General features: G+C 39.8%; 1 protein-coding gene, 1 long non-coding RNA gene and 1 pseudogene across 2 annotated transcripts; all 3 read right to left on the bottom strand.

The window, feature by feature from the left end:
• Window positions 1-35479: 35479 nt before the first annotated feature.
• LOC135968643 (uncharacterized) lies at window positions 35480-98318 on the bottom strand. Its single transcript, XM_065536269.2, has 2 exons — window positions 97644-98318; window positions 35480-38080 (listed from the first exon to the last, which is right to left on the bottom strand). Exons 1-2 carry the CDS (start codon window positions 98316-98318, stop codon window positions 38036-38038), a joined length of 720 nt encoding a protein of 239 aa, XP_065392341.1. The 3' UTR covers window positions 35480-38035.
• On the bottom strand, window positions 47667-57798 carry LOC135968644 (uncharacterized). Its single transcript, XR_010583549.1, has 3 exons — window positions 57509-57798; window positions 49780-56436; window positions 47667-49014 (listed from the first exon to the last, which is right to left on the bottom strand). It is a non-coding gene; the product is annotated as an uncharacterized lncRNA (long non-coding RNA).
• Window positions 88796-98203, bottom strand: LOC135968642 (mannosyl-oligosaccharide 1,2-alpha-mannosidase IB-like; annotated as a pseudogene).
• Window positions 98319-144179: the final 45861 nt, after the last annotated feature.

The raw sequence follows: 144179 nt of genomic DNA on the forward strand, positions 1-144179 counted from the left end.
TAACCACTACGGAAATAATTAAAACCACAGTTAGACAGTACTACACACCTATCAGAATGGCTAAAACAAAAAATAGTGAAAACATCAAATGCTTTCAGGATATGAAGAAACTGGATCACTCAAACATTGCTAGTGGGAATTGAAAATGGTACAACCACTCTGGAGAACAGTCTGGCAGTTTCCTTAAAAAACTAAACATGTAACTGCCATAGGACCTACAATTGTATTCCTGGGCATTTACCCCTAAGAAATAAAAAGTATAGTCTCATCAAAATCTGTACACAAATGCTTATAGCAGCTTTAGTGACAATAGGCAAAAACTGAAAATAATCTAGCTGTCCTCCAATGAGTAAATAAACAAAATGTAGAACCACCACACATTGGACTACTACCCAACAATAAAAAGGAACAAATTACTGGTACATACAGCAAGCGGGATGAGGCTCCAGAGAATTATGCTAAGTGAAAAATGCCAGTCCCACAAGGTCATATCCCAAAAGGAATGTGATTTCATTTTTAAAACTTTTTTGAAATGATGAAATAATAGAAATGGAAAACAGATTAAGGTTTGCCAACAGTTAAGGAAGAGACTGGTGGGAGAGGGAAGTAAGTGAATGTGGCTATAAAAGGGCAACTGGAGGAATCCCTGTGGTGATGGATGTGCTCCTCAGCCTAACTGAATGTCAGCACTCTGGCTGTGCTACGATACTGTGGTTTCATAAGGTGTCACCACTGGGCAAAACTGGTAAAGAGCGTACATACGGGATCTCTCTGTGTTATCTCTTACAACAGTAGTCAATCTATAATTACCTCAAAATAAAAAGTAATTAAATAAAAGCAACTGAGCTTTAACTGTTACAGAATTGTTTACAAAGTTATAATTTTAAGGTCTAAAATTCTCTGAAAATTACCATAAATTGTGAGATTTATTTTTCTCACTATGTTCTGAAAATGCTACATTAAGAACCTTGTACAATTGAGCTTGCATGACTTAGTAGATATAAATGTCTGAACTTCTTTGAAGAAAGAGAATAGGAGTATGCACTTACATCTTGGTCTCACATTTTATATATTTATTTACAACTTAAACTATTTCCCACAAAAAGCTCATCATACCTTGTCACCGTGTAAATCCAAGTTCTTCATTAAAAATTCTATTGATATGCGTGCTGTGCCTCATGCTACTTCACACGGCAGCACAGTTTTCTGATGGAGTCTCACTACGGTGAGTGCTTGTGATGAAAACATACAGCTGACTGCTTTAAGAAGTAATGTACCTTTTCCAGTATCAGGGACAGCCTGGAGCTGACATTAGATATAGTCTAAATATTTAAAAGCTTCCATTTAAACTTGAATTAGAAATTCATAAAATACAAAACATGACTATTTTGAGTTATTTTCTAAAATCTAAAAGCAACATTCTTAAAAAAGAATGACTTGACCTCAGAAATGCAAAAGCACTTTTCATTACCACAAAAGAATATCAGAGAGCAACTTTGCCCCATATCCTGGGAAAAAAGCATCTTATTCAAGAAAGAAGACACAGATCCTAGGAAACAAATACTACTGCAATGTGAAGACAGCTAGTTTCAGTCTAGTGATAAATTGAAAACAATGAACACAGACCACCACATTGGAAAGTATTAAAAGAAAAAGATGACTGCACCGAGAAGAAATTAATATTAAACTAACACATTTTCAAGAATAGGCTGAACTATTTTTCACTTCAGGGTAAGATTCCTAAGTTGTCATGCTGTATACACAAATAAATAATCAGCCTTCCACATATAGGCATATTGTCATTTCAACAATATTCAGTCTCTTTACCAGGAGTAGATTCCATCTCAAGAAATCATCTTCTTTGCTCATCCATAAAAAGCAACTCCTCACCTGTTCAAGTTTTGTCACAAGATTATAGCAACTCAGTCCCATCTCCAGGCTCCACTTCTAATTCTGGTTCTCTCACTATTTCTACTACATCTGCAGTTACTTCCTCCACTGACATCTTGACCCTGAAAGAGTGTGGGAGTGTTGGAATTAACTTCTCCCAAACTCATGTTAATGTTGACATTCTGACCTCCTCTCATGATTCTTGGATGCTCTTAGTGACATCTAAATGGTGAATCCTTCCCAGAAGGTTTTCAATTGACTCTACCCAGATCCATCAGAGAAATCACTATCAATTGAAGCTATAGTTTATGAAGTCTATTTCTTAAATATTATGACTTGAAAGTCAAAATTACTCCTTGATCCATGGGCTGCAAAATGGATGCTGTGTTAGCACAAAAAGAACATTAATCTCCTGGCACATTTCTGTCAGAGCTCTCAGGTGGCCAGGTGCATTGTTCAGTAAGCAACAATATTTTGGAAGGATTTTTTTTTTTTTTTTTTTTTTCTGAGCAGTACATATCAACAGTGGGCTTGAAATATTCAGCAAACAATGCAAATAACAGATGTGCTACCACCCAGGCTCTGTTGTTCCATTTCTAGAGCACAGGCAGAATAGATACAGCATAATTCTTAAGGGCCCTAAGATTTTCAGAATTGTAAATGAGCACTGATTCAACTTAAAGTCACCCGTAAAAGAGTTGGCCAGTCTTTTGAAGCTCTGAAGCCAACTAATGACTTTTCTCTAGTTATGAAAGTCCTAGATGCATCTTCTTCCAATAGAAGGTCATTTCATCTACAGTGAAAATCTGCTTGTGTAGCCACCTTCATCAGTGATTTCAGCTAGCTCTTCTGGATAGCTCGCCACAGCTTCTACAATAGAAACTGCTGCTTCACCTTGCACTTTCACGTTACAGAGATGGCTTCTTTCCTTAAACCTCAATAACCAACCTCTGCTAGCCAACTTTTTCTTCTGTAGCTCCCTTGCCTCTCTCAGCCTTCATAGAATTAAAAAGAGTTAGGACCTTGCTGTGTAGGCTTATGCTTAAGGGAATGTTGTAGCTGCTTTAATCTTCTATCCTGACCACTAAAACTTTCTCCATATTAGTAATAACGCTGTTTTGCTTTCTTATTCATGTGTTTGGCTTTTGACTTGCCTTTCTCACTAGGCTTAATCATTTCTAGACTTTGTTTAATGTGAGGGATGTGCAACTCTTCCTTTCACTTGAACACATAGATGCCATTGTAGGGTTATTAATTGGTCTCCTTTCAATATTGCTTTGTCTCAGAATAGAGAAGTCCAAGAAGAGGGAGAGAGAAGGGAGCATGGCTGATTGTAGGAACAGTCAGAACACACATAACACTTACTAAGTTCACCATTTTCTATGGTGATGCAGTTCATGTCACCCAAAACAATTACAGTAGTAATATCAAAGACCACTGGTCACAGATCAGCATAACAAATATAAAATAAAAATGTTTGAAATATTGTGAGAATTACCAAAATGTCACACAAAGGCATAAAGTGAGCACCAGTTATTGGAAAAATGAGGCCAAGTAGACTTGCTCGAAGCAGGGTTACCACAAACCTTCAATGTATAAAACATTCAGTATCTGCGAAGCACAATAAAACAAGGTATTCCTGTACTTAACAGTGGCATTTCATTAAATTCTCTCTTCCATAGAAAGTAAAGTTTTTCTTCAAAGCCTAGAATGAGTAAATACACCAAACAGTCAGACACTTACTTAAGATTCCTTCTACAACACCATGCTGAACAAATCTTAAGCCTGAGATGTTAATATCCTCATTCATGCAGTCCACAGAAGTGTCACCATTTTCCCTATTTTCTATCACAATATCAATTGGTAGACCACATCCTAAGGGAGAACAGAAACATTTAAGGTAGGTGAGGGGAAATGTCCAAACACAAAAATGTAGAACACATTTCTCTACATGAAATGTAGAGACTCGAAATGATAATGAGACCAGCCAACCCAGATGCATTTAAATAAAGTTGATCTCCCCACATATCCTATTTAAACCAGGGCATCAAATTTTTAACAGTAACAACTTCCCAATGTGTCCCCATATTAGCAAGACTACTCTATCAGCCATCTCAGACCAGCCCAGCACAAAATTCATATACAAAGCTGCCATAAAAGTTAAAAAATAATCCTAAGGACCTACAGCTGGGTGAAAGGGCTTTAAAGCATTCAGCACTCTTAAGCTGTTTTCTAACTGCATGGGTGCTGTGGAAGGAACCTTAAGTATCTGAGATTCTATGATTCTAATATAAATTACATTTGAATAAACCTAAGCAGTTCTCAGGATTACCTAATTTTAATATTCTTGTAGAAAGAATGACTTAAAATCTGACAAACTGACTTACGACAGTTTAGCTACAGGAAAAAACAGTCTACCTCATTAATTAACAAAAACCATCAGATCTCTATAAATCTTAATCAAATCAATAATATAGGCCAAGCCTCTGAGTGGGCTTACAAAACCTTGAAATATCAGAAAACTAAAAATCTCGCTTGATTTTCATTATAAAACAGAAGACAAACACACAGACAAAGCTGTAAGAAAGAAAGACCTCATTGTCTAATGATAAGTCCTTGAGTACATGAAAGCAGTAACTGCAGTAAACAGGCAAAGCCACTGAACTTATCTGTACTTGAAGGGTACAGACAAGCCTTTGGTGGCACTAGAGAAGGCAAGACGACTCCATACACTAGAATGCTATCGGGGTGGTCTAGAAATGACTGAACAGTGAGTAATTTTGTTTCTGATTCTGTATGTGTCTGCCTGTACTTTGAATATTTTCCATAATAACCATTGTTTTTTTTTTACCATTAGAAAAATTAAAAATAGAAAATTATTGCATATTGAAGAAAAAACAGATTTTTACACAAATTATGTATTCTTTTTTTTTGTGGATCTTAATTTCCATCTGATTTTCTTTTTTTTATTTTTATTTTTAAAATTATTTTTTATTATTATACTTTAAGTTCTAGGGTACACGTGCATAACGTGCAGGTTTGTTACATATGTATACTTGTGCCATGTTGCTGTGCTGCACCCATCAACTCGTCAGCACCCATCAACTCGTCATTTACATCAGGTATAACTCCCAATGCAATCCCTCCCCACTCCCCCCTCCCCATGATAGGCCCCGGTGTGTGATGTTCCCCTTCCCGAGTCCAAGTGATCTCATTGTTCAGTTCCCACCTATGAGTGAGAACATACGGTGTTTGGTTTTCTGTTCTTGCGATAGTTTGCTAAGAATGATGGTTTCCAGCTGCATCCATGTCCCTACAAAGGACACAAACTCATCCTTTTTTATGGCTGCATAGTATTCCATGGTGTATATGTGCCACATTTTCTTAATCCAGTCTGTCACTGATGGACATTTGGGTTGATTCCAAGTCTTTGCTATTGTGAATAGTGCCGCAATAAACATACGTGTGCATGTGTCTTTATAGCAGCATGATTTATAATCCTTTGGGTATATACCCAGTAATGGGATTGGTGGGTCATATGGTATTTCTAGTTCTAGATCCTTGAGGAATCGCCATACTGTTTTCCATAATGGTTGAACTAGTTTACAATCCCACCAACAGTGTAAAAGTGTTCCTATTTCTCCACATCCTCTCCAGCACCTGTTGTTTCCTGACTTTTTAATGATCGCCATTCTAAGTGGTGTGAGATGGTATCTCATTGTGGTTTTGATTTGCATTTCTCTGATGACCAGTGATGATCAGCATTTTTTCATGTGTCTGTCGGCTGTATGAATGTCTTCTTTTGAGAAATGTCTGTTCATATCCTCTGCCCACTTTTTGATGGGGTTGTTTGTTTTTTTCTTGTAAATTTGTTTGAGTTCTTTGTAGGTTCTGGATATTAGCTGAAACTGGATCCTTTCCTTACTCCTTATATGAAAATTAATTCAAGATGGATTAGAGACTTAAATGTTAGACCTAATACCATAAAAACCCTAGAGGAAAACCTAGGTAGTACCATTCAGGACATAGGCATGGGCAAAGACTTCATGTCTAAAACACCAAAAGCAACGGCAGCAAAAGCCAAAATTGACAAATGGGATCTCATTAAACTAAAGAGCTTCTGCACAGCAAAAGAAACTACCATCAGAGTGAACAGGCAACCTACAGAATGGGAGAAAATTTTTGCAATCTACTCATCTGACAAATTATGTATTCTTACCAATTTAAAACATAAAGCCATTACCTAAAGTGAACAGATTTTCTAAAGAAGAAAGAGAAGCCCAACTATAAGTACTATTAATACCCTGCACATAGTAGGTACTCAATATATCTCGTTTTAAGTGTTAGCTATAGATTACCATCAGATAAGCTTTAACTTACTCATAAGCAAGTGCTCCATATATTCACACCAGAGATACCATTTGATTCCTCAGTTCTCAGAAATGTCCTCTGTTAGTAAATTTACAGTCATTTTTACACTCAACTATCAGAATTTGATAGGTTATTTATGACACTCTGGCAATTACATTGCAATTTCCTCACCAATCTAAGAACTCTTTTCTACTATACAATTTATAATATCAATGTTATTTTTACTCTGCCAAAAAATAAAGTGTTTTTATTGCAGTGATTTATCCTGCAGATGTGTTACTTATACATACACATCTATTATAAATCAAGCATTGGAGATGAGAAAGAACAAAATTAACAAACATAAAACAAAAAAGGGAGTGAGATGATGTCCTAGTGAACAGCAGGAAATTAAACTCCCAGCCTTGCTTCCATTAAGAAATTTTGGCGAGATAAAGATCAAGAGCACAGCTTAAGCAGTTTGTGAACAGCTGCACAAGTCCCAAAATGATATATGATTTTTTTGCATTACAAGCTTCATTGCTAACTTGTAGCAGTTTTGGTAAATAGTTGAACAGGTACAATTAAATTTGATACATTATGGAAATACACAGGACCAAGATGAACAATTGTAAAGTAATCTAAACTTAGAAATTACTCCAAATGAACAAAAAGATTATAACTTGAAAAGTTATTTTTAATAGATATTAAAGATATCTATTAAAGCAGATAATAGTTATCTATTTATTAACTAATATATTTATTTTAATATTAATATTTCAACATTGTTTTCAAAAGCATACTGTGTCGAGAGACAAAGTGTAGCATTTGTGACACTCAGCAAACTTTTAGAAAATTAAGATAATTTTTGATACCAATTTCAAGTAAAATGTCCTTCACCATATCTCTCATAAAAATAAGCTAAATTTAAAACAAAAAAGTCATGCACTAAGATATCACAATATCTATGAGATAAGAGTAAGCAACAAACTAAAAACTACTGAAATTTTAAAAATATATTGTTGCAATTTTTTTTTTTTAATTTTAGAAATTTGACATCCTTTCCATAAATCACTACAATCTGTAAAGTATGCTTCTTCCTCATGGTCCTTTTTCTATATAGGCCTGTAAGTAACTTCCCAACATATACACTGCTACAAAGAACCACAAGTCCACTTACTCAAAAACTGGGTCAACTTCTTTTAAGCTTCCAATGCCTTTAATGTTTCAAGGCAATTCAATAATTCATTTGAAGTCAAATAGGTTGAAATCACATTCTTGGAGCTTTGACAAGAACAGTCGTTTATTGTTTACTTAATCATGTCATGCATGAGAGTTTGGTTGTGTCTTCCATACCCACCTTCCAACTCAATGGAGTCAACACTGCACTCCATTATGCCATGTACCACAAAATGGCCAAGACAAACAATAACAGTGTCACCTTCATAGCAGGCATTTATAACAATGGATCACTACAGAACTAGAAAACAACATACTTGCAAATATACACCCTCACATGGTTTGGATCTGTGTCCCCACCCAAGTCGCATGTTCAACTGTAATCCCCAATGTTGGATGTGGGGCCTAGTGGGAGGTGACTGGGTCATGGGGACAGTTTCTAACAGTTTAATACCATCCCCCTAGTGCTGTCTCATGATAGAGTTCTCACGAGATCTGGTTGTTTAAAAGTATGTAGCACCTACCCTCTCTCTCTCTCTCTTCCTCCTGCTCCAGCCATGTAAGCCTTGCCTGCTTCCCCTTCACCTTCCGCCATGACTGTAAGTTTCCTGAGGCCTCCCCTGCCATGTGTCCTTATGACCTGCAGAACTGTGAGCCAATTCAACCTCTTTTCTTTATAAATTACCCTGTTTCAGGTATTTATAGGCTGTGTGCAAAGTGACAAATATACACCCCCACAAAGCAACCTGAGTATTATTCCAAGTGCCTTCATATCTCACTCTGAAAATAGAGCCAACACTGCACACTGAAGCGTCTCCTTTGGTAGTGGACTGAACCAAATGAACACCTGGTAAATGGCTACTGCTGATGAAAGGCAGGGTTCTCACTACTCCCTATATAACAGAAAACCATCTCTGGGAAGCTTTTTGTAGAATTCATGAAAACGTATGGTGAGTCAGAAGGAAAAAAGCCACTTGCAGCAAGAAACTCTCCTTTTACCTGTATTTCTATCTCTTCCCCCAAGGCACCTGGCAAAGCCTGTCCGTGAATAGGGTCCACAGCAGACCAGTCATCTTGGTGAAGGAGATCTCATGGGTGGAACTACTGACCACTGGATGGACACCCTTTGCTTAGATGTTAGAATTCTGATAATCAAACACATACCATGAAGAAACCAAACAAATGTATCAGTTCTCAGTAAGACAGCAAGGAAGAAAAGATGCTTACTAGCTAAGAATTACAAAGACGCACATACCTCAACAAAGGATTCTCCACGAGTTTTAGCTTTTGCTTCACCTGTTCAATCTCTGAATACAATTTTAACCCTTCAACCATGGAGATATTTTCCTGCTCAAAGCTACAATTTGACAAACTGCTTCTCAGATTAAAAAATTTGCTGTAAATCTCCTCACATTGAGACAACAGATTGTGGCAGTCACGTCCTGAAGGAACTCCAGTTTTCAAGAATGTCATAATGCCTGAGAGTTTAAAAGCAAACTGAAATCCATTGCCTTTCAGACACATTTTTTCTCATTAAGAAAGCCCATCTAGTCCTCAAAGACCCACTAAGAAAAGTGCTTTATAACTCAGGTACATGTTAAGTCTCCCTGACTAGTACTCTAAGTGGTAGCTGTTGAAAGTTTGAAGCACCACTTCATTAAAGTCACTAATTTTTCTTCTTTTGAGGAATTGTTTTTTCTTAGATCCAAACATTTGTGCTTTAGAATTACCTAAAGTTCATATTGTACAATTTGTAATCATTATTTAATAAGAAATTATTTTCTTCTCATATCTTAGATTCAAAATTTTAATAAGGAGTGGGTGGCAAGGGCCAACTGGGGAATAGGTATATAGAGCAAAGTAAATTGTTTCACAATGGTTAAGACTGCCATGTTTTTCAGAGAACTGAATGTAATTTTAAAATGTTTTAAAAGATTACCATATTTATAGGATCAAAAATTAGAAATTACTCAAATTGTCTAGTCCTTCCTTGCACTTAAAGCACTATATAAGCACAAAATTGTGATGAATATTCCCTGAGAAAGATCATGGGATTTCAAAAAAATAAACCTTTGAGATTCTGAGGGGGAAAAAATGCTGTCATTATTAGAGAATGATTAACACAAAATAACCTCGTACTGGACAACCTTACTAGCACTTGAAATTTATTCATTTACATAAATTCTCAAATATAATGACAGAACAAAAAGTATGTCTCAATGTAATAAAATAACTTATAAATGTACAGTCAATAGATATTAAACTAATGGGTTTAACACTAAAATATTGCCATTACCTGTAGTTTTAAAATAATTGCTTTATTTTTCAGTTAAATGTATATCAACTAGCTGTTCCTTAGGTTACAGCTTCTCAATTCTGATATTAGAATCACCTAGGATCTTTCAAAAATACAGATGCTCAGGCCAACATCCAGAGCAATAAAACTGGTCTCTGAAAGTAGAGAGGTATTTTTTTAAAGTTCCCTAGGGATGTAATGTGTAGCCAAAGTTGACAACTACTGTCTTAGATGACTATTGTTTTTTTAACTTAGTCATGTTCTGAAGAAGATGGGGGGGAAAAGCAGAACAAAACCCTAATTCATATCAAATTATGGTGAACACTTAATATTTAAAATGAACAGAGGATTTTATTTTCTTGCTTTTCAAGTAAATGTATTACGCAAAGCTTGAAAAAGTAGGGATTTTGTCTACTTTGGCTACCCACACTCAATTAAAGATATTCTAGAAATCTACTTTGCAGATAAGAAATTAGGAACCAAACCACTGGTCTATTAAGTCGTGAAGATTAAGACTAAAATTTTAAAATAAGTTTCTTAGCATTTCCAATATCCATGCAAGTTAGCTTATTTCTTCTCATTAGATTGAAACTTCATAGTCTAGAACCAATAAACCAACACCATCTTCAGACCCCTAAGTTCTGAAGCAGTGTGTTTTGAATTAGAAAGGAAAGTATTTGCCACACGGTGCAAAATCAAGACAGTGATTTGATCTTGCTGGCTGATAGCTCTACTCCTATCTTAGCCCAAGGACCTCTTTAGAGTCTGCCTGCATTTGGTAACATTCCAGTCCCTCCATCAAGTACCACAGTTTCTTCTCCATAACTAAAAACAATTCCTCCCTTATGCTGTCCCATCTGCCAGTGATGTACAAGGCATGTATGGAAATCATTACTTGTTCACACATGCAAGGTTCTCAAATCAGAGTACAATTTTTGTCCACATACAGATCAAATTTGCCAGATATGCATTATATTCTCCTACCATTACATTCTACTTCAATCAAAACCAATGACTACTCTTTAAGAGCAAGTGTATCAAACCTAGAAAATACTCAAGCTTTTTGATGTTCTGGGATTGTACTGAACACACTATAGAAAAATAAGAAATGCACAATGGAAAAATTAGAAAGGCTAAATAGAAATCACAGCCAACTTATGAAAGCTGAAATCAGACATACATAATTCTAAACCACGTAGAACCATTAACCAGATTTTCATTTTTTAAATTTTGTTATTATTTACTACTTAAACCAAGAGAAACTTACTAAATCAAATCAAACTGCATGAAAATGTAAAGGCTTCTTGCCTTGTCTTATATAGTCAAATCATCTTTCACATAGGAAAAACAAATTACCTTCTACAATTTTTTTTAATGTGAGTTCTAATTTTATTGCAGCATTGCCTAATAATTTACTGCTCATGAATATAGGAGAAAATTACTGATCTTAGGGCACCATCTAGTGGAAAGATAAGTGTCACATGTAACAAGACCAGCATAGAACAACTACTTAATTTAGGTTGCATGATTAATTTTGGTATTTTTCTATGGAAGGGATTTTCCTTGTCAAAATATGATAAATTAGAAGAATGTGTTTAGGTATTTTAGATTCATCTGTTAGTTTAACCTAGTATGTTTTACTATAGGAACTTAAGAGTAAAGCCATATAGCTTAAAAAGTATTCTTTAAAAGTTTAAAGCAAAAAAGTCTCTATAATTCAAACAAGTTCACTCTTTGAAAACAACAATTGTCATTGAATAGATGTTCACAAACCTCCTGATTTTAGACTCAGTTTATAAACAGTAAAAGCAGGTTTCTCTGCACTTGTTCGTTTCATTTAATAACTTGAAAAGGGGTTGCACTATTTGTATATTGGTCTATTTCTGTCTATAGGCCCTTGGAGTAAGAGTGTGCATGTGTGTGTGTTGTGCATGCGTGTGTATGTGTGTCTCACAAAGGTAAAATTAAGCCATGATAACTATTTTTTCAATATCTACAAGATTAGTAATAAACACAATCTCAACTGAGGTTCAACACATCTGACAAAATAATCATATGCATCATCCTTTTCTTCACTCCAACTCTTCCAAATGTTTTGGTAGGAAAACCTGAAAAATAACTTAATATCATTCAAATTTAATCACTGGCTCCAAATGTTAGGATTCTGGAGGGATGAGAGCTAAAGAATAAATCAAAGCAATTCTCATATCTCAGAGAATGATGCATATTTGCTATGGTTATCAGTTGAGTCATACAAGATAATGGCCTTCTTTGGATCAGCTAGAGGGGTTTTTCTACAACATTCTTTTTTTAAAACTTTCTTTTTATCAGAAGTAGTATTTATTTACCGCCTATAACTGGGCAGATAGTAGTTCCATTTGTTGAGATAGAAAACACTGGGAGAGAAACAGGTTTGGGGTTGAAAATGAAGAGTTTTGTCTTCACCATGTTCAGGTTGAGATGACTATCTGACCTCCCAGTAATGATGTCAAGTGTGCAGAGGAATACACAAACCCAGAGATCCAGGAAAAGGTCAGGGCTAGAGACATAAATCTCGGAGGTGTCAGCATATTAATAGTTTTAAAGCAGTAAATGAGATCATCTAGGGACATAATATAAAGCAGCAGTTCTCAATCCTGGTTGCACATTAGGGTCCCCCGGGACACTTTAAAAAATTGATTCCCTAGCCCAGACCAATAAATCAGATATCTGTGGAGGGAGGGGGGTTAGCATCCACATGTTTTTTAAAGCTCTCTAAGCACTTTAACAAATTTTTATGACAAAAAATTCTAAACATATAACAGATAAAATAGTATCATGAATATCATGTATCCATCAGTCAATTCCAATAATTACCCACTTAGGAGCAATCTAATTTCATCTATACCTCACCAACCTACCCTCTGCTCCTCTCCTCCCACCATCCTTACCCTGGCTTATTTTGAAGCAAATCTCAGATACATAAAATCATTCACAAATTTTTAGCTCTAAAATAAATCTTTATGCCAAAAAAGTTTTAATTTCTAATATTACCAAATACCCAGTCAGTACTCAAATTTTCCTAATTTTCTCTTTGCTGTTGTTGTTTTACAGTTGACTTACTCAAATTAGGATCCAAACAAGGCCAGCTGTGGTCCTTAATGGATGTGTCTCTTAAATCATTTTTATTCTATACATTACCCCTTGCTCTTTTTACCCTTGTAATTTATTTAATAGCTTCCCATACGCTGAATTTTGTTGATTACTTCTCCAGGGGCTCATTTAACATGTTTTTCTGTTTCCTTTCTTTCTAGTAAACTGATAGTAAGATCTAGAGCCTGATGGGCTTCAGGAAAGATTTGTTGGCAGGAATACTTCAAGTGAGGCATGATGTACTTACATCAGGAAGCGCATATAGCAAGTCCTCTAATGTCAGCCTTTCATTCAATGTCTTTCATTATATAAGGAAATAAACATCAATTCCTAGCCATAGTCACAGCCTGTGTGGAGTTTTCATGTTTTCCCATATCTGCATGGGTTTTCTACATGTACCCTGGCTTCCCACATACGAAAGATGTGCATGCTAGCTGAACTGGTGTGTCAACATCCTCCCAGTCTGAGTATGGGTGTGAGTTCACCGTGGGATGAAATGGCATTCTGTCTCATGCTGGTTCCTATCTTGCACCCTAAGCTGCCATGATAGGTTTTGGCCACCTGCAATCCTGACCTGGAACAAGCAAGTTGGAAAATGAAAACATGAATATGAATTACTGTCAAATAAAAAATTTTAAATTAGACAATAATCATACAAATGCACAAAAATAAACAATGCAGTATAAAATCGCCCAGCAAGTCCATCAAGTTTGTGACTGGTTTGAACCACGTGGTGGTAAAGGGTAGTCCTTACAATATTTACTTTGCTGACATTTATTCCTCAATTTGACCAACCACCACCATGAATGACTGCCATGACTCACTGATTCACCAAAAATTGGGTAAATAATTATTTTGTTTTCTTACATGTATACAGGATTCACATTTATTTCAATGTTCAAGATTAAAATTGTTTTGGGTCTTTATTAGAAGTTTGGTGATGTTTTTGTGACCAGAAATATGCCATAGGACCTTTAACTTTTGTTTATATGTATTAGCCTATGGTAACATTAGTTTTGCTGTTTCACTTAAAGTTGAAGTTTCCAAGAACCTGTCAACAACAGTAAGTGAAGACCTCTATAATGCCTAGCCATCTCTTTTTGTGAGGTTAAGACTGATCAATGGATTCAGGTGTTGTCAACCTGATTCATCCACTACAAAGTTCTCTATTAATTTTTTACCTAAAGATTATAGCAGTCATGGAGGATCACTGCCTATAACCTTTATTTCATTAGTGGTTACAAAATATGGATATTCTATCATTCCTTCTTCATGTAGCGGTTGGAACACGTCTATAAGGAAAATCCCCAAGTTATTATAATGTGCTTCCAAGGTAGAGTAGATTAGAAAAAGAAGAGTAATAGGATTGATCCCTTGATAACTCGAACACTCTAAAAAATTAGAGCATGAGAGAAGAGCTGGGCAAGATGGCTAGAAAACCAAGCCAGTGAGACACGAAATGAACAGTGCTGTCACAGAGGCTGAGAGGACAGTGTGTTAAGATGGGAATGGAGGAGGCGGAGCAAGGTGGTAGAAAGAAGGCTCCTCTGATCATCCTCTGTGCAAGGACACCAATTTAACAACTAACCACACAGAAAAACAACTTCGTCAGAACTAAAAATCACACGAGCACCTATAGTACCTGGTTTTAAGTTCGTATCACTGAAAAGAGGCATGGAAGAGATAGAAAAAACAGTCTTGAATTGCCAATGCCACCCCTCACCCACCCTCCTGTGTGGTACAGAGAGCATATCTGGGCGCTGGAGGAGAGAGAGCACTGCAATTGTGAGGCGTTAAACTCAGCTGTCCTGCTACAGCAGAAAGGAAAACTGGACCAAACTCAGCTGATGCTCACCCATGGCGGCATTTAAACCAGGCCCAGCCAGAGCGGAATCACTCCTCCCAGCAGTCCAAACTTGAGATCCTGTAAACCTCGCCACTGAGGGCTAAAGCACTTTGTGTCTCTAAGTAAACTTGAAAGGCAGACTAGGCCATAAGGACTGCGACTCTTAGGTGAGTCCTAGGGCTGAACCCTAGGGCTGAACCGGGCCGAGAGCACAGTAGACTTGGTGGGGGCACACAACCTACTGAGACATCAGCTGAGGTGGCTAAGGGAGTGCTGGCATCACCCCACTCCTAAACCCAGACTGCAAAGCTCACAGCTCTAAAGGAGACCCTTCCCTCCACTTGAGAAGGGGAAGAGTGGTGAGGTCTTCATCTTCCATCTTGGATACCAGCTCAGCCAGAGCAGGACACGTCAGCAGCCAGATTTGTGAGGCTCCCTCACCCCACATTCCAGGCCCTAACTCCCAATCCCCAATGACATTTCTAGACACATCCTGGGTTACAAGGACCCAGTCCTGCCAGCATTCATCGCTTGCCAACTGAAGACCCCTTGGGCCCTGAATAACCAGCAGTGATACCCAGGTACTATGTCAAGGGCCTTGGTGAGCCACTGAGACTTGCTGGCTTCAGGGGAGACTCAGCACATTCCCAGCTATGGTGGGCCACAGGCCGAGACTCCTTCTGCTTGAGAAAAGTAAAGGGGACTTCATCTTGCACCTTAGATACTGGCACAGCCACAGCGGGGTAGAGTACCCAGTGTCCCTAATTCCGGGACTTGATTCTTGAATGGCATTTCTGGACCCATCCTGGGTCAGAGGGAGGGAAGCCCACTGCCGTGAAGGGTGAGTCCCAGGCCAGGCAGCATTCACCACCAACCGAGTCAAGAGACCTGGGGCCTTACGGGAACATCAACAATAGTCTGGCAGTAGTCCTTGTGGCCTGGGATGGTGGTAGCTACGGGGTGAGGCTCCTCTGCTTTTGGAAAGGGGACAGAAGTGTGAGAAGGACTGTATCTTGTGGTTTGAGTGTCAGGTCAGCCACAATACAACAGAACACCAGGCAGACGTCTAAGGTTTTGACTCTAGTCCCTGACTTCAGGACAACATCTCTGGATCCAACTGGAGCCTGGGGGACCTCATCACCCTGAAGGGAAAGACACAGGCCTGGCTGGCTTCGCCACTTGCTGATTGTTAAGCACCAGGTTCTTGAGCAAACATAGGCAGTAGCCAGGATGTGGTTATAGTAGGCCTTGGGTGAGACTCAGTGGCATGCCGGCTTCAGGTCTGACCCAGTACAGTCACTGTAGCGGTGGCCACAGGGTGGTTGTGTCACTCCACCCCCAACTTCAGGCAACTCAGAAGAGAAACTCTGCTTGGGAGAAAGTAAGGGAAGAGAACAAGAGTCTCTGCCTGGTAATCCAGAGAATTATCCTGGATCTTGCCCAAGACCATAAAGGCAGTACCTCTATGAGTCTACAAGAACCATAGTGTTACTGGACTTGGAGTGCCCCCTAAAGCAGGTACAACTTAGATCACAATACTCAAGTCTCTTCAAATATCTGAAAAGCCTTCCTAAGAAAGACAAGTACAAACAAACCCAGACAGTAAAGACTACAAGTAAGTACCTAACTCTTCAATGCCCAGACGCAGATGAACACCTACAAGAATCAAGACATTCCAGGAAAATAATACCTCACCAAATGAACTAGATAAAGCACCAGGGCTCTTCCTCAAGAAAGAGCGATACATGACCTTTCAGACAGAGAATTCAAAATAGCTGTTTTGAGAAAACTCAAGAAAATTCAAGGCAACACAGAAAAGAAATGCAGAATTCCATCAGATAAATTTAACAAAGAGACTGAAATAAAAAGAATTGAGCAGAATTTATGGAGCTGAAAAATGCAGTTGGCATACTGAAGAATGCAACAGTGTCCATTAATACCAGAATTGATCAAGCAGAAGAAAGGATAGTGAGCTTGAATATAAGCTATTGGAAAATACACACTCAGAGGAGAAGAAAGAAAAAACAATGAAGCATGTCTACAGGATGTAGAAAATAGCCTCAAAAGGGTAATTCTAAGAGTTATTGGTCTTAAAGAGCAGGTAGAGAAAGAAATGGGGGTTGCAAGTTTATTCAAATCCTCCTTAAGGATAGGTCATATGTTAGGTATCAAAACAAGTCTTCAAACATTCAAAAAAACTGAGATAATATCAAGCACCTTCTCTGACCAAAAGAGAATAAAACTAGAAATCAATAAGAGGAATTTTGGAAACTATGCAAATACATGGAAATTAAACAATATGCGCCTAAATGACCAGTGAGTCAATGAAGAAATTAAGAAGAAAATTGAACAATTTCTTGAAACAAATGATAATGGAAATACAACATAGAAAAACCCATGAGATACAGTAGAAGTAGTACTCAAAAGAAAGTTTATAGCTATAAGTGCCTACATCAAAAAGAGGAAAAACTCCACATAAATAATCTAACAATGCATCTTAACGAACTAGAAAAGCAGGAGCAAACCAAGCCCAAAATTATAAGAAAATAAATAATAAAGATCAACACAGACATAAATAAAACTGAAATGAAAATACAAAACATCAATGAAACAAAAGGTTGTTTTTTAAAAAGTTAAACAAAATTGACATACCCGAACTAAAAAAAAAAAAAAAAGATAAGAATAAATAAAATCAAAAATGAAAAAGGAGACACTACAACTGATATTGTAGAAATTCAAAGAATTTGATTCCTAGTATCACTGGTGGATAGTATAAGCAACTATATACCAATAAATCAGAAAATCTAGAAGAAATGCACAACTTCCTAGATATATACAACCAATCAAGATTGAATCAGGAAGAAATCTAAAACCTGAACGGACCAAGAAGTAACAATGTTGAAGCTATAACAAAAAGTCTCCCAGTAAAGAAAATCTCGGGACTGATGGCTTCACTGCTGAATTTTACCAATCCTCCCCAAACTATTCCAAAAAATAGAGAAGGGGGGAATACTTCTAAACTCATTCTACAAGACCAGTATTACCCTGATATCAAAATCAGACAAAGATACATCAAAACAAAACAAAACAAAACAAAGAAAAGAAAAAGAAAGAAAACTACAGGCCAATATCTCTGATGAATATTGATTCAAAAATTCTCAACACTACCAAACCAAATTCACTAATATATTAGATCATTCATCATGATCAAATGTAATTTATCCCTGGGATGCAAGGATGGTTCAACATACATAAATCAATGTGACATATGATATCAACAGAATGAAGGATAAAAACCATGTGATCATTTCAATTGGTGCTGAAAAGGCATTTCATCAACATCCCTTCATGATAAAAACTCTCAAAAAGCTGGGTACAGAAGGAACATATCTCAACATAATAAAAGTCATATACAGCAGACCCATAGCTCTTATCATACTGAATGCGGAGAACTCAAAGTCTTTCCTGTAAGATTTGGAACACAAGGATGCCCACTTTCACTACCGTTATTCACCACAGCACTAAAAGTCCTAGCTAGAACAATCAGAAAAGAGAATGATATAAAGGGCATCCAAATTGGAATGGAAGAAGTCAAGTTATCCTTATTTGCAGATGATGTGATCTTATATTTGAAAAAAAACCTAAAGACTCCACCCAAAAACTATTAGAAGTGATAAATTCAGTCAAGTTGCAGAACACAAAATCAATATGTAAAAATCAGTAGCATTTTTATATGACAACAGTGAACAATCTGAAAAAAAAAATATAAGTACCCCCTTTTAAAATAGTTACACATAAAATTCAATACCTAGGAACTACCCAAAGAAGTGAAAGATTATAATGAAAACTATCAAACAGTGATGAAAAAAGTTAAAAGAGAACACCAAAAAAGGAAAAATATTCCATGTTCATGGAATGGAAGAAGCAATTTTGTTAAAATGTCCATACTACCCAACGCAATCTACAGATTCAATGCTATCATAAGGAAAAAGAACAAAACTGGAAGAATCACATTATCTGACTTTAAAATTATATTACAGAGCTATAGTAACCAAACTGCATGGACTGGCATAAAAACATACACAGAGACCAATGATAAAGATTGATAACCAAAAAACAAATCCCACACATACAGTGAACTCATTTTCCACACAGGTGCCAAGAACATACACTGGGAAAACTATAGCTTCTTCAGTAACTGGTGCTGGGAAAACTGGGTATCTATATGCAGAAGAAGAAAACTAGACTCCTATCTCTTGCTATACACACAAATCAAATCAAAATGAAGACTTAAATCTAAAACCTCAAATTATAAAAAACCCTTAAACTATAAAACTACTACAAAAAAAAATTAGGGTTTTCTCTAGAACATTGGTCTGGGAAAAAACTTATTGAGTAATACCCTACAAGCACAGACAACCAAAGCAGAAATGGACAGACGGGATCAAGTCAAGTTAAAACGCTTCTTCATAGCAAAGGATACAATCAACGAAGTGAAGAGACAACCCATGGAATGGGAGAAAATATTTGCAAACTACCCATCTGACAAGAAATTAATAACCAGAATATACATGGGGCTGCAAACAACTCTATAGGAAAAAATCTAATAATCAAAAAATGGGCAAAATATTTGAATAGCCATTTCTCAAAAGAAGACATACAAATGGCAAACAGGCATATGAAAAGGTGCTCAACATCATTGATCACCAGAGCAATGCAAATCAAAACTATAATGAGATATCATCTCACCCCAGTTAAAATGGCTTATATCCAAAAGACAGGCAATAATAAATGCTGGCAAAGATGTTAAGAAAAGGAACCACACCAGGCACGGTGGCTCATGCCTGTAATCCCAGTACTTATGGAGGCCAAGGAGGGTGGAACACTGGAGGTTGGGAGTTCGAGACCAGCCTGACCAACATGGAGAAACCCTGTCTCTAGTAAAAATACAAAATTAGCCGGGTGTGGTGGCACATGCCTATAATCCCAGCTATTCAGGAGGCTGAGGCAGGAGAATCGCTTGAACCCGGAAGGCGGAGGTTGTGGTGAGCTGAGATGGCGCCATTGTCCTGTTGCCTGGGCAACAGGAATGAAACTTACAGCCTGGGCAACAGGAATGAAACTCCATCTCAAAAACAAAACAAAACAAAACAAAAAAAGAAAAGAAAAGAAAAGGGAACCATTCTACACTGTTGGTGAGAATGTAAATTAGTAAAATAACTATGGAGAACAGTTTGGAAGTTCCTCGAAAAACTAAAAATGGAGCTACCATATCATCCAGCAATCCCACTCCTGGGTATATATCCAAAAGAAGGAAAATCAGTATATTGAAAAGATACCTGAACTCCTACATTTATTTGCGGGACTGTTTACAGTAGCTGAGGAACCTAAGTGTCCATCAACACATCAATGGATAAAGAACACGTGAGACTTATACACAATGGAATACTATTCAGCCACAAAAAAGAATGAATCATTTGCAATGACAGAGATGAAACTGGGGATCATTATGTTGAGTGAAATAAGCCAGGCACAGAAATATAAACATTGCATGTTCTCACTTATTTGTGGGATCTAAAAATCAAAACAATTGAGCTTATAGAGATAGAGGGTAGAAAGATGGTTACTACAGGCTAAAAGGGAAGTGGGGGGGTGAGGGGAAGGTGGTGATGGTTAATTAGAAAGAATGAATAGAAACTATTAGTTCACAGCACAACAGAGTGACTACAGTCAATAACATAATTGTACATTTTAAAAGAACAAAAAGTCTAATTGGATTGTTTATAACACAAAGGATAAGCACTTGAAGAGAAGGATACACCATTCTCCATGAGGTGATTATTTCACATTGCATGCCTGTATCAAAACATCTCATGTAACCCATAAATATATAAACCTACTATGTACCCGCAAAAATTAAAAATAAAAAAATAAAGATAGAAGTAGTGATCAAATACCTAGAATGCAGTCAAAAGGTCAAGCAGAATGAGATCAGAGAAGTGTCAACTGGATTTGAGAACATGGAAGTCTTTGGTAATCTTGAGCACAATTTTCATGGTGAAGTTAGACTAGAAGTGTTAGGGGGATGCCAAGAAGTACAGACCGTCTGTCTGTGACTATATATAACTCTTTTGAAAAGTTCTGTGTGAAAAGAAAGGAGCACTAAAAATGAAGCCAGCTATCTTTTAATTCTTATGGATTGGGCTGTCAGTCTCTTCACCCTCTAGAGTCTATTTTTTTTTTTTTAAATGAATCTAAGCATGCCTTTACTCAATTCAAAAAAACCTCTGCCGGCCCTTTGTTGCCCTTAAAATGAAATCCTAAACGTGGTAATATAACATGGATTCATAATTTAACTCCAATTACCTCTCTTGCCTCAGAGCCCTTGTGGATAAACTCTCAATTTCACAAGCTCTTTCAAACCTCCATGTAACATGCTGGTCAGGCTGCTGGAAGTGTCTTCCTTCTCCACCTGGTAAGCTTGTATTTACATCCCACAACTCAGCTCAGATATCCTCCTCACCAGTACCATGCCGGGCACTTACACATCATTCATATCTGCACCTCCCCAGTCTTTATTCCTTTAAGTCAGAAACATGGGTATCAGCCTTGACTTCCACATCCACTCATGTCTCATCCCCCATAACCACTTGACCACCAAGGCGCAGCTATTCTACTTTCTCAATAAGCTTCTGCCCCACTCTAGACCCCTCCATATCCCCACTCTAGATCCCTCCATATCCCCACTCTAGATCCCTCTGTGTCCCCATTCTAGACCTCTCCATATCCCCATTTTAGACCTCTCCATATCCCCACTCTGGACCTCTCCATATCCCCCACACCCTCCCATATCTCCACTCTAGACCCCTCCATATCCCCACTCTAGACCCCTCCATATCCCCACTCTAGACCGCTCCATATCCCCTACTCTAGACCCCTCTATATCCTTACTCTAGAACCCTCCATATCCCCACTCTAGATCCCACCCTATCCCCACTCTAGACCCCGCCATATCCCCACTCTAGACCCCTCCATATCCGCATTCTAGACTCCTGCACATTCCCACTCTAGACCCCTCCACATCCCCACTCTGGACCCCTCCATATCCCCACTCTAGATTTCTCCATATCCTCACTCTAGACCCTTCCGTATCCCCACCTCCCTATCCATCTCCCTCCATTTGTTTTCCACACAGCAGCCAGAATGAACCTTTAAAAACACAAAGCAAGTCATATTCACCCCAAAATAAAAACCCCTCAATGGTTTTTCATGCTCTTACAAAATGATTCACTGGTTGACACAGCCCTGCACTGTCTGAGCCCTGCCAACCTCTCTACCCTGACTTCCTATGCCTCTCCCAGCACTATGTTCTGGCCACATTGACCTTGCAGCTCCTTAAACCCACTGAGTTCCTGAACCTGTTCCCCCACCTCCGCCACCCCTTTCACCTGCCACTCCTTTCACCTTTTAGACCTAAATTCGAATGTCATTTCTTCCGGAAATAAGCACAGAACGGCAACCTGACCCAGTCTTAGGACACTCTGAAATTCTTCATGGTGCTCACAGCTCCTTCCAATTGCATCTGCATCCTTATGTGATTATTCTATACAGCTTCACCTCCCACCTGTAGACTGGCAGCTCCCCGACAAAGGTGTTGGTTTTGTGCACCAGTCATACCCCACCCTCAACTGAGAACCCAGCACTCCACACTTACCGAATCAATGGGCAAATGAAAACCCTCATAATTTGACCTTCTCTAGTCACTGACCAGAATCTGAGTCCTCAACATGGAGAGTAAATGTAATCAGGCTCCTCTTGGCCAGGCCTGGTGGCTCATGCCTGTAATCCCAGCACTTTGGGAGGCCGAGACAGGCGGATCACAAGGTCAGGAGATCCAGACCATCCTGGCTAACATGGTGAAACCCCGTCTCTACTAAAAATACAAAAAATTAGCCGGGCATGGTAGCGGGCGCCTGTAGTCCCAGCTACTCGGGAGGCTGAGGCAGGAGAATGGCGTGAACCCAGGAGGCGAGCTTGCAGTGAGCTGAGACCGCGCCACTGAACTTCAGCCTGGGTGACACAGCAAAGACTCCGTCTCAAAAAAAAAAAATTAAAAAAAATCAGGCTCCTCTTCCTTAACAGGAACTCTTACCAGTTCCAGGTACTTGTCTTTCTACCAACTTCTATACCCGTAGAGATTGGCACCCTCTCTCCTAATTTCCTAAACTCATCAGTTATCCCTTCACCTTCAAATGCTTCGACTGACAGACTATTTTAAAGCAAGAGAAACATAAGGGAGTTATGGTCCTGGACAGAAACCAGTTCTTTAGATTTATATTGCTTGGCTTAAAACTGAACACCAGGGTTAAATGTTCTTGCATGCAATTAGAGATTGTCCATAAGATGTCAGAAGCAGCGTCTGAGGCACTCTGCTTCTTTATCAAGTATGTAAACTAAGCTTAGCAAAACCTGGTTAGCTGACTAATGGTATAGAAACAGGAAAGTACTTTCAAAACTACAAAACACCAAGCAACATTATTAACTATTATGATCATTGCATTAGCCAGTCTTCCAGTTACTAGAAGAATATAAGTCCATTTTTACATGGCTAAAAGTAGCCCTCTACAGTGAATATACTTATATATAGAAAATCCAAAAGAACTATCTGTATCAGGCACTATCTGATAGAAGATTTATCTGAAAAAAATTTTAAATCATACCTATTAATATTAATCCAGGTGTGGGCTTTCTTTCTCAGGTAAGTGACAAAAGTCTGCTTGTACAAGTGGAAATAACTGCCAAAAAGGCTGAATGGCAGGAACACATCCCCTAGGGATCCGGGAAGCAGCCTCAGAAAACACCTTCTCTGACCAGATACCTCCTTGAAGAAAATGTGTATTAGTTAAATGACTGCATACATCATCATCATGGTATACAAACTTCACTTTCTTTCCTTTCCTCTTTCTGTCCTTTTAGACTCAAATATACCAACCATAAGCCTTAGCATCCGTAACTTTTAAGTCGGTTTCTAAATATACACAAACCAAATTAAGAATCCCCTACCTTTTGTTAACATTTGGGTACTAGGTAAAAGACAAACAGGAATGCTTTGTACTGTACTATTTTTGTTAACTTTTCTGTGAGTTTGAAATTATCCCAAATGATTTAAAACTTTTTTTTTTAAGCTTAAAAAAGATTATCCTATCATTGAATATTTTAAACTATTGCCATGACCAAGTTTACAGTTTGAATTTTAAAGCTGGGTCTAACACAGACCAGAATTACTTCAATTCATCCAAAGTTTCTGGCCACAAAGTGATTTTTATCAACTTACCTTCATACCTGACATGCTCAGTTGCAAGTGCTGTCTAGTCAAACACTCCAGAATCATCAAACACCACCCAGCTCCTGCAGGAGCAACTGATGTTCCTTCAGCTCGAGGAGCTCTCTCATACACTCCAAGGTGAAAGTGCTTGCTCAAGATTCACAGAGGTATGGCTCAGCAAGCTGCACCACTGCCTTCAAGGCTGAAATGGCCACATCTGTCACCTAAAATGTAAAATAATGTGACTTAACATGTGGAAATCAAAATTAAGCTCCACGTATAAAACACTACTAACAGTGATTTTTTAAAAGCATGCAATAGGGGGAGGGATTCTTCTTCCATTATGGAAGCCTATCCTTCCATAAAGGATAAACAAGAGAGGCCTAGCTTTTAGTCTCATGGAACTTACATTGTAATCAAGAGAGTAAATAAACAAGATAGTGATGAGTAGGTGACAGAGAGTAACTAGCAGGGTGGTGATCTGGTTTTGCTGGGATGGCCAGGAGCAGTCACCTCTGAGCTGAGAATGTAAAGGAAGCAGCCATCTAAAGAGCACGGAAGATGCAAAAGCCCTGTGGCAGAGATGGGCTTGGCCACTGAAAGAGCAGAAAGGTAGTCCTTCTTGCTAGAGCCAAAGGGAGGAAATTGGGAGCGGGGGAGAAACAGTAGGAGATAAGGTGGGAGAGAAAGGCAAAAAGACCAGGACACACAGAGCATCAGGCGCTTGGATTTTACACGTTCTCCAGCACAATGAGAAGCCATAAAGCCAACACGGAGCCCTTGGTAAATGCAATGCATTAGTAGTTTTAAGCAGAGAAACTGCACACTTCTTTTAAAACAATGACTTTGACTGCTTTTAGAGAAGTGACGAGGGCAGGAGGGGCGGGCACTATCATAACCCAATGAAAAGGCCTGAACTTCAACTGAAGATATTGGCATAATCCAAAATTTAAAAACTCACAAGGAAGAGCTGCAACCCACTGCCTCGTTCATAATCACTGCAGTATGCAATGCCATTTACTAAAGGAGCTGCAAAAAAATCGTGTATTCACACTCCTTGGTTTAACATTTTAGCTTAACAGGGCTTTTTGTGGTTCAGTTAACAAACACTGTGAAAAACTCACAGCTGTAATTGGAGTGCAAATTTAATGTAAAAGGCCCAGTCAGTTGAAAAATAAGATTGTTTTTACTTTCTGCAATGAGACACATTATCAAGAGATTAACCACATATCTACAAATTTACTAGGCAAAAATGGGATAGTTTTAAAATGCCTCTTTGGTTTGAGCCACTTAATGGGCTACAACTCAGAAGGTAAAAAATTAATGGAAACTGTTGACTTCATAATTAGGCCTCCTCATTTTTTAAACGATCTCAAATACTTCCTCCACTTCATAGGTTTATAATCCAGTTCCCCTTGTCAAAGGACACTGAAACTTAAGCCACTTTAATTCCCTGGTAGCTCCTCCTCAATTGCCTTTAAAATTTGCGGAACACTTCCTACACCATGGCAATTAGATGTGAAAAACATGCTATTTCAATCAGCTCATAAACTTTAATTAAAAATAAGCACTTTGGCTCTAAGAGTCTGAAGTAAAGTGCTTATAGCTTGAGACAAATGTCTTAACAACAAAATTAACTTCACCTCAAGCAGCACCTTGAGCACATTATGTGCCAGACTGCACGCCATCCAGATGGCTCAAGGACCTTCTCCAAGAACTCAGCTGTGAATTTCCGTGCCTCAGAGGCCTTGCCGTCAGCTACAAACAAATTAAACACAGTAAGAAGTGAGAATGCAGAAAGCAGAGGAAAGTTAATAAATCCACTTAAATCCATTTTCTCAGAACCAACAACTGGCAATCTGAGGGACTGAGATAGGCAATCTACTTATAAACTAAAAAGATAAAAGGGGCAAAAAAGGCCGGGCACGGTGGCTCACGCCTGTAATCCCAGCACTTTGGGAGGCCTAGGTGGGCAGATCACTAGAGCTTAGGAGTTCGAGACCAGCCTGGGCAATATGGCAAAACCCTCTCTCTAGAAAAAATACAAAAATTAGCCAGGTGTAGTGGTGCATGCCTGTAGTCCCAGCTGCTCAAGTGGCTGAGGTGGGAGGATGGCTTGAGCTGAGAAGCAAGAGGTTACGGTGAGCCAAGATCATGCCACAGCCCTCCAGCCTAGGTGACAGAGCAAGACTCTATCACCAAAAAAAAAAAAAAAACCCAGAAAAGAAACAAAAAAGAGAACCTACTCACCTAAAATGTAGTCTTGATAGCCTGGATTACTCACAGAGCAAAAGTTGATTTGTTTGGAAGATTTCTAGGTGAAGTGGCTTTTTTCCCTCTGGAATAAAACTTCGTAAACTAGAACCTGGCTTATCAAGACAGCTACAACCACTGAGTGAATCTTCATTTTGAAAGAAACCTAAAAAACCACAAAAAATAAGCAGGCGTAAGTATCCCAGATACTTCCAGTGCTCGTAGAGTGCTTCTGTCTTCACATCCTTGCTTGAAATTCCAAACCAACAAGGATTTGAGTATGAATGCTCTACTTTTATCTCTATTACTGTCAGAAGAAACAGCTTTACAAACTTAAAAATATCTCAAAATCCAAGTTCTACTTAAAAACAGTAAGAGCTTAAGACCTTTCACAAGTTAGGTTTTTGTTGTTATGTGGGGATTTGGGGGAAAGCAGAGAAATAACGTTGTTTTTTAATCCAGTGGAAACCACCTAAGTTCTTCTAGGGATCTTTACTATAGTTAGCAAGTTATAAAAGTCAAGTATCTGTTATTTTTTTCCCTCCCAAACACTGCCATAAAGCAGCATTAAAAGAGAGAGCTGATTTCCTATACTCCCTCTCCAATGGGTTGAAACCTCTTTATTTTCTACAATATCAGTCTGCCAATGGCTCCTCAATAAACAGGGATGAGAGATTCTTAATAATGCATAAGGTTTACTTCACTAAGACTACTACTAGGTTCCTCCTCATTAATTTCAACGACTGTGTCTAAGGAAAAGATCAGAAAATGCAAATCACATTAGGTTTGGGCTGTATGTAATTATGTTTCATAAGGCATGATTCAGCCAGTGGCATATCTAATTCTGTGTAATAAGATGTTTTTAAAAGAACGAAATGACTATTAAATAAGCAACGCTGAGGGTAGCACTTAGACTGGCAGAGTAGTTTCCGAAGGCGGTTTCAAGGAAGGTGTCTGAGACGGTAATTAGCAGCAGTCTTTCTTCCCCCACCACCTTTGATTTTCTCCTTTCCCTTTCTCCTTCCTTCCATTCCTTTGTCCCGGCTCAGGCCTCTAGAATTCCCTGATCCCACAGATGAGATGATCAAAGCAGGCAAGGGTCTACTACTGTTCACAAACACTGACGCGCATGAGCCTTAGAGGGCATCAACACCTCACTGGCTGTGTGACAATCTGTCTGTGCCTCAGTTTTCTTGCCTATAAAGAGAAGATAAAAATAGTATGCCTACTTCAATTAAGAGAATTAAATAAATTACTTGTTAACCATTTACTACAGTGCCAATTCCACAGTATATATGTATATGTGTTAAATATACCTTACTTCAGCACCACTCTTTACAGCCATTTTGTTTTTCCAGCTTTACCGAAGTAAATAAAAATATTGTATAATCTAAGGTGTACAATGTGATGTTTTGATACACATTATGAAACGATTGTCACCATAAAGCAAATTAACATTTCCATCACCTTGCATTTGTGTGCTGAGAACACTTGTTTCATTCTCGGCAAATTTCAAGTACACATTAGTGTCATTAACTACAGTTACCAAGCTGCACACTAGATCCCCAGAACTTACTCAACTTTGTACCCTTTGACCCGCATCTTCCCCATTTCTCCCACTTGCAGGCCCTAGCAACCACCGCGCTTTTTCTCTCAGTTCTGTTTTATTTTCCACATAGGTGATATTATTTAGAATTTTTCTTTCTTTACAGCCACTTTAAAAATATTCCGCTTCGCACACTGTTTCACTGCGTCTTCACCACAAGAACAGTCACTGGCTCCGTCTTTAGATGGGAAAACTGCGGCCCGGAGACTTTTGCTAGTTGGAAAGGTGGGTCAGTGGTGGAATTAAGTCACACTTTTGTCTTCTCACTTCGCGGCGGCTCTTTCCACTACACGATACAACTGAACGTGTTAAAAGTAAAAAACGTGACCCAGTTTAAAATGTCGGGAGGTGGGCGGGGGAGGAGGAATCTGCCTGAAGAGGAGGCAGAAAGGACCGAGAACGAGGGGACCCCGTTCCATTTCTGGACCCTGTACGTAGGCTGCTCGTCAGACTTGGGGTCGCTCTGCCCTGAGCGATCAGGACAGCTGCGTGTGCTCAGGGTTCCAGCTGCCTTTTTCTTCGGGAGAGCGAATGGCTCGGATCTCCGCGGAGATGGAGCTGGAAAAGCGGAGCCATTGCTCCACAGCTCGCGGCAGTTCTTTGAAGCCCACCCAGGTGGGGAGTACCTGACGCAGCCCGCTCCCTGCAGTCTCGGGGAAGCTGAGACAGAGAGGGAAGCCCCGCCCCGGGTCCTTCCCGACCCCGACGTCCTGGCCCGCCGGGTCCCGAGGCCCCGGCCCGGGCGCCCCACTAGGGTCCCGACGCCCAGGCCTCGCTCGAGAGCGGCTCCTGGCCCAGTCCGGCGGGCGCTCACCTTTCTCCCGGGCACTGGCACCTCCCCGGCCGCCAAGTGCACGCGACCCCGAGCCTCCGTCTCCCGGCAGCCCAGTCAGCCACTTCAAATTCCCGCGGACGGTCCCCCGGACAGTGACGCGACGGTGCGGCGCCTCTGATTGGACGGGCGGCCGAGCTCGTACCCGTGAGAGCCCCGCCCCGCCGCCCCCGCCGAGCGCCCCCTCCCGGCAGGCGGACTGCTGCTCTCGCTCAAGCTCTGGCGTGGGGCTGCGCGGGACCAACGGGAGGGAAGTTGAACGGGGACATCATTGGAGATGATTTTTGAAAAACGAGCAAGCCATGCCTGGAATGAGGGAGAGTGGGAAATACACTGGATTGAGAGTCAGAAGACATGGTGTTTAGACGGGCTTTGGCCATTCTTAGGGGCACTGCCTTGGGCAAATCATTTCCCCTTTCAGGCGCACCTCACCTGTGCCAGGATGCTGCCCCACCCCCCCCCGCCCCCATGGCCAGAAAATTCCACCACCAAAATCAGTCTCTCTCTCTCTCTCCTCTCAACACACACACGCACACGCACAGTGTATTTTCAAAGAATGTCAAATGTAGTATTTTTTTTATTATTGATCAAAGGCAGCTGTAGCTTCCAATAATAATGGCTAACATTTACTGAGTACTGTGTGCGAGACACCCTCCTGCATGCTTTACCTGAATTATCTTATTTAATCTTCAAAAACCATCCCGTGAGAGAGGAACTATTATTATACCCATTTTACAGGGAACTAATTGGAGAAGTGAAGTGACTTCTCCAGTCTAACTAGGTAAAGCCAGGAGGCGAAACCAGACAGACTACAGAAGAAACCCTTTAGTGTCTCTGCCAGGCCCTCACTGCCAGGCTGATGAGAGGAGCCTGAGATAGCCCATGTCACCAGGACACCAGGCAGGGTGAGTCCACAGGAGGCCGGGAGCCTGGACATGACACCCAGTGCACCCTTGTCATAGGGAAACATTTTCACTTACTGCTTGGAAGGAAAACCTGGGCTACAGTCTCTCAGATCCCCTACAGCTGAAATAAAACGGAGCCAGGCGAGGTGATTGTGGAAACCTGCACTTAATTCAGCTAGCTTTGCCAGGAAACAAGATTTCTCTGACTTGTGTGCGGAGTCTGACCTTACATTTATTTGTTCACTGAACAAATATTTATTGAGCACCATAAGGTGAAAACACAGAAAACAATAAAATGAGGACTAACAACGGGGCTGGAGGACTAAGGTAGCTTTTTCATAATTTTTCCCTTTAACCCTCCCGCCCATAAACCTCACAAGTGGCAGCACTTCTCCTTACCCATTTTCATTATCACTGGAGACAACACAGCTCACTTCTTATTCAATTACCAAATATTTCTTCAAACATCGAGGTATTACTCAAACCAGTGCTTCTAGAAAATTATTTGAAAGAAACAGGAAGCAACAGGGTCAGACAAAATACCAATGCTATTGCAAACTCCATTAAGGAGAAACTATTGATTACATGGGATACATTTCCTAGACACAGCCTTTCTCATTTCCAAACCTGTGTCACCACATATTCGCTACTTGTTCAGATTCTATCAGAGGTTTTTAGAGTGTCTCCCTAAGTGGAGACCTGTTAAAAGCACATATTTCTTGGGAGTTTTCTTTCCCTGCCCCTCCATATCCTAAAGAAAGTATTTTTCTTCTTCCTCCTTTTCAATCTCTTCCCTTGTAGCCTAGTACAACCTTCTACTTGCCCTAAGGTGGACATCACCTACTGCTATTCTGACTTTTTTATATCTTTGCTCTTTTTATCACTACTAGGTCCTTACCCTCTGTTTAAACATGGGCTCACAAATACCTGCGCTCCCCCTAAAACCTTCCCAAAGCCCAATTTCAACCTTGAGAAACTGTCCTCTTGCTTCCCTTCTTGGTAGCCCCAAACTTTTCAGTACAGTGCCTCCCTCTCCTGCTTTCTTGAAGGCCAGCAGCCCCTCCTGAGGCCCCCAACCTCCACCCGACAGCACTGACGTGGCTGACCACCCACCCCTGTGCTCTTTCCTCCCTTGCCCTCTGTGTCCTCTCGCTTGATCTCCATTCTAGTTCTCTGACTACAGTAGTACCTGGGTCAACTGTGGTCTGAAAGGATTGAATAAAAAATTCCAGAAATAAGTTATAAGTTTCAAATTGTGAGCTGTTCTGAGTAGCAAGACTCATTCCTTTGTCCAGAAGTGCCCACACTGTATATACACTACCCATCTGGTAGTTACTGTCACGGCCGAAGGAAAACTTCTCCTTCACCCTTGAAGGTTTGCTGAAAAGCAACCAACAAAAGGCAGATTAATAAGAGAAAAGGCATACAAATGTATTCACGTGCACAGGGCTGGGGATATTACACAGGATGACCGCACCACGCAGTGGGGTAGAGATGGTTGTACACCCTTCTTCTTAGGGCAAAGGGAGGTGAGGAAGTATAGATTATTGGGGGGTAGTAAATTATTTGTGGGGAGAATGCCATGGGCTTAAAGAACATACAATGACCTGGGACGAAATCTGTTGAGCCCACAGAGCAGGCAACGGTTTATGACAAAAGTCTGTCCAAGGGTATTGAAAAACTCCACTCTTTTTTCCTGCAATATAAATTCATTCAATGAAAATTCAGGGAAGAAACCCAAGGTTTCTTTGGTGAAGAAAGTAGAAGAAGATTCTTTGGTGGGTCAGACTTTAAGCAGAAAAAGGAACTTCAGAGAACAACTTCATCTGTGCTTTGTGAGAGACAGAGGATTGGAAGAAGGGATAGTGAAGGTCAGAGAGACCTTGAGGCTGCTTCTCCAGCTCACCATGACAAAGCACTGTGGTTTGGGGTATCAGTTTCTGGGCCCCAATGTCACTTAGTGGCCATCTCAATTATCAGATCAAAAAGGCATAGTATAGTGTATACAGGGTTTGGTACTACTTGTAACTTCAGGCATTCACTGGGGGTCTTGGAACAGCATAGTGGGAGTACAGTAGTGTCCCCAAGGATAAAGGGGCACTACTGTACTCTTTCCTGTCCTTGTTTTTCTTCCTGCCTCTCAGATTCTCTAAGCCTAGGTGATTCCCGGGGCATATACTAGAGAAGGCCTAGTGCAGGTTATGGTGATTTATGCAAGAAAGTAGATTTGCTCATTCATTTGTCCAATAATAAATATATATAGTATAGACTGTGTGCCAGACATTGTTCTACATTCTAGGGTAACAGGGCAAATAAGACAGCCAATGTCCCAGCCTGCACAGAATTTACAGCCTAGTGGAAATACACGATGAAAAGGTTAAAAAAAAAAAAAAATCAATTCACAAGCAAATTTCAATTATAAAAAATGCAAAAAATAAAATTCAATGATGTGACAGAAAATGAAGGGGAACAAATTCAGATTTTATGCAAAACACTTGGCTTTAAACTGTTAGCAACTACTTTTTTTTAAAGTTAAATATCATGTAAGCCAGAAAAACTTTACTTCCCGGGCCAAATTGGCCCATGGCCCACCAGATTGTGATTTCTGTTCCAAGCCCCGACTACTGAAAGTGTAGTCCAGGGACCAGGAGCCTGTTAGAAATAGAGCCCCTCCCTCCCTCCCTGACCTGTCCCCAGAGCTGCTGGATCAGAATCTGTGTTTGACAAGATCCACAGTCCCCGAGTGACATCATTCACATTTGATGCAAGGGCCTTCAGAACTCACGTCTCTCCTGAGGCTGTTTCAATTTTCATATTTCTGCTGGAAAACGTGACCTGGGGTTCTTACCTGTGGTTCACCTCCACCTCCACCTCCACTATGCTGCAAAGCCACACCTAAGCACAGCCCATCTTCCAGTTCAGATGTCTCTCACCACATCCCACTCCCCAACCACAGCCTGTGTGGGCTGCCACCATGTCCCCTAGGGTTGCTGGGGCAGCATATAGGAAGTCACACTCAAGCCTCCACCTGCCCCAGCCCTTCAGAATTGACTGCTCCCCTCTTGCTGCTTCTGGTCTAGAGGTCTCAAACTATCCAAAGTCTAGACCAAAGACACAAAGCAGAGAAGTGAGTGCTGCTGTTTCTCCAGTGGGCAGGAGATGAGCCAGTGTTGCCACGTGGGCCTTCCAAGAGAAGCCATAAAGCTAAATGTAATCAGACAATTTCCGTATTAAAACGTTAACATCTAGTTTTTAAAAATTCAAACAGTATCCCTGCCAAATAAAACCTATCTGCAGACCACTAGTTTGAGACATCTAAGACCTAGTCTGCATGGTGCATTGTCACAGAGGCTGTGCACTCTTTGAAGGCAAGAAATGTGTCATGTTCCTCATTGCGTTGCAGGCACCTACCACTAGGACCAATTTAGTAAAGGGAAAAACTAAATTAATACTGTTTCTTTCTGTGTGTGTGTGTGTCCTTTATCTTTTAAATTTTATATTCAAGGGTACAGATGTGGGATACTTGCAAGGACATATTACATGATGCTGAGGTTTGGGTTTCTATTGATCCTAACACCCAAATAGTGAACAGAGTACCTGTATATTTCCATTTTCACACTGCTATAAATAACCACTTGAGACTGGGTAATTTTTAAAGAAAAGAAGTTTACTTGACTCACAGTTCCACATGACTGGGGAGGCCTCAGGAAACTTACAATCATGGAGGAAGGCGAAGGGGAAGCAAATCACATCTTACATGGTGGCAGGAGAGACAGAGAGAAAGAGAGAGAGGGGAAAAAGGAAAAGGAGAAGGAGAAAGAAGAAGAAGAAAGAAGCAGCAGCAGCAGCAGAAGCAGCAGCAGCAGAAGCAGAAGCAGAAGCAGAAGCAGGAGAAGCAAATACTTTTAAACAACCAGATCTCGTGAGGACACACTATCATGACAACAGCAAAAGGGAAATCTGCCCCTATGATCCAATCACCTCCCACCAGGTCCGTCTCTTGACACGTGGAGATTACAATTCCATATGAGATTTGGATGGGGACACAGAGCCAAACCATATCAGTACCCAATAGGTAGTTTTTCAGCCTTTGCCCTCTTCCATTTCTTCCACTTTTTGGAGTCACCAGGGTCTACTGTTCTCATCTTTATGTCCATGTAAACCCAGTGTTTAGCTCCCACTTACAAGTGAGAACATGCAATATATGCATTTCTATTTCTGCATTAGTTTGCGTAGGATAATGGCCTCCAGTTGCATTCATACCGCTGCAAAGGGGATGAGTTCATTCTTTTTTATTGCTGTGTAGTATTCCATAGCATATATGTGGTACATTTTCTTTATCCAGTCTGCCACTGATAGGCACCTAGGCTGATTCCATGTCTTTCCTATTGTGAACAGTGCTGCAATGAACACATGAGTGCAGGTGTCTTAGGTAGAATGATTTCTTTTCCTTTGGGTATATACCCAATAATAGGACTGCTGTGTTGAATAATTGTTTTATGTTTAGTCCTTTGAGAAATCTCTAAACTGTTTCCCAAAATGGCTAAACAAACATTTCTACCAACAGTGGACAAGTGTTCTCTCTCTCTCTTTTTTTTTTTTTTGCAACCATGTCAACATCTGTTATTTTGTGACTTTTTAATTAATAGCATTTTGATTGGAATGAGATGGTCTCTCATGGTGATTTTGATTTGCATTTTTCTGATGATTAGTAATACTGAGCACTTTTTTCATAGGCTTGTTGGCTACATGTATGTCTTCTTTTGAGAACTGTCTGTTTGTGTTCACGTCCTTTGCTCACTTTTCAATGGGGTGGTATTTGTTGTTGCTGATTCATTTAAGTTCCTTATAGATACTGGATACTAGTCCTTTGTTGGATGCATAGTTTACAAATATTTTTGGCATTCTGTATTTTCGGTTAATAGTTTATTTTGCTGTGCAGAAACTCTTTAATTTAATTAGGTCCCAACTGTCCATTTTCGTTTTTGTTACATTTGCTTTTGAGGACTTAGTCATAATTTCTTTGCCCAGGCCAATGTCCAGAGAGTGTTTTTCAAAAGTTTTCTCTAGGAATGTTATAGTTTGAGATCTTACATTTAGTCTTTAATACATCTTTAGCTCATTGTTATATGTGGCAATAGATAGAGGTCTAGTTTCATTCTTCTGCCTATAGTCAGACAGTTTTCCCAGCATCATATATTGAATAAGGTATCTCTACCCATTACTTTGTTGTTGCTATTGTCGTTGTTACCTTTGTTGAAGATCAGTTGATTGTAGGTGTGCATCTTTATTTCTGAATTCTCTATTCTGTTTCATTAGTCTATGCATCGATTTAGTATCAGTAACATACATTTTTGATTACTGTAGCCTTGCAGTAGTTTGAAATCAGGTGATGCAATGCCTCTGGCCTTGTTCTTTTTGCTTAGGATTGCTTTGAGTACTCAGGTACTTTGGTTCCACATGAAATTTAGAATAGTTTTTCCTAGTTTTGTGGAAAGTGAAGTTGGTAATTTGATAGGAATAGCATTGAATTTGTAGGCTGCTTTGGGAAGTATGGCTATTTTAATGATACTAATTTTTCCAATCCATGAGTATGGAATGTTTTCCATTTGTTTGTGTCATTTATACTTTCTTTCAGCAATGTTTCGTAATTCTCCTTGTAGAGATCTTTCACTTTCTTGGTTAGATATATTCCTAGGTATTTTATTTTTTTGTGGCTATTGTAAATAAGATTTCAGTCTTTACTTGGTAATCGGCTTGAACATTATTAGTGTATAGAAATGCTACTGACGTTTGTATGTTGATTTTGTATCCTGAAACTTTACTGAAGTCATTCATTGAGTCTAGAGATCTTTTGGTGGAGTCTTTGTTTTTTTTTTTTAGGTACAGGATTATATCATCAGTAAAGAGAGAGAACATGACTACTTCTTTTCCTATTTTAATGCCTTTTACTTCTTTCTCTTTCCTTATTGCTCTGGCTAGGACATCAAGTACTGTGCTGAATAAAAGTGGTGAAACTGAATATCCCTGTTGTGTTCCAGTTCCTAGGGGAAATGGCCCAGCTTTTGGCCATTCAATATGATGTTGGCTGTTGCTTTATCATAGATGGCTCTTATTATTTTGATACATATTACTTTTATGCCTAGTTATTTGAGGGTTTTTATCATAAACAAATGCTGAATTTTATCGAATGCTTTTCCTGCATCTATTAGATAATCCTGTAGTTTTTGTTTTTATTTCTGTTTATAGGTTTAATCACATTTGTTAATTTGCATATGTTAAACTAATCTTGCATTCCAGAAGTAAAGCCCATTTGATCATGTGTGAACTAAGTTTCTGATGTGTTGCTAGATTTAGTTTGCTAGTATTTTGTTAAGGATTTTTGAATGTATGTTCATCAGGGATATTGGTGTGTAGTTTTATTTTTTGGTTGTGTCTTTGCCAGATTTTGGTATCAAGATGATACTGGTTTCATGGAATGTTTTAGGAAAGAATCCCTCCTCTTCAATTTTGTTTGAATAGTTTCAGTGTGATTGGTACTAGCTGTCTTTTATGTGTCAGGTAGAATTCAGCTGTAGTCCAGGGCTTTTTTTGGTGAGAAGCTGTTTTTATTTGTTTTTGTTGTTTGTTTGATTGGTAGTGAGTATCGTTCTTTTATTTCCATGTTTAGAACTTCCTTAAGCATCTCTTGTAAGCCTTGTCTGGTGGTCATAGATTCCCTTAGCTATTGCTTGTCTGGGAAAGACTTTATTTCTGCTTTATGAAGCTTAGTTTGTTGGCATATAAAATTCTTGGCTGGCATTTCTTTTCTTTAAGGATTCTAAATATGGGTCTCAATCTATTCTGGCTTTTAAGGTTTTTGCTGAGAAGTCTGCTGTTCATCTGCTGGGTTTCCCTTCATAGTTAACATGACCCTTTTCTTTAGCTGACTTTAAGATTTTTTTCTTTCACACTGACCTTGGATAGTCTATATGCCTTGGGGATAGGTGTCTTTTATAGTATCTTGCAGGAGTTCTCTGGATTTCTAATATCTGCATGTTGACCTCTATAGAAAAGTTGGGGAAACTTTCCTGAATTATATTCTCAAATATATTTTCCAAGTTGCTTACTTTCTCTTCTTCTCTCTCAAGAGTGCCAATATGTCATAAATTTTTATTGCTTTACATAATCTCATGTTTCTCAAAAGCTTTGTTCGTTAATTTTTTTTTCTTTATTTTTGTCTGTGTTGATTTAAAGAAACAATCTTTGAACTCTGAGATTCTTTCATCTGCTTGGTCTATTCTGTTGCTAAGGTTTCCAATATAGTTTGAAATTCCTGTAGTGAATTTTTAAAATTTTCAATTCCAGAAGTTCTGTTTATTTCATAACATAACTACGTTGTCTTTCAAATCTTGAATCACTTTTCTGTTTCCTTTGTGTTGGATTTCAATTTTCTCTTAGATCTTGTTGAGTTTCTTTGCCACTCATACTCTGAATTATATTTCTGTCATTTCAGACATTTCTTTCTGGTTAGAATCCATTTCTTGGGAGCTAGTAAGATACTTTGGAGGTGACAAAACACTCTGGCTTTTTGTATTACTGGAGTTCTTGTGCTGATTGTTTCTCATCTGAGAAAGTTGACGCTTTATTTTTCAAATGTGCTATCATTTAGATGGGGCGTTTTGATTTCTTATCATTTTTTCCTTTGAGGATTTGACTGTGGTTTATGCTGTGTGTGATCAATTGACTTCATATCTGAGAGCTTTCAGAGGGCCTGGGTTCCTTGGTTGCAGACAGAGTCGTATGGTGGCTTTCTCGGAAACTGCTTGGTGTAGCAATGTGTTTTCATTTGGTGCTATAATTCAGACTGCAGTAAAGTTGATGGCACCTCAGGGTAAGGAGCCAGCATGAGGGTCTCACTTTGCCTGTGCTCACCCTCAGCAAGGGTGGAGGCAATAGAGAAATACAAGAGCACCCTCCCCGAGTACTGCTGTTCTTCAGCAGAAGTAGAAGCCCTTGAGAAGCTCGAGAACTGCCTCTTTCAGCCCACACTTCACGGGACCCAAGAGGAAGATCTGTGGCTGCATCCACAGCAGTGCACTGGGGAGAGACAGGGGCAATTAAACGACCTCCTCTCCATGTTTGTTTGTAGGCTTTGGTGTTGGCCCCTCCAGTGGTTGGCACTGCGCTTGCATTTCCTTTGACCCAAGAGAAGCTCTGACAGGCTGTGTTCTTACTTCCCTCAAAGGCAGTCCTCACCAAGGGTTAGGTCTCCAGGACAGCGGTGCAGGCGGGGAGGGGGAGGGGTGCCTCCCTTCCACTCCTCAAAGTTGGTGGGTCACGCTTCAGCAGCTGATCAAGGGAGCAAGCTGGGGCACCCAGCAAGGACACACACTGACTGGTTCCAGATTGTAAAACTGTTCTTGGCTGCAAATCCTACTGCTAAGGAGAAACCTCTTCTTCAGCACTTCTCCTCCCGTGGCAGCCCTGTAACAAGAGAATCTAATTTCACTGGCTGCTCCTGGGGTGCTCTCCACACTCACCACTCCATTCTGGCTGTGGGGGCCCTTCCCCTGCTCCAGGGCAAATGCTTCACTCTCTGGCCTGAGACTAAAATGTTTGCAGAAGACACTATTGCCAAGTTGCCACACAGTGACTGCCTTGGTATGCGCCCAGATTAAAAATGGTGTCACCCTCTCAGTCCCAAGTCTGGGAAAATGCCAGCAGCTTTTCCCAGTGTCTTCCCTCCATCTCTCAGCCTCCCCCAAGCTACCTCCAGGGCTTGGGAAAAAAAGTGGTGCTCTGTCTTGGTCTGGGTTGCACAGACCCCTAGCAGAAGGGTGAGACACAGAGGGAGACAGGCTGCCGCCCTTGCAGACAAGGGCTTCACTCACTGATCAGCCAAATGCTGTCATGGAAGCTGCTTGTGCATCTTTCCCTCCCCAGAGTCTGGTGTGTCTTTCACTAGTCTGAATTCCTGTCTTCCTTCTTGAGTAAAAGTTCACAGAGTTGATCTTTAAGCACTATTTTTCTATTTCCCTGTGGCTGTGGCATGTGCAATCTCTCATCTGCCATCTTCATCATTACCAGATTCTCTAATTTACTGCTTGTTTTATTTCCCTCCCTCCTTCCTTCCTTCCTTCCTTCCTTCCTTCTTTGCTTCCTTCCTTCCTTCCTTCCTTCCCTCCCTCCCTCCCTCCCTTCCTTTGCATTCTCTTTTCATCACCAACATGGTCTCTAACCCCTAGTGGGCCATTCAGATAGTGGTTTGCCTACAGTTCTTTTTATGTATAATAATACAATGTCATTAGCCGAATAACTTGGGTTTAGAGTCCAGCAGCCAGGGCTGGGACCATGCTGGCTGCTTCTGCCCAGATGCTTCTAGGAAGCAGATTCAACATTGATGTCATTACCCGAGTCAGGGTCAGTGAAGGCTGATTGTGTTGGTGACCCTCCTTTGCCTGCAAATCATCTCAACATCTTCCCTAAGAACAGAAGCAGCCTTTCGGGTGGTAACTAACAGCATGGCTAAGGGCTTTGATTCCCTGGGAGACACGTACTACTGTAAGTCATTATTGGACATTCATGTGAATGGATTTCAGAGAGCAGATATGGACCAGACAGACAGCACATATTCTGAACAGCAGAGAAAGGGAGAGAGGGCCCCTGATTGTAGGAGGGGTCCCATTGGGGTAAGGCTTGTCTCTCTATCTGCAGCTGTATGGAGCTCCACTTGGGCCCGGGGTGGGCCTGAGCACTTTCCATAAGAAAGAAAGGTAGCCCACAACACCCATCGGCTTCAGGGAGAGAAGAGATACTAGCTCACTGCTACTGATTTGAGTATCTGGGGCTCCCAGATGATTAAAACAAAACCAAAGAAAAGCCAGGCCCAAATCTTGACATGTATTTTCCACTAGAGGGCAGCTTAAACTTTCAAAATAAAATAAATCTTGCACACTTTGTAAAGCACTATATGTAAAATTTGTATGTACACATCACGTAAAACTAGTGCTCATATTCTAGTCTTTGCAAACCCGTACAAGCAGGTCAAGTGTTTAATTGCATATGTCTGAATGTATGTATCCTAGGAAACTAGTCTAGGATACAACTGAAAAATTCTTAAGGAAGTTAAGAGAAGTGCCAATGCCCAATGATCTGCCCTCTCAGTCCAAGACTCAGGCACCACCCGCCCTGCATGGCCCAGTGTTTATGTTTTTATCAGGCCTATGGAGAGAATGCAGGTCAGCGTGTCTGCTTCTAGCTATGATGAGGAACTGAAGTTAAATTTACCTTCCCACTATAAGCAACTAGAAAACCAGACAAAATATATGAAACAACAGTTTTTAAACAATGGTCACGGCAGGGCTGTGATCCCTAAGAGAAGACAAACAAAAGTTGTGAGTCCTGTAATCCCCCTGGCTTTCTGCCTGCAGGCGTCTCTGGACTGCAGAACTGGAAGGGGGAATTTGAACAGAGCACAGCATTTCACCAAATTAGGGAAAGAGAGATCAGAGTTTGGAGAGACAGAAGTGGCTGGAATTTTTAAAAAGAAGTGTCAGGAGAAAGAGCTGATTTCAAAAAGAGCTTGAGAAATCTTTAGAAGGTTGCCACTCTAGTCTGATTCTGAATACTGAGCCACATGTTACTAGGGTGAAACTGCATGGGCTGAGCCAAGAGTTAAACAATGACCACAACTCACACAGGTGTGGGAGACATGGAGTTCAGACAAGTCAGAGTGGTGACCCCTCAAAGACAACTATCTAAAGTACATAAAGCACTCACAAAACTCTGAAAACAGCAAACAATGAAAGACAAAATAGGCAAAAAACACAAATAGACATTTCACTGAAGAGGATATAAAGATGCCAAATAAGTACATGAAAAATGTTCAACTTCATTAACTATAAGGGAAATGACAAATGAAACCTGATGGCTCATGCCTGTAATCCCAGCACTTTGGGAGGCCGAGGCTGGTGGATCACCTGAGGTCAGGAGTTCGAGACCAGCCTAGCCAACATGAGGGAAACCCTGTCTCTAATAAAAATACAAAAAAATTAGCTGGGCATTTTGTGGTGCATGCCGGTAATCCCAGCTACTCAGGAGGCTGAGGCAGGAGAATCACTTGAACCCGGGAGGCAGAGGTTGCAGTGAGCAGAGATTGCGCCACTGCACTCCAGTCTTGGTGACACAGCGAGATTCTATCTCAAATAAATAAATAAATAAATAATGATATTACTACACACATATCAGAATGATTAGAATAAAAATTAATAGAAGTAGCATAATGCTTCTAAGGATACAGAGAAACTGGAGCACTCAAACATTGCTGGTGAAATGTAAAATGGTACAAACACTCTGAAAAATAGTTTGGCACTTTCTAAAAAAAAAAAGATGAAACCTGTAAGTACCATATGACACATCACTGTATTCCTGGGCGTTTATCCCTGAGAAATGAAAATTATGTTTATACAATCACCTGTATGCTAATGTTTATAACAACATTAGTCATAATAGCCCCAAACTGGAAACAACCCAGACATCCTTCAATAGGTGAACTGTCAGACAAATTGTGATGCCTTCAAGCCATGTGTATAAATTAAACTTCTCCAGAGAAAGAGGATTAGTATAAGATTATATATGAGGGGGTGGGGGAGAGACAGAGAGAGAGAGAGAGAGAGCTCTAGAGAGAGAGAAGGGGAAAATTTTTAGAAATTGGCTCACACAATTGTAGGGGCTGGCATTTTTAAATTTTGTAGACCAAACAGGCAGACTGAAAATTCAGGTAGGAGTGGATGCTGAAGTCTTGAAGCAAAATTTCTTTTTCTTTGGAAAAACCAGTCTTTTCTATTAAGGCCTTTAACTATTTATATGAGGCCCACTACATTATTGAGAGTAATGTCTTTTACTTAAAATCAACTGATTTTAGATGTTAACCATGTCTACAAAATACATTCACAGCAACACCTATATTGTGTTTAATTAAATAACAGGGTACTATGGCTTAATCATATTGACACTTAAAATTGATCATCACACCATACTCAGCAATTAAGAGGAGCAAACGATTGATATACATAACAAACTGCGCGATTCTCCAGTGAATTTTGCTGAGTGAAAAAGCCATTTCTAAAAGGTTACATACTGTACAATTCCATTTATATGACATTTTTGAAATGACAAAATTTTAGAAATACAAGACTAATTACTGGTAGCCAGAGTGGGAGGAAGAGGTGGGAGTAGATAAGAACAAGAAGAAGGAGGGTGTAGTTATGAAATTACAACATAAGGGATCCTTGTGATGCTGGAACTGACCAGTAGTGTTGAAGACATGAACTTATACAAATTCTAAAATAATATAATACTTAATCCACACACATGATGAGCACAGCAAAATTAGGGAAAATTGGATTATGGTCAGTAGATTATATCAATGTCAATATCCTGGTATAATAGATACTATATTATACTATATTATAGTGTATAATGAACATAATTTTCATGTCTCAGGGATAAATGCCCAGGAGTACAGTTGTGGGTCACATGGTAGTTACATGTTTTATTTGTTTTTAAGAAAGTGACAAACTGCTTTTCAGTGTAGTTGTACCATTTTACATTTCCAGCAGCAATGTTTGAGTAATCCAGTTTCTCTGTATCTTTGGCAGCATAACACTATGCTATAACATACTATCTGTTATACTGTATTATAGTATATTATATATAGTATATATTAATGTGTACTATATTATACTATAGTTTTTTCAAATGTTACAACTGGAGGAAACAATGCAAAGTGAGCAGAAAACTCTGTATTATTTTTTAACATCGACTTTATTTTTATAATTTACATAAATAAAATGCAGCCACTTTAAGAATACACTTTAAAAGTTTCGACAAACATATGCAATTGTACAATCATCACCACAAGAAAGATATAAAATATTTTAATCATCCCAAAAGAGTCCCTTGAGTCACTTCCCAGTCAACCACCTTCTCCTAAAATCTTTTGTTTCCAGCCCCTGGTAAACATTGATCTGCTATCATTATAAATTTATCTTTACTAGGTTTCACATACATAGAATCATGGAGTGTGCCTACTGTAGAATTCCAACTATATGTCATTCTGGAAAAGGTAAAACTATGGAGACAGTAAAAAGATCAGTGGTTGCTGAGAGTTATGGGGAGAGAGTGGGATGAATAGGCAGAGTAAAGAGGATTTTTAGAGTAGTATAATTTTTTGTATGAGGCTATAATACTGGATACATATCATTACAGTATACCTTTGTCAAAACCTACAGAATGTGCAACATCAAGACTGAACCCTAAAATAAATTATAAACTTTAGGGGAAAGGATTCCCTATTTAATAAATGGTGCTGGGAAAATTGGCTAGCCATAAGTAGAAAGCTGAAACTGGATCCTTTCCTTACTCCTTATATGAAAATTAATTCAAGATGGATTTGAGACTTAAATGTTAGACCTAAAACCACAAAAACCCTAGAAGAAAACCTAGGTAATACCATTCAGGACATAGGCATGGGCAAGGACTTCATGTCTAAAACACCAAAAGCAATGGCAACAAAAGCCAAAATTGACAAATGGGATCTAATTAAACTAAAGAGCTTCTGCACAGCAAAAGAAACTACCATCAGAGTGAACAGGCAACCTACAGAATGGGAGAACATTTTTGCAATCTACTCATCTGACAAAGGGCTAATATCCAGAACCTATAAAGAACTCAATCAAATTTACAAGAAAAAAACAACCCCATCAAAAAGTAGGCAAAGGATATGAACAGATACTTCTCAAAAGAAGACATTCATACAGCCAACAGACACATGAAAAAATGCTCATCATCACTGGCCATCAGAGAAATGCAAATCAAAACCACAATGAGATACCATCTCACACTAGTTAGAATGGCAATCATTAAAAAGTCAGGAAACAACAGGTGCTGGAGAGGATGTGGAGAAATAGGAACACTTTTACACTGTTGGTGGGACTGTAAACTAGTTCAACCATTGTGGAAAACAGTGTGGCGATTCCTTAAGGATCTAGAACTAGAAATACCATTTGACCCAGCCATCCCATTACTGGGGATATACCCAAAGGATTATAAATCATGCTGCTATAAAGATACATGCACACGTATGTTTACTGCAGCACTATTCATAATAGCAAAGACTTGTAATCAACCCAAATGTCCATCAGTGACAGACTGGATTAAGAAAATGTGGCACATATACACCATGGAATACTATGCAGTCATCAAAAAGGATGAGTTTGTGTCCTTTGTAGGGACATGGATGCAGCTGGAAACCATCATTCTCAGCAAACTGTCACAAGAACAGAAAACCAAATACCGCATATTCTCACTCATAGGTGGGAATTGAACAATGAGATCACTTGGACACCGGAAGGGAAGCATCACACACAGGGTCCTATTGTGGGGAGGAGGTAGGGGGGAAGGATAGCATTAGGAGATATACCTAATGTAAATGACGAGTTAATGGGTGCAGCACACCAACATGGCACATGTATACATATGTAACAAACCTGCACATTATGCACATGTACCCTAGAACTTAAAACATTAAAAAAAAAATTATAAACTTCAGGTGATAATGATGTGGCAATGTAGGCTCAGTTGTAAGAAATGTACCACTCTGGCAGACAATGTTGATAATGAGGTAGGCTGGGGAGGACAGTATTAATACAAGGGAACTCTCTGTACTCTCCACTTAATTTCGCTGTAAACTAAAACTGCTCTAAAAAAAAGTATTTTTAAAAAGAAAAAGTAAGAAAAGCTCAGAGCCTCCCAGACTCATAAATGTTAGTGTTATTCAGGGATGGCCTCACTTCTTTTATGTCTCTTTTGTTTCAGTAGATAATTTCATCCAGTCAACCCAGCAATCTCCTTGTTGGGTATATGCCCAAAGCAACATAAACTCTTCCACCAGAATGCATGTCCACACCAGCATTCACCATAGCAGAGACAGGGAATCAACCAAGGCGCCCATTAATAGCGGACTGGATAAAGAAAATGTGCTAAATATATACCATGTGATACAACAAAGCCATAGAAAATAATGAAATCATGTCCTTTGCAGCTACATGGAGGCAGTTGGAGGCCATTATCCTTAGTGAAACAGTGTAGAAAGAGAAAACCAAATACCACGTTTTCACTTATAAGTGGGATCTAAACATTGAGTATACATGGACATAAAGATGGGAACAACAGATACTGGTTGCTACAAGAAGAGAGAGGGTTAGATGGGGGGCACTTTTAAAAACGACCCGTCAGGTACTATGCTCACTAACTGGATGATGGTATTATTCATACCCCATACCTCAGGGGCACACAATTTATTCATGTAACAAACCTGCACACATATCCCCTGAACCTAAAATAAAAGTTGAAAAAAAACCAAAAAGTGTGTTATTATTGAATAAAAGAATAATTTTGAAATTACTTATAGCACTCTTTCCAAGTTTTGATCCCCTGTGTTAGACCTTAAGGTATTGATTTGCTCTTAATATTATAGAAAGTTTTGATTTTTAACTCAGAGATGTTCAACTTTTGTTGTGTCTTACTGCTTTCAGCTTTCTGTCCTCTTGAGAAGGCCTGAGAGGATAACTTTCTCTTTGTAACTTTTTCATCAGTGTTTGTAACTTTTTTTCCTATAACTCTAAATGCTGTTGAAGCCTGATGCTAAAATATTTTATCTCGAAGGTCTCAAAGGCAAAGGTTTCCTCCAGTATAACTTGATTCTGCACTCTTGGTTTTTCTTAGTATGTCTGAATTGTTTCATGAAAAGGAAAACTTGACTTATGAATCCGAGTAATTTGAGTATTCTTTCCATCAGGTTTGACTTCCAGGTGATCTGAATGGGCTTCCCATAAGGGGAAGCCATCACTACAGAGGGTCTTTCTTTGACTTTTGGTAACTGGTCTAAGAAACAGATCTTATGTTTTATTGAGATAATTCCTATATCATCATTATTAAATTTTTTATTTGCTTAAGAAATATATCTATATAACATTCTGTATTGATTTTAAAATCCTTGTGTGGTTAAGTTACAGGACTTTGACTCCTGGGTCTTGAAAAAGCACCAATTCCTGCTAAATCTTGAACATTTAAAATGCATTTGTGAGACACAGGGCCAGAAATTAAACTTATTCAATCTTTCTCAGCCCAGGGACTACTATGAAAGAGGTGGGCACATGAGATTATAGGGGCTTATCTTGAGAGAGAAAATTAGTTCAGAGTTTCTCTGTAAATTAAACGTTATTATGAAAAGCACATTGATGCAAGGTCAGCATCTAGGTCCCTGTGTTGGAATAGCAAGGTTTCCGTGAGGTGCTAATCTTATCCTTGACTAAAAAAGTAATAAAAGCTTATAAAAGATTTATGGAAGTTATATCTTACCATCAAGCTGATTAAAATTAGATAGATATGTTCATAAGGTTTATTTATACTAGCTTAAATATTAGTAATACATTATATGAAGGTAAAATTCAGTATTCTCTTTTGAACAAAATGTTTCTGTAATATTAAGAAATAGTAAAAGATTTTTGCATGCCCTTTGAGTGAAAAAAGAAGAAAAAATCAGGAATAGGGAGAGAGACAGACAGACCCACTGGCCTAATGATGTCTTTATTAGGTCTTATTATTTGGGAACATGAGTCTCTTCTATGTTAAGAGTAGAAGTTTCTGCTTTTTTGAAATCTTTGAGTTATCACTTTGGCTAACTGAATAACTTATTTTCAGTGACATATAATGCCATTTTGTGATATTAAGTGTTTTAAACCTTTGTTATTTGACAAATTCTTCAAAATCAAATTCTAAATTCAGTCTTTTGGCCTGAAACTAATTTTTTGGAAGTCCAAGAAAGACATGTTTGTCTTATTTGGTAAAATAAAATAAAACAGGAAGCACTGTCAAATATACAAAGGTGTTTAACTTTCTTTGGGTTACATTTACATAAATGTCTTATTTGTATGTGCTTCAAAATCATATGATTCCTACAATTCTAATATGTCTGAGTATATGTTATCAGTAATAATTATAACTATTATGTTAAATTGTTGTGTGTTACAAAATAGTTAAATTTCCTTGTCAACTGTATCTCTAACAATGGCAATTCGAAGATTTTGCCATCCACAAATATTGTATTACTTTAATCCTTTTCAAAAAGTGGTTTATAATCAGCTACAGAACTTCAAGAAGTGCTCTTAAACATAGGTTTCTGATAATTTTGGAGACTGTGTTGTTGGAATAGAAAAATATAACTTCCAAGACTCTAATTTAAAAGTTAACGTGTTCATGAGAATTGCCAACACAATATCAAATGGAATGAGTTAATTGCATGGACTAAATAACAGAAGACTGAAATAAATTTTTTGACTATTTTTGTTAGAAACATTGTTGATTCTTTTTGTTTTGTATTTAAGAGCCATAAAAACATTTTTCTTTTGCTATATTACAGCTATTAGCAATTGAGTATATTCTTTTGAGTAAAATTCGAAGCACATTTCTTCCTCTCTACCTGATTTCTTTAAAATTTGAAAACTGTTTGTTAGTATTCTTAATAAATGACAATATAGTTATTTGCATAAACTCAATAAGAATCTATTTTCTTTTGTACAGGACACAATTGAAGACACTATTTACCAAGGCTTTGACTGGCAGGGCATATTTTCATACTGTCTTAAGAAACCGAAATTGACTTATAGAGCCAAGAAAAGCTCCTTGGAAAAACTGACCACATACCTTGTCTATGCAGGTTCTTTACAGAATTTCTGGTCTGCGGAATATAAAGACTATCACTTTCTGACCAGCCCAGAAACCCCAAGTTATCGTGGGTCCTTAAAAAAAGAGAGGAAATATTCATACAGGTATTTGTGGGAAAAGACAAATCTTTGTTTGGGCTTAAGGGTTTGAAGAAATCTAACCTGAGATTTATCATATTAAAATGTTCCAGTAAAGCCAATTTAAAAAAGAAGCCTATATGGAAGATAGTTTTCCTTCCTGGACTTTATGCAAATAATCAGGCCAAGTATAATAAAACTAAAACTTTTATTTTTTCTTTTTTAAAAAAATAAATTAGTCCTTCTATGAGTTGTCTTTGGTAAAAATGGAGAACTGAAAGAGAAAAATTATCTTTCAAAAGAAACTACAGTATATGTGTTATTACATTCTAGTCTTATTCAGTGATTTTTCAGTTTTTATTATTTTCTACAATTTGGACCAAATCCTAAAGTTTTCCTGGCTACAAGTTTTCCAAACTAATGTTTTTAATTTTTTCCTTTTTTTTTTAAATCTCCAATTTGTCTAATTTGAAATCACTAGAAATTAAAGCTGTGTTTTCCTTAAAGCCCTATGAACTGAAGCTAAACAACTTAGGATGAAATAACAACCTATTCATGTCCTAAATCAGTTTTCCAGGATTCTTTTCCCCTTTTGTTTTTATGATCTCTCCTCCCTCCTTTTTTCCCCCTATTTTATTTCTCTGTTCTTCTCAGTGGAATGTGAGAATTCACAACCTGAATGAGCCTTCCTAACAATGTGGGACTTATCCATCTAGGAATGAACTATCCTAGTGATGAGAGATCAGACAAAACCCAATACCACAGATTCATTTTCATTGAAAATACTTTATTTGAAAGTTCCTTTTAAATAGGGGGGAAATGACAAAGAAAAAATAGAATGTTGGGACCCCAAATTAACTATGCCAAAAGAGAAAAGTTAAAGCTTAGAAGCTGAGTTATTAAAAAAAACAACAACAACAAAACAAAAAACTGCCTTTCCTTTTGTTCCTAAACTGATTGCTACAGATAGAATGCCACATTTCTCCACACAGGGCCTCCCTCATCCTGACAATGTAAATTAACAGCTTATCTTCATGGATACAAAACAAGAGGAGACTGGGAACTGTCCCACTACCCACCCCAAGACAAATGCATACTTGACTGCTTCCTCGACTCAATGTTTACTTTATCTTATGTAAAGTGCATATTTACTGAACATGAGATGAATGCATAATTGACTTTTCCCTCTATGTTCTCCTTTTCATGTGCAACAGGTGGATTTGGTTAACCTAATAGAAGCCTCACAAGAATGTGACCACATCTATCTCTTTTCTTTCTTTCCCTTTTTCCCTTCCACCACATTTACCCTTTAAATATTGAAGCTATCAAAATCTTCTTCAGAAAAAGCACAGGCCCCAGATCCTGTTGTAGGTTATCTGTTTTTCCCAGGTACATCATCAACCTTGACAAAATACATCTCTAAAATGATTAAGACTCACCTCATGGTTTTATCTGCCTCTGGTCTTTGATGATGGTGACGTACTGATGGGGTTTTGCAGAATGGGAGAAAATTTTTGCAATCTACTCATCTGACAAAGGGCTAATATCCAGAACCTACAAAGAACTCAAACAAATTTACAAGAAAAAAACAAACAACCCCATCAAAAAGTGGGCAAAGGATATGAACAGACATTTCTCAAAAGAAGACATTCATACAGCCAACAGACACATGAAAAAATGCTCATCATCACTGGCCATCAGAGAAATGCAAATCAAAACCACAATGAGATACCATCTCACACCAGTTAGAATGGCGATCATTAAAAAGTCAGGAAACAACAGGTGCTGGAGAGGATGTGGAGAAATAGGAACACTTTTACACTGTTGGTGGGATTGTAAACTAGTTCAACCATTATGGAAAACAGTATGGCGATTCCTCAAGGATCTAGAACTAGATGTACCATATGACCCAGCCACTCCATTACTGGGTATATACCCAAAGAATTATAAATCATGCTGCTATAAAGACACATGCACACGTATGTTTACTGCAGCACTATTCATAATAGCAAAGACTTGTAATCAACCCAAATGTCCATCAGTGACAGACTGGATTAAAAAATGTGGCACATATACACCATGGAATACTATGCAGCCATAAAAAAGGATGAGTTTGTGTCCTTTGTAGGGACACGGATGCAGATGGAAACCATCATTCTCAGCAAACTATCGCAAGAACAGAAAACCAAACACCGCATGTTCTCACTCATAGGTGGGAACAGAACAATGAGATCACTTGGACTAAGGAAGGGGAACATCACACACCGGGGCCTATCACGGGGAGGAGGGAGGGGGGAGGGATTGCATTGGGAGTTATACCTGATGTAAATGACGAGTTGATGGGTGCTGACGAGTTGATGGGTGCAGCAAACCAACATGGCACAGGTATACATATGTAACAAACCTGCACGTTATCCACATGTACCCTAGAACTTAAAGTATAATAAAAAAAAATTTAAAAAAACAGACTCACCTCATTTTTTCTGATATGAAAAGAGGGTCTATATTTACATTAATCTCTAAGTGTTCTTGGCCTCACTGAAGACCCACTTCCAAAAATTAGACACCTTCTCAGAAATTGGGAGGAATATAATTTTTTGCTTCAAATCTCACCAAATGGCCCAGAATCTTCCTGACATCTTGGAATGTCTTTTAAGAATCCCAGTTATCCCAGTAACCATTTTCACATGCAACACAGCTGGACTGGCTGGTTCATGATATAAGTAGACCTGTTCTGTCACCCCTACCCTATCACTGCTGTCACACAGACATTCTTCCTCCCCTTCTAAGGAAAGGTCTTTATAATGTGTATAATGTGGCAACACCTTTCTCAGGAAGTCTTGCAGTCCTTATTTCTGAGTGAGCCTCATATTGCATTATTTTTGGAGGATACTCCTGGCCAGTTGGGGTGATGGTACCCTAGGAGAAGGTATCATTCCATACTAGTCTTGAGCTCAGAAGCAGATCCAGTCTCTTAAGCACTAAGGGTTTTTCCTCTTCTCAATCTATATTCATTCCTTAGTTTATCCCACCCAGTCTCATGGCTTTAAACTCCATCTACATTTTTACTTTTTAAAGCATGCTCTGTGGACCAGTAGCAGCATCTGGCAGCTGGCTGGAAGTGCAGCTTTCTGGGCCCTACCCCAGTCCTACAGAATCATAATATGCATTTTAACAAATCCTCAGATGACTTGCCAGCATGTGGTGGTGTGTTGCCCCATGCCTGGTACCTCTCAACTTATCTCCTCTCCTGAAATCTCTCCCAGCCACTCTGCAGCTGCTTACGTCACAGTTCAGCTTGAAGGTCCACCAGGCATATTAAACATATCCAAAACCAGATTCTTAGTTCCTGCTCCCTAACCCTGCCCCTCCCTCAGATTTCTCCACTCCAGCAATTCCCTTTATCCAGTTGTTCGTAACAGCAATCTTGTCATTATCCCTGAAGACTGCCTCTCATACTTTCTATCCAATCTCCCAGAAATGCTTCCATCCATTTCTTACCACTCGCCCTGCTGCCTGTCCAAGGCAACATGGCGTCTGACATAAAGTGATACAATTTCCTCCATCTTCCTACTTCTAATCTTACTCCCACAGCAGCCATCATGACCCTTTAAAAATGCAAGTAAGAGCAGTTGCTCCCAGGGTCCCATCTCATGTTTTGCAGTGCTGGTCACAGGCTTCACCATGGCCTCCAGGGCCCTGCAGGATCTGAATATGCCCCCAGCCCAGCTCGTGGCCAGCCATTCTCCCATGACACAGCTCACCAGCCAAACCAGCTGCTTCGTGCTCCTTGAAGTGTGAACACGTGGGCACACTCCTAGCCACAGTGCCAGTGTGGCTCATGCTTCTTCCGCTCATGTTTCTTCTTCATGGAGGTTTTCCTCACCACTTCATCAAAACGATGCTTCTGCCTATTCTCTAGTCCCGTTTTCTGTGTTATTTTTTTTCACAGCAGTTCTTGCCACCTGACATTTTTCACATTTATTTACTTATTTATTTATTTTCTGTTTTCCCAACTAAAGTGAACATGGGGCTTTGTGGTTTTGCTATCTCCAGTACCTAGCTCAACGTCTGAAACATAGTAGATTTTTCTTAAATATTTGCTTGATAAATGAATTTTACTGCTCAGTGGACACCGCTCTTACCCCTGAGAAAGAGTCCTATCATTTTTCTAAATAGGCCAGGAGAAGAGGTCCTGACTGGTGTCATTAATCATTAATTAGTCCACTAGTTTTGCCTAATGGAGTAAACATATCCTAATAACTTTTTCCCAATGTTTGCTTACAAAGTCCCTTCTGGATCAAATTCTTATGTTACAGAAAGAAAACAGTATACGATGCATTTGAAAGAAAGCATAATTCCATTTGCCTTTTATTGCCACATATCACTATAGGTCTATGGAGTAACCAATACAAAATGAAAAATATTCTCCTAACATTTGTAAACGTTCACTTAGAAAAACTTTCTCGGCCGGGCGCGGTGGATCACGCCTGTAATCCCAGCACTCTGGGAAGCTGAGGTGGGTGGATCACGAGGTCAGGAGATCGAGACCATCCTGGCTAACATGGTGAAACCCCGTCTCTACTAAAAATACAAAAAATTAGCTGGGCGTGGTGGCGGGTGCCTGTAGTCCCAGCTACTCAGGAGGCTGAGGCAGGAGAATGGCATGAACCCGGAAGGCGGAGCTTGCAGTGAGTCGAGATCGCACCACTGCACTCCAGCCTGAGTGACAGAGCGAGACTCCGTCTCAAAAAAAAAAAAAAAAAACAAAAAAAAAACAACAAAAAAAAAACTTCTCATTCACTGAACTCTTTTCATACCCCGAGAAAAAATAATGGTAAATGTTTTTAAAAGCAAGTTTATATTTACTTCTTATGAGTGGATTTCTCTATAAGTCTTAGAACATATCAGAGAAAACAACATGTTCTAAAACTTCTTAATGTTTGCTAACAAATTCCTTTCTGTGTTAAACCCTTCCAATTACTAAAAAGAAAATAGTTTATAATCCTTTTGATCAAACTATAATTTCTTACAAATGTTTTTCTATGTAAAAATTTTTCATTCACTTTAATAAAAGTTAATGATATATTCTAAGAAAAACTCTTTCTTACATTTGTCTTTTATTGCTGGATGTCTTTATTGGTAGATGAAGGCCAGAAGAAGTAAAAAGAAGTTCAAATTATATATATATGTGTGTGTATATATATACACATATATATAAAATTATATATATATAATTGATTAGAAATTAGTTTTATTGTACAACTCATTCATGCACTGAAAGAAAACAGTTAATAATAAATTTTGATAAAAGCAAGCTTGACATTGACTATAGGTGGATTGCTCTATCATCCTCTAGGCCAGGGGTCCCCAATCTCTGGGTCAGGGACCAGTACTCCTCAGTGGCCTGTTAGGAAGTGGGCTGCACAGCAAGAGGTGAGTGGAGGGTCAGTGAGCAAAGCTGAACTCCAACTCCTACTGTGAACTGCCCCTGCGAAGGTTCTAGGTTGCACACTTCTTATGAGATTCTAATACCTGATGGTCTGTCACTGTCTCCCATCACCCCCAGATGAGACCATCTAGTTGCAGAAAAACAATCTCAGGGCTCCCACTGATTCTACATTATGGTGAGTATGTAATGATAATAGAAATAAAGTGCACAATAAACATAATGAGTTTGAATTATTCTGAAATTATCTCTCCACTATATGTGGAAAAATTTTCTTCCAAGAAACTGGTCCCTGGTGTGAAAAATTTGGGGACCACTGCTCTAGATAGCCATTAGCAAAAGGAATATGTTCTAATACACATTCCTCAATATTTGCTTACAAATGCCATTTTGGGACAAATTCTATTCACTGACAGGAAACAGTATATGATAAATCCTAGGGGGAGGATGATTTCAAATGTATTTTTATCTAAATATCTCTCTAGGTCCATAAGCACTGAATGAGAAAAAAAATATTCATATAACAAGTTCTAAATTTTCACTTTGTAAAACATCTTATTCATCCAACTTTTCCATTAACTGAAAGAAAAGTTAACGAAGAATCATGAAAACTGCAAGCTTACATTTACTTTGTATGCCTAGATTTCTCTATTGGCCCCCTGACATAAATGGACAAGGATACATGTTCTAATAACCTATTTTCCAAATTTGCCTAAATATGCCTTTCTGTGTCAAACTCTTCTATGTACTAAAAAAAATATTTTATGATGCATTCTTAAAGAAGCATAATTACATTTTCCTTTTATTGCTGGGTATCTGTGTTGGCTGATGAGGGCTCCAAAAACCCAGATATATATTAGAATACTGTATTAGTCCATTTTCACACTGCTGATAAAGAGTACCTGAGACTGGGAAAAAAGAAAGGTTTAATTGGACTTACAGTTCCACATGGCTGGGGAGGCCTCAGAATCATGGCGGGAGGCGAAAGGCATTTCTTATATGGTGGTGGCAAGACAAAATGAGAAAGAAGCAAAAGTGGAAACCCCTGATAAACCCATCAAATCTCATGACACTTATTCACTATCATGAGAATAGCATGGGAAAGACCAGCCCCCATGATTCAATTACCTCCCCCTGGGTCCCTCCCACACATGTGGGAATTCTGGGAGATACAATTCAAGTTGACATTTGGGTGGGGACACAGCCACACCATATCATTCTACCCCTGGCCCCTCCAAATCTCATGTCCTCAAATTTCAAAACCAATCATGCCTTCTTAACAGTCCCCCAAAGTCTTAACTCATTTCAGTATTAACTCGAAAGTCCACAGTCCAAAGTCTCATCGGAGAAAAGGCAAGTCCCTTATGCCTATGAACACGTAAAATCAAAAGCAAGTTAGCTACTTCCTAGATACAATAGGGGTACAGGCATTGGGTAAATACAGCCATTCCAAATGAGAGAAATTGGCAAAAACAAAGGTGCTGCAGGCCCCATGCAAGTCCAAAATTCAGCAAGGCAGTCAAATCTTAAAGTTTCAAAATGATCTCCTTTGACTCCATGTCTCACATCCAGGTCAAGGTAGGTATACATGGGCTTGGGCAGCTCCGCCCCTGTGGTTTGGCAGGATACAGCCTCCCTCCCAGCTGCTTTTATGGGCTGGTGTTGAGTGTCTATGGCTTTTCCAGGTGCACAGTGCAAGCTGTCAGTGGATCTACCATTCTGGGGTCTGTGGGATGGTGGCTCTCTTCTCATAGCTCCACTAGGCAGGGCCCCAGTGGGGACTCTGTGTGGGGTCTCCCACCCCACATTTCCCTTCTGCACTGCCCTAGCAGAGGTTCTCCATGAGGGCCCCAGCCCTGCAGCAAACTTCTGACTGGACATCCAGGTATTTCCATACATCCTCTGAAACCTAGGTGGAGGTTCCCAAGCCTGAATTCTTGACTTCTGTGCACCAACAGGCTCAACACCACATGGAAGCTGCCAAGGCTTGAGGCTTGCACCCACTGAAGCCACAGCCTGAGCTCTACATTGGCCTCTTTCAGCCACAGCTGGAGTGTCTGGGACACAGGGCACCAAATCCCTAGAATGCATACAGCATGGGGACCCTGGGCCTGGCCCAGGAAACCATCTTTTCCTCCTAGGTCTCTGAGCCTGTGATGGGAGAGGCTCCTGTGAAGACCTCTGACATGCCCTGGAGACATTTTCTCCATTGCCTTGTGTATTAACATTACTTATGCAAATTTCTGCAGCCGACTTGAATTTCTCCTCAGAAAATGGGTTTTTCTTTTCTACTGCATTGTCAGGCTGCAAATTTTAAAAAACTTTTATGCTCTGTTTCCCTTTTGAAACTGAATGCCTTTAATAGCACCCAAGTCACCTCTTGAATGCTTTGCTGCTTAGAAATGTCTTCTGCCAGATACCCCAAATCATTTCTCTCAAGTTCAAAGTTCCTCAAATCTCTAGAGCAGGAGAAAAATGCTGCCAGTCTCTTTGCTAAATTGTAACAAGGGACACTTTTACTCCAGTTCCCAACAAGTTATTCATCTCCATCTGAGCCCACCTCAGCCTGGACTTTATTATTCATATCACTATCAGCATTTTTGTCAAAGCTATTGAACAAGTCTCTGGGAAGTTCCAAACTTTCCCACATTTTCCTGTCTTCTTCTGAGACCTCCAAACTGTTCCAACATCTGCCTGTTACCCAGTTCCAAAGTCGCTTCCACATTTTCAGGTATCTTTTCAGCAACACCCACTCTGGGTACCAATTTACTGTATTAGTCTGTTTTCACACTGCTGATAAAGACATACCCGAGACTGGTGGAAAGAGAGGTTTAATCAGACTTACAGTTCCACATGGCTGGGGAGGCCTCAGAAACATGACGGGAGGTGAAAGGCATTTCTTATGCAGCAGGAGCAAGAGAAAATGAGGAAGAAGCAAAAGCAGAAACCCTCAATAAACCCATTATATCGCATGAGACTTATTCACTATCACAAGAATAGCATGGGAAAGACCGGCCCCCATGATTCAATTTCCTCCCCCTGGGTCCCTCCCACAACACATGGGAATTCTGAGAGATACAGTTCAAGCTGAGATTTGGGTGGAGACACAGCCAAACAATATAAAATACCATAATTAAATTTTTAGTTAAAAATTATCTCATTCATCCAACTATTTTATTCACTGAGATAAAGCAGTTGATGATAAAGTTTGAAAAAAGTTAACTTACGTTTACTGTTTAAATTTATGAATATCTTTTCTGGCTGTTGGTGTCTATTGGAGAAAGAAGCATGTCCCAATAATGTCTTCTCAGTGTCTAATTACAAATTATTTTTGTGTTAAACTCCTCTATTCACTATCTTAAAAAGCAGTTCTTGATGCACCCTATGGAAAGCATGCTTACATTTGCCTTTGATTGCTTGACATCTCTCTAAGCCCATAAGAGCACAACAGGGAATAAAAATGTTCAAATTATATAACACAAACCTTTGCTTAGAAAAGGATCTTCTTCTTCAAGCTCTTTTATTCACTGAAAGAAAACAGTTAATTATGAATCTTAAAGAAAGCAAGCTTACATTTACTCTTTATAGGTGGATTTTCTATTGGCCCCTTGCTTTCTACTAGAAAAAGAAACATAATAATTTCTTCTTTGTGTTTGCTTAAAGATGATTTTTTTTTCAAACTCTCCCATTTACTGAATGAAAAAATACTGTGATGCATCTTAAGGAAATTATAATTAAATTTGCTTTTTTAAAATTTTTTTCTGGATAGCTCTACTGGCCAATGAAGGTCCAAAGAAGAAAGAAAAATGTTTCAATAGCATGTTCTCAGTTTTCGCTTAGAAAATTATCTTATTCATAAAAACTTACACTGACTAAAAGAAACAGTGAACGATGAATCATAAAGAAATACGCTTACATTTACTTTTTATACGTGTATTTTTCTATTGGCTTATTGGTGCCTTTTGGAGACAGAAATATGTTCTAATAACTTCTCAACATTTGCTTACAAACACCTTTCTTTTTGAAACACTTCAATAAAAAAGGAGTTTATTATGCATTCTAAGAAAACCATAATTACACTACTCTTTTATTGCTAAAAATGTCTTTAGGCCTACATGGATACAATGGGCATAGAAAAATATTCAAATAACATGTTCTAAACTTTTGGTTAGAAATGCATCTCATTTATCAAATTCTTCTATTAACTGAAAGAAAACGGTTAATGATTAATCTTGCAGAAAACAACCTTACATTTTATAGTTGGATTTCTCTATCAGCCTCGGTGCTCATTGGAGAAAAACCATGTTCTAATAATTTCTTCTAAATGTTTACTTACAAATGCCTTTTAGTGTCAAACTCTTCAAAAAAAAAACAAAAAAACAAAAAACGAAAACAGTTTACAGTGTTTCTTATGGGAAGCATGATTACATTTGCCTTTTATTGCTGGATATTTCTGTATGTCTATGAAATCTCAGTGGAAAGAGAAAAATGTTCAATAACATGTTCTAAACTTCACTGAGAAAAGCATCACAGTCACCAAACATTTCAGTTCATTGAAATAAAACAGTAAATAATCAATCTTGCAGAAAGCAAGGGTACCTTTCCTTTCTATGGGTGGAGGTTTCTTTTTTCTTGGACTTGGCACCTGTTAGAGAAAGAAACATGACCTTCTCAACATTTGGTTATAAGCTCCCTTTTTGTCAAACTATCATTCATGGAAAGAAAAACAGGTTATAATGCTTTTTATGGAAAGTATGATTCCACTTGCCTCTTGTTACTGCATATCTCTATAGGCCTATGAGGTGTCAGTAGGAAGAATAACATTAAAATAATACGTTCTACAATGAGAACACATGGACACTGGGCAAGGAACATCACACACCGGGGCATGTTGGGGGGTTGGGGGCTGGGGGAGGGACAGCATTAGGAGAAATACCTAATGTAAATGATGAGTTGATGGGTGCAGCAAACCAACATGACACATGTATACCTATGCAACAACCTGCATGTTATGCACAGGTACTTTAGGACTTAAAGTATTATATATATAATACTTTAAGTGATATATATCTATATATAGTCAAGTGCTTCCATTTGTTGAAAGAAAACAGTTAATGGTAAATCTTGAAGAAAGTAAGTTTACATTTACTGTTTTTTCGTAACTTTTTTTGCATCTTGGCATCTATTACAAAAGACACAAGTACTAATTTATTCTCAATGTTTGTTTACAAACTCCTTTTCTTTCAAGCTCTTTTATCCACTGGAAAAAAGAGTTAATCATGTACCCTTTTTTTTTTAATTTATTTATTATTATTATACTTTAAGTTGTAGTGTACATGTGCATAACGTGCAGGTTTGTTACATATGTATACTTGTGCCATGTTGGTGTGCTGCACCCATCAACTCGTCATTTACATCAGGTATAACTCCCAGTGCAATCCCTCCCCCCTCCCCCCTCCCCATGATAGGCCCCGGTGTGTGATGTTCCCCTTCCCGAGTCCAAGTGATCTCATTGTTCAGTTCCCACCTATGAGTGAGAACATGCGGTGTTTGGTTTTCTGTTCTTGTGATAGTTTGCTAAGAATGATGGTTTCCAGCTGCATCCATGTCCCTACAAAGGACACAAACTCATCCTTTTTTATGGCTGCATAGTATTCCATGGTGTATATGTGCCACATTTTCTTAATCCAATCTGTCACTGATGGACATTTGGGTTGATTCCAAGTCTTTGCTATTGTGAATAGTGCTGCAATAAACATACGTGTGCATGTGTCTTTATAGCAGCATAATTTATAATCCTTTGGGTATATACCCAGTAATGGGATGGCTGGGTCATATGGTACATCTTGTTCTAGATCCTTGAGGAATCGCCATACTGTTTTCCATAATGGTTGAACTAGTTTACAATCCCACCAACAGTGTAAAAGTGTTCCTATTTCTCCACATCCTCTCCAGCACCTGTTGTTTCCTGACTTTTTAATGATCGCCATTAAAAAAGCATTATTACTTTTTATTTTGGAGATGGAGTCTCACTCTGTTGCCCAGGCTGGAGTGCAGTAGCACTATCTCGGCTCACTGCAACCTCCGCCTCATGGGCCCAAGTGATTCTTCCACCTCAACCTCCCGAGTAGCTGGGACCACAGGCTCACAATGCCATGCCTGGCTAATTTTTTGTATTTTTTTTTTTAGTAGAGATGGGGGTTTCACCGTGTTGCCCAGGCTGGTCTCGAACTCCTGAACTCAGGCAATCTGCCCCCTTCGGCCTCCCAAAGTGCTAGGATTACAGGTGTGAGCCACCACACCCAGCTGCATTATTACATTTTTTAAAAGCTAGATATATCCATAGGTCCACGAGGGCACAAATGGGAAAAAAAATGTTCAAATAACATGTCCAGAATTTTTTTAAAAAGACATTAGAGAGGAGAAAAACCAAGAGGAATGACCTGACACGGTGAGAAAGAACTTCTCACTGGGAGACCAGAGAATCAAGAAGACCAATACTCCAAGCAGATTGTCAGAAAGAACACATTGTGTGTGGAGGAGGGACACAGACATTGGGCTGAAGAGGGAGAAATGTGGAAACCCTGCAAAGGGTTGCCAAGCACCAGGATTTGTTCCCGGCGTTATGCAGCTCTTGGGGAAGGGGTGAGTTAAATAAGCATGGAGTGGTTCACTCTCACCATGGACCTCCAGAATCCTAGCTGCAGAAGATCCCATGACCCCCTGGACATTTGAGATGGCAGGGAGAGCTGTTTGAAGAGTTGGCAGAGAGGGGACTCCAGCCTTTGTGGAGCCCAAATGGTTTGACATGGGAACAACTGCAGTGCAGCATGGCCAGGGATGCCCATCCCCCAAGGCTCACCACACTCATTTAGGCAGCTTTGGCCTTTCTTGGCTGTTGGATCTGAGTAGAATAAAGTTACCTTGCCCATGGGATGGAGCGATTCTGATCTGAACACCCTCCTGTGTGCCAGTCTCTCCTATGGTCTCTGCCTGGCCACAACCACTAAAAGTGAAGCCTCAGATGCTCAAACAAGGTGCTTCCCAGTGGCCACCACCATAGGTCCTTCACTGGAAGATCACACCTAACTATCAGAGAGCATCTGTTCAAGGGACCCCACCAGCACACAACTGCCCACAGCCTCCCCCGACTGCTTCACTGGCACACACTTGCCTGCAGCATCCTCCCACCACTTTGATGGCATGCAATTGCCCCAAATTTCTGCCAACTGCTTTGCTGGTGCATGTGAGTCTGTGGGCCTCACCATCCTGGTGCCATCAGTGTAAATGTACGCACAGACCCTGCTGAGCCACCATCCTGCCACTGCTGGTGCACATGTGGACCCTGCTACACCACTGTCCTACTGCCACCAGTATGTGAACATGTGTGGACCCTGCCATGCTGCTGCCACTTGTGTACACACAGGCATGTACACAAATGCTGCCGTAGCATTGCCCTGTTCCTGCTGGAATGTACCAGTGCACACCCTGCTGCCATTACCCTGATGAAGCCCTTTTAACAGCACCTCCATCAAAGTGTTGTTGCCAGCAGACCCAGGATGCCTTGCTACCTCCAGTGAAGCAGATGCTTAACATTGAGGAGCTAGAGAACAAAGCCATGGGCCTGGTCCCAGGCCCCCAATGTTAGAATATACAGCCCAGGAGTACTGAGCTGAGCCTCAGCCCTCTGAAATTATCCAGCAAAATAGCCAGTCAACTGAACCCAACTGTCACCACAGTAAGGTCCTCAAGGATATCAAAGAATATAAAAGCAAAAAGCTCCATCCAAGGAATAGCAACTTCAAAAATTAAAGAAACATCACCCCACATAGAATAGAGAATCGGTGCCAAAACTCTGGCAACTGAAAGGGCAGACATGTCTTCCTATCTTCAAATCCTCAAACTAGCTCCTCATTAATGATCTTTCCCAGACAGAAATTACTGAAATGTCAGACATATAATGCAGAATCTTTATGGCAATGAAGCTCATTGAGATTCAGGAGAAAGTTGAAACCCAGTTCAAGGAATCTAAGGAAATCAACAAAATGATACCAGAGCTGAGATACAAGATAAAGCCATTTTAAGGCAGAATCAAACTGATCTAATGGAACTGAAAAACTCACTATAAGAATTTTATAAATCATTAACAGCATAATATACCAAGCTGAGGAAAGAATTTCAGAGCTTCAGGACTGGTTCTTCGAACTGACTCTGTCAGACACAAATTTAAAAAAAGAACTTTAAAATAAACAAAATCTCTGAGAAATAATACAATTATGTGAAGAGACCAAATCTATAATGCATTGGTGTGCCTGAAATAGAGGGAGAGAAAGCAAGGAACTTGGAAAACATATTTGAGAATACTGTTGATGAAAAATTTCTCAACTTTGCTAGCAAAGTCACCATTCACAGTCAGAAAATTTAGAGAACCCCTTCAAGATACTAGACAAGAAGACCTTCCTCAAGACGCACAGTCAGCATATTCTCCAGGGTGAATGCAAAATAAAAAAATATTAAAGGCAAGTGGAGAGAAAGAGCAGGCCACAAACAAAGGGAATCTCATCAGCTTAACAGTTTACTTTTCAGCAGAAATCTATAAACCAGAAGAGATTGAGGGCCTATATTCTGTATCCTTAATAAAAATTCCAACCAAGCATTTCATATCCATCCAAACTAAGCTTCATAAGAAAAAAAAAACCCTAATTCTTTTCAGATAAGTAAATCTTAAGGCAATGACCACCAGACCTTCCTTAAAAGAGATCCTGAGGAAGTGCTAAACATAGCAATGAGTGCCTGTCACTAGCCACCAGAAAGCACATTTATGTATATAGACCAAGGACACTATAAAGCAGCTACAAAATTAAGTCTACATAAATGCCAGCTAACAAAATGATGACAGGATTAAATGCATACATATCAATAAATCTTGAATGTGAATGGAATAAATGCACCACTTAAAAGTCACAGAATGGCAAGTTGTATAAAAAAGCAAGACTCAACTGCATGCTGTATTAAAAATACCCATGTTAGTTGCTGTGACACTCATAGGCTCAAATTATAGGAATATAGAAAAATTTACCAACAAACAAAAAAAGCAGAATTTGCTATTCTTGTTTCAGACAAAACGGACTTTAATCAACAATAATGAGAAAGGACAAAGAAAGGCATTATATAATGATAAAGGGTTCAGTTCAAGAGGAAGACTTAACTATCTTAAATATGTATGCACTCAACACTGCAGCACCCAGATTCATAAAGCAAGTTGTTAGAAACCTACAAAGAGACTTAGGTAACGACATAACAATACCAAACAACTTTAACACCCCACTGACAGATCATCGAGACAGAAAAGTAAAAAAAAAAGATATTCAGGACTAAAACTTGACACTTGGTAAAATAGACCAAACAGACATCTACAGAATACTCCACCAAAAAACCAACAGAATATATATTATTTTCATCTGCACATGAAACATAATCCAAAATCAACTGCATGCTCAATCGTAAAGCAAATCTCAACAAATTCAAAAAGCTGAAATCATACCAACCACACTCTTGGACCACAGAAAAATATAATTGGAAATCAATATCAAGAAGATATCTCAAAAAATAGTGAGAATCAGAGCTGAACTAAATAAAACTAAGATATGAAAAATCATATAAAACATCAAATGAAACCAAAAGTTGGTTCTTTGAAAGAATACATAAGATTGATAGACCACTAGCTAGACTAATGAAAAAGAAAAGAGAGAGAAGATCCAAACAAGCACAATCAGAAATGACAAATGGGATATTACCACTGGCCAAACAGAAATACAGAAAACCCTCAGAGACTATTACAAACACCTCTATGAGCACAAATTAGAAAATCTAGAAGAAATGGATACACTCCTGGAAACATACAACCTCTTGTGATTAAACCAAAAGGATTTTAAAACCCTGAACATACAATAATGAGTTCTGAAATTGAATAAATAATTTTTCAAAAGCCTACCAACCAGAAGAAGCACTGGATAAGACAGATTTACAGCTTGATTCTACCAGATGTATAATGAAGAGCTGGCACTAATTCTGCTGAAACTGTCTCAAGAAACTGAGGAGGAGGGACTCCTCTCTAACTCATTCTATAAGAACAGCAACATTTATGATACCAAAACCTGACAAGGATACAATATAAAAAGAAAACTTCATGACAATATCCCTGGTGAACATACATACAAACATCCTTAACAAATACAAGCAAGCTGAATCCCAGGTAATAAGAAAAGTGAATCCACCACAATCACATAGTCTTTATTCCAGAGATGCAAGGTTGGTTCAACATACACAAATCAATAAAAGTGATGCATCAAATAAACAGAACTAAGAACAGAAACCACATGATCATCTCTATAAATGTAGAAAAAGTTTTTGATAAATTTCAACATCCCTTCATGTTAAAAACTTTCAACAAACTAAGCATCAAAGAAACATACCTCAAAATAATAAGAGCCATCTATGACAAACCCACAGCAAACATCATACTGAATGAGCAAGAGCTGGAAGCATTCCCCTTGAAAACTGGAACAACACAAGGATGCCCATTTTCACCACTCCTGTTCAATATACTAGTAGTACTGAAAGTCCTAGCCAGTGCAATCAGGTAAAAGAAAGAAATAAAAGGTACCAGAATAGAAAGAGAAGAAGTCAAATTATATTTTTTTGCAGATAATATAATTCTACACCTATACAATCCCGTATTATCTGCCCAAGGGCTGCTAGATCTAATACACTACTTCAGCAAAGTTTAAGCATAAAAAACCATTGTACAAAAATCAATAGCATTTCTGTTTACCAATAATATCTAAGATGAGAGCCAAATCAAGAACACAATTTCATTCATAAAAGACATAAAAACAACTAAATATCTAAGACTACAGCTAACAAGAGAGTTGAAAGATCTCTACAAGAGGAATTACAAAACACTGCTGAAAGAAATCAGAAATTACACAAAAAAGTAGAAAAGTATTCCATGGTCATGAATAGGAAGAACCAATAGCATTAAAATGTCCATACAGCACAAAGCAATTTACAGATTCAATGCTATTCCTATCAAACTACCAAATGATTTGTCAAAGAATTAGAAATAACTACTTTAAAATTCATCAACTATTCACATGAAACCAAAGAACCAAAATACTAAAGCAATCTTAACAAAAACAACAAAACTGAAGGAATCACAATACCTGTCAACTTATTATACTACAAGGCTCCAGTAACCAAAATAGCATAACACTGGTACAAAAAGAGACACATGGACAAATTAAACAGTTTTAGAGAACACAGAAATAAAGCTGCCCACCTACAACTTATATTTGAAAAATTTTTTAAGAAGCAATGGTGATAGGACTTCCTATTCAATAAATGTTGCTAAGGTAACAGGACACCCATATGCAGAAGACTAAAAATTGACACTTTCTTTACATCTTATATAGAAATCAATTCATGGTGGATTAAAGACTTAAATGTAAGACCTAAAATTATTTTTAAGAATCAATAAGAAATCTTAGGATACAGCATTCTGGACAGAGGCATCAGCAAAAATTTTATGGTGAAGTCTCCAAAAGCAATTACGATGACAACAAAAATAGACAAATGGTGCCTAATTAAACTACAGATCTTCTGCACAGCAAAAACAAAAACATTAACAGAGTAAACAGACAGCCTACAGAATTGTTAAACTATTTACAAAATGGTTGAAAATATCTGATAAACTCAATACCCAAAATCTATGAGAATTTTAAACAAATCAACAAGTAAAAAATGAACAACCCCATCAATAAATGGGCAAAGAACATGAACAGACACTTCTCAAAAGAAGACAACACGTGGCTAAAAAGCATGAAAAAAAATTCAACATCACTAATCATTAGAGAAACACAAATTAAAACCACAATTAAGCACCATTTTGCAGCAGTCAGAATGGCTATAATTGAAAACACACACACACACAAAACACAAGTTGATGAGGATGTGGAGAAAAAGGAATGCTTATACATTGCCAGTGGAAATGTGAATTAGTTCAGCCACTGTGGAAAAATTTTAAGAATTTTCAAATAACTTAAAATAGAACTACCATTCAACCCAGCAATCCCATTTTTGGTTATATACCCAAATAAATAAAAATTATTTTCCCCAAAAGACATGTTTGTTTTTGTTCATTGCAGTGATATTCACAATGGCAAAGACATGCAATTAAACGTAGATGCCCATCATCTGTAGCCTGGAAAAGGAAAATGTGGTACATATACACTATGAAATACTATGCAGTCATAAAAAGGAATGAAATCATGTATTTTTCCTACCAACATGGATGCAGCTGGAGGCCATTACCCTAAGTGAATTAATTCAGGAACAGAAAAATCAAATACTGCATGTTCTCATGTATGAGTGTGAGCTAAATTTTGAGCACACATAAGCACAAAAAGGAAAACCATAAATGTCAGGGCGTACTTGATGGTAGAGGGGGAAAGGAGAGTTAGAATCAGAAAACTACCTATTGGGTACTACACTCACTACCTGTGTGATAAAATCATTTTTACACCAAATCTCAGTGACACACAATTTACTCAGGTAAGAAACATGTGCATGAAACCCTGAATTTAAAAGTTGAAAATAAAAAATTTGATCTTCTCTTAAAATTACTGGGTTTCTTTTTGAGAGACTATAATAAGAGATTATAAAAGGCTTTTTTTTTAAGTTGCAGTACTAAGATTTTATTTATTTATTTATTTATTTATTTTTATTTATTTTTATTGTTTATTATACTTTAAACTCTAGGGTACATGTGCACAACATGTCAGTTTGTTACATATGTATACACGTGGCAGGTTGGTGTGCTGCACCCATTAACTCGTCATTTACATAAGGTATATCTCCTAATGCTATCCCTCCCCCCTCCCCACAATAGGCCCCAGTGTGTGATGTTCCCTTTCCTGTGTCCAAGTGATCTCATTGTTCAATTCCCACCTACGAGTGAGAACATGCCGTGTATGGTTTTCTGTTCTTGCGATAGTTTGCTGAGAATGATGGTTTCCAGCTGCATCCATGTCCCTACAAAGGACAGGAACTCATTCTTTTTTATGGCTGCATAGTATTCCACGGTGTATTATGTGCCACATTTTCTTAATCCAGTCTGTCACTGATGGACATTTGGGTTGATTACAAGTCTTTGCTATTGTTAATAGTGCTGTAATAAACATACATGTGCATGTGTCTTTATACCAGCATGATTTATAATCCTTTGGGTATATACCCAGTAATGGGATGGCTGAGTCAAATGGTATTTCTAGTTCTAGATCCTTGAGGAATCGCCTCACTGTTTTCCACAATGGTTGAACTAGTTTACAGTCCCACCAACAGTGTAAAAGTGTTCCTATTTCTCCACATCCTCTCCAGCATCTGTTGTTTCCGGACTTTTTAATGATTGCCATTCTAACTGGTTTGAGATGGTATCTCATTGTGGTTTTGATTTGCATTTCTCTGATGGCAAGTGATGATGAGCATGTTTTCATATGTCTGTTGGCTGTATGAATGTCTTCTTTTGAGAAGTGTCTGTTCATATACTTTGCCCACTTTTTGATGGGGTTGTTTTTCTCTTGTAAATTTGTTTGAGTTCTTTGTAGGTTCTGGATATTAGTCATTTGTCTGATGAGTAGATTGCAAAAATTTTCTCCCATTCTGTAGGTTGCCTATTCACTCTGATTGTAGTTTCTTTTGCTGTGCAGAAGCTCTTTAGTTTAATTAGATCCCATTTGTCAATTTTGGCTTTTGTTGCCGTTGCTTTTGGTGTTTTAGACATGAATTTCTTGCCCATGCCTATGTCTTGAATGGTATTACCTAGGTTTTCTTCTAGGGTTTTTATGGTTTTAGGGCTAACATTTAAGTCTCGAATCCATCTTGAATCAATTTTTGTATAGGGAGTAAGGAAAGGATCCAGTTTCAGCTTTCTACTTATGGCTAGCCAATTTTCCCAGCACCATTTATTAAGCAGGGAATCCTTTCCCCATTTCCTGTTTCTCTCAGGTTTGTCAAAGATCAGATGGCTGTAGATGTGTGGTATTATTTCTGAGGGCTCTGTTCTGTTCCATTGGTCTATATCTCTGTTTTGGTACCAGTACCAGGCCTTTTGGGTTACTGTAGCCTTGTAGTATAGTTTGAAGTCAGGTAGCATGATGCCTCCAGCTTTGTTCTTTTGGCTTAGGATTGTCTTGGCAATGCGGGGTCATTGTCGGTTCCATATGAACTTTAAAGCAGATTTTTCCAATTCTGTGAAGAAAGTCATCGGTAGCTTAATGGGGATGGCATTGAACCTATAAATTACCTTGGGCAGTATGGCCATTTTCACAATACTGATTCTTCCTATCTATGAGCATGGTATGTTCTTCCATTTGTTTGTGTCCTCTTTTATTTCACTGAGCAGTGGTTTGTAGTTCTCCTTGAAGAGGGCCTTCACATCCCTTGTAAGTTGGATTCCTAGGTATTTTATTCTCTTTGAAGCAATTGTGAATAGGAGTTCATTCATGATTTGGCTCTCTGTTTGTCTGTTACTGGTGTATGAGAAAGCTTGTGATTTTTGCACATTGATTTTGTATCCTGAGACTGCTGAAGTTGCTTATCAGCTTAAGGAGATTTTGGGCTGAGATGATGGGTTTTCTAAATATACAATCATGTCATCTGCAGACAGGGACAATTTGACTTCTTCTTTTCCTAAGTGAATACCCTTTATTTCTTTCTCTTGCCTGATTGCCCTAGCCAGAACTTCCAACACTGTGTTGAATAGGAGTGGTGAGAGAGGGCATTCCTGTCTTGTGAGCGTTTTCAAAGGGAATGCTTCCAGTTTTTCCCCATTCAGTATGATATTGGCTGTTGGTCTGTCATAAATAGCTCTTATTATTTTGAGATACGTTCCATCAATACCAAATTTATTGAGAGTTTTTAGCATGAAGGGCTGTTGAATTTTGTCAAAGGCCTTTTCTGCATCTATTCAGATAATCACGTGGTTTTTGTCTTTGGTTCTGTTTATATGCTGGATTATGTTTTTTGATTTGCGTAAGTTGAACCAGCCTTGCATCCCAGGGATGAAGCCCACTTGATCATGGTGGATAAGCTTTTTGATGTGCTGCTGGATTCAGTTTGCCAGTATTTTATTGAGGATTTTTGCATCGATGTTCATCAGGGATATTGGTCTAAAATTCTCTTTTTTTTTGGTGTATTTCTGCCAGGCTTTGTTATCAGGATGATGTTGGCCTTATAAAATGAGTTAGGGAGGATTCCCTCATTTTCTATTGATTAGAATAGTTTCGGAAGGAATGGTACCAGCTCCTCCTTGTACCTCTGTAGAATTCAGCTGTGAATCTGTCTTGTCCTGGACTTCTTTTGGTTGGTAGGCTATTAATTATTGCCTCAATTTCAGAGCCTACTATTGGTCTATTCAGGGATTCAACTTCTTCCTGGTTTATTCTTGGGAGTGTGTATGTGTCCAGGAATTTATCTATTTATTCTAGGTTTACTAGTTTATTTGCGTAGAGGTGTTTATAGTATTCTCTGATGGTAGTTTGTATTTCTGTGGGGTCGGTGGTGATATCCCCTTTATCATTTTTTATTGTATGTATTTGATTCTTCTCTCTTTTCTGGTTTATTAGTCTTGCTAGTGGTCTATCAATTTTGTTGATCTTTTCAAAAAACCAGCTCTTAAATTCATTGATTTTTTTGAAGGGTTTTTTGTGTCTCTATCTCCTTCAGTTCTGCTCTGATCTTAGTTATTTCTTGCCTTCTGCTAGCTTTTGAAAGTGTTTGCTCTTGCTTCTCTAGTTCTTTTAATTGTGATGTCAGGGTGTCAATTTTAGATCTTTCCTGCTTTTGCTTGTGGGCATTTAGTGCTATACATTTCCCTGTACACACTGCTTAAATGTGTCCCAGAGATTTTGGTATGTTGTATCTTTGTTCTCATTGGTTTCAAGGAACATCTTTATTTCTGCCTTCATTTCGTTGTGTACCCAGTAGTCATTCAGGAGCAGGCTGCTCAGTTTCCATGTAGTTGAGGGTTTTGATTGAGTTTCTCAGTCCTGAGTTCTAGTTTGATTGCACTGTGGTCTGAGAGACAGTTTGTTATAATTTCTGTTCTTTTACATTTGCTGAGGAGTGCTTTACTTCCAACTATGTGGTCAATGTTGGAATAACTGTGATGTGGTGCTGAGAATAATGTATATTCTGTTGATGTGAGGTGGAGAGTTCTGTAGATGTCTATTAGGTCTGCTTGCAGAGTTGAGTTCAATTCCTGGATATCCTTGTTAACTTTCTGTTTTGTTGATCTGTCTTATGTTGACAGTGGGGTGTTAAAGTCTCCCATTATTATTGTATGGGATTCTAAGTGTCTTTGTAAGTCTCTAAGGACTTGCGTTATGAATCTGGGTGCTCCTGTATTGGGTGCATATATATTTAGGATAGTTAGCTCTTCTTGTTGAATTGATCCCTTTACCATTATATAAAGGCCTTCTTTGTCTCTTTTGATGTTTTTTGGTTTAAAGTCTCTTTTATCAGAGACTAGGATTGCAACGCCTGCCTTTTTTTTTTTTCTATTTGCTTGGTAGATCTTGCTCCATCCCTTTATTTTGAGCCTATGTGTGTCTCTGCATGTGAGATGGGTCTCCTGAATACAGCAAACTGATGGGTCTTGATTTTTATCCAATTTGCCAGTCTGTGTCTTTTAATGGGACCATTTAGTCCATTTACATTGAAGATTACTATTGTTATGTGTGAACTTGATCCTGTCATTATGATATTAGCTGGTTATTTTGCTCGTTAGTTGATGCAGTTTCTTCCTAGCATCAATGGTCTTTACATTTTGGCATGTTTTTGCAATGGTTGGTACCGGTTGTTCCTTTCCATGTTTAGTGCTTCCTTCAGGATTTCTTGTAGGGCAAGCCTGGTGGTGACAAAATCTCTAAGTATTTGCTTGTCTGTAAAGAATTTTATTTCTCCTTCACTTATGAAACTTAGTTTGGCTGGATATGAAATTCTGGGTTTAAAATTCTTTTCTTTAAGAATGTTGAATATTGGCCCCCACTCTCTTCTGGCTTGTAGAGTTTCTGCCAAGAGATCTGCTGTTAGTCTGATGGGCTTCCCTTTGTGGGTAACCCAACCTTTCTCTCTGGCTGCCCTTAACAGTTTTTCCTTCATTTCAACTTTGGTGAATCTGATAATTAGGTGTCTTAGAGTTGCTCTTCTCGAGGAGTATCTTTGCCTTCTGGTCCTGTGGTGCCTCCAATGCACTGGCTATATCAGCATTTATTATTAAGTTTAGTGAGGACGGGCGTAGGTTAGTGAGGGATTTAGGGTCGTTTGATTATGAGGTGAGATGATCACATGGGGATGAAGTAATTCTCTAACATAACATCGGTATGCAGAAGTACAGTATACAGAGATAAGAATTTACAATATTGTGTGTGTGTCAGCAATTTCTAACACAGCTTTAAAACAGAAACACAGTCTATACATAACCTATGTTTAGTAAGATACTAATCAGCAGTAATAATTGCAGCAAAAGTTGGTGGCAAACAATGAAATAGAAACAGGACATGAAACTAGACAACCAGTTAGGCCACAAATTCTCAGAAGGGAGTATGCCTTAGCCCTAAAGAGACCTACAAGAGCCATGGCAAGATAAGGGCATTTATAACCCTATCTTTTCCATATGAACAGGCGCCCTTCATGCATCTGTTTATAGGCTCTCCACAAGGGTCACATTCTATTCCCAGAGCTATGAACATTTGCTTTTCTGGGATAGGAATCTTGGTGATGCAAAACCTCCCTAACTGCAGGTCCGTTTATAGGCTCTCTGCAGGGGGAAGCACATCATGCACTGTTGGCTCATTCTGGCAGCCCAACCTTGCATTGTCTTTACACAATCCTGCATGCAATTTTGTATTCACAACAATCAGGAGCATTTCATCTTTTATTCCATAGCAATAGTTTCAGGGGGTCTCCCTAAAATAACTTCTGCAATCAAAGACACTTTAAGGGAACTACAAAATTCAGTAGAAAATTTTAACAACAGACTAAACCAAATATAAGAGAGTTTCAGAACTTGAAGACAAAACTTTTAAATTAACCAAATCAGAAAAAAAATCAAAAATGATCAAATTCCTCAATGAATAGGAGATTATGTAAAATCGCCAAACCTAAGAACAAAACGTATTTCTGGGTGAGAAGAAAAAACAAAATTTTAGAATACCCATTTGAGAGAATTATTGATAAAACTTCCTTGGTGTTGCTAAAGATCTGACATCCAAATACAAGAAGCTCTAAAAACTTCTGTGAGATTAATTCCAACAAGTATATCACCAAGGCCTAAGGTTAATGTGAAGGAAAGAATTCTAAGAGCAGTGAGACGAAAGCATCAGGTAACTTATGAATTAAAACCTATCAGGCTAACAGCAAACTTCTCAACAGAAACCTTCCAACCCAGAAGTGACCGGAATCCTAACTTTAGCCTTCTAAATAAAAGATGACTGTCAACCAAGAATTTTATATCCAGTGAAACTGTTTTATAAATGAAGGGAAAAAAGTATTTCTCAGATAAGCAAATGATGAGGAAATGCATCAGTACTAGACAAGTCCTACAGAAAATGCTAAAAAAAATTCAACTTTGAAATTAAAGGTTGATACACGCCACAACAGAAACTCTTAAAAGCATAAAACTCATGGGGCTTATAAAACAATAACACAACGGAGAAAACAAAGTCACTTGGTAACAATCAAACTGGAAAATTACCTCACATCTCAATACCAACATAGAATAAAAATGGTCTAAGTGCTCTACTTAAAAAATACAGATAGGTAGAATAAAGTATATTACAAAACAAATATCTGCCTTCTTCAAGAGACACACATAATACATAAAGATTCTTTAAAATTCAAGGTAAAGGGGTAAAAAAGGATATTTCATGAAAATGGAAACCAAAAGCAAATAGGAGTAGATATTCTTATATCAGAAAAACAGTAAAGAAACAGTAAAAAAGACAAAGAAGAACATTATATAATAATAAAATAATCAATTATATGATAACATATAACAATACTAAATATATATGCATTTTACTCTGGAGCTCCCAGAATCATAAAAGTATTACTACTAGACTAATAAAAGAGATAGCAATACAGTAATAATGGGGAATTCAATATTCTACTGACAGCATTAGACAGATCATCAAGGTGAAAGTCAAAAAAGAAACCCTGGACTTAAATGTAGTCTAGAATAAATGGGCCTAACAGCTATTTAGAAAACATTCTACCCAAGACGTGCAGAATATACAATCTTCTCAGCAGCACATGAAACATTCTCCAACATAGACCATAAAATAACCCATAAAACAAGTATCAATATTTTTTTAATATTGAAATTATATCAAGTCACTTCACAGACCATAGTGGAATAAAACTAAAAGTCAGTTCCAAAAGGTCCCTTAAACCTACACATGTACATAGAAATTAAACAATCTGCTCCTGAATAATTTTTGGATTAACAATACAATCAATGATCAAATTTTAAAAATATTTGAAATGAATGATAACAGGGAAACAAGGTATCAGGACTTCAGTAATACAGCAAAACCAGTGCTAAAAAGAAAACTCACAATTCCAAATACCTACATCAGAAAGGCTGAAAAGAATCTGGATGGCAAGAAACATCATCGAGATTCAGGAGAAAGTTGAAACCCATTCCAAAGAATCTAAAGAGTCCAGTATAACAGTTCAAAAAATGGAAGATAAAATAGCCATTTTAACATAGAACCAAACTGAGCTAATAGAGCTGAAAAATTCACTGTAAGAGTTTTACAGCACAAACAGAAGTATTTTTTATTTAAATTTTAATTGAAGTTCAGGAGTACATATACAGGTTTTATATAGGTAAATGTGTTATGGCAGTTTGTTGTACAGATTATTTCATCACCCAGGTATTAAGCCCAGTATCCATTATTTTTCCTGACCCTCTCCCTCCTCCAAACCTCCACTCTTTGATAGGTAGGGGGTGTTGTTCCCCTCTATGTGTCCATGTGTTCTCATCATTTAGCTCTCATTTATAAGTGAGAACATGCAGTATTTGTTTTTCTGTTTCTGCATTAGTTTTCTAAAGATAATAGCCTCCAGCTCCATCCTTGTTCCTGCAAAGGACATGATCTTGTTCTTTTTCATAACTGCATGCTATTCCCTGGTGTATATGCACCATATTTTTTTAATCCCATCTATTACTGATAAACATTTAGGTTGATTCTGTGTTTGATATTGAGAATAATGCTGCATGCATGTTCTATATAATAGAATGCTTTCTCTTCCTTTGGGTATAGACCCAGTAATGAGATTTCTGGGTTGAATGGCAATCCTATTTTTAGGTCTTTGAGGAATTGCCACACTGTCTTCCACAATGATTTAACTGATTTCCACTTCCATAGACAATGTATGTGTTCCTTTTTCTCTGCAGCTCTGCCAGCATCTGTTATTTTTTGACTTTTTAATAGTAACCATTCCAACTGATGTGAGATGGTATCTGATGGTGGTTTTGATTTGCATTTCCCGAATGGTCAGTGAAGTTGACCTTTTTAAAATGTGCTTGTTGGATCCATGTTTGTCTTCTTTTGAAATGTGGCTGTTCATGTTAATTGCCCACTTTTTAATATGGTTGTTTGTTTTCTTCTTGTAAATTTGTTTAAGTTTCTTATAGATGCTGAACAGTAGACCTTTGTCAGATGCATAGTTTGCAGTATTTTTCTCCCATTCTGCAGGTTGTCTGTTTGCTCTGTTGATTGTTTCTTTTGCTGTGCAGAAATGCTTTGGTTTAATTAGATCCTATGTGTCAATTTTTGCTTTTGCTGCAATTGTTTTTGGCATCTTTGTCATAAAATCTTCGCTCCTGCTTATATCCTGAATGGTATTGTCTAGGTTGTTTTTCAGGGTTTTTATAATTCTGGGTTTTACATTTAAGTCTTTAATCCATCTTGTGTTAATTTTTGTATATGGTGTAAAGAAAGGGTCCAGTTTCAATCTTCTGCATATGGCTAGCTGGTTATCCCAGTACCTTTTATTAAATAGAGAGTCCTTTTCCTATTGCTTGTTTTTGTCAGGTTTGTCAAGGATCAGATAATTGTAGGTGTGTGGCCTTATTTATGGATTCTCTATTCTATTCCATTGGTTTATGTGTCTGTTTTTCTACCAGTACCATGCTGTTTTGGTTACTGTGGCCCTGTAGTATAGTTTGAAGTCAGGTAGTGTGATGCCTTCAGTTTTGTTCTTTATGCTTAGGATTGCCTTAGCTATTCAGGCTCTTTCTTGATTCCATATGAATTTTAAAATAGTTTTTTTTCTCAATTATATTAAGAATCTCAGTGGTGGTTTAATAGAAATAACATTGAATCTACAAATTGCTTTGGCCAGCACAATCATTTTAACAATATTGATTCTTCCTATCTCTTGAGCATGGAATGTTTTTCCACTTGTTCATGTTATCTCTGATTTCTTTGAGAAATATTCCATATTTCTCCTTGTAGAGATCTTTCATCTCTCTGGTTAGCTGTATTCCTAGATATTTTATTTTATTTTTTCTGTGTGTGGCAATTGTGATAGCAACTGAATTTCTGATTTGGCTTTTGGCTTGACTGTTGTCAGTGTATAGGAATGTCAATACATTTTGCACATTGGTTTTACATTCTGAGACTTTGCTGAAATTGTTCAGGGTAAAGGAGCTTTTGGGCTGAGACTATTGAGTTTTTTGGATATAGAATCATGTCATCTGCGAACAGTGATATTTTGACTTCCTCTCTTCTTATTTGGATGCCTTTTATTTCTTTCTCTTGCCTGATTGCCCTGGCTGGGACTTCCAATACTATGTTGAATAGGAGTGGTGACAGACAGCATCCTTGCCATGTGCCAGTTTTCAAGAGGAATGCTTCCAGCTTTTGCCCATTCAGTATGATGTTTGCTGTGGGTTCATCATAGGTAGTTCTTATTATTTTGAGGTATGTTTCTGTAATACCTAGTTTATTGAGAGTTTTTAACAAGTACTGTTGAATTTTACCAAAAGCCATTTCTGCTTCTATTGAGAAAATCATGTGGCTTTTGTCTTTAGTTCTGTTTATGTGATGAATCATATTTATTGATATACATATGTTGAACCAAACTTGCCACCCAATGGATAAAGCCTATTTGGTCTTAGTGGATGAGCTTTTGGATGTGCTGCTGGATTCAGTTTGCCAGTATTTTCTTGAGGACTTTTGCATCGATGTTCATCAAGATATTAACCTGAAGTTTTCTTTTTTTGTTGTGTCTCTACCAGGTTTTGGTATCAAGATGATACTGGTCTCACAGAATGAGCCAGGGAGGAGTCCCTTCTCCTCATTTTTTTTTTGAAATAGTTTCAGCAGGAATTGTACCACCTCTTTGTACATCTTGTAGAATTCAGCTATAAATCTGTCTCATCCTGGGATTTGTTTTGTTTTTTAGGCAATTAATCACCAACTCAATTCCAGAGCTCATTATTGGTCTGCTCAGGTATGCAGTTTCTTCCTGGTTCAGTGTTGGGAGGGTGTACATGTCTATGTATTTATCCATTTCTTCCAGATTTTCTAGTTTATATGCATAGAGGTGTTTATAATATTCTCTGATGACTGTCTATATTCCTATGGAGTGATTGGTAATACCGCCCTTGTTTCAGATTGTACTTTTCTGAATTTTTTTCTTCTTTATTAGTCTAGCTAGTGGTCTATCTGTTTCATTATATTTTTTTTCCAAAAAGCTAGCTGCAGGATTCATTGATCTTTTGAATAAATTTTGATGTTTCAATCTCCTTCAGTTCAACTCTCATTTTGGTTATTTCTTGTCTTCTGCTAGCTTTAAGATTTGTTTACTCTTGATTATCTAGTTCTCTTAGTTGTGATGTCACATTGTTATCTTGAGATTTTTCTACCTCAAGTTAGAGGTAGAAACTTCTTTCTACTTCTATTGAGGTGAGAATTCAGTGTCCCAGAGATTCTGGTATGTTGTTTCTTTGTTCCCATTAGTTTCAAAAAACCTCTTGATATCTGCCTTAATTTCATTATTTACCCAAAAGTCATTCATGAGCAGGTTATTCAATTTCTATGTAATTGTATGATTTTGAGTAAATTTCCTAGTCTTGCTTTCTAATTTGATTTCACCATGGTCTGAATGATTGTTATGATTTCAGTTTTTTGCATTTGCGAAAGAGTGTTTTACTTCTGATTATGTGACTGATTTTAGAGTATGTGTCATGTGGCAATGAGAAGAACGTATATGCTGTTGGTTTTGGGTGGAGAGTTCTGTAGATGCCTATTAGGACCATTTGATCCAATGGAGTTCAGGTCCTAAACATCTTTGTTAATTGTTTGTCTCAATGATCTAATATTGTCAGTGGAGTATTAGTCTCTCAATGTTATTGTGTGGGAGTCTAAGTCGCTTTAAAGGTCTCTAAGAACTTGCTTTATGAATCTGGGTGCTCCTGTATTTGGTGCTAATATTCAGAATAGTTAGAACTTTTTGTTGAACTTTTTACCATTATGTAATGTCCTTGTTTCTTTTTAAAAAAAATCTTTGTCGTTTTAAAGTCTGTTTTATCTAAAACTAGGATTGCAACCCCTGCTTTTTTTTTCTTTTTTTCCATTTGCTTGGTAAATTTTTCTCCAGCTCTTTGTTTTGAGCCTATATGTGTTACTGCATGTGAGATGAGTCTTTTGAAGACAGCAGCCCAAGGGGTCTTGGTTCTTTATCCACCTTGCCACTCTGTGTCTTTTAATCGGGGGCATTTAGCTCATTTACATTCAAGGTTAGTATTGATATGTGTGGATTTGATCCTGTCATCATGATGTTACCTGATTTTTCAAACTTGCTTATTTGGTTGCTTTATATCGTGACTGGTCTGGGTACTTCAGTGTGTTTTTGTCAGGAGCTCTTGGAGGGCATGCCTGGTGGTAAAAAATTTCCTCAGCACTTACTTGTCTGAAAAGAATCTTATTTCTCCTTTGCTCATGAAGCTTAGTTTGACCAGATATAAAATATTGGGTGGGAATTTCTTTTCTTTAAAAATGTTGAATATTGGTCCCCAATCTCTTCTGGCTGGTAGAATTTCTGCTGAGAGATTTGCCATTAGTTTGATGGGGTTCCCTTTGTAGGTAACCTAACATTTCTCTCTAGCTGCCTTTAACATGTTTTTTCCATTTTGACCTTAGAGAATCTGATGATTACATGTCTTAGAGTTATCATTTTGTGAAGTGTCTTACTGGGGCTCTCTGCATTTCCTGAATTTGAATGGTGGCCTCTCTAGCTAGGTTGGGGGAAATTCTTACGGATGATACCTTGAAATACGTTTTGCAAGTTGGTTCCATTCTCCCCCATCACTTTCATGAACACCAATGATTCATAGAGTTTATCTCTACATACTTCCATATTTCTCAGAGGTTTTGTTCATTTTTTTCTCATTCTTTTTTCTCTGTTTGTCTGACTGTCTTATTTATTTCAGCAAACCAGTCTTGAAGCTCTGAGACTCTTTCTTCCACTTGGTCTATTCTGCTTTCAATACTTGTGACAGCACTATGAAATTCTTGTTGTGTGATTTTTAGCTCTATCAGGTTGGTTATGTTCTTTACCATGTTGGCTGTTCAGACTGTCAGTTCCTTATTATTTAATCATGATTTTTAGCTTCTCGGATTAAGTTTCAATGTATTTCTGTAGTTCAGTGATCTTTGTTCTATCTATGTTCTGAATTCTAATACTGTCATTTCAGCCATCTCAGCTTAGTTCAGAACCTTTGCTGGAGAGCTGATGTGTTCATTTGGAGGAAAGGAGTCTCTGTGGCTTTTTGAGTTTTCAGAGTTCCTGCACTGATCCTTTCATTTTTGTGGGCTTATTACTTTCAATCTTTGAGGTTGCTGACCTATGGGTGAGTTTTTTTCTTTTATCCTAATTGATAACTTTGAGGGTTTGATTGTGGTATAAGGTGGATTCAGCTGACTGGCTTCATTTCTGGAAGATTTAAAGTGGCCAACACTCAACTCCCAGCTCCTGGACTGCATGCTCTAAATCTTGGTGACTTGTATTGGGTGCCAACTTTGTTCCCTTGCTCTTTGAAGTCAGGAACCCACTGTGCTGGGGGCCAGGGTAAAGAGAATATGATCCTAGTCTACTGGTCACTACACTCTGATAGGTGGTATCAGCCAATCTATTGTGAAGAGCAGGGACAGTGGGATTCATCCTCCTTCACACATGCCAACAGCAATGGTAGTGGTAGCTGGCAGAGTGATAGCAGGTACTAAGGTACCTGCCTCCCTTCAAACCTCAGTCCTCACCAAAGCTCCTTATACCCTTAGTTGACTGCCAGGTTGTTGCAAGCCCCTAATAACAGGTACAATTTCAGAAAGACCCACAAGATGTGAAATTGGCTCAAACTACTGTGGTAAGTGTATCAGAAGTATTAACAGCAGAATAAACCAAGTTGAAGATAGAATCTCAGAGCTCAAAGACTGGTTCTTTAAATGAAGTCAGACAAAAATAAGGAAAAAAGGATTTTAAAAAATGAAAAAAAATAGAAATATAGGATTATGTAGACAGATCAAATCTATGACACATTGGCATTCCTGAAAAGAGAGAGAGAGCAATCATTTTGGAAAACATATATAAGAATATTGTCCATGAACATTTCTCCAACTTTCCTAGTTGAGATTTAGCTTGATATTTCACCAAATGGACTTAACAGACATCTCCATGATACTCCAAATAACAAACACAAACATGCAAATTCAAGAAATTCAGAGAACCTCTGTGAGATACTCAAATGACTAAGAAACATAGTCATTAGATCCTCCAAGGTCAACATGAAACAATATTAACGGCAGCTAGAGAGAAGTGGCAGGTCACCTACAAAGGGAACCCAACAGGATAACAGCAAATCTTTCAGCAGAATTCTAAGCCATAAAACATTGGGGGGCTATATTCAAAATTCTTAAAGAAAATAAAGTTCAACCAAGATTTTCATACCTGGCCAAGCTAAGCTTTATATATAAGTAAATAAGAAATGACATCCTTTTCAGACAAGCAAATGCTAAGGGAATTTGTTACCACCAGGTCTGCCTTACAAAAGATCCTTAAGAGAGAGTGAAACATGGAAATAAATGTTCTTTTCCAATCACCACAAAACACACTCAAGTACCTAGGCCATGCACACTACAAAGCAATATTTAATCAAATCTACTTAACAATCAGCTAACAACATAATTACAGGGTCAAATCTGCAAATGTTAATATTAATCTTGAATGTAAATGAATTAAACTCCCCACTTAAAAGGGAAAGAAGGACAAGGTGTGTAAAGCAGAAGACTCAACTGTATGCTGTCTTCAAGAGACCCATCTCACATGCAAGAACACCCACAGGTTCAAAATAAATGGATGGAGAAAAACTAATCAAGCAAACAGAAGACCAAAAAGAGCAGGGGTTGCTACTTTGACTTCAGACAAAATTAGCTTTAAACAAACAACAATAAAAAAAGATAAACAAGGGCATTACATAATAATAACGTGTTCAATTCAACCAGAATATTTAACTACTCTAAATCTCTCTCTCTATATATACGTGTGTGTGTGTATATACATACGTATGTGTATATATGTGTGTATATATGTGTATACATATATATGTGTGTGTGTATATATACACATACATATATATATCTCTAACACTGGAGCACCCATATTTATAAAATAGTTCTTAGAAACATACAAAGAGACTTAGATAACATCACAAAAGAAGTGGGAGACTTCAACACCCAAGTGACTTTTGGACACATAATAAAGGCAGAATACTAACAAAGATATTTGAGACTTAACTTAACATTTCCCCAAATGGACATAACAGACATCTCCATAACACTCCACATAACAAAAACAAAATATTCCTTCTTCTCACATTCAAGTGGCACATGCTATAAAATTGACACAATGCTTGGCCAAACACAATTCTTAACAAATTTAAAAAAAACAATATCAACCACATTCTTGGACCACAGCAAAACAAGAATAGAAACTAATACCAAGTAGATCTCTCAAAACCATACAATTAAATGGAAATGAAACAATCTGTTCCTGAATGACTTTTAAGAAAGAAATTAAGGCAAAAATTAAGAAATTCTGGGAAACTAATAAAAGCAAAGAAACAATGCACCAGAATCTGTAAGACATAACTAAAGAGGAAAGTTTGTAGTACGAAACACCCACATCAGAAACATCTCAAATTAATACAGAAACTTGAAAAAAACAAGAGAAAAATCAACCTCAAAATTTGCATAAGAAAAGAAATAGGCCAGGCGCAGTGGCTCAAGCCTGTAATCCCAGCACTTCGGGAGGCCGAAGTGGGCGGATCACCTGAAGTCGGGAGTTCTGGACCAGCCTAACCAACATGGAGAAACCCCATCTCTACTAAAAATACAAAATTGGCCGGGCGTGGTGGTGCATGCCTGTAATCCCAGCCACTCAGGAGGCTGGGGCAGGAGAATCACTTGAACCTGGGAGGCAGAGGTTGTGGTCAGCTGAGATGGCACCATTGCACTCCAGCCTGGGCAACAAGAACGACACTCCATCTCAAAAAACAAAAACAAACCAACAAAAAAAGAAATAACCAAAGTCAGAACTGAATTAAATGAAATGGAGATGAGGAAAACCACACAAAAAAATCAATGAAACAAAAATTGTTTTTTCTAAGGATAAAGAAGAGTGATGGACTTCTAGTTATACTAATAAAGGAAACAAGGGAGAAAATTCAAAAACCTACAATCAAAAATGAACAAGGAGACATTACTATTGACCTTACAGAAATACAAAAAACCCTCAGAGACTATTATGAACAACTCTATGCACAAAAACTAGAAAATCTAGAAAAATTGATAAATTCCTGCAAACATGCAACTCCCCAAAACTGAACTAAGAAGAAATTGTAACCCTGAACAGACCAACAATCAGTTCCAAAATTGCACAGTAGCCAGGCACAGTGGCTCATTCTTTAATCCCTGCACTTTGAAGACTGAGGCAGGTGGATCACTTGAGGCTAGCAGTTTGAGACCAGACTGGCCAATATAGCAAAACCTGTCTCTACTAAAAATACAAAAATTAGCCAGGCATGGTGGCACATGCCTGTGATCCCAGCAACTTGGTAAGCTGGAGCACAAGAATCACTTGAGCCTGGGACGCAGAAGTCGCAGTGAGCCAAGATCGTGCCACTGCACTCCAGCCTGGGCAAAAAAGTGATACTCTGTTTCAAAAAACAATAATTGAAATAAATAAAAATGATAAAAAATTTGCACCAGCAATATAAAATCTACCAACCAGAAAAAGCCCTTGAACACACAGATCTACAGTCAAATTCTACCATATGTATATAGAAGAGCTGGGACCAATCCTACTGAAACTATTTCCAAAAAATTTGAACTCATTCTATGAGGGCAGAATCACTCTGATACCAAACTTCTGTAGAGACACAATGCAAAAAGCAAACTTCAGGCCATAACTCAGAATATCTGGAACAGCTCAGAAATCTGGTTGCAGAAAGCTAGGAACAAGCCTAGCCAGTCAAGTTGCCTCCGGGGCAGATGCCAGAGGCAGATTTGCTGGGCTGGGAGAGTGCAAGCTGAATAGATCCCACGACCATCTGCTGAGCTGAAAACCCTGGGCCATGGGTGCCTTCCCAGTTGCATATCATTGGGTATCACTGCCCTGCCAGAAACTCATCCACTCCTTGACCCACTGCACCAGTAGACATACCCTACAACCCACTCGGACTCTCTCAAGCACAGAACTGGCAAGTCCCTGGGGAGTTGTGAATCTACTGGTGACCCAACACTCAGCTGGTACCACCCCTAAGGAAGGAGACAGTGCGTCCTACCAAATCTCCCGCTGGGGCAAAGAAAACACAGGCATGGCGCCAGTTTCTGAAGGGGATGGCACCAAGTCCTGGGAATGAGATTGGAGAGGAAGTCATCTCTTGCCCCTGCCTTCTTTCCCCCAGGGCACTGCTGCATAAGCACTGAAAAAGTGCGCAGCGGTTAAAGCTTATCTGCCGGCCCTTACTCTTATGCGCCATCTAGTGGACTAAATCCTAAATTATACCACCAAACACGAGTACATTCCTCCAAGAGGCAATGTCTCTGAAACCCGTCAGAGTATGTATATACAACTTTGGAACCCATACGTACAGCGCCTTGGCCTTCTAAAAGCACTCAGAAATGAAGCCAATTGACTATACAGTATATTAACCAGTCAAACTCTCAAGGGGAGCAAGAATAAAAAAAAAAAGTCCCATCCAAATGACAGCAAACTAAAAAAAAAGACAGCTCTCTTAGATGAGAAAAAATTAGCACAAGAACTCTCGCAACTGAAAATGTCAGAATGTTTTGTCACCTCTAGAAGATCACACTGACTCCCTAGCAATTAATCCTAGCCAGATTGAAATATCTGAAGTTAAAGACATGCAATTCAGAATGTGGGTGTCAAGAAAACTCAAAGAGATTTAAGAGAAAGTTGAAACCAATCCAAGGAAGCTAGAAAAAATGATCCAAGATTTGAAAGACAACATAAGCACATTAAGAAAGTACCAAACTGAACTTCTGGAATTAAAAAATTCACTACAGGCTGGGCGCGGTGGCTCAAGCCTGTAATCCCAGCACTTTGGGAGGCCGAGACGGGCGGATCACGAGGTCAGCAGATCGAGACCATCCTGGCTAACACGGTGAAACCCCGTCTCTACTAAAAAATGCAAAAAACTAGCCTGGTGAGGTGGCGGGCGTCTGTAGTCCCAGCTACTTGGGAGGCTGAGGCAGGAGAATGGCGTAAACCCGGGAGGCGGAGCTTGCAGTGAGCTGAGAGCCGGCCACTGCACTCCAGCCTGGGCGACAGAGCGAGACTCCGTCTCCAAAAAAAAAAAAAAATTCACTACAGGAGTATCAAACTACAGATGGAAGCTTGAACAACAGACTAGACCAAGCAGAGCAAAGAATTTCAGATCTCTAAGACAGTTCCTTCAAATCAACCCAGTCAGACAAAAGTAAAGAAAAAAAAATTGAACAAGAAAATCCAGGAAATATGGGATTATGTAAAATAACCGAACCTAGTACTCATGGGCATTTCAGAGAGAAAAGAAGAAAGTGTAAGCAACTGGAAAACTTATTTGAAGATGTAATTCATAAAAATGTTCCCCATCTCACTAGACAGGTCAACATGCAAACACAAAAAATTGAAAAAACCCCTATGAGATACTATACAAGATGATCATCCCCAAGGCATATAGCTGACAAACATTCTGAGGTCAAAACAAAATAAAACATTTTAAAGGCAGCCATATCAATATTAACCTTGAATATAATGATCTAAATGCCCCCCACTTAAAAGGCACAGAGGACCAAGTTTGATTTTTAAAAATCCAACCTTCTAATGTTTTCAAAAGATCCATCTCATACTTAACTACACATATAAACTGAAAGTAAAAGGATGGAGAGAAAACTATTATGCAAATGGAAAACAAAAAAGACCAGGGCTTACAATTCTTTTATCAGATAAAAAGAGACTTCAATAACAGCAAAGGAGAAAGCAGGTCATTACATAATTATAAAGGTTTTAATTCAATTAGAAGCCTTAAATTTTTTTTTTTTGACAGAGTCTCGCTTTGTCACTAGAGTGCAGTGGTGCAATCTCTACATACCGCAACCTCTGCCTCCTGGGTTCAAACGATTCTTGTGCCTCAGCCTCCCAAGTAGTTGGGATTATAGGTGTGCACCACCACACCCAGCTAACTTTTTTGGTATTTTTAGTAGAGACTGGGTTTTGCCATGTTGCCCTGGCTGGTCTCAAAATCCTGGCCTCAAGTGATCTGCCTGCCTCAGCTCTCAACGTGCTGGGATTACAGTTGTGAGCCACTGTGCCTGGCCTTCTGCTTTCTTCTCTTGCTCAAGATTGCCCTATTAGGGGTCTTTTGTGATTCCATATGAAGGCTAGGATTGTTTTTCTGTATTTGTGAAAAATTCCATTGGAATTTTGATAAAGATTAGATTCAATCTATAGATCACCTTGGGTAGCATAGACATCTTAACAATAATAAATCTTCTAATCTGTAAACACAAGTTACACAACATTTATATTTTTCTCAAGTTTTTAAATCTTTGCTTGAGGAGTTTTGCATCGTTGTTCATCAAGGACGTTGGTCTGTAGTTTTTTATTATTATGTTCTTGCCTGATGTTGATATCACAATACTGGTTGCATAGAATGAGTTAAGGAAGAATCTTTCTTGCTAAATTTCCTGAAATACTTTTAGTAATACGTACCAGCTCTACTTTGTATGTCTAGTAAAATTTGGCTGTGAATCTGTCTGGTCTTGTCTTTTTGCTGTTGTTTTTGTTGGGAAATGTATTATTTCTGCTTAAATGTATTATTTCTGCTTAAATCGCATGACTTGTTATTGGTCTGTTCAGGATTTCTATTTCTTCCTGGTTTATTCTCGTGAGGTTGTATGCTTCCAGAATTTATTCACTTCCTCTAGGTTTTCCAGTTTGTGTGCTTAGAGATGCTCACAGTAGTCTCTGGTAGTTTTGTGTATTTCTGTGGCATCAGGTGTAATGCCACCTTTATCATTTCTGATTGTGTTGATTTGAATTTTCTCTTTCTTTAGTGTAGCTAGCAATCAATTTTATCTTTTCCATAAACTTGTCATTTTGTTTATTCTTTTATCTCTTTTTGTTCTCAATCCCATTGGTTTTGGTCTGATCTTTGTTCTTTCTTTTCATCTGCTAGGTTTGAGCTTAGTTTGTTTTTGTTTTTCTAATTCCTTGTAGTGCAACATTAGGTTATTAATTTGAGATATTTTCTACTTTTTTATGTAGGTATTTGACACTATACACTTTTCACTTAGCACTGCTTTTGCTGTATCCCAGAGGTTTTGGCATGCTGTGTCTCTATTTTGTTTGAAAATTGTTTTTAAATTTTCTGCCTTGATTTTGTCAGGTAGCTAAAGGTCATTTAGGAGCAAGTTGTTCAGTTTCTATGTATTTGCATATTTTTGAGAGTTCCTCTTGGTATTGATTTATAATTTTATTCCACTATGATCCAAGGAGACACTTAATTTGTTTTGGATGTTTTTAATTTATTAAGATTTGCTTTATGTCCAAATATATGCTTTATTTTGGAGAATATTTCATGTGCAGATGAGAATAATGTATATCCTACCATTGTGTAAAATGTTCTGAAAATGCCAGTTGGGTCGATTTGGTCTGAAGTCTAATTTAACTGCAATGTTTCTGTGCTGATTTTCTGCCTCAGCATTGTCAACAGTGTTAATACCCCATTATTATTGCTGTCTATCTGTTCTCTGAGGTCTATCAGTATTTGTTTTATGAATATGGGTGCTCCAGCATTGGGTGCATATACATTTAGATAGTTATGTCTTCTTGTTGAATTGAGCCCTTTGTTATTATGTAATAACCTTCTTTCTTTTTTTAATGCTGTTGATGAAGTCTGTTTTATTTCATGTAAGTATGGCTATTTCAGCTCATTTTGGTTTTCCATTTGTGTGGTATATCTTTTCCCACTGGTTTTCTTTGAGGCTTGGCTTTTTACCATTAAAGTATGTCTCTTGTAGGCAGCAAATGTTTGTATCTTACTTTTCCTATTTAATATGCCAGTCTGTATCTTGTAAGTGGAATATTTAGGCCAATTACATTCAGGGGTAATATTGAAATGCAGTGTTTTTATTGGTGTCATAATGTTGTCACCTGGTTGTTTTGTAGCAACAATTGTATAACTGCTTTATAGATTATGTGATCTTTTTACTTATGTGTGCTTTTATGATGGCAAATTTTGTCCTTTCATTTCCATCTTTAGAAGTCTTCTGAGCATTTCTGGTAAGTCCAGTCAAGAGGTGACAAATTCCCTGAGCATTTGCTTGTCTGAGAAATACTTTATTTCTCCTTCATTTATGAAGCTTAATTTAGCCAAAGCCAAAGGTTTTGGCTGGCAGTTCTTTGCTTTAAGAAGACGGAAAATAGAAGCCTGATCTCTTCTGGGTGGTACAGTTTTTGGCAAGAAGTCCACTGTGGTTCTGATGGGACTACCTTTATAGGTGCTTTGATACTTCTCTCTAGCTGATTTCAGCATTTGTTACTTTATGTTAACTTTGGTTTGTCTGATGAATATATGCCCTGGTGAGATCCATCTTGCAGAAAATCTTTCAGGTGTTATTTGCACTTCTTATATCTGAATGTCTAATTCTCTATCTAGATTAGAAAAGTTTCTTAACTAATTAGATACATTTCCCATGCTTTTTACTGTTTCTTCTTCTCACTCAGAAATGCCTATAGCTTGCAGGTTTGATTACTTTACATAATCCCGTATTTCTTGAGGGTTTTAAAATTTTTTTATGTTTTTTCCTTAATTTTCTTATGATTGGGTTAATTCAAAGGACTGAGCTTTAAGGTCTGAAACTTCCTTCTGCTTGTCTGGTTTATTGTTAAAACCTTCAACTACATTTTATAATTCCTTCAATGAGTTTTTTATTTCCAATAAGTTCTGTTTGTTTTTTAAATATCTCTTTAGTAAATTTTGTACTAATATCCTGAATTGTTATTCTGATTTCTTTATGTTGGTTTTCAACTTTCTCTTGGATCTCACTGAGCTTCCTTACAATTAGTATTTTTAATTTTTTTAATGTGTCACTTTAGTTTTATTTCTGTTACAATCCATTGCTTCAGAACTGGTGTGATCCTTTGTGGGTGTCAAAACACTGTCTTTCTCTACTGCTGAAGTTTTCACATTATTGCTCATTTACAGAAGCTGTCACTTAGTTATTTTTTATTTGCTTTCATTTGAATAACATTTTCAATTTTCGATTCTTTTCTTTTTTGGGGGTGTGATTACATGCTGTGTGTAATCATTTGGCTTCAATTCTGGGTGCTTTCAGGGCGCTAAGGCTCTAGATGAGTTTCTTGGTTATAGACAGTTTTTGTGCAGTGGCTTTCTCAAATGCTGATTGTTGTAGCAATATAACAGGTATATAATCTGAGTCACTATCTTTTGCAGGGCTGGGAGTGCAGAGGCCTCAGGAAGATTATCTCATTCCCTAGTATTATGCCCTTCTGCCAACAAGTTTTGTATATGGTTATACAGTTCAGTTTACTGTTTAGTAGTTGGCACTTACTAGCAGACGCTGGCTTGTTGTTTGACAATTTGATGACTAGCAAAAGCCCCTTCTTTGAAGGGGGTGGTGGGAAAGCTCACTGTGGGATGCACACGGGTCTCCGCCAGGTGGTAGAGGTGTGGAGGGTGTTGCACTAGCTCCTCATCCTAGGGATGTAACTCACATCCTTATCTACTCCTGTTCAAGGGCTCACAACCTTCAGTTCAGATAGAGAATGTCCTTTATCTCCAGGCTGCAATGCAACTAGATTTCATAGAAAACATTCATCCTGTGGCTACAGCTGAAATGACCTCTGGAAAAAAAAACCTCTTCCCACAGCTTGAAATAGACAGCTGTAGCTGGTCCATACTCTGTAGCTGGTTCATTCTATGGTGCAGAAATGCTGCCACTTTGTATAGGGAGGAAGAGATAAGTCCCACCCTTTGAGTAAGTCCAGGTTGGTGGGGACACTTTCAACTGGGGTGCAGCTGTCCCAAAGTGTACTGAAAGCCTGTTTCCAAGTGCACCCACACAAAACCCCAGCAGAAAACATCATGACTGTGTCTGCAGCAGTGATGGAGAGAGCCGAAGATGCCTTTTCCATTTCAGTTCCCAGCCACTGGTGCCACCTGTCCACTTTGACAGGACAATACTCATTTTCAAAGATCAGCATTGCACCTGTGTCTCTGCTGGGAGAAATACAGCCATTTTCTGGTTATAAGTGGGGAGGGGGGCTCTCCCTCAGGGAAGAATGTACATTCCAGTTTCCTTTGTCCCAAAATGTGCTTTGGTGTACTAATCCCCCTTCCCTAGTGAAGGCCTGTATCAAAGGCTAGGTCTCTAAGGATCTTGCGGCTCCCCAAGGTCCTGCTGGTCCCCTGCAGTTGCCAGAGGCAGAGAAGGTTCTGGGAAACATTTGTGTGGGATCTAGTGATGCAGAGAGACACAAGGGTTAAAATTATCTGGACAGAATAGAGGCCCCAAACAGATGTACAGTCTGTATGGTGCTCACCATCTCAGCTCGGGTTTCAGGGGGAGAGCAAGCAAACCTATGTGAACTCACCACCCAGTGCTCTGCCCTCCAGAAGTTCCCCAATCATTGCCAACAGTGGTGCCTGGGTTTGCAAGGGCAGAGGGGCTCTCAGACAAATTGGTGGTAAGCAGTAGGGTACAAGGGTGAGGGAAAAAAGACACACTCCCATCTACACTTTCCATGGGATTCAAGTTCCTCATGGGTCAGTCTCTGGCAGACATCTATGCCCCTTTTTTTTCTTGTACTCCCAGCTTCTTCCTGTGGGTTCTCCAAAAGGTTCTGACACTTTTCTCTCAGCATTTCACTTAAGCCATGATTATTCACCTGTAACGTTAAATCTTCTTTCAAAGAAGAACTGGTATCTGATGTCTCTAGTTAGCCATCTTGAAAAAAAATCACCACATGATTTTCATTCTTTATTCCGTTAATGTGATTTATCACAATTATTTTGATGTAGTTTCTTTAGCTTTATTGAGGTGAAGAAATATGAAAAATAAAATTGCGTGCATTTAAAAAGTACAACACAATGATTTGAAGTAAGTATATATTATGAACTGATTGCTGCAGTCAGGTTAATTATCATATTCACTACCTCAGGGACTTAAATTTTTCTTTCATTTTGATGAGAATGCTTAAGGTCTACTGTTAGAAAATTTCAAAATATATAATTTAGTATTATTAACTGTAGTCACCATGCTTTACATTATATCCTCACAACTTACTTATCTTAGAATGGAAAGTTTGTATACTTTGGCCTACATCTCCCAATTTGACCCACTCCTAGATCTTGTCAACCACCATTCTACTCTATTTCTAAGAACTCAATGTTATTGTTTTATATTCTACATTCACTTTTTTTTGCTTTAAAATGTTTATGTAATTTACAGCACAGAGAAAAGAGACAGAAAAAAGGCTAAAGGGTCTTACACTACTTAATCTTGGGATTGGGGTAAAAACTATGACCTGTGGGTCAAATGCAGTCCTTTACTTGCTTATGTAAATAAAGCTTTACTGGAATACAGCTATACTCATTCATTTACATAATATGTCTATCTGTTTTCACACTTCAACAGCAGAAGTAAGAAGAAAGATGGTATGGCTCATATAACCTAAAATATTTACTATCTGCCCTTTGCAGAAAAGCTCTCTGACTGGTTGTAAATTAGAAAGAGAATCTTCATCATAATCTGAATGAGCTGAAGTAACAAAATCATCTTCACCAATGTTCTTGAGCCAGAATAAGTGGATTAATATATTTCCCTATCATATGTGGTTTGTATTAGCCAATATTGTGTTGTTATAAAGGAATACTTCAGACTGGGTAATTTATTTTACTTTACTTGTATTTATTTGTTGTTTTTCGAAGACAGGGTCTCACTCTATCACCACTGGAATGCAGTGGCACGATCTTGGCTCACTGCAGCTGCCACCTTCCAGGTCAAGTGATTCTCCCACCTCAGTCTCCCGTTTGCTAGAACTACAGGAGCACACCACCGTGTCTGGCTATTTTTGTATTTTTAGTAGAGGCAGGGTTTCACAATATTGGCCAGGCTCAAACTCCTGACCTCAAGTGATCTGCCTGCCTAGGCCTCCCAAAGTGCTGGGATTACAGGCATGAGCCACCAGGCCCGACCCCTATTTTTAAAAACAGGTTAATTTGCCTTACAGTTCTGCATAGTGCCACTATCTGCTTTAGTCCAGGACCTCAGGGAGCTTCCACTCATGGCAGATGGCAAAAGGGAACAGGTTTGTCACACGGTGAGAGAGGGAGCCAGGGAGATGCCATGCTCCTTTAAGCCACCAGCTGTCATGTGAAATAACAGAACAAAGGCTTGCTCATTACCATGGGGAAGGCACCAAGCCATTCATGAGGGATCCACACCATCACTCAAACACCTTCCACCAGGCCCCACATCTGACACTAAGGATCACATTCCAACACAAGATTTGGAGGAGAGAAATATCCCAACCATACCAGGTTACTCAAACATTCTGCTTATAATTTGTGCAGCCCAAACTAGTTACCAACTGTGTTTGTTAACTAAAATATAGTATTCAAATTTTTTGTGTTTAACTTAAAAATTATACAGATAGATAGATTTAGACAAAGAGGGAGAGGAGAGAAAGAAAGAGGGAGAGAGACAGAGAGAGAGAGAGAGAGATGGGAGCTATCCAATTTGAGTGTGAGGAAATCTAAAAATAAATAAATAAGAACTCAAAATCCTATTACTAGAAACAGCTTTTTGAAACCTAAAAATATTTTATTATTTTTTTCTTTATATTTAACAGTATGGGACTGTTTAGTAGAACCCATACCAAAGACAATTTACAACTCCAAGTTTTACCCACGAATGATGTGACAAAAGCTTTTTGAATTCAAACCAGCACTTCTATAAAACATTGATTTTGATAATTGAAGTGATATAGCAAACTAAAAGTGTTTTTATTTCTAAAGTAAACATTTTAGTCAAAGTTCCATCAAAAATCAACTGTTTCTTTGACATTTTTCAATACTTTTAGCTACAATTATAGTTAGTGATATAGTACATATTATTTAAAATGTATTATAAACCTTTTCTCTTTAATTTATATGAAATATAAAATTTAAAATGTTGTAACACGATTCATATTGAAAAACATGTAAAATTGTATAAACTGCTCTCATACAGAAAGTGCCACTGGAATCACATAAAACGTTCAAATGCTTCAAGGTGCCAGGCACAGTGCTTGGCACATATTACATACTTCATAAATGTTTGTTCACTCATTCTCTCATTTACTCATGTACTCGAAGAAATATGGGCTTAAGGAGAAACTGCATTATAATGAGAACTGAAAGCACAATCTTTTATCAACAAACCTGGAGTTTTGCAAAAGACTTTGACGGACAGTGGAGAAGATGAGACGATGATAATCAAGATTTCAAACTCCTTGGTTAAAATCTACTCAGTAGCCGGGCGCGGTGGCTCACGCCTGTAATCTCAGCACTTTGGGAGGCCGAGGCGGGCGGATCACAAGGTCAGGAGATCGAGTCCATCCTGGCTAACACGGTGAAACCCCGTCTCTACTAAAAATACAAAAAAAAATTAGCCGGGCGCGATGGTGGGCACCTGTAGTCCCAGCTACTCGGGAGGCTGAGGCAGGAGAATGGCGGGATCCCGGGAGGCGGAGCTTGCAGTGAGCCGAGATCGCACCTTTGCACTCCAGCCTGGGGGACAGAGCGAGACTCCGTCTCAAAAAAAAAAAAAAAAAAAAAAATCTACTAAGTAAAGCCCTGGGTTCACAAGATGACATAATAGAGAATCCGAGTCAATACTCCACAAAAAGAATGCATTCTTTCAATACCCAGGTTGGACTTTTATATATAATCATCTGCTTGAAGCTGGTTATAAGTTGTGTTAGAAACACACAGTCCACCGGAAGGTAAGAACCACCTGATGGGGGACTTGTTTTTCTGCACTGAGACTTCTTTTCAGGTAGGGCCTCATTCTCTTGGTTTTGACAACTTAATACAAGTTGAATTAAAAAAAAAAAAAAAAAACTGGCTTAAACCAAAGAGTTTTATTCTAAAATAAAGATAAATACATGTAGAAGGTAGAGGGGTGTTTAACACTCCTATTTTTTTTTCCTGTTATGCACGAACCAATCCATCTATTCTGCACATTTGTGCCAAAGTCACAAGGTGAGGTGTCAACTCGTTGAGGGGCATTTCTGGGCTATTTACAGAAGGGCTGATAAATGCAGTATTTTACCAGAGTAATAAGGTCTACAAAATGCAAAAAGCTGTAAAAAAGAGAGGAAAGTATGGGTACTAAGTAGAATATAAGATAAAAATTGATCTTGGAGGAAATTTACTCATTTTCTGTTTGCCCCAAGAATACTGTGCTGGCAGGAAGATGCACTTTTTTTTTTTTTCCCCCTACGTGGGAAATGGGTTAAAAATCTGTAACAAAAATAAAACATAACGCTGGCAAGTTATTTGCAGCTGGCCTGAATTGTCTTTGGTATTGAGAGAAGAAAAAAGAAAAAAAATGGAGGGCCGGGCGCGGTGGCTTACGCCTGGAATCCCAACACTCTGGGAGGCCGAGGTGGGCAGATCACAAGGTCAAGAGTTCAAGACCAGCCAGACCAACATGGTGAAACCCTGTCTCTACTAAAAATACAAAAATTAGCCAGGCATGGTGGAACATGCCTGTACTCCCAGCTACTCAGGAGGCTGAGGCAGGAGAATTGCTTGAACCCGGGAGGCAGAGGTTGCAGTGAGCCGAGATTGCACCACTGCACTCCAGCCTGGGCAGCAGAGCAAAACTCTGTCTCAATAAAAAAATAAAGGGAGTACTGTTGTAGGTCCAGTCTTGTCATTCCACAGAAGGTATGGAGAGGTGTAGAAGACCCTCTCAAATTCTTTGCTTGTGAACTGACTCTGCTTGAATACTTCTCTGTCTTCTCTTAACTCCAGTCATCTGACTAATACAATGAGAGCCCTTGGAGATACAGGTTGTGTCTCCTCATCCCTTGAGAATTTCCTGGAAGACCAAGGCGGCCTCCTTACTCTGCATTCTTCCAAACAAAATAAGAGTTTGGAGACTCCACTGCTATCTGCACAACTTCTCTGGGTCTTTGACAATTAAATTTTCTTGCCTTTTTTTTCAGTGATTTGTTAAGTGGGCTTGTGCTATTTTTAGCAAGAAGGCTTTTTCAAGAACCAAGTACTTTCCCTTTTCTCTTCTAAAGTTATAGTAATCTACCTTTATCGTTTAAAAATTTTAAAGGTTCAAGTAGTAAAAAATATTACAATCTCAAAGTATGTCCTAAAATTTAACTCTCTTAAAAACTCAATTGTAACTGGCTCTACATCCTTATTTTCTATGTTTATTGAAAACTTTTGTAGTGGCTGCCATTTATGGATTATTGGCTGGGCTGTGAGAACTATTTAATAATTTTTGGTATAAGATGAACTACCTTGGAAAACATTTAATTATATTCATTCATTAAATCTTTTCCCAACTTAAATCTAAAAGCTAAGTTTAAAAGACATGCTATCAAATAAGAAAATAAACCTTCAGAATTCCAAGGTGGATTTCTTGTATGAACTTTGTTTCATAAAATCTTAAAATTCAGAGTAAATATCATACTAGTTATACTGTTTGCAATTTTATTAATGTCAATGGAAGATGCCTAAATTAAATTAAAACAATAAAAACAACCCTTCAGTTTGTGACAGAAAATTTGTAAGCATTAGATATTTATCTTACACCATAGTTACTGATAAACTTTTTTGCCAAAATATAAAGAATTAGTAATTTATTTAAAAAGAAATAACAATGCAAACCTACTGATAGTAAGAGAAAATCTCTGAGATACTTCGATGCTTTTATCACTGAAAACTATTTTGAAGCTATTCAAATTATTCTGATTTCTATACACATCAATAGAAAAAATTTTAAAACATAAAATATCTGTGAATGGCACACTCACCTGGTAAGATAATAAAGGGTATCATCCCAGATAGAATATTTAAGAAAGTTGCATTGTGTTTTGTTTTTGCTTTAATGAGTTGTAAAAGTAATTTAGCTTATCAAGGCAAATTCAGAGCTACATAATAGTACAGTGAATTTTGCCAAGTCACACAAATAAAGTTGTGAGTTGGATGACTATCCTAATGTTATTATGAGATTAAAGTAGATACAACTTAATTGGTAGATTTATTAGTTCAGAAAAATAATCTCCTACCAGCAAAACAAAGAATTTCTTTTAGAACAGATTTCATGGCAACCAATTGTGGCATTTTCCGCACTTTTTATCATGCTACCACCACTGACAGAACCACATGAACAAAGTCTCAAACTCAGGCTTATAAGTAGTAGTTATGATAAATAGAAGTTTTAATGATTTCATATGAAGACAAAGACTGGAAGAGTATTTTTTGTGAGATCATGCCCCTGGAGGAAACTAAATTTAGCCATGAAATTTAAATACAAGAGATTTTATTTAAACCTATTAAATAGGATTTGAAATGACTGCCAGTCTGGTCATCCAATACGGAACTTGAAAATTCAGACATGGACTGCACTTCTGTTTGTTGTCACTGATGCAGTTATACTATCTTTTTTCTTTACCTTAGTTCATTACATTATTAAAATGGAGAAAAATGAAACAATGTGGAATATTTGACAGTTGCTCCACTGTAGGAATACATAATTGGTTCCAAAGGCCATCCTTAACTCCTGCAAGGTGCTCTATATTCTTGGGTTTCTCTTAGGAAGTCTTGTCTCCAGACTCCAGAACTCTACAAACCATATATGTATGTGTGTGTGTGTGTGTGTACAAATATATATAACTCTCTCTCTATATAAAACTCTATATAACTCTATATATACATATAGTTTTATATAAAGCTATATATACATATATAATATACATTATTTATATATATACAAAATATATATGGTTTGTAGAGTACCAGGTGATGCAAAAGTAATTGTGATCTTTGCTATAACACACATCATTCTTATATGACCACTATCATGTTGACTTAGAAGTCTAGGTTTTCAGACTAATTTCTGTAGTGGTCCACGTAAACAAAACAGGTGAGACTGGTCCTGGTCCTGGTCCTTGAAACTGCTTTTATCCAACAGCAGAATTACCTAAGTGTGGTGCTGGCTAAATGTAACACAGGGAGAGGGTGAGCCTCTGTATTAAACACCTGGTAGTCTAAAGGTAAAAGGTCAACACTGGAGAACAGCACATACAAATATTTTAGTGTTTCGGCAATAAAGACACCCCACTGTACATCATCATGTGTAGGAGTAGAGAAATGTACATTTTTAACTCCAGAAAATCCACCACTGATTCAGCAATACTTGTCAATGGCCAGTTTTGTTCCCAGCCCCACTGCCTGTATTTTGGATTGTAAGAGAATCACCATAGGTACCAATAGGTTTCAGTTACTTCTGGACAGAGGATATAATACTTTTCAGCCTGACAGCCACAACCTCCACTGCACCATCAAACTTGAATGACTCAGGACCTAGCTTTAATGCGGTCTGTCATGTGACTCATGACATGTACGTGCAATTTCCACCCCAGCTCTAAATAATGATAGACGTTATCCATTCTGGAACTATCTTCTCCTAGTGCAAACCTTACCCCAGCAAAGCAGGCCAGATGCCCATCTTGTTTTCCAAGTGCCCACTGATCCATTCTTTACTAAAGATAAGACATCTATGGGAGTATTTGTTTTTTTACAGCCTCAAGGGCATCATCACACATCTTTCTCCATTCATAGTCTGTTTTATCTGACATCAACCACGCTCTCAGTAAGTATTCATAAAAACTGTCTCCAAGATCACCAAGTGATGTGTGATACCGACCCCAGTGCCCTGCTCTGGGGTTCAAACAATTTAGATAAAGACCGTTTGGACAATCCATTTTCTGAAGCAGTTTCCGCATGTACATGACCTTGTTGTAGTAAACCAGGTCTGCTGTCAAGTAGCTGAGGTGGACGAACTCCATATGCAGTGTACCAGATTCAGCCAGAATGCTGCTACATGGAGGCCCCTAGCCTCAGTTACACCCTACTCCACTCTGTAAATGTACCATTGTCCAGGGAATCCCAGTAGATGTGTGAAAGGCAGGAAAAAGTTTCTTAGCCAGTTGCACAGCTTTAATCTTGAATATCTCCTTTCCTGAAAGGTGATATGCTGCAAATAGGCCTTCAATAAACTGAATGCTGACTTCAAACACAAACATCTCTGAATTCACACTGACCTCAAGGTTGTCTTAAACAATCTTTGCACATCTAGGAATTCAGCATGGAGCCCTATGATATAAGGGGTATCCAAAGCATCTACAATGGTAGCACCCATTTGTGAACTTTCAAATGTTAGTGGTACAACCTTTCCTTTTAATAGGTCTGAGTTCATTATGTCCCCAACTGTATGTCCTATAATTATCCTAGGCATGTTTCATGCTTTAATTTTTTTTTCCGTTTTCTTATGTTGTCTTCCGGGTCTCCACCTTTCATGCCTAAAAAGTTTGGAATAGGAACTGGTGGCAGTGGCTTGTTCTCTGTCTTCATTTCTTGGACCTTATTTTTCTCTGTCTGAATTTCTGCTTGGATTTCCTTGCTTGACTTTTCTTTCTTTCTTTTTTTGAGATGTGGTCTCACTCTGTAACCCAGGCTGAGTGTTGCAGTGTCATCAGGACTCACTGCAGCCTCCACCTCCCAGGCTCAAGCAATCCTCCCACCTTAGACTCCAGAATAGCTGGGATTACAAGAGGGCACTACCACGCCTGGCTAGTTGTTGATTTTTTGTGGAGACATGGTCTCATCACGTTGCCCAGGCTGGTCTCAAACTCCTAGATGAAAGCCATCCTCCGGATTTGGCCTCCCAAAGTGTTGGGATTACAGGTGTGAGCCACAGCCCAGGCTGCCTGACTTTCTCAACTTTTCTTTTGTCTCTTCCAGGGCCTTCTCATAATCAGCTCGAATTTTATGTCTCAGAGGTTCTTCTTCTTCTTCCCTGTGTGTATGTTAATTGAGTGCATAGATAAGGAAGACTTCAGGGTTTTTAGCCCCTTCGACAGCTACTACATGAGGAATTAACACATCGTCTAAACCCAGATCAAAGCGTTTGCGTTTTGAGAAGCCTAGAAGAAAAAAGAATGCCCCCAAACACCGGGTGATGAAGGCACTAAAAATAAGTGTCTTCGCAGAAAGTCTCAAAGTAGCGCTGTGATGTCGGGAGGACAGCCCCAGGTTCAGAGGTGGGATCCCACGTATGGAGAGGGCAGCAGGGCTGGGGTAGTCATCGTTTATGCTCTTGAAGACAATACTCCATAAAGTTCTCATCTTATAGCAAATGCACGATACACTGAACTGTCTTCAAAATATTGGCAAAAATGGAAAAACTCAATTTTGCTCAACTTAAAGGATTGCCGCGCTTCTTCACAGGCAACGCTTTGACGCTCCTCCAATTCCATTCAGAAACGTGAGTGACCCCCCGCCTCAAACGATCACAAACTTATGTCCTAGGAGATCTCGTTTGCCCTTTGACTTTCAGGGCCCTATCAGGTTATCAGAAGACTCTTCATTCCTAAGGGTAGATCAGAGAAGTCACACTGCAAAGGAGCTACCCCTTGGGGAGGTGCTCAAGGGTGGTCTTCTGCCGCAAAAGGGAGTCTGGCTAAATCCGAGGAATTGCAGAAGGTTCACCATCTCCTCTGGTACTTCTATTCCAGAATCTCTTAACCTTAGTGGTGGAAAAAGTAAGGGTCTCCACCGAAGCCTGAAAACCGGGAGGAAGATTTCCCGCTTCCGGGAGGCCAAGACAAAGGCGCTGAGGGAAGGAGCAGGAAGGGACCGGCCGCCCGCGCTTCCCGACGCTGCCAGGCAGTCTCCCGGGCCGGGCAGAGCTCCGAGGCTGCCTCCGGGCAGTCACATCCAACGTACCTGAGCCCGGCCAGCCGCTGTCGCTGTCGCCGCCGCACGGGCCTGTCCGGACAGACCTTCCTCCTCCTCCGCCGCCCCCGAGAAGCTCGGCTCGCAGGCAGGGAAGGCGCGGCGGCCCCTGCGGTCGGTCAGTTCACCAGGCGCCTGCTCCCGAGCGAGTTGCCACCGACCCCGCCGCGCCCGGCCGAGCCCCGCGCTCCGCAGCGTGCAAAGGAGCCGAGCAGCGACCCTTGCTCCGAGAGCCCGGGGCCCGCGCCTGCCCATTCCTCGGGGCAGCGGGTGGCCCCGGGCGCGCGCGAGCAGCCGCTTCTCGGGCGGGCAGAGGCCGGCTTCTTGTCCTTGGCCAGCCGCCGTGGGGGCCTCCTCCGCGCCGCCTAGCGTGGCGCCCGGTTCGGCCTGGCTGCTGCTGCTGAGAGACGGCGCCCAGGAGCAGGGCTGCGGCCGGGCCTCTGCCTCCCCAGGCCCAGTGGGCGCGGAACAGCTGCGGGGCCACACGAGCCGGGCGCACACACGGAGGAGATGGAGGACAGGGCCGATGGGGCGCCTCCCGAACCCGCCCCGACACGCTAGTGGGCGGCACCAGCGATTGAGCGTGGGGCGCGCTTCCTGGAGTCCACAGTTAAGTGACACCATCCTGGGTCTGCCTTTCTCTGTCGGGATCATTTCTCTTAGCATGAATTCCTCCAGGTCAGACACAAGGTCACAGACGGCGGTTTCTGCCTTGCTCTGGCTGAGTATATTTCATTAAATATATATCCCGCGTTTTCTGTATCCAGTCATCCCTCTGTGGACTGATAGGTTGTTTCTGTGTCTTGACTGGTTTAAATAACGCCGTAATAAAGTGCAGATTATCTCTTTAAGATATTGATTTCCTTTCTTTCAGTACATACCCAGAAGTGAGTTGTATTTTTAACTTTTTAAGGAACATCTATATGTTAGTTCATATGTCTGCACCAATTTACATTCCCACCAACAGTGTACAAGGACTTCCCTTTCTCTACACGCTCTGCAACAGTTGTTCTCTCTTGTGAGGTGTTGGTGACTATTTTTAGTAATAGTGATTGTAGCAGAAGTGAGGTGGTATCTCATTGTGGTTTTGATTTGAATTTCCCTGATAGTGATGTCAAGCACCTTTATGTATTTATACCTGTTAGTAACTTTTTTATTTTTTTGAAAAAAATGCCTATTCGGAAGATATACCTGTTTTTATTTGGGTGGTTCTTTTTTTTCTTTCTTTCTTTCTTTCTTTTTTTTTTTTTTTTTTTTGCTATTAGATTGAGTACCATATATATTTTGAATACTAACCTCTCATTAGATTATGGTTTGCAAACATTTCTCCTATTCTGTGGGTTACCTTTTCATCTTGTTGATTGCGTCCTTTGCTGTGCAGAAGCTTTTTAGTTTGATGTAATACCATTTGTCTATTTTTTATTTTTTTGCCCGTGCTTTGTGGTATATCCAAAAAATCTTTGCTAAGACAAATGTCAAGGAGCCTTTCCTTGTTTTCTTCTAGGAGTTTTGTAGTTTCAGATCCTACACTTAAACCTTTAATCCATTTCAAATTGATTTTTGTATGTGCCGTAAAATAAAGAGTCTAATTTCTTTTCCTTTCTCCTACCTTCCTTTTTTTCCTTTTATTTCTTCTTCTATTTTTTTTTTCTTGCATGTGAATATCCAGTTTTCCAAACATCATTTATTGAAGAGACTATCCTTTTTCCATTGTGTCTCCTAGGCAACTTTGTCTAAAATAAATTGACCTTAAATGTGTGGGTTTATTTATGGGCTCTTTATTCTGTTCGATTGATTGCTATGTCTTTTCTTATGTCAGTATCATGCTGGTTTGATAAATATGTCTTAATAATATAATCTAAAAACAGGAAAAGTGATGCTTCCAACTTTGTTCTCTCTCAAGAGTGCTTTGGCTGTCTAGAGCTTTTTGTGGTTCCACACAAATTTTAGAATTATTTTTATTTATTCAGAAAAAGGTGATTGGAATTTTGACAGGAATTGTATTGAATTTGTAGTATGCTGTAGGTAGTATGGTAATTTTAACAATATTGATCATGAATCTGATATATATTTTCTATTATTTTTGTCTTCAATTTCTTTCATCAATATTTTGTAGTGTTGAGTGTCTAGATCCTTCAAACCCTTGGTTAAATATCTTCCTAAGTGTTTTTTTTTTTTTAAATACTATTTAAATTGGATAGTTTTCTTGACTTCTTTTCAGGTAGGTCATTATGATGTAAAGAAGTGCAACTGATTTTTTTGGTGATTTTGTACCTAAAACTACTGAATTTATTCCTTAGTTCTAACATTTTTTAATGGAATTTGTAGGGTTTTCTATGTATAGGACCTTGCTATTTGCAGGGATAATTTTACTGCTTGTCCTCTCATGTGAATGTCTTTTGTTTCTTTCTTTTTTTTCCTTGCCTAATTGCTCTTGCTGGTAGTTCCAGTACTGTGTTGAAAAGAAGTGGTGACAGTGGGCATTCTTGTCTTGTTCCTGATTTTGGAGGAAAAGCTTTCAGTTTTCCCTGATTATTACGTTAACTGTGAGTTTCTCATAGATGGCCTGTACTATATTGAGGAAATTTTCTTCTATTTCTAATTTTCCAGGAGTGTTAGATTGTTTTCAAATTTTGTTTCTGTATCTACTGAGATAACCATGTAGTTTTTATCTTTCTGTTAATGTGCTGTATCATTTAATTGATTTGTCTATGCTGAAATTTTTGCTATAGGGAATGGAAAGTTATCAAAAGATTTTTATAAGGGATATTTTGGATGAGTCCCCTCAGACCACTGCTAGGGAATGGGTTCTCGAAAAATAAATATGGAGAAAAGAAAGTTTGGCATGTTGCTGTAGGGATGATGTTGGCTTGTAGGAGAGCCTATGGGTTCGGAGACAAAGGGATGGATTTAAAAATTATTGGAATGGTAACCTAGCCTCAAGGAGAGGAGAATTCTCCATGCTCCTTTCTTTTCTCATGTCTTTGATTTTTGCCCCCTTGAAAGTTAATATGATTGGTTAGATTTCAGGACAGAATAAAGGAATTATTTCTAGAGATTAATATTTTAAAGTATTACAATTACACCTGAGTCTGGTTTTCCCCTCTCCTCCTCCTCCTCTCTCTCTTCCTTTTTTCCTTTTTCTTTTTGTTTCATTGTTTTTCTTCCTTTTCTCTATGCATTAACGCCACCAAAGAGTCTTGGAGAGTTAGTCTTGTTCTCACCCTCATACTCTGTGTCTTTTCCTATGTCATTTTCCCTATGGCACTGTTGGGTGCAAACATGAGGTTGATTATATTCAAGAATCATGCTTGGGGAAGGGAGGAGAAACAGGATAAAGGGGCTTTGACTCAGGACTCCTTCAGTCTACTATCATAAGAAAAAGGAGATTTCCAAAGAATTCAGACCAGATAGCTAGTTTATTCAACCTGAGTCAACGCCTCATCTAATAATAAAGTTACTTTTCTCTCTCTTTTTTACCTTTTCGTACCTACATCTCCTTTAAATTAATTTTACAGAGAAATAATTGGTTTGAAAAATAATTCAGATATTTTTGTGTCCTTTGAAACATTATTACCTTAAGAACACCTACATATTCTTTGCAGCATTAAGTTAAATAACGCATGCCTTATTCATAACATGTTACAAAACAGCTGTTTAAATAAGATTTATATGCATTGAATTGTAAAAGGACCCATAAGATATTGTCATTTGACTAAAAATTGTAAAGTAAAAGAAGTATAAGCATTATAAAAATCCACAAACCTTCACACCAAACTTTGAATGGTCAATAATATTCACTTAGGTGTGAGTGTGGAAACAGTGATGGATTTTGACAAAGATAATTTTATATTTTACTTTATGGAATTATTTTGTTTAAGTTATTTTGAGATATTGAAAAAATATTTTATATATAAATATTTTATGAGAAATAATATGATTAATTATTAAATAATGTAATATTAATATTAATATATTTCTAATATATAATATGGGAAATAAATATTGATATAGTAATATATTTCTCATATATAAATGTTAATATTTGCTTTTAAGCATAAGAAATATATAGATTTATATAAAATTTATATATTTCTATGCATATATGTATAAATATATAAATTTCCATTTTTATTTTAGATTCAGTGGATACATGTGCAGGTTTGCTACAAGGGTAAACTGTATGATGCTGAGGATTTGGATTCTATTGATCTGATCATCCAAACAGTGAACATAGTACCCAATAGGAAGTTTTTCAGTTCTTGTCCTCATCCCTCCCTCCCTCCTTTTGGAGTCTTCAGGGTGGGTTATTCCTATCTTTATGTCCATCTGTATCCGAGATTTGGCTCCCACTTATGAATGAGAACATGCAATGTTTGATTTTTTTTTCTGTGTCAATTTGCTTAAGATACTAGCCTCCAGCTTCATCCATATTGCTACAAATGACATTATTTCATTTTTTATGGCTGTGTAGTATTTCCTGATGAATATGTACCACATTTGTTTATTTCAATGGGTTTTGGGGTGCAGGTAGTTTTTGGTTACATAGATAAGTTCTTTACTGGTGATTTCTGAAATTTCAGTGCACATGTCACCTAAGCAGTGTACACTCTACCCAATATGTAGTCTTTTATCCATCACCTCTCTGTCAACATTCCCCACCAAAGTTCATTATATCACTCTATGCCTTTGCATCCTCATAGCTTAACTCCCACTTTTACGTGAGAATATATATTTGGTTTTTCATTCCTGAGCTACTTCACTTGAAATAATGGCCTCCAGCTCCATCCAAGTTGCTGCAAAAGACATTATTTTGTTTATTTTCATGACTGAGTAGTATTTCATGCTCTCTCTCTCTCTCTCTGTGTATATATGTGTATACACACACACATACGTATATATATACACACACATATGTAGACACACACACGTATAATATATATATATACACACACACATACACACACACACACCACATTTTCTTTACTCATTGATAAGCTGATACGTAGGTTGGTTCCTTATCTTTGCAATTGTGGATATTGATCTTTCCCGCACATACTAAAGAACACAACTGCAAACGCAATGATGTACCAAGGAGCCATGCATCTGAGAAAGAACCTGTCTACCGCCCATGGCTCTCAAGTGCCAAATAATGCAAAATAGCCCAAACTACAACACCAAAAATAACTTTTACTCACTCACCCCCTCTGTAAACCAAAATCAGGAATTCAACAACAAACATTCTGTGTACAGCCGTATCCCTCTGAAATTTTCCAAGAGTGAAGCAAACTGACTATACTAAACTTGCACCACAGTTAAAGTAATAGTAGCTCTCCTAGATGAGAAAGAATAAGCATAAGAACTCTGGCAGTTAAAAAAAAAAAAAAGACTGTCTTTTTACCTCAAAACAAGCCCACTAGCTCCCAGCAATGCTTCTTAACTAATCAATTGTCTGAAGTGACAGACATGGAATTCAGAATCTGGACAGCAAGAGAGCTCATTGAGACCAAGGAAAAAGTCGAAACTCAATTCAAGGAAGACAGGCAATTCAGTAAAAATGATTAAAGAGCTAACAGACAAAATAGCCCTCTTAAGAGAGATCCAAACTGAACTATTTGGGGTGAAAAATTAACTACAAGAATTTTATAATACAGTTGGAAGTAGTAACAGTGGAACTCATCATGCTGAGGAAAGAATCTCAGAGCTTGAAGACCAGTTCTTCAAATTAACTCAGTCAGACAAAAATAAAGAAAGAAGAATTGAGAAAAATGAACAAAGTCTTCAAAAACTATAGGATTATGTAAAGAGATCAAATCTGTGACTCACTGGCATTCCTGAGAGAGGAGAGAGAATAAGCAACTTGGAAAATGTGTTTAAGGTAATAGTTCATGAAAATTTTCCCTAATCTTGCTAGAGACGTTGACATGCAAATTCGAGAAATACAGAGAAGTCCCACCACATACTATGCAAGATGACCATCCCCAAGGCACATAGTCATTAGATTCATCAAGTTCAATGAAAAAAACAAAACAAAACAAACTCAAAAAGCCAAAAATGTAAAAGCAGCTAAAGAGAAGAGGCAGGGGCAATTCCTGATCAGGCTAGCATCAGACCAATCAGAAGAAACCTTATAAGCCAGAAGAGATTGAGGGTCTATTTCTAATGTACTTAAAAAAAAATTCCAACCAAGAATTTCATATCCTGACAAGCTAAGCTTCATAAATGACAGAGAAATAAGGTCTTCCTCAGATAAGCAAATGCTGAGGGAATATATTTCAACTAGACTAGCCTTACAAGAGGTTCTTAACAGAAGTGTTAAAAAACATAGATTAGAAAGAACAATACCTATTACCACAAAAGCACATTGAAGTGCACAGCTACAGGCACTATAAAACAACTACACAATCACGTCTACACCACAACCAGCTAACAACAGCATCACAGAATCAAAATCACACACATCAGGACTAAACTTGAATATACATGGGCTGAACACCCCATTTAAAAGACATTAAGTGGCAGCCTGAATAAAAAGACGAGATCCAGCCATCTGTTGTCTACAAAAGACCCGTTTCACATGTGATAACACCTACAGGCTCAAAGTAAAATGATAGAGTAAGACCTACCATGCAAACAGAAAACAAAAAAGAGCCAGAGTTTCTATTCTTGTGTCAGATAAAATAGACTTTAAGCCAATAAAAAATAAGAGGGACAGTGAATGGCATTATACAATGATAACAATAAATATATTCAACATTGGAGCACCCAGATTCATAAAACAACTTCTTCTCGACCTATGAACAGACTTAGACAACCACACAATAACAGTGGAGACTTCAACACCCCACTGACAGTGTTAGCCAGATCGTATGAATAAAAAACTAACAAAGAATCTCTGGAATTAAGATTGACAGTTGACAAATTGGACTTAATAGACATCCACAGAACACTCCACTCAACAACTACAGAATTATTCTTATCTGCACACGCAGTGTATTCTAAGTTCAACCACATGCTCAGTCATAAGGCAAGTTTCAATAAATTTTAAAGAAATTGAAATTATACCAAGCATAACCTCTAACCACAGTGCAATAAGTATCGAAATGGAAACCGAAAGATCTCTCCAATCTACACAAATACATGGAAATTAAACAATTTACTTCAAATAACTCCTGAGTAGATGCTGAAATTAAGGCAGAAATAAAAATTATTTGAAATTAGTAAAAATGGAACACAACTTACCAAAATCTCTGATATACAGCCAAAGCAGTGTTAAGAGGAAAGTAACCTTCAATGCCTTCAACAAAAAGTCAGAAAGATTTGAAGTTAATAAGCTAACTTTGTACTTAAAGGAACAAGAAAAGAAGAACAAACTACTCCAAAGCTAGCAGAAGAAAAGAATTAATGAAAATCCGAGAAGATCTGAAAAAACCTTGAGACCAGAAAATCCATGCAAAGGTGCAACAAAACCAAAAGCTGGTTGTTTGAAAGGATAAATAAGTTTGATAGACTACAGGTAGATTAACAAAGAAAAAAAAAGAGAGGGGATTCAAATAAACACAGTACACCATCAGAAATGACACAGGTAATGTTAAAACTGATCCCAAAGAGATATAAAAGATCATCAAAGACTGTGATGAACACCTTTATGCACACAAACTGGAAAATCTAAAGGAAATGGATAATCCCTGGAAATGCACAACTTCCCAAGACTAAGTCAGGAAGAAATAAAAATCCCAAATAGACTAATACCAATTTTTGAAATTAAATCAGTAATAAAGAACATACCAACAAAAAATAGCCCTGGATCAAATGGATTTGCAACTGAATTCTACCAGATATAGGAAGAACTGACATCAATCCTACTGAAACCATTTCAAAAAAAATTCAAGGAGGATGGACTTTTTCTGTGAAGCCAGGATCAGCCTGATACCAATATCTGGCAGAGACTCAATGAAAAAAGAAAACTTCAGACCAATATCCTTTATGAACATAGACACAAAACTCCTCAACAAAATAGTAACAAATCAAATCCAGCAGAATATCAAAGAGTTAAAACACCATGAACAAGTAAGCTTTATTCCTGAAATGTATGGCTGGCTTAACATGTGCAAATTGATAAATGTGATTAACCACATAAATAGAATAAAAAGAAAAAACCATATGGCTATCTCAATATATGCATAAAAGCTTTTGATAAAATCCAACATCCATTTATGATAAAACCCTCAACAAAGTAGGCATTGAAAGAATACACCTCAAAATAATAAGCCGTTTATGAGAAACACAGCCAACATCTTACTGAATGAGCTTGAACCACTCACTTTGAGAACTGGAAAAAGACAGAGATGCCCATTCTCACCGCTCCTATTCAACATAGTACTAGAAGATCTTGCCAGGGCAGTCAGGCAAGGGAAAGGAACAAAAGACACCCAAATAAGAAAAGAATAAGTCAAAGTATCTATCTTCACTGATATTATCATTTGACACCCAGAAAATCCTAAAGACTCTGCCAAAAGGCTCCTAGAACTGATAAATGACTTTAGTAAAGTTTTAGGATACAAAAATCAATGTACAAAGAATTAGTATATATCAAAAATATCCAGACTGAGAGTCAAATCAAGAACACAACCCCACTTAAGACAATAAATGCAATAAGACAACAAACACACAAATGCTCAGGAATGTGTGCATTCTGAGATGAAAGATCCCTGTAAGGAGAAATACAAAACACTGCTGAAAGAAATCAGAGATGACAAAAATAAATAGAAAGACATTCCATGCTCATGGATAAAAAGAATCATTATCATAAAAGTGGCCATATTGCCCAAAGCAATTTACAGATTCATATGCTGGTTCTATCAAACTACTGATGTCATTCTTTACAGAATTAGAAAAAGTACTATTCTAAAATTCAGATAGAACCAAAAAAGCCCCAAGAACCAAAGCAATCCCAAGCAAAAAGAACAAAATCAGTGGCATCACACTACTCAACTTCAAACTCTACTATAAAGCCATAGTAACCAAAGCAGCTTAGTATTGCTACAAAAACAGACATATAGACCAATGTAACAGAATAGAAAACTCAGAAATAAAAACACATGGCTAAAAACCATCTAATATTCAAAAAGGCCAACAAAAGCAAACAATGAAGAAAGGGTCCCCTATCCAATAAATGATGCTAGGTAACTGACTAGCCATATGCAAAAGATTAATGGTGGACTCCTACCATTCACCATGTACAAAAATTAACTAATGGATTAAAGATTTAAATGTAAGACCTCAAGTTATAAAAGTCCTAGAAAAAAAACGTAAGAAACACTCTTCTTATCTTGACCTTGGCAGAAAATTGTTTGACTAAGTCCCCAAAAGCAATTGCAACAAAACCAAAAATAGACAAGTGGGACCTAATTAAACTAAAGAGCTTCTGCACAGCAAAAGAAAATATAAACAGAGTGAGCAGACAGCCTACACAATGGGAGAAGATATCCTCAAATTATGCATCTAACAAAGGCCTAATTTCCAGAATTTATAGGGAACTTAAATCAACAAGCAAAAATGAATTCCATTAAAAAGTGGGCAAAGGACATGAGCATATTACTTTTGAAAAGTCACACAAGTGTCCAAAAACATGAAAACATGCTCAGCATTACTAATCATCAGAGAAATGAAAATCCAAACCACAATTAGATACCATCTCACACCAGTCAAAATGGCTATTTATAAAATGTCAGAAAACAACACGCTGGCAAGGCTGTAGAGAAAAGGAAATGCTTATACACTGTTGCTGTGAATGTAAATTAATCCAGCTACTGTGGAAAGCAGTCGGGAGATTTCTCAGATAACTTACAACATAGCTGCCATTTCACCTGGCAATCTCATTATTGGGTTTATAAAGAAAATAAATTATTCCACTAAAAAGACACATGTACTTGTATGTTCATCGCTATGCTATTCACAATTGCAAAGACATGGAGTCAACTCAGGTGCCCATTAATTTTATGTTGGATAAGGAAAATATGATACATATTCTCTATGGAATAAAAAATGAGATCATGTCCTTTGAAGCAACGTAGATGGAACTGGAGATCATAATCCTAAACAAATTAACACAGAAACAGAAAACCAGATACTACATGTTGTCACTTATAAGTGGGAGCTAACCCTTTAGCATGCACAGACATCAATGTGGGGACAGTAGACACTGTGGACTACTAGAGGTGGAGGAAGTGGGGGTGGGTTAAAAAACTACCTATTGGGTACTATGCTCACTACCTGGGTGATGAGATCCACACTCCAAACCACAGCATTACTCAATATTCCCATGTAACAACACACTTGCACATTTGCCCTCTGTGTCTAAAAGTTTAAATTTTAAAAAGACAAATATAAGCATGCTTTCTTTTTTATTTTTAAAGATTTAGTGAGTAGAAGTGCAGATTTCTTACACATATATATTGGATAGTGATAGAGTCTCGGCTTTTAGTGTATGCATCACCTGAATACTGAACATTGTATCTATTAGGTAACTTCTCAGCTTTTGCCCACCTCTCATCTTTCTGCCTTCCGTAGTCTCCAGTGTCTGTTATTCCACTCTATATGTCCATGTGTGCCCTTCCCTTGGCTTCCACTTATAAGTGAGAACATGCAGTATTTTATTTTCTGTTTCTGAGTTATTTTACTTAGGATATATAGCCTCCAGTGCCATTCATGTTGCTGCAGAATATATGAATTCATTCTTATTTATGACTGAGAACTATTATGTGGTTTGTGTGTGTATATGTGTGTATGTATATACATATATGTGTGCTGTGACCATACATACACACATACATATATGTATATATACATGCATATATGTATACATTCACACATATATACCTATGTGTATATACACACACCTCTATACATGTATATGTGTATATACACATAGGTATATATATACACGTATACCCAATCTGATTATTTTTCAGCAATGTTTTGTATTTCTCCTTGTAGAGATCTTTCATCTACTAGGCTAGCTGTATTCCTGGGCATTTTTTGTGTGTATGTATATATGTATATATGTATACATTCACAAATATATACATATGTATAGTTACACATACAACAATACATATGTATGTGTGTATACACATATATATATAGGTGTATGTGTATATATATACATGTATACCCACTCTGATTATTTTTCAGCAGTGTTTTGTATTTTTCCTTGTAGAGATCTTTTGTCTACTAGGCTAACTATTCCTGGACATACACATGTAAACACACGCAACATATATACATTTTCTTTATTCAATCATCTTTTGATCGACACTTAGATTCATTTCACATCTTTGCTATTGAGAATAGTGCTGTGATAAACGTACAAGTGCAGGTATCTTTTAGATATAATAATTTATTTTAAAAATCTTATTGTAGCTTTATTTTTAGTTTATTTAGTTTATTGAGAAATCTCCAAAGTGTTTTCAGCAAAATCGATACTAATTTATAATCCAACAAATGATGTATAAGGGTTCCCGTTTCTCCACATTCTCATCAACATCTACTGGCTTTTTAATAGCTGTTTTAACTGGTGTAAGATGGTATCTCATAGTGGTTTTAATTTGCATTTTTCAGATGATTAGTGATGTTGAGTATTTTTTCATACGTCTGTTGGCCACTTGTATGTTTTCGTTTTCTTTTTTTTTTTTTTTGAGACGGAGTCTCGCTCTGTCACCCAGCCTGTAGACCAGTGGCGCTATCTTGGCTCACTGCAAATCTCCACCTCCCGGGTTCACGCCATTCTCCTGCCTCAACCTCCCGAGTAGCTGGGACTACAGGCGCCTGCCTCCACACCCGGCTAATTTTTTGTATTTTTTAGTAGAGACAGGGTTTCTCCATGTTAGCCAGGATGGTCTCCATCTCCTGACCTCGTGATCCACCCACCTCAGCCTCCCAAAGTGCTGGGATTACAGGCGTGAGCCACCACCCCCAACCATATGTTTTCTTTTGAAAAATAGCTGTTCTTGTCCTTTGCCCACTTTTAAATGGGTTATTTTTTGTTGTTGTTGTCATTGACTTGTTTGAATTCCTTGTGGTTTCTAGATACTAGCCTAATGTTAACACATAGTGTGAAAATATTTTTCTCATTCTATAGGATTTTTTTTTATTCTGTTGATTGTTTTATTTTGCTGTGCAGAAGCTTTCTAATGTAATTAATTTCTGTTTGTCTATTATTGATCTTTTAAGGAACCAGCCCTAGATGATGGTAATTTTCTTTATTGATTTTCTGTTTTCAATTTCTTTTAAAATTGTTATTATGTTTTTAATTTTTTCTTCAGATTTAATTTAACATTCTCTTTCTAGTTTCTTAAGGTGGGAGCTTAGATTATTGGTTATATGTCTTATTTTTAATATATACAATCAGTGCTATACATTTTCCTCTAAGCACTGCTTTGCTGCATCCCACACATTTGGTAAGTTGTGCTTTTATGCTTTTATTTCATTAGAAGTATTTTTAAATTTTTCTTGAGATTTCTTCTTTGACCTATGTTATTAGTTATAAGGGTGTTGTTTATTATCTAAGTATTTCGAAGTCTTCTTGTTATCTTTTTGTTATTAATTTCTACTGTAATTCCATTGTGGTCTGCAAGTATACATTGTTTGATTTTCATTTTTTTACATTTGTTAATGTGTGTTTTATGACTCAGAATGTGGTCTATATTGGTAACTCTTCCACATGAGCCTGATCAGAGTGTGTTGGATGAAGAAGCCTATGAATGTTCATGATGTTCAGTGGATAGATGATGCTGTTCCCCTATGCACTTGGTGATTTTCTGTTTTCTATATCTGTCCATATCTGATATGAGTGTTAAAGACCTTAAAAAAATGGATTAATCTAGTCTCCCCGAAACACTATGAGTTTTTACTTCTTGCATTTTGATACTCTGTTCTTTAGGTGTACATACATTAAGAATCGTCATGTCTTGTCAGATCACTGGCCCCTTTATCATTGTGTAATTGCCTTTCTTATCTTTGGTAACTTCCTTCCTCTGAAGTCTGCTCTGTCTGAAATTAAAACCACTACTCCCACTTTCTTTTTTCTTTTTCTTTTTTGAGACAGAGTTTCGCTCTTTTTGCCCGGGTTGGAAGGCAGTGGTGTGATCTCGGTTTACTGCAACTGCTGCCTTCTCATTTCAAGCGATTCTCCCGCCTCAGCCTCTTGAGTAGCTGGGATTACAGGCACCTGCCACCATGCCCGACTAATTTTTTGTATTTTTAGTAGAGATGGGGTTTCACCATGTTGGCCAGGATGGTCTCGATCTCTTGACCTTGTGATCTGTCCACCTCAGCCTCCCAAGGTGCTGGGATTACAGGCATGAGCCACCGTGCCTGCCTGGCCATTAAATTTAGAATGAAGACCAAAAATCAGGACAAGTGTCCACTAATTAAAGCTCAGATGGAGCATTCAGGTAAGGCATTATGAAAAGTTAGGGCACAGATGATAAGAGATTTTGATCTAATTATTTATCCTCAGAATCTTCTGTCACAGATATAAAATAATTACAACCTATTGTAATTATTTTGTGATGTAAACTCATTACATCCAATGAGTAGGGTCATAACTATTTCATTACCCTTCCCCTCTGTTTCCATAACTTCAATTCCCAGAAATAAAGTAGAAAATAAGAAAAAAACAGATTTGGGGGATTGGCAGACAGGAAGATTAGAACCATGGATGTAAGGAGAGATGCTGGAGAGACTGAACTGGAAAATACCGTGGAAATAATGCAGTCTAGGCTTAGAGTGTGTTTTCTCTTTCTAGCAATGAAAACCACAGTTTTGGTGGCTCACGCCTGTAATCCCAGCACTCTGGGAGGCCAAAGAGGGTGGATCCCCTAAGATCAGGAGTTCAAGCGGAGCCTGACCAATATAGTGAAACCCCGTCTCTACTAAAAATACAAAAATTAACCAGGTGTGGTGGCACATGCCTGTAGTCCCAGCTACTTGGGAGGCTGAGGCAGGAGAATTGCTTGAACCGGGGAGGCAGAGGTTGCATTGAGCCGAGATCACGCCACTGCCCTCCAGCATAGGTGACAGAGCAAGATTCTGTCTCAAATAAATAAATAAAATAAAATAACCACAATTTTAGTGAAGATCATGCCCATTATTATAAATGTTCCTTTAAAGCAAGAAAATGTATACCTATTAGAGGATTTAAATTGCTAGAAAACTATCTAGAGATTACACACATTAACCCAGTTATTCTTGTCATAAAACACTCAAAAAGTGATCACATTTGTTTATCACTCCAGAGTAAGTTTTGGAAAATACTTGAGAGCAGAGGCAATGCCCACATCTCCCTGGCCAAGGTAAAAGCTCTTCTAGACAATTTTTTATTCAAGTAGGAAATAACTGTGTTGCTGGTTTATTTAGAAAGTGAGAAAAATGTAAGCACTATGCATATAATTCTATGTATTATAAGGAATTAGTTACATAGCTCCTCTTTCCTCAAGGGAAAACTCTTGGCATATTTTCAACACTTAATAATTATATGAATATAGATGACAAATTTTTAAATATTAACAAATAAAACATCAGTATATTAAAAGAATAGCATGTTATTCTCCAAATAAGAACCATTTTATAATAATATTATGATAAATACTAGTTATTATGCTAAATTTTTTTCTTACACATGCTGGACACTTGTATATGTACCTCACTTGTATTAATTCATTTAAAATTTAAAAGATTGGCCAGACACAGTGACTCACACTTGTAATCCCAGAACTTTGGGAAACGGAGGCGAGAGGGTCACTTGAGGCCAGGAGTTTGAGACCAGCCTGGGCAATATAGCAAGATCCTGTCTCTAAACATTTTTTTTAAAAAAAGAAAAAAATTGTAATGTTAAAGATTCCTAGGTGGAGTTGATGTTATCTCTAATGAACAATGAAATGAACAGAGATACAAGAGATACAGAAAATTTTAATAACTTGTCCACAGGTGCACAGTCCAGAAGTTGTGAACCTCAGTAATGTAATAAACATTATATAAATTCAATAACTGCCCAAAAAGCTCTTAAAAAAAATTTGGCAACTATTTGCAGTGCACTTTATGAGACCACTGTTAGAGGGGCACTTTTGTAGAAAACACTATAACTTCACACCAAACACCCCGTGTGTTTTCTGTACCTTCCACTTCCCCTGGCTTAGTCCCAGTTAATGCGATTAAGTAGAAGTAATTTTTTAAAATCCCTTCCAGATTTGGCCCTTAAAATAACCCACACATAGGATTCTGTAACTTCTCTAACTTCTTCACTGCCTGATAACCTTTGAGAAGTTGTATTCCAGGTGGTGTAGCTACATGATGGTGAGGAGCTGCCGGACTGACCTTGGACTGTTTTTAGGTGGGAAATAAGCCTTTATTGTGTTAAACCACTGAAATTTCATAAGCCTTTTTTTTTTTTTTTTTTTGGAGACAAAGTCTCGCTCTGTTGCCCAGGCTGAAGTGCAGTAGCGCGATCTCGGCTCACTGCAACCTACCCCTCCTGGATTCAAGGAATTCTCTGCCTCAGCCTCCCGAGTAGCTGGGATTACAGGCACCCGCAATTACTCCCGGCTAATTTTTGTATTTTTGGTAGAGACGGGGTTTCACCATCTTGGCCAGGCTGGTCTTGAACTCCTGACCTTGTGATCTACCCTCCTCGGCCTCCCAAAGTGCTGGGATTACAGGCGTGAGCCAGCGCGCCCAGCCTCAGAAGCCTCTTTATTTCAGCAGTTAGAGCTGATTTCTTGGACAAATACAGTGAAAAACTACATCAATAAAACAAATATAGGAAAAAATAATGACTATCTCAAACTCTGATATTCAGTAACATTATTAATGAGAATCACGAGATATATTACTTGACTGGCAGTAACAAAACAGAAATGCCAGCTGTTTTTCAGGATGCAAAGTAAAATAAACAGAAACATCTCTAAAGATTTCTTTTGCAATACTAATAACCATTTAGGAAATACAAAGGAAGAAGAATCCCAACATATTAACAGTAACATGTGTATAGAATATTTAGGAATAAACTAACAAAAATGTTCATGTTGAAGATGGAAAATAATATGACAAAATGTTATTATACTGAATATAGGTGAAAGTGGGAAGAAAGAGGCATACTATATTAGTCAGAGTCCCAGAGGAAAACAGGCATCTACGCTAATGGGATAATTAAGAATTAATGAAAAGACTAATTAAAGTATGGGAAAGTAAGGGGCACAAACACAAGTGTGAAAAAAAGTGATGCACTCTGGGATTTGCAACACCAGGAAGCTGTTACCAGCTCTAGGTCTGAGGAGCATGGAAAAACAAACAAACAAACACACAAACAATTTACAAAACAAGGGGAGCACTGAGAAAAGTGGCCAACAAAATGACCTGTTATCTCAGGGGTTCAACACCAGCCTGGCCAACATGGCAAAAGCCCGTCTCTATTAAAAATACAAAAATTAGCCGGGTGTGGTGGCTTCACCTATAATCCCAGCTACTCTGGAGGCTGAGTCAGGAGAATTGCTTGAACCCAGGAGGCGGTGGTTGCAGTGAGCCAAGGTTGCACCACTGCACTTCAGCCTGGGCAACAGAACAAGACTACATCTCAAAAAACAAAAAAAATGGTCATTATCAGGAAAGCCAGGATATAAATCTCACTTCCCTCCCACCTCCCAGCCCTTGTCAGACCTACCTGCACATGGGCTGCACCTAATTAAGAGTTGGAGGGCAAGGGAACTCATGAGTGTATTAATAAAAACTAGCATCCTGGACATATAGCAGAATGCAAAAGGGTAAAAAATAAATCTGGATGGGTAAATGCGATGAAATACTATACTGTTTCCCTAAATTGGAAGTTGAATGAAAAAAATGTCAATAGTCCTACCATCATTTATAGATTTAATATGATTCCTGTCATAATACTAATAAGAATTGGGGATACATTATGAAATTATCCTAAAGTTCATCTGGAAAAATAAAGAGGTTAAAAAGTGATAATAATGAGATAAAAGACTGGCAATAATGGGGGAATTATTTTTACATATACCTACATATAATAATAAAAGTCATTTGTACAAGTTTATACACACACATAAATTAATAAGATCACATGAATGACTTCATCTCTAACATAATCATTTGCATGCCTGGATATCTACATTTGCGTGTATGAAACAAGTGCTAACCTAGAGACACCAGGGAAGGCTAGACGCTTGTCAGATTGTTTTTCAGACCTACATATCTTAGTCTGATTCTGTTGCTCTGAAAGAATGTTACACACTGAGTAGTATTTAAAAATATATATATTTTGTATAGTTCTAGAAGCTGGGAAGTCCAAGGTCAAGGGTCCACATCTGGTGAGGGCCTTCTTACAGCATCATAACATGGTGAAGGCATCACATTTTCAGAGAGCGAGAGCAGGCACACTAGTTCAGCTCTCTCTCTCTCTCTCTCTTTTTTTTTTTTTTTTTTTTTTTGAGATGGAGTCTCTCTGTCTCCCAGGCTGGAGTGCAGTGGTACAATCTTTGCTCACTTCAACCTCTGCCTTCCAGGCTCAAGTGATTCTCCTACCTCAGCCTCCCGAGTACTTGGGATTACAGGTGTGTGCCACTACACTCAGCTAAGTTTTGTATTTTTAGTAGAGATGAGGTTTCGCCATGTTGGCCAGGCTGGTCTCAAACTCCTGACCTCAGGTGATCTGCCCACCTCGGCCTCCCACAGTGCTCAGATTATAGGCATGTGCCACCATGCCCAGCCCCTCTCTCCTCTTCTTATAAAGCCACTATGCCATCATGAGGGCCCCACACACATGACCTTCATTCTAATTACCTCCGAAAGCCCCCACCTCCAAATACCATTAACGTATGCATTTGGGGATGAAGTTTCCAGCACATGAACTTTGGGAGGACACATTCACACCGTAGCATTCTGCCTCTGGCCCCCAAAATCCATGTCTTTCTCACATACAGAAGGCATTCATTTCATACCAATAGCCCCAAAGTCTTAACTCATTCCAGCACCAACTCAGAAGTCCAAAGTCTCACCTGAATCATGTATGAGTGAGTCTGAAAGCACAATTTATTCTGAGATGAATTTCCTTCAGCTGTGAGCCTGGGAAGTCAAACTAATTATGCTCAAAATAAATTAGTGGGACAGGCAGGGGATAGAAATCTCCATGCAAAAAGGGAGAAATAAGAAATGAGTAACAGGCTCCAAGTAAGTCCAAAACCCAACAGGGTGAACAATGTTAAATCTCATACCACTTCCTGGTTGGAGTGGGGATGGGCCCCCACTGCCTCAGACAGCCCTGCCCCTGTGACTTTTCTGGATTCAACCCATGCTTCTGCTTTCCCAGAGTGGATTTATATGCTGGTAGCTCTACACTTCTTGGTTTCTGGTGGTGGTCCCACTCCAATGGCTTCATTTGCCATTGCCCTGGTAGGAACTTAGCATGGCAGCTCTGCCCCTGCAGCAGGTTTCTGCCTGGGTCTGCAGGCTCTCTATGACTGGAATCTAGGTGGAGGAAACTGTGCCTCTGCAGCTCTTGCATTCTGCACTCCTGCAGTATTAGTCCCACACGGACACTGCTAAGGCTTATGGCTTATGCCTTCTGGAATCGTGGCCTGAACTGCAACTGGGGCTGCCTGAGCCACAGCTGGGACTAAAAAGTGCTGCACCAGAATGCAGTGAGCAGAGCTCTGAGGTGGCACAGGGCAGCAAGACATGGAGGGATCCCTTGGCCAGTCCCTCAAAACCATTTTGCCCTCCTAGAGCCCTGGGCCTGTGATGGGTGGGGTAGCGCCAATGATCTCAGAAATGCCTTCAGGACCGTTTCCCCTTTTTCTCGATGATTAGCACCTGGTCCCTTCTATTGCTGCTTGTCTCTAGTGACTAGTCACTCAGCCACACCCTTGCCGTGTTCTCCTTAACTTGCTTTTCTGCTCTTTACATGGCCAAACTATGAATTTTGCAAATTTTTATACTTGGCTTCAGTTTTAATTATAATTCTGCTTGAAATCATCTCTTTGCTCCCATACCTCACTGTAAGCATTCAAGAAAAACCATGCAGTATCTAGAACACTTTGCTGCTTAATTTTTTTTTTTTTTCCTAGCTCACCACTCTTAGGTTCCACCTTCCATAATGTCCTAGGACATGGACATAATGCAACCAGGTTCTTTGCTGCTTTATAACAAGGATGACCTTTATTTCTATCTGAGACCTTGTTAGAATGGCCTTTCCTGTACGCATTTCTACCAGCATTCTGGTCATGACCACTTAAGTGCTCTCTAATAAGTTCCTGACTTTCCCTCATTTTCTTGCCTCTTATGAATCCTCACAAGAATTACCCCTAATCCTCTGTTCCTGCCACTATGCAACATGCTTTTTTGAGCCTCTTGCTTCACATTCTTCCAATTTCTACCCATTACCCAATACCAAGCCACCTCCAAATATTCAGGAATTTTTATAGCAACAATCCCACATCTCAGTATCAATTTTCTGTCTCAGTCTATTTTCTATTGCTATAACTGAATACCACAGATTGGGTAGTTTATTTTCAAAAATAGATGTTTATTTAGCTCATAGTCTTGTGGTCACCAAGTTCAAGAGCATGGCACCAGCATCTGGCAAGAGTGTCCATCCTGCACCATACTATAGCATAAGGTGTTCACATGGCAGGCAGGCATGGGTGTGTCTGCTCACGACTCAGACTTTATTCCTCTTCTTATAAAGCCACCAGTCTCATCCTGGGGTCTCAGCCTAATGACTTTATGTTATCCTAATTGTTGCCCAAAGGCCTCATTTGGTCCCACCTCTTAATACTGTCCCAAAGACAACTGAATTCCAACATGAGTTTTGGAGGAGGCATTCAAACCACAGCAGTACTCATACACTCATACCCTTTCATCATATGTAAGAATATTGCAATTATTTCATCTTTAAATCTGATTGTGGGGAAGATCTATTTCTGACACATGGAAAATCTATGCCCCAGGCTCTAAGATGAGAAGCAAGTCCCAGGGATTTTCCTTTAAGTCAGCATCTCTGCTCATATTATAATTGCATTCAGTGGATGTGTATTCTTAAATCTACTTTTCATTTAACTGATCTTCTCCCCAAGATGGATTCAGATAAAAAAGCTGAGCCTTATAGGACAGGATTCCTTCATGAATTCAGCACTAATTTTCTCCTCCTGTCACATCTTCTGCAGATATAAGGAGAGAGCTTTAATATGGCATCCTCCATGCTACCATCTGGGGAAATTCTTAATTAACACACCCTCCCAGACAAATGGAGCATCAAGTTTCTCACAGATGGATGGGACAGTCAGTCCACCCCGAATTACTGGGCTTGGCTTATCTGTTTTTCTCTCTATTATTTCTATTGCCCTTTTTGCAGTCTCTTTGCTCTAATTGAATTATGCTTATAACTCACGTCTTTTATGAGCATAGCTCAAACACACCTTACTGAGGACAAAGCTGCTAGTACTCAGCATGAATAGGTGTTTTGAAACCAAAGAAGCACGTATTTCTGTCCTTAAAAATTCTCACATTGCTATTCTGATGGGGAGACAGTCTGAACTATATATAGGTAGGCCAGATTTCGAGAGAGGAGATAGAGAAATTTGGAAACTTAAGCATTTTGGTGCCTCTCTGAAAGGGACAAGGATGCCATTCTATGCAACTCTGGAGGGCACAGCAACATTGCATTCTATGTCCCTAGCAAACTTAGAACATGGTGCCCTAGAGAGGCTCCCATTCACTTTGAAAAAAATACAATAATGAGCATACTTTTAAAATACTCTTTTTATAAGATTCAACATATACTCGTAAAAATTCCAGTTGGGATCTGCTGAAGAGAGAAAGTTTCTGAAAAATTGGAGAAAATGTGTAGCACAGTACTGTCACTATGTGTGTGGAAGTGAAATGTAAGTGCTTTAGTAAAGTTCTTAAGCTCACCCTCCTCTATGCCTGCCTCCAGGACTCAGCCATCTCTGAGCGTGTTTAGAAAATATATGCTAAGTCCTGTGAAATTCCACATGCATATTTGAGAGTGGCTTCCACTCTCAAAAATTCCACATTTCTATGGCTGGGTGTGGTGGCTCATGCCTATAATCCCAGCACTTTGATAGGCTGAGGCAGAAGAATGGCTTGAGGCCAGGTGTTCCAGACCAGCCTGGGCAACATAGCAAGGTCTTGTCTCTACTAAAAATAAAATTAAAACTAAAATTACCTGCAAGTAGTGGCTTGCGCCTCAAGTCCCAGCTGCTCTGGAGGCTGATGTGAAAGAATCACCTGAACAAGGGAGCTCAAGGCTGTATTAAGCTATGATTGTGCCACTGTACTCCAGCCTGGGTGTTTTCAAAAAACAAAAATAAAAAAGAGTTTTCTGGGAAGGAGGAGGTCCTAAATGAAGGCATCGGAAACAACCAGCTTGACTCAGCTGCAAAGGGTTTGCTCATGCAAGTGAGAAATAATTCTGAATACAGAATGAAGTCCAACTCCTGGGAAATTCTTTGGATTCTAGCGAGAGGGCAAGAGACACAAGTAAACAGAAGTCAATGTCATGAGGGTCATGTGAGATACAGGCATGCAAGCAGGATTAAGATGGGGGCTAGAGAGGACCACAAAGGAGATGAATCCATCCATTTATTCACACACCACCCCCAAGCTGCCTCAGAGACCCAGCCTCCCAGTGATGCAGTTGGGAAGCAGACCACAGTGCCTGCTGAAACTGCAGTAACCCTTAGTGAGAGAGGGAAGCAGCAGGCAAGAGAATGTTGGTGTATTCAAAGTAGACAACCTGTCAAAACTCCAAGGACTATGAGGGGAACTTTTCAAGGAGCTGGGCCATATGAGCATCTGGCTACATGAGCTGGGAAGTCCATGCTATTACTGTCATTGTGACCCAAATCTGTACCAACTAGCTGGTGTGACCTTGCAAACACAGGGGATATACTACACAAAGCATTCCTCTTTTTATTGAGCCTCAAAAGAAACTGGAAGCTGGTGTCTAGATCTCAGTGGTGTGGAGGCGACAGCCAGATGAGTCCACGTCTCCTATCCCTTAGCCAGCACTGTGCGTCTTGGAGTGTTAGGCTGCAAGGGCAAATGATACCTTACTGTGGTCTTCTGACCCAGTATTCCACACCATATTTAAATATTGTCAGTGCCAGGCATGCAAAAATGAGAGCCTTCAAATACAGAGAACAAACATGCTGTATGTAATGCATTTCAGAGACATTTATTACAATTCTCATAGCAGGATCCTGATGGAGAACAAATAAATTTAAGCTCATAGCTACTTGAGCACTCTTCTCTTAAGAAACAGAGGATCTCCTACTTCCTGATGTCACTTGTTCTCTCTTCAGCTTCTTGACCACTGCATAGCCTTAATCTAGTTGCCTGACACTTGTTAGATTCAGAGCTTCCTGCTAGCCACTGTGCAAAAAGAGAGGAACAATCCACACGAAGACAAGAAAACCTTGCTTAGGAGGAGAATGGAATGATTGCAAACACTATGAGAATAAAGGCTACACCTTTTATATTTGTTGAAGTATTCCCACCATACAGTCCAGTGCTGAAACATGGCAGGCACTCAATGAGTTTTTAGTTTTTCACTCAAAATTAAATTAAAATAATGAGATGATGTTTATATCAAGAGGTGAAAGGCTTAGTGAGTCGAGAGGAGGGAGAAACTAACTGTCTAGGGTGAGTGCATTGATAGAGAGTGGAAGACAGTGGCAACTGAGTGGCAGACCTGGGGTGGAGCAAGGTGTCCTGACTCCTAACCAGTTGTCCTTTCCCATGCACTGCACCACCCTGACTATGAACTTGGGCATGGAGGGCGTGGGTAATGGTGGTTCCCTTCTGGGTATCTCAGGGCTCCCTGCCCTCTGTGCTGGCAGTCCTGACTATGAACTCAGGCATGGAGGGCATGGGTAATGGTGGCTCCCCTCTGGGTATCTCAAGGCTGTCTGCCCTCCATGCTGGCAGTATTTGCCAGTGCAGGTGAGGGCATGCTGAAAGAAGCCCCTCATATCGGAGTTTGACTTCAGATGGTGGATTTCGTGTGAATGATACATCAGGCACACATTTTACTCATTTTAATTTTTTCAAGCTTTACTGAGGCATAATTCATAAATATAAATTATATATATTTAATGTGTACAGAGGGATGTTTTGATATATGTATATACTGTGAAATGATTACTGCCATCAAGCTAATTAACATAACCATCACCACATAGTTACTGTGTGTGTGTGTGTGTGTGTGTGTGTGTGTGGTGAGAACACAAGATCTACTCTCTTAGCAAATTTCCAGGAAGCAATACACTATTATACACTGTAGTCACCAAGTTAACTATACATAAGACCTCCAGAACGTGTTCATCTCATAGCTGAAAGTATGTACCCTTCCACGTAAATCCCCCAATTTCCCTCAACCCCCCAGTCCCTGTCAACCTATTTTCTACTCTTTGTTCCTATGAGTTGGACTTCTTTAAATTTTACATATAAGTGAGATCATGCAGTATTTGTCTTTCTGGGGAACAGGTTTTAAAGCCAACAACCTGTTGCAGTGACACCCCTCCTTTGAGTGTGATGGTGACACCTTGCATCAGTGACAGTCCTCACAGGGAGGCTGAGGACGGGCCATCTGGAAAGTGATAGTCAGTGAGGCACTGGGTGGGACTTCCTGAAACTGATACAACAGTTTCTTACAGTTTCAACAGTACATACACACCTAGAGCTGCCACCAGATTCTCTTCCAGAACTGTGGCCCCTTGTGGGGGTGGGTGGTAAAGTCTCCTGGTCATTAAGCCCCTGCAGCTCCAGGGCAAGCTCCCCTCTGCGTGAAGATGGAGACTCAAGACTCAGTAGGGCAGAAATACATCTCCATTCCCAGGTTCTTGCAGCAAGCTTTCCCTCCTGGAAATGAGTTTGGGCTTCACCACTTCACTATCCGGCCAGCCAGGCTCCCTTGATATCTAACACATTCTCATCACAATGACTGAAGTGACAGTGGGACTAAATGTTTTCATCTTCCATGCCCTTGTGACTGACAGTCATAAAAATGTTCATTCAAAGAAACTAGCCATGTCCTGTACCTGGGGCACCATGAGGCCTTCCAAGCCCCACCCAGGCATCACTGACTCCTTCCAGCTTCCCTTGCTCCCCAGGCTGAGCCCAGCCTCCGCCTGTCCTGTATTGCAGAGCACCTTGTCATTCCTCCTTCAGGTAGCCTAGGTCTACCTATTGGGGGCTAGAATTTTCTGGTCCTTGTTATCTTTCTTCTTAGTCATAATCCTATGACCAAGGTGAAAAAAGCGGTAGGAGAAGTTGAAAATTGAGTACGCTGAAGCCTTGATGAGCTGGTAAACAGATTCTGTCTTTCTTGATGCAGAAGCAATGACCTACAACTTTAGCCAAGTTTCTCAGGACAGCCTGCTCTGGGACCCATCTCTGTCCCCTGAAAATTTCAGAGTGTTCTATCTTCTAGCCCAACTGAACCTGTGTGTGTGCTTTGCAGCTATTAGGGCCATTGCCATCAACACCTACCTGTGAAGGAGGAGTAATGCTGTTCCTTCCATCCTCATGGCCCCAGAATGTTTTCCCATTGGGCTGAGTTGAACCCAGTTGAGTGGAACCACTTCTTTTATTCAAACATCTTGGAATAAAGGTCTCAGGAATCCAGACTCTCTTTACTCGGCTCTGGGCTGCCTCCTCAGGGCTATTAGTCAGCCAAATTACTGGCACATCTATAACTGGCACGGCAGCTTGTGTCTGGGTTCTGGAATATTTATCCAGTAAATGTTCTGTAAAATCATATTATGAAATTAAAACAAGATGTTAATAAATCACAGTGTATGAGATTTACCAACAGGATTAGGAAGACATTTCTGGAGGTAGGAATTGTGCTTGTTTCCCAAAGGTATGCCTTGCTTGGCACCGCTAAATACTGCTCTGGAGTCTCTGGAGTGGCCAAGAGCCCTGTGGCTCTATAGCTAAGCAAGAGTGTCCTGGGGTTGATCCAAGTTGTGAAATGTTCCTTACATCTCCTTGGTGGTCAAGCTGTCACTCCTCTCCACAGCTCAGCAAGGGTGTCCTGGGGTTGATCCAAGCTGTGAAGTGTTCCTTACATCCCCTTGGTTGTCAGGCTCTCACTCCTCTCTGAAATACACCCAGCTCTTGACCACTTCTCCACCTGGTGCTCATGCTTTAGTTCAGGTCCTCAAAATGGATGATTACAGCAGCCTCTTTACTCATCACCTGTCACCACATCACACGCGCTCTGATTTATCGTACACTCAGCCCTGTCATGATGTGTTTCCCCACAGTGCACCCCAGCACCCCCGAGCCAGACACCTTCCAATCAGCCTTCTACCCCTACACTCACCTCCATGTTTCTCTCTGTTGCTAGAGCACGTGAGGCACATCAGAGGTCGCCCTTGTCCTCTGGCTGTGGATTGGATTTAACTAACGGGGGATTTGAGAGATGCGAGGAGACCAGAATGAGAAAGGAGGATGAATTCGGTATTTATTTTGCCACAGCTTTTCTGTGGGGCCATCTCAGCCTGGTTGTTTCCCTCCAACAAAGGTCAAAGCTCCTCTTAAAGAGGCCTGCTCTCCATGATGCTGTCCTTCTGTTGCTAGAAGTAACTTTCTCCAAATCCCTTTGGGCCTGATACGGTCACTAGAACCGTGTTACTGCCCTACCTATGGGCTTGCTGAACACTCCTTGTTAATAAGTGATAAAAGAAAACCTTCAGCTAAATTAAATTTAAAAGAGTTTATTTGAACAATGAACAACTCGTGAATCAGGCAGCCTCCTGAGCCAGAGTAGGCTCTGATACTCCAGAGCAACCACGTGGTGGAAGATTAATGGGTAGCAAAGGAAAGTGATGTAGAGAAAACAGAAGTGAGGTACAGAGACATTTGGACTGGTTACAGGTGGTTTGTTTCATTTGATCGCAGTTTGAACACTCAGCAATGTGTGAGTGGTTGAAGTATGGCTGCTGGGATTGGCAGAGACTCAGCTATTGTTACAGGCACATACTCCTAAATTAGGTTTTCAATCTCATCTACCTATTAAGTTAGGTTACGGTTGGTCCACAAGGACTCAAATATGGAAGTAGAGAGTCCTTCTCAGGCCATATTTAGTTCACTTTCACTATAATAGTCTGTTTATTAAACTGTCCCCTTCTTATTCTAAGTAGAGTTGACCATCCTTTTCCTGACCAGCCTTCGACTAGCACACTTATTTTTCTAAAACCATTCAGGGTTTCACATTAAACTCACAAATATTTTTCTCAAAGAGCAGAGCCAGTCCAGGGAGACTCCCCAGGAAGGGAACCTCACTCTTCTGGTCCCTGCAAATTTTCTGCCATCGTTCTTTGTTGGTTGAACCCAATTAGATGTTGGAAAATGGGGGGTTTGTCGATGTCATAGACACAACATCCTTCCTCCTGGAGCAGGGGCAGGGAGGAGAAGAGTGGAGAGGGGGCATGAAGGTGGGAATGAAAGGTAGCATAGAATGGTTCCTGACAGAGGCTCAACCTCTGGGTGAGGCTGAGGAATCCCCTCTGGGTGTGTCACATAGAGCTGCAGAGGGAGGACATGTCTGGCAAGAGGAAGACCTCTGGGATGCCAGACTTGGAGCAGTTATGTGCATGCTGCAGGGAAGATTCACAGAGATTCCATATTCAGTGTGAGGGGTTCCTTGACATCTGAGAGAGGAGGACAGGTAGGTTCAGAGGGAGAAACCTCAGCTCACACTTTCATCAACTCATGAGCTCCCACTTTCATCAGCTCGTGAGCTCCCAGTGCCTGGAGGCAGAGTGCGTCTTCCCCATTAGTCATCAGCATTCAGGAGCAGAAAATCAGAGCTCGCCTCCCTCCTAGGTGTGTGATCAGCTGCCAGACCCTGAGAGGAGCATTTCTTACCCAGGCCTTTTCTCCACAGGTGTGCCTCCTTCCTTCTCTTTCTTACCTTCCTTTTCTCTTTCCGTTTCTCCTACTGTGTTTCTTTGTTTTCATTCTTCCCCCACTGAGTCTGACTGCTGGGATAGTGATCTTTCCCAAACACAGGTCGCTTGGGCCCCTTCCCACTTCTACTGTCACTCCATTCTGAAGAGCAATTCCGAAGCATCAAGCATGTTCAAATGCAAATTGCACATCCTAAGAGCTCACTTTTGTCCCTAAGGAATGAGCCCAACACCTCGGGGAGACCCTGAAGGCCCTTCTCTCCCTGGCTCCAGTTCTTCTTTCCAATCTCCTCCTCACCTCCCTATCTCCCTATGCACATTACACACACCCAAGCAGCCTGTAGGCCCCAGGGATGCCCTGTATTTCCACCCCGAATGCTTTCACCAGGAGATTCCTTCCATAGAACGTCTCTTCCCATTCTTTCTCCTAGGCCAAACGCCATTTCCTCTATGTAATTTTCACTTCTCTCCTTCACTGGTGTTTTCTCAGCATTTCGTATTAATCATTTTCTCCTCCATAATTTATTATTTCTTCTGTATTCCCTTTATTGGTCGGGAGTGGCACCATCTTCACAGGATTCTAAGGGGAAAGTGAAAACAGAAAACTGCCTTTGCCTGGTCTCTCCTCCCCCCTCACTGCTAATCAGCCATCCAGATCTCACTGATTTAGCCTCTAAAGATTTCTCAAATCAATTCCTGTCTCCCTTCCTACCACCATTGCCCTACTTCAGATGCTTGTCATTTCTCTCCTGGACCATCACAACAGCCTTAAAATTGGCTTCTATGCGTTCGGTCTTTCTCCTCTCCAATCTATTTTCCATTCTTCAGTCACTCTGTACTCTTCCAATCTGTCTGAAACACACATCTGATCTTGTCCCTCCCCAGCTTAAGACACCTTCACCTGAGGAAGACAGTCTAAGTTCCCCAGCTCAGATATGGCCAGAGCCCCACTCTCCAGCCTCATGGTTGACACCTGTGCTTCCACTGCTCCCTCCTGAGCACGTGGTGTCCAGTGCAGCCCAGGACATACCACTCCCATCTGTCCTCTTGGCATATGAGGCCCCTGTGCAGGAAATGCCTCTCGCTATCCAACACACACACACATGCACATTCACACACATGGGCACATTCACACACGTTCACTCACACACAGTCTTGTCAGCTTGGTGAACTCCTTCTTGGCCTTCAAAACTCACTTCCATTCTTGCTCCACAATCTACTCCTAACTGGCCATATTTAACATAGGGATCTCCAAACTACAGTCCCCCCGGTCAAGTCTAGGCTAACTGCTTGTTGTTGTTTTTGTAAATAAAATTTTACTGAAGCCAGGCGCAGTGCCTCACCCTTGTAATCCCAGTTTTTGGGGAGGCCAAGGCAGGAGGATCATTTGAGCCCAGGAGTTTGAGACCAGCTTGGGCGAAAGAACAAGATCCATTTCTACAAAATTAAATAAATAGATAAAAGAATTAGCTGGGCATGTTGGTGTGCACCTGTAGTCCCAGCTACTCGGGAGGCAGAGGCGAGAGGATCGCTTGAGCTCAGAAGTTCAAGGCTGCAGTGAGCTATGATCGCACCATTTCACTCCAGCCTTGGTGACAGAATGATTCTGTCTCTTAAAAAAGAAAGTTTTATTGAAACACAGCATGACATTCATTGATATATTAACTGCAGCTGCTTTTGCACTACCCTGGCAGAGCTGAAGAGTCGAGACAGAGACCATAAATATTTATTCTATAGCCCTTTAAGGAAACTTCTCTTTATATAAATATATTTAACCTTTATATACACACACACACACACACACACACACATATATATATACACACACACATATATACATACATGTATATTTGAATATTTGAAGAAATCTGAGAAATATAATTTTGAGTGAAAAACAAAGTTCACAGTGATAGTCACAGCACGCACACAGCTTTTGCATTTGTGAAAGCGAAATCAGCACTTGTAAATAAAAACATACATATAATACAAAAATTTACAAATAGACTGAAAGATACACATTAAATATATGGCAATTATTTTCTCTGAAGAGAAGAAAGGAAAAAATTTAGGCTGGTTGCCAAAGGGCTTTAGTTTTATTTTTAATCTATTTATTTTGAAAAGACTGGATGTAAATATGACAACCTATTAAAAACTGATCATTTGGAGCTGGGTGCAGTGGCTAACGCCTGTAATCCCAGCACTTTGGGAGGCCGAGGTGGTGGATCACGAGGTCAGGAATTCGAGACCAGCCTGGCCAATATGCTAAAACCCCATCTCTACTAAAAAATATAAAAATTAGCCGGGCGTGGTGGCATGTGCCTGTAGTCCCAGCTACTCAGGACACTGAGGCAGAAGAATTGCTTAACTTGGGAGGTGAAGGTTGCAGTGAGCCAAGATCACAACACTGCACTCCAGCCTGGGCAACAGAGTGAGACCCCGTCTCAAAAACAACAACAACAAAAAAAAACCTGATCATTTGAAATAGTGGAAATAAGGGCACTTATTGTTTTAGTTTTTTGCTTTCATATTTTCAGAGTTCTCAACATAAAAACAAACCCTTCTTCAGATATCACCCCCTTCTCCACCCCTTAATTTCCGCATGGAGATACTGGCCCCTCTCCCACACTTTCCTTCATTCCTTCCACACACTGAAGTGTGATATGATTAAGACAGTTGTCAACATTGTCACTAGTATGATTGTCTTTCTCACTGGAACAAATGTGAGCTCACTGAGGACAGGTACAGTTTTGAATTTATGCCCTAGTGGGCGTCTGAATATGTTTGAGATGAGTTTATCTCTCTTATGCCTATAACAAAATTTTATTTTGTTTAAAGGGTAGTTATTTTTCTTATATCTCCTTAATTAGCCAAGAGCTCCTTGGGGCCAGGGATATTTTCTTACTGTCCTCTCTGTCCCTGTGGCTTGGCATCCAGCTATCACTCAAGGAAGGTGGAAAGGTGGGATCAGGACCCAGGGCTTGACTCCAGACAGCCCATCTCTAATAGAGGCACAAGCAGTCGGCCCACTTTTAACTTCCATAACTGATTGGGATGAGAACAGACAGGGAGAAAACTGAGTAATGGACTAAAAAGCAAGGAACTTGGAGAGAAGGTTAGAGGAGATCAGATTGTTTACCCAAAGCAGAGACTGAAAGGCTAGTGCACAAATCTCTGCCACATGCCCTTAATTTGTGTACTGCTCTCTGGCCACTGTCTGCTTTTTGTTTTGTGGGTTTTTTTTTTTTTTTTAACTGGTTCCCTCTCCATACATGACCATGAGCCACTAGCACAAGGAGATGACTGTCAAAGCATGATCTCAGATCAGCAGCAGCAGGGTCACCCGGGAGCTTGTCAGAAACGCAAATGCTTGGGCTGACCCCAGAATCCCTGCTACACAGTTTGGTCCCGAGCCTTCCCCCTCTATGCTCTATGTCCTACCTTCACCTCTCACCTTGGGCAGATCCACAATCACCCAGAGAATCCATTACCGTCCAGCACTGGGATCTGTAAATTCAGGGCTCTAACACAGACTCACCCTTGAACTCCGGTCATGTCTGAGCAACCTTCTGCCCCCACTTAGTATCTCTGCTTAGATGTCCTGAAGGCCCTGCCCAGCACCGTGTCCTGGATGTGAACTACCCCCAAATCTGGCCCTCGATCCAGCTGTGTGACATCATCATCCATCTGTATAACTCATCTGGAAAGCTCTATTTTCTCACACTGTTCCCTTCCTTAATCCACCACCAATCCCCGGATATTTTACATTCTGCGTGTCTGTTACATCTACCTACTACACCCATGATAACCATGGCACTTCTGTCTCAGGGATATTTAAACATGAAAAGGGATCCTGTTTTTCCACTTAATGTGGCCCTACCAGACCTTGCATGGCCTGACCCCGCTCCTCTGACCTCACCTGGCGACAGCCTCTCCCTTGCTCTTTGAAGCCCAGGCACACTGCTCAGCTTCTCAAACAGGCCATGCATGTGGGCATCACCAGGCCTCTATGCGTGCAGCCTCTGTGGGCACTGTCTCTCTACCCCAGCCCGTCTTCCCCTACATTTATTCCTACTTGCCTTTCGTAGCTCAGCTGTAGGATCCTCTTGGGACGAGACCTTCTATCTGGGTGTATACTTTTTGTTAGTTTTCTATTGCTGCAAAACAAGTTACCACAAACTTAGAGACTTATAGCAAGACCCATTTACTGGCTCACTCTTATCTTAGGGTAAGAGTTTGGGCGCCGCATGGTTGGATCCTCTGCTTGGGGGTCTCACAAGGCAAAAATCAAGGTACCAACTGGGTGCTCCTTTCTGGAGACTCTGGGAAGGAATTCACTTCCAAACTCCTTCAGGTTGTTGGCCAAATTCAGTTCCTTGTGATTATGACTAGGGCCCCCATTTTCTCGTGAGCTGTCAGCCAGGGGCGCTCTCTGCTCCTAGAGGCCGTCTCTATTCTTCCCTACCTTGTTCCCTTCATCTTCCAATCCAGCAACAAACAATCTCCCTCACATTAAATTCCACCCAGGCTTTACATCTCCACCTCCAGGGAGAACCCTGTTTATTTTTTAAGTCTTGACTGGTTAGAACGGGTCCACTGAGGATAATTCTTGTATCTTAAGATCAACTGATTTAGGGGACCTAATTACATCTGTGACACCAGCACATAGATTCTTGTTTGACTGAATAATGTGCAGAAGGTGTGTACATGAGAAGGGGATCTTGGTGACCACCCAAGAATTCTGCTGACCACACAGTCTTCTGACGTTTGATTCACAGCAGTCTCTTCCACCACCTTTCTAACTTAACCTCCACTGAGCATCCTTCGCCCACACTAGGCTGGAGGTTTCTGTCTCTGTGCCTTTGCTCACACTGGCGCCTCTCTCTGGAATGCCTTCCTCTGTCATCTTTGCTTAACACTACCCCAGTCCTTCCTGTCCCCTCTTCTCTGTGTCCCTGTAGCACTGGTCACATCTAGGACAAAGCCCTAGCACTGTCCAGCATGGAGTCACTGCTGCTGAGCTCGTTAGCCCTGATCAGCCTGGGAGCAGGTGGATGACAGGAAGTGGTGCTTATTCCTCGTGGCCTGAGCCGGCGGCACCCAGGCCATAGTGGGGTACAGGTTAGATGCTCCATACATGACAGAGTGAACTGAAGGAAGTGGAACCCGGAGACCTGCAGAGTGACTGCTGAGAGGAGGATGAGAGGAGAAAAGGGAAAGGGAAGTGGAGGGTAATTACAGGAGAAGGCTCGGGACCTCCCCTGCACGTGGCTTTCTCTCCGTTCACAAAAGGTCAGTAAGGCCGGCGCCACAGGAAGTCTTGAATGAGCTACCTGGGGTGGGGCTGAGGGGCTGCTTTTAGAGTGGGGGCCCCATCCTCCATGTCACACTCATTGATTGTCTCACAAAGGATCAGGCAGTCTGCAGAACAGACACAAGTTTGGATTCTAAAAATGTTTATGCACAATAAGGTTCAAACTTTTAAAGCTGGTATATATAGTTTAGCTGAAGTTCAAGTAGTGAAGGCAGATAAATAGCTATGCAGAGAGAAGAAAAGACATGATCCATGTCCCAGAAATTATCCAAGAAAATGTGAGTGATGTTTTACATGTTTGGATTTGGGGAGAGATGGTTTTGGTTCAGGATGGGCAGGGCAGGGCCTTTTCTCTGGGAGCCTGCCTGGTGACCCTGAGGACAGGACCATCTAGAATGCTAAGAGAATCCCTCCTCATACCCGTGGGGATCTGAGCTCTCACAGAACACGAATACCATGATGGCAGAGCCTGGACAAGCTCCTAGGCTGGGACTTGTCCACGCATCCCCTGATAGGAGCATCATCTCAAAGCAAAGCAGCCACACCCACAGTAAGTAGTCCCCAGGCATTTGTCCTGCTTTCCTTTGCTTGTTGTGTGGTTGCAAGAGACACGCAGACTGCACTCTCAGGGAGAAGGGTGAGGCTGAAGGGAAGAGCAGTGCTGGGGTGAAAGGAACACCAGACAGGGAGGAGGCAAGCTGAGGTCCAGCCCTCCAGTCCTGGCTAAGTAACTCAAGGTGGGCGGCTAATAAAATAGTGCAGCCAGCGTTAGAAACAAACCAGACATCTTATCATCTGAAATTATTTCTGTTATTATAGACTAGAATCCATAAGCTTTAAATTTTTAATTGCCAAAAAATTCTAATGGAAAAGGTATAGAAATGCTAAAATGTCTACTTTTGACTGTCATTTACCACTTCAGCATGGTGATGACAACGGCTTTCGTGTATTTAGTCCCTCAACTCACTGTGCAGTGGCTTTGCAGAGGCAACAGTCATCACGCCAGCTTTTGGCCTTCCCTACCACCCAGCAGAGGCTTGCCCTGAGTGCCTGCTGCCCAGTTGGGTCATCCAGCAGCCACAGCAGAACTCATTACTCTTGGAAAATTGCTTCCCATACTCTAATGTGCCCTGCTGGGCATCTACGGAGACCTGGACGCCCAAAAAACTGCTCAAGACTGACCATAAAATATTTAGAGCCGGAGATACTACTTTGAAAATACTTCCTAATATATAAATTATCCAGAAAAGGGCTCCATGCGTGCTCATTAGGGCAATGTTTTAACAGGGCCACCATCCTAGAGTATTTACTCTGCAATCATCAGTTCCCACAATTAAACTAAAATATAAGTAAGGCTTTCATGCGGTGGGAAAGAAGGGAGTTTGAAATATCAATTGGTTCCGGACGTCTATAAATACATATTTTCCAGTGGTGGCACTTGACTCTCAAAGCCAGGTCCTGGCAGCCGAGCCTGGCCGATAGCGTTGGCTTTGCTCTGTGAGGGCAGTGGTGAGACTGGTAAGATTCTTTATTTCTTTTATCGAAAATCAAGGTAATGATTAGAGCAGTCACTGGAGTGACTGAATGCTTCTTTGTGCTAGGCACTATAGTAAATTATTTAAAGGGATTAACTTTTTCAGCTGTCGAAACAAACATACCAAGTGGGTGTTATTAACAGACCCAGAAACTGAGGCAAAAAGCTAAAGACTTTTCCTTTAGTACAGGGCCACAAACCAGCAGCTCAGAGGGAATTTGGACATATATATATATATATATATTTTTTTTTTTTTTTGCCAAAATGGAAATAACAATGTTGTGTGTGTGTGTTTGTATGTATGTGTGTTTGTTTCTCTGTGTGTGTGTGTGTGTGTGTGTGTGTATTTTTCTATCTTTATCTCTATTTCTATCTCTTTCAGTGTCTCTGGGCAGAGCATAAAATGTCTAGTTTGCTACAGACCCCACCAGTCCCTAATGTCTTTCACCTTGCACTTTACACATATTTATTCTACCCGTTTGCCCCTTGAAGATGCTGAGTTGTTAACTTTATGTGGACCAGTCAACAGGGCTAGACTGGGTCAACAGGTTGGGGCAGTGTCTTGGGGAAACAACAGTACCCTAAATTCAGTTCTGCCACAGGAGGGGCTCACCTAGCTCCTCTGTCTGTCTTATCTCTTTTCTAGTCCTGTCACTGAAGCCACCTCAGCCCTTTTCAGAGCTTTGCTTTTGGAAACTGTCTCCTGTTGGGCTCTCCAGAAGCAGGTGCTGAGATAGAGGAGCGAGGGGCACGAGTTGTATTGAGATCAACAGCTAACAGGACCAGAAGAAAGCAGGATTGGGCAGAGGAGGTGACTGAGTAGTTAAGGGGAGCTGGGCCCAGGGAGTCCTGGCCAGCGGGGAACAGCAGGTGGAGGGCCTGGAGTCCTAAGTCCAGCCTCAGACTAAAGAGGTCAGGCCTTTCTAACTGGACCCTGCTAAGTCCCTGGAAGGTGAGATTTAGAAAGTGTGCACCGGACAAGCCACCTGGGATTCAAAGCACAACCAGGAGAGTCTGGAAGGGGGCGGGAAGACTGACCCCACATTTGCATGACAAGAAGCTCTAATGTCAACCTTCCTCTAGGCCATCTTTCTGTGCCTAAAAGAACCCTTTCTCTAAACCTAATCACCTCCCAAAGGGCCCATCTGTAAATGCCATCACATTGTGGGTAAGGACTTCCACAGATGAATTTGGGGGCACACAGTTTAGTCCATAGGAACCCTTATTATGAAAGGCATCAGAGTTAAAACATCTCTTAGGCTGTCTCCAGGCAGACACAGGGGACTGAGCGCACCCATTTTCTACCTTCTAAACTGTACCATTTGGTTTCCTTGTGGCCTTGTAGAGTGAGGTGACCAGTAGTATTTTGGTTCAATTCCTTAGAAAAAGCTCAAACCAAAATGAATTTCCTAACATTTTCACCTAAAAGGTGTAAACCCAGGCTCAGCAGGGATGTGTGTTTTCACTCTCAGGATATAGATGTTAGGGATCCAGCACAACCTTCTTCCTCCCCAAATTCTCTTTCAGACGCTCTGGGAGAACCTGAGCGAGGGTGAGGGCCTTGCCAGCACCCAGTCATGCACCCACGGGCACCCTGGTCCTCAGGCTGCTAGCCTCCAGAACAATGAGAAAATGGATTTCTGTTGTTTCAGCCAAAAAATATACCTTACATGCACATTAGTTTTCTATTCAAGAGCCCTGATATCCCCCTCAGGGGTTCTGTGTGAGCACTTGACCACGTGTAGGTAGGAGGGGTCCTTGCTCAGTGCCCGGGTGTTTCACTGTACCCCATGGGCTCCAGTAGGGATGGCACTGAGTCTGAGGGGCTGAAGAAGAGACCTAAGACAGCAACCAAGACACAGGGTTTATTGAGGGAATTTGCATAAAGTGTGGTCCAGTAGCAGCAGGCTGGACAGGAGAACCACTACAGTTTGTAAAAAGTATGCCATTCATATAGCATTTCACGCAGCACCCGCCACTTAACCCAAAACAAAAGGCCTCGACTCGCTGGGTGATCACTCGTGGGCGGATCACTTGAGGTCAGGAGTTCAAGACCAGCCTGGCCAACATGGCAAAACCCTGCCTCTACTAAAAATACAAAAATTAGCCGGGCATGGTGATGCGTGTCTATCCCAGCTACTAGGGAGTCTGAGGCAGGAGAATTGCTTGAACCAGGAGGCAGAGGTTGCAGTGAGCCAAGATCGTGCAGCTGCACTCCAGCCTAGGTGACAGAGTGAGACTCTGAAAAAGAAAGAAAAGAAGAGAAGAGAAGAGAAGAGAAAAGAAATCCACTCCTTATCCATGAAGGACATCTCAATTTCCAGTCCTCTGGGACACATGTCTTGACTCCTTCTCTGAGCCCCTGTACCCATTTTGTGCCGCCTATGCCCTACCTTGGGCTGCTTGGTGTTGGCTGGCACAGGAGACCCAGCGCTCTACGACATCAGGGACGGGGCTGGCTCTGTGGAATGATAGCTGCCAACCCAGCCCAGTGCCTGTGCTGTGCAGTATGCAGGAGCCGCAAGCGTGTGTGCTGCTACTCGGGGCACCTACGTGAGGGCAAGGACAGGACAGGCTGTGGGGGCTGCAGGTGATGTTCCCAGTGAAGAAAATGTTGTGGCATAATGTTGTCCCTGGTCATTTCTGAGGACCCACAGAAATACCCATTCTGTGTATATGATGTATCGCTTCATTATGCAGGAATTTTGGCCACTATGAATGAGCTATAAGGAAACCAGGTGGCATTTGTAGCATTTCAGAACCATTCTCAAGTGCACTCGTTCTATTAGATACTCTGCAAATCAGCGGGGAGGGCACTGGAAGGGTGAGTTTTTAATACATTTGAAAATATTTCATAGTCTTTTTCCTCTTTGAAATTGTTACAGTAAATAAAATAAGTTTAACTCAGAGCTTCATAAATGTAAGTGGCCATGAAACTCTCCCTTTTGTGGGACAACCTCCTGCCACTGACACCCCCTTTCATAGGGGTGGTGGCCTGCAGTCCCCAGAGCCTGCCCTGTGATGTCCAACAGAAGTACCTGGAAAGGGTAGTTTGAGAAGCACCAGTCTGACTTTCTCTTTAGAAAATCAAGCCCATTCCACAGATACAGTCCGATATCTGTGATGTTATCAACTGGCATGCCTTCCAATTCAGTGTGATAAACATCGATTAAGCCCGCACTGAGTATAGAATACTGAAACAGGTGGTGTGCGAGAGACAGATAAAGAATGCTTCTATGAAGCTTATTGCCTATGACATGACAGAAGATAAGTTAGGAAGAAAAACAGCTCTAGAACAAGGTAAATTGCCTTTCTTATTGATTAACGTAAGTGTTATAAAATAGATACAGTGTCATGGGAGTCAAAATTAAAAGAGAAAAAACCGTATCCAGCTGGAACAATCAGACTAAGCCACTATCCTGAGGTCCTGACGGATCTTTTCACCTGCCTGCCCGAGGTTTCGGCTTGGGTATCTCAAACCAAACTCCTGAGCCTGCTCCTATAAACCCAATGCTTCTCCCCTGTCCTCTCTCTCAGAAGGGTACCAGTCACCTGCTGCATAGGCTGACACCCTGGAGTCTTCCTTGTCTGGCCCTGCCCGGCCATAGAGAAGTGTATTCATGGTGTCTTTGTCTTTCTCTGCAGCACTTGTGTCAGCCTGTGGTGTCACACCTATGTGTGTGTTCCTTTAATGAGTGTCTGCCTCCCCCACTCTTTGGGAGCACCTTGAGAACACACATGTAATGTTCCTGCTCATCAGCGTAGTCTCAGAACTGGGTTAATTCCTGGCACCGAAGAGTCTCCAAATAAGTGACGCTGAATAAATGCCTGAAGGAACATATAAACGAGCGTGTGGACTGGTTTCAGAACTTACCCTTGATTGAGAGTTACAATGTGTAGAAATGGAGGAAAAGCATTTTCAGGGTGAAAGGAATCAGAGGAGCAAAGTCGCTGATGGCAGCATGGATCCTTGATAGAATCCTGGAATGGAAACAAGACATTGGCGGAAAAACTGCTGCGATCTAATTAAAGTCTGTAGTTTAGTGGAGAGTGACGTGCTAATGTTAATTTCTCAGTTTTGGCAGATGTGCCCTGGGAATTTAAGATGTCAACATTATGGAAAGCTGCTGAGGGGTAGATGGGGACTCTCTGTACCATCTTTGCAATGCTTCTGCTGTAATCTAAAATTATTATAAAATTGAACATTTATTTTTTAAAAATTAACTTTATTTTTGCCCCAGAGGAAACGGAGACCATCCCAGTCAAATTAAAGCAAGTCTTGGTAGTTATGACCAACATCAGAGCTTTGGTCCTAGAGTCCTTGGAATTAATAAAAGCAACACGCTTAAGGGTGTTTTTCTTTAAAAAAAAAAAAAAAAAAGAGGGTGAGATTCACGGTGGGCCACAGCAGAATGCTGGGTGTGTTCAGGGCATGTCTCTGACAGGTGTGGCACAGACCAGCAGAGCTCCTTTTCTCCTCCCCAAACATTTCCCACTCTTCCCTTGCCGGATACTGGCTTGAGGAAACTGACTCAGAGGTCCTTTTCAGTTGAAGGCTAGCTCAAACCTCCAGACTGCTGACCTGGGACCCTGTCCTGCAAAAATCCCCTGCCAAAATCCCTTTAGATCCCTGTCACTAACTCTACAAGCCGGCCCTACAACCCTGTGCTTTGCTGTTTGCTGGTCCTTCTTTTCTTTTTCTTTTTCTTTTTTTTTTTTTTTTTTTGAGATGGAGTCTCGCTCTGTCACCCAGGCTGGAGTGCAGTAGCGCGATCTTGGCTCACTGCAAGCTCCACCTTCCGGGTTCACACCACTCTCCTGCCTCAGCCTCACTAGTAGCTGGGACTACAGGTGCCCGCCACCACACCCAGCTAATTTTTTATATTTTTAGTAGAGACGGGGTTTCACTGTGTTAGCCAGGATGGTCTCGATCTCCTGACCTTGTGATCTGCCTGCTTCAGCCTCCCAAAGTGCTGGGATTACAGGCGTGAGCCACCGTGCCCGGCCTGCTGGTCCTTATGTGGGGGACAGCCCCAAGGTGCTGAAGTGGCCTTGCCCATGGGAAATGCAGGATGGCTCACAGCCAGTGACTGGCTAGTGTGAGGCTGCCCCGCACAGCTGCCCGCTAGGCTCAGGACAGACTCTGAGGTCGACTCATGCTCCAGTACTCCCTGTGGGGTCTGCCTATGTCTGGGGCTTCTCCTGAAATCACACTCTTGCTTGGTTTCCTTCTTTCTGTTTTCTGTCCTGCTTCTTTTACACCCTTGGGGTGTGTGTGTGTGTGTGTGTGTGTGTGTGTGCATGCACAGACATATTTCAGAATTTCCTTAATCGGTCCTTGCTTTAAAATCTAATTCTAAAAAAACCAGAACCCAGACACTAAGAATAGGTTTTAGCATCACAAGACCTACCCTTAAACTCTAGCTGTAATACCCACCAGCTGTGGGACCTTGGAGACCATCTCCCCCCCCCCCCCCCCTTACCTGTAAAGTGAAGATAATCACATCTGCTTCTTGGCTGATCATGGTGCTTACACAGGTTAACTGGTGTCAAGTACCTGGCACCCCTTTCCTCGGTCCCTGAGTGCGCAGTTCCTGAGCATCCTGGGCCCCTTTTCCATGTGAAGGCTGTGTCCACGGACCTCAGATAAACTCCCTGTGTGTCTCAGTCAATAGAGGATATTAGCAAATGCTTAGCCAAGTGTTCTGGCTGCATTTACTCCCACATCCACCGCCATAAAAAGTAAACAGCAGAATAAATTGCCCATCTGCTGCCATCAATCACAAATACAATCTTCGCCCACTGTAACACAAGGCAAATACAGTAATGACAAAATCCATGGCTGGGGAAATGATAGAGTGGCGGCCAGGATTTTTCTCTCTCCACAGCCCCAGTCCATGATCTATTATTTAAATGCACAGGGAGCAACCACAGCGATCAATATGTTGCCTGCCTTCGCTGTCACAAGGCGGGCTGGTTGCTCGGGCCTCGAACTTCGGGCCTCTGGATGGCATGCTTCAGGCGGCTCCGTTCTAGGTCAGTGGACCCTGAGAGGAAGGAAAGCAAAGCCCCTAGTCCTCAGAGGTGGAAGAAGTCACCAGAAGGAACAAGACAAGAATATGTCACAATGGTTCAGTACCTTCACATCTATAAAGTAAGTTTAAAATAAATGTTTCTGGTTTCAAAAGAGATAGGAATGTTCACAAATATGGAAAAACACAAGGAAGAAAATCTTAAAAATGTATGATTTTACAGCTCCCCAAATAGTCACTGTTAAAATATTGCTCTGTGTCCTTTTAGACGTTTTCTCATCCATGTAGGCATATGCACACATGTATACAAAGTTGAGGTAATGCTAGGTGTCAACTGCGTTCTTCCTACTCTCTCTGTTTCTGTTTTTCTTTTTGCCTGTCTGTCTGTCGGTCTCTCTCCTTTGTATACATTTTGTAAGGCAGATATATCTTACTAGTTTTGATGTAGGCACAGTTATAAACTACATACAACCTTATTAGTAATGCACATTAAACTACGATTTAAGAGTTTCATGCCATGTAATTATATGAATGTGCTTTGGTTTATTTAAGTACTTCCTTATTGTTGCATATTGAGTTATTTCAATGTTATGTAATTATGAATAGCACTTTAAAAACAAGATTGTTCATCAAAGTTTGTCGCATCTCTGATTAGCACTTTAGGATCAAATCTATGAAGAGCAATCACTAGGTCAACATGTTCAGATTGTTGATATCTACTGCCACACTGCCCTTCAGAAGGGTCTGCCAATGTACACCACCAGCATGAGTGTGCGCACATGCATTTCTGTGTCTCCTGACCAACACTGGGTTCTATCTTTTTTTTTTTTTTTTTGAGACAGAGTCTCACTCTGTCGCTAAGGTTGGAGTCCAGTGGCACGATCTCGGCTCACTGCAACCTCTGCCTCCCAGGTTCAAGCAATTCTCCTGCCTCAGCCTCCTGAGTAGCTGGGATTACAGGCACGCACCACCATGCCTGGCTAATTTTTGTATTTTTAGTAGATACGGGGTTTCACAATGTTGATCAGGCTGGTCTCGAGCTCCTGACCTCGTGATCCACCCACCTTGGCCTCCCAAAGTGCTGGGATGACAGGCGTGAGCCACCATGCCTGGCCGGTTCTATCTTTTTAAAAAGTCTGCTAGTTTAATAGATAAAAATAATACTTCATTATTCTACCTTGTGTTGAGTAAGTTTAGCAACAATATAATCTTAGTTTGTTTGCTATTGGCTCCGTTTGACAGACGAAAAAAATTAAGTTCAAAGAGAATAAGTTATCATCCAGCATCACAGAATATATGGCAAGACAGCACCTATGAGGGTAAAGTGCTTCCTGGCTCTAAAATCCCTGTTACATCAGAATAATTGTTAATAAAATTCTTTATGAAACTGCCACATCATGGTATTTACAGATCACACATTTGAGTTTAATGAAAGAGATTTGAGCAATGAGTTTGACAAAAAGGGAATGTAAATCTGGCTACAAGAGTATGTCTCTTTTGTTCTTGGTGAAACCCTTGGTTGTTCAAGGAGGCACAGGCTGTGTACATGTGTGTGCGTGTGGATGTGCACACAATCATAGATGTGTCTGTGTGTTTTAGGGGGTGCTGGTGTGAGCTCAGAGCACAAGAAGGGCCCCAGCCTTTTCCCACTGCTCACTGCTGTTTTCTTGCACAATTATAAAACAGAACCTGCCATGTCACGTAGGGACCACTGCTGGAACAACCAATGTCCCTGGGATTGATGGCATTCATTCTACAGACGTTCCTTAAACAGCTGTGCTTGTCATTGAATGAAACTATGAACACAACAGGAATAGTCTCTTCCCTCACTGGACTTCTGTCTAGTTGAGCGAAGCAGAAAGACCAGCCATTGATAAATCACGACTCATGCACAAACTTGGGTAATCAGTAAAATATCACTGTAGTGGAGAGGTATTTATATGCACCAAATGCAAGTAAGCCAAACAACTATCTTAAAGTGGGTGTCTGGGCCTCATTAGCGTGCTGAAACTAATCAGATGAGTGAGAAAATAATATATCTCCTGGGTTGAATTCAGCAAGGTCTTCTAGGGTCAATTATAAGTACAATTAGCAAATAAACTCATAGATTATTTCCTGTTTACGCTTCAAACAAACCTGACTTTGCTGATTTACACAGCAGGTTGCACCTTGATTGTAAATTATTAAGTGGTCATTAATGAATGGCATTACTGTTTTAATTTCCCCAAGTGTGTTTGAGTATCACAGCAAAGAGATGAGATCAGTCAACACATTTGCATATCATCCAGCAAGCAAGACATAAAGCAGAATTAACCATACTTTGGAAATAGATGTCTGAAGAGAAAGCTTACCCCTAAGTTTACATTGCAATCTTGATAAATCTCTCCCCAGTGATGCTGGCAATGAACCTTGAGAAGAGGGGGAGATCGGGTTTGTTAAATTGCATTGAGTCCCCAGCTCTCAGATATGGATGAGTAACAAAAGTTCCATGTATGATTCTTATCGTGTGTGGGTCATTACAGCCATCCATGCACAGATATAAGAACTGTGCTGGGAATCTGGTGTGTGACACTGAAATCCCTCCAGTCAGTTCTCATGGAGAGCCGGTTTCTTACCAAAGATCAGCAGATCCCAACGACACTGTGGAGCCTCCTGGAGATTCAAACTCAAGGCTTCTGCCCACTCACGTGTCTTCCTGCTCTCCCTTCAGCCCCCTCATTCCTCAGAAGCTCGCTTCCCTCCTCCCACATCCCGTCTGACCCTCCATGCTGCCCTGGAGCACTCTCCGAACAGGTGCACCCTGCTGGAGTCTGAGCACTGACTCAGCAAGGCAAGGGCTCCCAGGAGAGACACAAACAGACTGAGTGAGGCTGGCAGGAAGCCCTTTCACCCCCTAGTTATTCTGGTGCTTGCTGTTTCTGACTATCAAAGTAGCTACACTGAGGAAAGAGACTTGCCCTGTGTGTGCACTCCAGGGGGCAGGCAGGCCACTATCACACACCCCCATGCTTTCCCTGGGCTTGTTGTGTGCAGCAAGCACTCAGTTTATTTCTGTTGAATGAGTGAATGATTGAATGAGAGCCTCCACTGCAGCTCTGGGCTCTCAGGAAACTGTGGTGGCCTCTGTCCTCCAGACACCCCTCATTCAGTGTTGGTTGTCACAGCCATTCAAGCCACTCTTGAAAAACATAATTCTGACTTTCATTTTATCTTCATGGATCGCTTGTGCAGATTTGTTACATGGGTATATGTGTGATGCTGGGGTTTGGGACACAAATGATCCTGTGACCCAGGTAGTGAGCATGGTACTTAACAGGTGGTTTTTCATCCCTTGTCCCCACCCTTTCTTTCTTTAGTGGTCCCTGGTGTCCGTGGTTCCCATCTTTGTGTCCATAGGTACCCGATGCTTAGCCCCCACTGATACAGAGCTGCTTTCATAAGCACCTCAACTTGGAAGCAACGAGATGCTGGTCTCCCAGTAGAGGGCATGACTTAAGTTTACAGAAGGGACTCACTTGTTGAAGGGACCTCCTGTCTTCTAAATTTGAAGTCCAATTTAAAAAATTGAAGTGCGCTTAGACATGTGCAGCCTTCCAGTAATTTCCAGCTGAGTTCCACTCCACTTCCCAGAGTCAGGCTCCTTCTCTCATCAGGCTCAAAGCATTTAAGCACCAAGTGAGGAAGGAATTCAAATAGCCTCGGGACATGTGGGGAGGATGAGGAGAAAAGGAGGAGTGTGAAATGCCTCCCAAAGATGTAACAATTTGTCAGGTTTTTCCAGAAAATAAGCAATTCCCTCTGTCCCCCAGCTTCTAGGTGCAAAAAGAAAACAGCTGGATTTCCAAAATGCAAAAGGCTCCTGCCTCCCAGTTCCCAGATTTGGGCAGCAGAGGGATAATATGTCCCCAGCTTTCTCCAAGATAGAGCCTTACTTTGTGGATGTTTCATCTAAATGGGGACCAGCACTCCCGAGAAGCCAAGGAACAGGATGTGAAAAATACAAGTGGCAAAGAACCCTGGTTCTGTGATTTACTGGCCATGTGACATGGGAAAATTGCTTCCTCTCTCTGAGTAATTTTTTTTTAGTTCATAAGCTGTAGATATGAATACTGATCTCTTGTTGTTGTAAATTATCTCACATATTAAAACACTTGGCACATAGAAGACTCCCAAAGATTTCACAGTCATTCTGGCTCAGGGGTTACTCCTGGAGGAAGGACTTTCTTCCCTTCATTTGCTCTCAAGTCCACTTGACTCCCTTTGTCCCAATGGCCTCCCTCTTGCACCCCCGCCGCTGTGCAGACCATGAGCTTCACGAGGGTGAGGAAGAAGGTGCAGGTGCGTCTGTTCACAGCCATGCCCTGCACGGCCCTATCCTGGCACACCATGGACGCTCACTGAATACGTATTGGGTGACTGACTCAACAAATCCTAGAGGCCATCGCAGGGCACAGACCTCCTGTCTTTTTTTTCTTCAGAAGTATTCCACACTTTATGCTGTTCCTTGAGCCTCCTTAAGCTTCTGGTGATGAGACAAAAGCTTATTACATTTCAATCTATTCTCTTTCTACCTTTAAATATTGGCATTTTACTGTAAGAAAAGCAGACTTTATATTTGACTCATATAAAATTTATTTTTAAAAATAAAAAGCCCTAAGAATTCAAAGAAAGAGTAATCAGCCACCAGGACTTCTTTGTTTTCGTGACGTGTGTCCCCCGGGCCCATGCCAGGCATTCTTCAACTCTCTCATCTCTAACACAACTGAAGCTCCGCTCCCCACATGGCTGCTCTTGCAGTAAAATGACAGTTGACTCCCAACTTTCCTGAGTCTTCAGCTTTGCTCTTACATTCAACAAGATAAAGAAGCATTAGACCAGGGACCCAGAGTTCTTGAGCTGCTTTCTCCTCACCTGTATGTCTCCTAAGCCCTCGTAGGAGCAGCTTCAGTCATGGAGGGCACCATGCTCAGGGTGTCCACAGCTCCCAGGTCATCAGCAACCATCTCTGTCTCTGTGCAAAGCTGAAGAGTGAGGATCCTTCCAAGACAAGTCACTAGAACACTGCCTGTGTGGGGGAAGAAGGTGGACTGAGGAAGGAAGAGCCTTCCTGGCATTCAAGGCTTCTGACCCCAACCAACCTTTGCCTCTGTCCAGAGGGCTGGGGTCTCCAAGCCACCGTGACCGCGTGCTCAGATGGGCAGTTTCAATGCTGCTGCCTCCCCTGCCCCACAGCTCCTCATCCTTCCTTCCCTCCAGGCCTTTCACACGGGGGAAGGGGGTGTTTTCCTTGATGCCTGTTGAAGCCTGACCTCAAAGCCAAGCCTCAACCCCCTTCTTCAAAAAGCCTTCCCTGGCCTTCCTGAGGCCTCCCCCGCACCCCTCACCACAGTGAGTTTCATTGTCTGTCAGTGAGATTGCACGCCTATGACACTTCTGTTTTCACAGTTTCCCTCCACAGAGCAGTGGGTAAGTCACAGAATGAGTGTCCCATCACTTAACAGCTATGGAACCTTAGCCATAAAAAAGGTCTTCATGAACTTTAGTTTCCACATCGGCCAAAAGGATAATACCTAACACATGGGATTCTTGTGAAGGTTAAATTGGAATAATTCCTCTAGGCAGATGGCCTCTGAAAGTGTGCAGTAAGATTTACAAAGATGTCAATGGCAGTATTGTTTTAGTTTTTGTTTTTGTTTGTTTGTTTGTTTGTTTGAGATGGAGTCTTGCTCTGTCATCCAGGCTGGAGTGCAGTGGTGCTATCTTGGCTCACTGCAAACTCCGCCTTCTGGGTTCAAGCAATTCTCCTGCCTCGGCCTGCTGAGTAGCTGGAATTACAGGCATCTGCCACCACTCCCGGCTAATTTTTTCTTTTTCTTTCTTTCTTTCTTTCTTTTTTTTTTTTTTTTTTTGAGATGGTCTTGCTCTATCACCAGGCTGGAGTGCAGTGGCGTGATCTCGGCTCACTGCAACCTCTGCCTCTCGAGTTTAAGCGATTCTGTTGCCTCAGCCTCCCTAGTACCTGGGACTATAGGCACCCACCACCACACCGAGCTAATTTTTGTATTTTTAGTAGAGATGGAGTTTCACCATGTTGGCTGGGATGACCTCGATATCCTGACCTGGTGATCTGGCAGCCTCGGCCTCCCAAAGTATTGGGATTACAGGCGTGAGCCACTGCGCCCGGCCAATTTTTGTATTTTTAGTAGAGACAGGTTTTCACCATGTTGGCCAGGTTAGTCTCGTGCTTTTGACCTCTTGATGCACCCACCTTGGCCTCCCAAAGTGCTGAGATTATAAGCATGAGCCACCATGCCAGCCAGTATTGTTTTTAAGAGCCAAAAATTCAGGAAAACTTTTTAAATGCCACCAAAACAGAATTGATTAAATAGATTTTGATTACATCCTAAAGTGAAATATTATGCAGCTATTAAAAAGAATAATGTTCCTCCTCATTCTTCCTCGTGGTCCAAATTGGACTGCATTTCTTAATAGATTCAGAAGATAATGGTAGTCTTCAAGATAGACAAACAGTAGGGATTTCCAAATTTCAAGCTCACTGTGAGAAATCCTAAGCTCCTATATACTATATATGAATGAAGCATTTTGCTCAGAGTTATCAGTTGACAATTTTTCTTCTAA

This window comes from Macaca fascicularis, chromosome 19 (assembly GCF_037993035.2).
Source record: "Macaca fascicularis isolate 582-1 chromosome 19, T2T-MFA8v1.1".
NCBI classification, from domain to species: Eukaryota; Metazoa; Chordata; class Mammalia; order Primates; family Cercopithecidae; genus Macaca; species Macaca fascicularis.

Coding starts and splice junctions, on each gene's coding strand:
- LOC135968643 (XM_065536269.2), bottom strand. CDS start 98,318: ATGCTAAGAGAAATGATCCCGACAGAGAAAGGCAGACCCAGGATGGTG. Junction 38,081..97,643: donor CAGCGGCTGGCCGGGCTCAG/GTACGTTGGATG, acceptor CTCTTGTTACAG/GGCTGCCACGGGAGGAGAAG.